Raw genomic sequence first — 144,179 nt, 5'->3', positions numbered from 1 at the left:
GCACTTTCATGTTCGCTTTTACTGGTTCTCTGAACAAATATAGCCCATTATAAGCTCCCATTTCCAAGCAGCACTCTGCTTGGATAATATTTGTAAAAGGACTTGAGGGACTGAGAAACCAAACACTGAGGATTCCAATGCCTGTCACTTCAGAAAGATTTCAACTAAATTTTTGAAAGTCTCAGAGCCACTTAAATGGCATTGGCTATGAATGGGATTTGGGCTGCTTTGAAATTATAGAATCCTAGAATCACATTTAGGTTGGAAAAGATCTGTAATATCATTGAGTCTACCAGTTAACCCATTACTGCCAAGTTACCACCAAACCATGCCTCCAAGTGCCACATCTACAGTTCTTTTAAATCCTTCCAGGGAAGGTGACCCAACTACTTTGCTGGGCAGCTTTTTCCGATGCTTGACAATCTTTCCATAAAGACATTTTTCCTAATATTGAACCTAATGATGGAAGTGGCTCAGTGAGCACTTCTGCCAGCTCCCTCAGTACCCAAATCTTGAGTTTCTTTCACATTCACTAAATAGAGAGACTTTTCACCACATCAGAGAGAATACCTGAGAAATGGAGGAGGAAATCAAACCCAAATCCAAATTTCCTGCACTTTAAATATTTTTTGCAATAATACTGTAAATATTTTTTTTTGCGTTAATAGTGTTTAATACTAGTTACTAAAAGGGATTGATACCAGAAGCACTGCAAGGAATGGACTCACCTTCTGATTTTCCTTTCCTTTGTGACCAGTTCTTGTCTCATTCTTTTTGCAGTTTTCCAAAGAAATGCCATATAAGAAGAATGGACAGAATCATCAGATGAAATGATTAATGAGTAACTAGGCTTTTGGTCTGCATATGATGTAGAGGGACAGATTTATCATGAGGAGTAATAATAAAAACCTGTGTCTGGTGGTATCTGGGATATCTGATATGAACTGTATCCACCACAGAAATACTAATGATTCTAACTGATTTTCTGCATTTTGAATATCTTTCAAAAATGTGCCTTCTCAGAGCTGGAAGGGACTAACTATGACTTCCTAATTTACACAGCAAAGAGACTTCATTCATCTATGGTGTCAAAGGTAATTGTTGGGCTAATGAGATTTTATATCAGACATTTATCCAGCTAAATAAACAGACCAGACTCAGCTTGTAAGAATGGCCAGGAGATTAATTTGGAATGTGCAAAAGAAAGAGTGGAATTTGGGGAAAGTATTTCTTGCTGCAATATGCAGACAAACTGCAAAATTGAAAAAGGCAGAAGCTTTTCTATCATGTGGTGTCAGTCATAGAGCTCAGGCCAGGCTGGATCCCTGAAGGATGCAAAAATAGCTTTCAACTAATTCAAACTAACAAGTAATTGAAAGCAAGCACTGATTGTCATCTTTGATGTGAATCATGGAGGGTGGGGAATACATTTCGCTCACAGGGGAGGTGGAAGGCTTCACATGTGCAGAGAGCAAGGAAACATGGTATGGAAACCCCAGTCTGGCGCGGGAAGGCAACCAGTGAGTGAATGAAGTGTCTGCCCTTCCCTTTACCTGCCCCAGCTTGATTCACTCCAACATCACCTTGCTCTCCTCTGGCTCTCCCTCCCACCCCACATGGTTCATCGTCATTGCTTCTTCTAATCCTTGCCACACCAGTTTCTACCCAAGCTTCTCACCCCAATCCCAGCCATCAGACACATTCAGTTCCCAACTCCCTGCTCCTTATCCTGCACCAAGCTCCTTGCGCAGTCAGTCCCAGCTCCCTCCAAACTTGGATCCTTGTCTAAGACATGCCCATCTCACCTCCAGTGGACCAATGACCTGCTCCCTGTCCCTAATTCCAATCCGTATCATTCAGGTCATGCTTTCATTCATTCTCCGTAGTTTCTTTGCCCAGGCTCAGTCATTCTGCTCCCTCTCCGTTCACTCTCTATATCACAATCCAGGTCTCCTGGAAGCTGCTGACCTGAAGGCTACTAAGGTACAAGGCCACTAGAAAGAGTTCAGGAGGGACACACTATTTTCATGCCTGGTACTCTGTGCACACTATCCCTGAACAGCCAGACAAAGTCCTATTAATGAAAGTATAAGAAATTCTTGGCAAAATATAAACATGAAACAGAAACAAATTGTGAGTCCCAACCCCATTACTGAAATATTTCCACCCTTGCTTTAAAGTCCTGATTCTTAGGAAGAAGAAATAAATAAACTGAAATAAATAAGATCCTTTAGCAAAATTATTTGGACATAAACTGCCACCTTAAGTTTGCTCACTGGAGCTTGGGGACAGAGATATCAATGCAAGAGACAGTCTTTTTGAGAAAAACAGCCAAAGAAGACTGGAAAAGCCCTCCAGAGATTCTCTGAAAGCAATAGAGGTTTTCCTGAAGGGGAACAGAATTTAAAGGCTGAAGGGGAAGAATGTACTATATTGAACCATGAAAACACTAGGGAAAATGAAGGGACACTCACTGTATCCAACTCCTCCATAAATTTTGACCTATTGCTGACACAAGAAATACCAGGAAAGAAGCAGGAAAAAAGCAGGAAAAAGCATTGAGGGGATAGTACGAAGGAAAGGCACTTGGTCTTGGCATGACAGAATTAATTTTCCTTTCTTATAAGTTATTTTGCCAGCTCTTTTACAATGCTCCCTTTCTCCTTACCTTGATTTGCATAATCTCTTTCTAGGGATTGTAGTGGAGCCTGTATTGCCCTTTTTGTTCTTAAGGAATCATTATTTTACTTTTTCTTTATAGAGCTTTCTTCCTTAAGAGGACTTTTCCCCTAAGACCAGCAATACAATAAACCCAAAAAAATCAGTGATCAGTGCCAAGGCAACATGCTAAAGACATCACAGTATACTATATTGTGGAAATCTACATTTAGGGTTTGTGCAGAAACTTAGCCTAGGGAAATGCTGCAGTAAAAAAATGCTGTGGCATTTTAATGTTGGTGGTCTCAGACTAAAGATGGAATTAATATGACTATCTCTCATTCTTCCCATATACAGGTCCTTGGCTAAACAGAAATGTTTCAAAAGGACTGATGGCTCAGAATAAATCCAGTTTCTACTTGTGGGGCCAAACATGGCCCCATTGCTCCTCTCAGTGGAAGATGTAGCTTCTATTCAACAGTCATTCCAATAGCATACAAGGATTCCTCCTATTTTTCCATTATGAGAAAAGCTGTTCTTGTGTGAAAGTATGTATTTCTTCAGAAACTGAACCAACATAATCCCGGTGAGTTTTCATGTGATCCTTCCTTGTTTCTTGCTCTATGCCGGAGGACATTTAAATAAATATGAAAAGCAATGCAACAGTTGGTTTAAGACAAAACTATATGCTGTGTTTCTCAGTTCACTAAAGGTCACATCCTTTGACAGGGATAAACCTCCTGATGCTTTCCCTGAAGAGCTCAGAATGCCAAACAATAGAAAATTAATAACTTTCCCCAGGTGACAGGTGAAGTTAATGCCTTCTCCCTTCCAAACTCATATATTAAATGTGTAAGCATGCTGTGAAATAAACAGGACACATACAGTGGCTGGAAGAACATCCACATAATAGTGAGCTAAATGCTGCATGAACTGGTATGTTCACATTTGGTCTGAAAATTGCTTGTATTTAGTCCTTTTGCCCTTGTTTGGTGAAATTGACAATCCATGCTCAGAAAGGATCCAGAACCCAAACAGAGGAAATGCCAGAGGCCTGCAGTGACACAGAACAGAGCATGTGGATGTCAGCAGCGCACCCTGGGCTTCTGTTGATGCCCAGGAATTTCCTATCCTTTGATTACAGTTCAGACATTCTGCATTACAGTACTCAGTGGTCTCCCAGAAAGCCCATGTCCTTCTCACAGCTGGGCAGCAAATCCCCATCAAGAAGAATAAATTCCACCCTGAAGAACAGCGGCTGTTGGTGGGAAACTGAGGCATGGAGGGTAAATTGACCTATAGAGTCGCACTAAAGCTGAGTATTGCAGCTTTTAGCCTGGTGCTGTACCCAGGGTCCCATCTTTCTTCTGTGCTTGTACTACCAGATCCTGCTCAGAAGATCACTGAAAATGAATAAAAAAACTATTGACTTAGTGGTTTTCTGACTTAGGGGAAAAAAAAAAAGGCAGCCCTGTTTACTTAGAAATATCTAAAAAAAGGCATCAAAAATACCCCATTAATTTTATACTCATTAACTTCTCATACATGCTTGATTAATTTGTGCGTATCTGGAGAATGCTGTCATTAATGAAATTGACACCCTTTCACTAGGATCAGAGGGCTATGGATCTATTGGGGAACTGGCTGGGGCTGCACAGAGACTTGTGCCTTATTAAAATTTATTCACTGTGTTAGCAAATGCATTTCTGAGACCAGAAAAATAATGCTAGTGTGTTTTCCCCTTGTTCCCATTTCTTCTGTACATTTACCTGACTCCCCTGTATTTTTTTTTTTTGAGGAAATATAAAATTCATAGATTCTGATGCTGTTCATTGTAGAAATGACAAAAACTCCTGTATCAGCAATTAAACTAGAGACATGAAAACAAGCTCAGAGATTTATCCTCCATTTCTTCAGGCAAGAGAAAGTTCATGCCCACAGGTTTGCTGCAGAGAAGCTCAGCAAACTCATTAATACTCCAGGAGCAGATAATCAATCCCTTCAGGTCAAAGAGGAGAGGTAATGGTATCAAGGCTTAAACAGCAACTCTTCAGCAGTTCATCTGGTGTTGGCTTCAGATTATGGAGATTCATCCCTGAGGCTGAAGGCTGGGTTTTGCGTATTCTCTTCTCATTTCACATAATCCTAGACTGGGTTGGGTTGGTTTTTTTTTTTTTTTGTTTTTTTTTTTAAGGAAAAGGCTTCATAAAATACAAAGAGGCAGAATAATACTCCCTCTGGAAGTAAATGGATGTCCTATTACAAAAAAAGCCTAACCTCTGAAGCGCATAAAATACATAAAATGCCTACATAAAACGAGAGCATATGTTCAGAGCAGAAATGTTATGAAAGATAAGAATGGTGCAAGGCACTTTATGCCCCTTTCTGTACCTGTAGGTTGTGGAAGCACAGCATGTTTACACTTGGAAACCAGAAGAACGGGTAATTAATGGGTGGAACTTCATTTGTATTTAGCTTGCTGCTCTAGCTACCCTATTGCTGTCCTAAGCATCCACAATAACCTCTTAGGCCTCAGCTCTATTCATCAGCTATGAGCACCTCCAACAAAAATAAGAGAGCTATTCTTTTTACACAAGGCACTAATTTTGGTAAAGGGGAGGATTCCATAAGAAATGCCTGGTTTCATAATGTGCATTGTTAGTAGATGCAATTTATTTTCAGCACTACCTGCATTCTTGAGTTAACAATAACTCTAGATTAAGGCCTGTTTACTGACTTGCAGAGTTCTCTTTGCTAGTGCAAGAAAGGACAGAATAAATTACAGGATGCCAAGAACTCAGGGGAAAGTATGCACTGTAGAAGCACGCAGCTTCTTCCCAAATAGCGTGGGGCTTTCAGATGATGCCAGCCAGAGTGAGAGATCCTCACAGACATCTTCCAAAAGCCTAGTGCAAGCACTGCAGGAGGGAAGCAGGTCATGCAGTGCCATGGGAGGCCGGGAGAAGGGCTGGGGATGAAGCAGAGGGTGGTGGGTGCAGATCTCAGCCTTTCACAAAGCGGTGGGGAGTGCGCGCTGAGCTCTGCCGCGGCCCCAGGCCTGTGTGGCTCCCCGCGATGCTGCTCCGTTCATCCAGTGAGGCATTATTTGTCTCAGTGCCTCCTGGGATCCAGGGAGGTTTGTCCCAGCTACCAGGCTGGAGGGAGCAACTGTTTAGTCACTTTCCACATGAAGTCTTATCCAGGTACACCCAGGATCAACAAGACAATGCAGCTGAACTAAGTATTGTTTGCCAAATGAACTGGACTTGCTGGTCCTGGACCACTCCTGGGCACAGAGAACTGCACAGCCACAGCAAAGGCATCCATTTGCCTGTGTTTTTTAGTTTTTAAACAAATTAGCAGAAATTAAAATAGTTTTTGTAGGAAATATCTCCTAAAAACTACCTCATGCGCCCATGGGCTCTGTGGCAGCAGTGGCAATATATGACTAAATAAAGGGAGTAAAAAGGTTAAATTAATTCACCAATCAGATTCTCTAATCAAAACAGAGGCCAGTTTTGCTGGAAAAGATATCTCTGAAGTTCACAAGTGCTCACACAATGGCAGCAGAGCAAATGAGACTCGGTTTTAATTTTACCATTACATTTGCTAATCTGACACAGGTATTTTATTTGCAGTTATTTCTGAATTGCACTGCTGTAGCATAAAGCACAATCAGACTGGTCTTGTTCTATGACCTCAGATTTATCCTTTTTTTTCTATCTTTTTGATATCAACTTGGGCAATAAATTGAATCTTAGATTAAAATATGCAATAGTATCAAGAACAGTGTTAATCTCAGTTTACTAGCTCACATGGAAACTAAATCCCATATCATCCCTTCCAAAAATGATTCAGGCAGATTAAATCTGACAGGACAGCATGGGGTAATTTGTGCTGTGGTAGCATGCAGTGTACTAGTTTTCAGATAATTTCTCATTTCCAGGGCATTTGAACATTTAGCTTTGAAACTCTGACACATAAAAGGGGAAAAAAAAGCATTTGAGGAAAACTGTTTTCTCTCTTTCCTCCTCTTCTTTTAGTTCATTTTTGAAGAAGTGAAGGGACGTGAAGATGGATTGCCATCTATTGGTGTGACCAAGGAATTCTGTGAGTGAAAATTCCCAGATCTAATACAACTCGAGTACCTGATTTCTAAAAATCTAGAGGTACTCAGTTTTTACATGTAGCACTTGCTTAAGCAGATTAGATCCTGTCTACCACATAGCTACAGCAAATTAAATTACCTATTTAAACAAAACCAGATCTCCCTCTTTTTCTCCCCTAAACAATATACCTGGATTCTCCAGTCAGGTCAGTTTTAATACAGTCAGTGGGTATCAGGGATTGTCTTTGTAATCTGCTATTGTTTACAGAGCCCTTACAAGCAATATCCTAGATCTGAGAAACAAATTAGAAAGAATCAAAAGCAAAGGTCTTGTTTATAATAGCCCATTTTAGTAGAGGAATTTTAGGCATCATGGGAAGACACAAGAGATTACCGTTTTTACAAAAAAACTCAGAGAACGGAAGTTGAAAAGGAAAATTATTTTAAGTATTTCAAGGGATTAAGACATTTCCTGTTAGGCAGGAAGAGAAGAGGTTATACCAGAGAAAAGGACCAGGAAGGAAGCACGAAGAGAACATGGGAGAAGAGATGAGACCAAACAACATGAACCTTTCATGGTTTTAGCCAGCTGTCCCCTCTAACAGCCTTTCCACCACGGCATAAGCATTTTGTAGCTAATCTTTAAATTTCATTGACTCTCAAATCCAAGAGCAGACAAGCTGCCTCAGGTGTCACCACACACCAGCTGGATGTTGTTCTTTCCATCCACCACTTGAGAGTTTTACATGGCATTTTTCAATTTCATTCACAGAAGCACTGATTATGGATATAACATTGTTTATTATAATCCAGATACTTTTGCCTAAAGGCAATTATTTCACAAAAGCAGAACTAAAGGAGTGACAGCCACCAGCAAAGGGAATGATGCTGATCTCTTCCCCATCACAGCTGGGTCCTGAGCAAGGACATATGCTCTGATATTAAGGCTTTTTCCATCTGTGTCCCTACATAAATGGTTCTTAGCACAGATTAGAGTTTTACTTCAGGCCTCACTGAGGCCACAGTATCCCTCTTCTATTGCTCCAAAAATTCACTTTGTGATAGCTCAGAGATGCATGTCTTTGTTTCCTTTCTTCCCTTATAAAAGGAATGTGTCAGCATTGGTTTAGTCATCCAGCCTTACTCTGACACTTTCTATCCATAAGTCTCCATCTGCCTTTAGATTCGGTTTCTGTCATCCTCTAACCAGCCATGACACCTTGGCATAGTCTTCCCTTCTTCCATTGACATGGAGCATTTTTCCATTCAGCAGGGTCGATATATGGGAGTTGGAGGGCATTTCCCTAATACCTCGGGAAATATACTCTGGAACAAGGATTCACTCTGCAAACTCTATTATTCAAACTACAGACTGAAAAAAAAAATCCCCTTTGTGAATGATCTTATCAAGGAGAACATGAAATAAGAAAATGGGAGGAAGCTGTTTTCTCTTCCTGAGGGTTGCTGCCACCAGCACTGCATTGAACTGAGAGGAAGGCTGAGTGCTACAGCCCAGCAGCACATCCCTGTTCCCTGAGCTCTGGGCTATCACACTGGCTGGTACAAGCCAGGGCATCCCCTTTGCTTCCAACACCACAACTTCTGGGCATCACATTTCTCTCAAAAGGAACTAAATGAAAACAGCTTGTCCCTGTTTGAGGAAGAGACTTTCTGTGACTTACTCCCACTGTCAGGAGAAAGTTAGCAGTGGCCAATGCTAGCACATAAGTAAATTAGACTACCAGGATGCTAAGCAATAAAGCATCTCAGAGATATTTACCAGGTAGATTGGTTGATGTTAATGCCTGTAAGATTGGCATGGAAACAGCCTTTGAGATACATAATAAACAAAATTATCAGAATTGGAGTGCGGAGAATACTAGACTGCACTGCTGACTGACAAAGGGAGAAATTGTCTTATTTACTCTTAAGAAACCAATTTTCAGTGTTATGAGGTTCTGTGTCTGTTTACCAGGAAATAATATATAGCTCTGAGGTTTGTTTATTGTGTAACCATTTCTCAGTTCCTTGTTCCCCCCAAAAAAGCAATTGGTGATACTGTTTTGTATGGGAAGGCTTTGTTGCATGACCACATTACAAGGAAAAAGAGCAATAGTTACTAAGTAAGCCATAAAACCAGTTTTCTAAAGCAAGAGCATTTAAATTAAGAGGAAGAACAGTCCACCTTAGGGTTCTACTTTTGTCAACTGATTTTCAAGCAAAAAAGCAAAAGCATTGCAGACTGCTTCAACCCACCTAACAGAGGCACTGAACTTCATCATCATAACTACTGAAGTGCCAAAGCTCAAAAAACTCAGGTGGTACCCTACCAGGGAGTTAACCACTGCAATTTTCCACAACATGCAGATCTTGGCTCCATACACAGTGACAGAAAAGTAGACCCAGTGTATTTGAGGCAAAGCACCCTATGCTAGATTTATCTTGGAAGAGATTGCTTGGGCAACCGGGAAAGGGGCAAAGTACAGCCCCAAGACACTTTGCTGATATTTGGCAATAAAAAGTCGCTGTAATCACCACTGTGAAAATCCCTGTGAAAAGTGAAGTGTGTGGTAAACACAGACCTTGGCTCTTGCTACTACTGACACCAAGATGCAAGAGGTGCAAAATCACTGATTCAAATGAAAGAGCATGCATTGGATTTAGACTGCTTCCTTCTTATATCATCTAACGCCTGTCTGTGAGTCACTCATTTGTGTTAATTCATATATATAAATACCTTTTCTTCAAGTGCCTACCTTCTTGAGCTTTCAGAAGTCTTGACAATAACTTTGAATCATACCATATCTGTTAGCAGGGAAAGTCTGCTCATTAACATTATGGAATAGCTATCTTCAAGCGCTCAAAATAAATTGTTAAAAAGCTCTTAATGGATGTAATAATAGGTTACTATAAATATGCAGAGCTGGATGTTGTAAAAAGGTGAATTCTGAAACTTTGGAGTCCTGGGAGCTAAGTTTATGAGTGTCTGTGCCAGCATGAGATGAGTAACACCCCGACTATAGAAGGAGCCGGAGATGATTCAGTCAGATTTGGTCTTCATAGCTGCTTGAGTTAGGACAAGGGAATTACTCCATTTCTACCCCTACCATTCAATTACTTCCACAGGTTCAGGGTTTTGTCAAACACTGCAGAGTAAGAACTCCACTGCCATCTTTTAAATGCCTGTTCATACTTTAAACTGTTCACTTTAATGATGCTGGCAAAAATCATTTATTACTCCATGAATACAGCCAGGAGAGGACCTTCAGTCATTTATGTCATGGTGCTAGCATGTGTCCTGGTTTGAAAGACAAGTGTTTGCTAAGGAAAGCAGAAGCTTCCCTTTGGACTGAAAAAATGTGATCCTTCCAATTATTATGATTTTGAAATTAAGGGAGCTCTCAGGCAAAGATATGGGGGTAGGAATAACAGTTCTTTACTAGTATATCTAACACGACAAACAAGAACAACAACAGCTATGAAATTACCCACAAACAGAACAGTAACTCAGTCCCAGTGTTTTTTGGCTGCAGGCACCTTTTCCCTGAGCTGCAGTTCCCGGTGCTGGGGGCGGGCGGGTCCCGCAGAGCCGCAGGAGGGCTGGGGGTGATGGCAGAGCTGTCCCAGTGGGAGAGAGAGATGGAGAGAGAGCTCTCTGCTCACGGTGTGGGTCCTGGTGCTCAGCAGAGTGCTGGATGGTGGTAGTTCACAGCGAGAAGACAGCAGGGCAGGGTCTGACAGCAGTGAGGATGGCTCCCAACGCTGGGATGGCAGGGATGGGACACAGGCAGCGATCGTCCTTCTCGTCCCAACTCCGCGGGGGAAATGGGGCCGAGCCAGAGCCTTCCGCTTCCTCTTCTGGCTGTTTGGATATCGTGGGGTTCCTTCCTCTCTCTCTCTCCTCCCCCTTGTCACCAGGGCCCAGTCAACAGGTATCTTAGCATGACAATGGGGAAAATTCCACAGAGGGAAAAGGGAGAGAACCAACCCCCAACAGCATGACACAGCTTATACTGGCTATTTGCAGAAAGAAGAATTTCCCCTCCTCTACCCCTGCATATTTTTTGCCAGCATTTTTGACATGAAATCTGCAGCACAACAGCAACCAAAAACTTTATTTCTACATATTGGACCATGCAAAAATAAGAATGTAATGAAGGCACAGATCCAAAAAGGTCCTAATAAAGCACTACCATGTGGATAGTTATTCCATTCTCTATCAATATTCACTGTAATCTAATCAAGAATGAAAGGTTTTTGAAAGGGAGATTTTCATACAACTTCTACAAGAGATGTCTTGAAGTCAAGTTTGTCTTTGGTATCAATTATGTGTTCTGCTTGAGAATACTGGATATGTTTTTCCTTATTCATTCTGGGACAGAATCCATCACATATAAAATTAATATTTCTTTAAGTATTGCTCTATCCAAAATGTGCATTTCAGAGTTTTAGTTATAGATGGAAGGTATTTTAAGATTAATAATTTTGATTTCATGGACTACAGATTTGGCAAGGGTTATTTCAAAATTCAAGGCTTGATCTTGCAGCCAGCTGCTATTGACCCATTGGCTCTAATGCACTGTGTACCTAAGGAGAGTAAGGCCTGATCATCTGTGTGCAAAGTTTCAGCATGGACTACAGCAGGGGGATCATTACAATAAGCAATATGAAAGCACAGCACTAATGACATGAGAGTATTGACATAACGTAACAGAGCCTGCAATCAGCATTCTCCAGTGCAGCTAAAGCCATAGTTTTTAACTTTGTAATCATGCTGGACAGGGGCCTAAATCAGCACAAAATAGTCCGTCAATTTTAGTGCAAATTAGAACAAAATAGTCAACATTATGAGAAGCATTACTGAGAATGGTAGTTCAAGGACTTCCTTCTTCCCAGTTTTTGTTTTGCATTTTTTGTCAAGGCTTCCACTCAGCAGATCAGCAAGTTTTTTTGCAAAGAGACATGGGTGAAAAATGCCAGTAGACCTTCATGAGAAGGAAATTAAACAATGTTTTTTTCATCTACATATGGAGATATGTTACTCATTTGGAATGCTGGGTCACAGGAGGAGCAGAGCCATAGCATCTTCTCATCCTTTAACAGAAAGACTGTAAGTCAGGATCAAACCTCTTTCATGTAGGGGTATTAGTAGCTCCTCCCACAAAAAGCTTCTCCCAGTAACTGAGTAGTCCTTGCTGGACTTCCCTCTCAAACAGAGTACTCACACTGCTACCAACAAAAGGCATTGCACCTAAACATCTGTTCTGTTGTCCATTGTCTCACCACAGGGTGGATTCTGCAGCAGCTCTGTGACTGAGCCTGCTTCCAGGAGCTTTGTCTTAGGGATAAGCTTAACTCTTCTTACATGTTTTCTCTCCGTTTTAAATGGCGCAATCAATTGCCATGGTACAATCACTCCTTTTGCTGTCAACTCTTATTTTGAAGGAGTACTTGTTTCTGAACCCATCTCTTCTTTATCTGCTTTGACAGGACCTGTTAGAACAGAGGAAAGGCTCAAGGACTAATTGTAGTTCTGTGAAATATTCTGATCTTCATGTTGCTGTGCAACTGATTATTATTTAGCATCTACAGTTGTAAGCCAGTAAATTTTAACCAATTTTCCTGATCCTACATGCTTTTTCAAAGAACTCAAGTGTTTCCTGTAGGCAAGCTCTTTAAACAGTGCAAGAGCATGACTTGCTAAGGTCTTCTGTATGAAGAAATTTACATTTAAAAATATAAGAAATGAAATAATCAGGCTTGGTTTGCTAACATGGGCTGCAGTCAGAAACTGAAAAATGCTTCAGCACTTGTAATGCAGTATTGGACATTTTTCATTTGTGACCATCTTCACTGTATTTTGCTGAAATGTTTCCACTAGCATTTAATATCAGTTTGTTATTTCTTAACATCTGGATCAGATTTAATAGCAATTATACATGTTGAAAAGAGCTTGAGGTTTGGGGCCTTGAGAGGGCAGGAAAGGTGGCTTTCAGTAGACAAACGAGCCTTGAGTCATTCAAAGGGAATCTCATTCAGGACAAATTATTTACTTTTTCCTTTACCTTACTGAAATGTGTCTCAAAAAAAAAAACCCTGTCCAGTATTTTAGTAGAAGAATTTCAAAACCAGATGGAGCAAGGTTCAAATGCCTAAACATAAGCATATAGCACTATTTGGGATCCACTGGGATATTTAAACATCAGTATGGAGCTGTCAGCCATGTCATCAGGAAGACCCATGCCACTCTGGCTGGATTCAAGTATTCCAGAGGGAGCACTGAAAATTAGTAGTCACATTTGTAACCCTTGGCCATAATGGTTGAACAGGAGTTGCACAGACATTGCAATTTACCAGAAGCGATAACAGAGAGTCCTTGGTCATCTGGAAAAGTTGAAATTGGAGCCTTTAAACTAGCAAGAGCAGCAGTAGGTCAAAACCACTGAAAAGGAAAATATTAAAGACACAGCAGCTTGAATGCAGTTGCCTTGGATGGTTGTGTTGGGTGCTGATCTTTACCTGCTAGAGGAGCTAAACAGGTTATCAACTCAATTATCAGTAAGAAGAAAATGGAATACAAAATGCTGTCATGTGCAAGAGACATTTGATTGACTTTTATCATGTGCCAGGTGAAAAACTGTGATGCTGGATCAAATTCTCCCCTTGTATAAAAATGGATTTTGTCCCCACTCACTAAATGAAAATAACATTCAATTACATCACAAAGGAAGTAATTCCCTCCATTTTATACACAGGGAAAATATATTTTAACTAAAATTCTTTCTATTCCAGAAATATTTCCAACACTGATTTGGTTCATTGTGGGGCAGCAGGCAAATTTTATTATATATTTATTAAATAATAATTGTGGGGCCATTATTACAGAAAGTAGACATCTGGGGTGATATTTGCTAACTAAATGTAGATTTCTATATTTGAACTACTCTCTATAGGCTTCCTTCAAAACCAGGAAGAAAGTGGAAAATAAACCTATTTGGCTGTTATTTTTCTTATGCTAAAGTAGACATATAAAATTGGCCAAAAAAACTTCACCTTAGAAGTGTACATTTCCTTTCACAGGTAACACAGAATTTTGGGAATCTCAGAAGTAAATGTCAGCTCTGCAGATGTCTATAGTTAGATGAGATTAATTCAGTCCCAAGGACAAGAAGATATGGAGATTATGTTAACACCTCTTAACAGTAATTACCTGTACTATGAGGTACACTCAGATGTGGATTAAATGAAAAACAAGTTGTATGTTCCTTTGCTTTCAAGCCCATAATAGTCCTGTTACTGCAACATTCCTTCTAGTAGGAAGTAATACCCGAGTGATGATATACTGCTATTTAATATGACAATTTATGACAAGAGTTCGATATCAGTTTTGTAATGCCCCTATTAATGTATATTTCAGCATCAATGTTCATCATTAAGGTCTGCATTAAATATTAGAAGAACAGCATCTGTCTTGTGTAGAGAATTGGAGCAGAGGTGTTTAAATTGAATAAAAATGTACAGGTGTGGAAGCACCACAAAGAATCACGTGGCAGGAGGAGGGAAAGAAGAATGATGCATTGTTATCACTTGGATCAGGAGGTCATCAAGTTCCCAGTTCCTTCTCAGATACCCAAACTTGGAAAGAAAAGACAATGTGTAAAATGTGAGGGGTCATAGGTGGAACAGGATGCAGAGACTAATCCCCAGTTTATATGGGGAACAGAAAAGGCATATCCAAAATCATCAACCTAAGCCGAATCCAAAAGGCATGAAAAGAACTTGGCCTATTTCTCTCATCCTCTGTGTCACAGAATTATAGAATTATTTAGGTTGGAAAATACCTCTAAGATCAATGAGTCTAACCATTAACCCAGCACGGCCAAGTCCAGCAATAAACCATGTCTATAAGCACCACATCCACATCTTTTTTGAACACTTTCAAAGACTGGGAGTCCAGCACTTCCCTGGGTAGCCTGTCACAATGCTTGACCACCCTTTCAGTGACGGAATTTTTCCTAATGTTGAATCTAAATCCTCCCCTGGCACAACTTGAGTGCATTTCTGTTTGTCCTATTGTTTGTTGCCTGAGGGAGCGATGTACAACTGTGTCCCTGTGGCACCACTGGGAATCTCGGTCTGCCTGCCTGCACATCAGCATCTTGGTGCTGCAAGGGAAGACAGAATATTTGAACATATGTGATTTGGTGTTGTATGTGCTTGTGGAAATATGTGAATCAATTAATGAAATCAGCTCTGTTTTAAAATACAATCTCCCTCCCCCCTCTAAGATCTCCTGCTGAGATCTCCTATGCTGCTGCTACAATGCTGCAGCATGGCTTCTGACAAATTACCTCTCCATCTTTGTCAAAAAGCAGTTCTTCATCAGCCTAGACCCACTGTTTTCTTTAATGTGAGTAAATATCCAAATATTTGACACTACTGTAACACCAAAAACTTCATGAGTATTACACCAGATTTCTGGAGGCACAGTTAAGAAGAAATTCCAGTCCTGTTCAACTTTTAATTTCAGACCAGCAGCCTGACTAAACTCACAATTACATTATTTCACCTGGCTGACACCAAAGAGAAAAATGGACAGTGACAAACCCTATCCTAGAAAGCACTGAATTACGGGAGACAGAGTAGTTTACAACCGATTATGTTCCATGGCTTTCTGAATGAACAGGTTGAAATCTGGCACTTAAATATAAGAAGAAAAATTATTGCTTGGGTATATTACTCATTCAAAAGAAAAAGAGCCAAGCCCTTTGCTGGCATAAACTGCCACAGCTCTATCGATTTCAAACAAGAGCTTATTTGCATCAGATGAACATCCAAGCCATATTTTATAACAAGCTCAATTTTGATTAATTATTACAGTCCTAAAACAGATTTTTCACTCCTCAATTATTTCTGCACTTTACATTTAAAAAAAAAAGCCTCGCCATTGAATATACCAATAAATATTCTTTAGCCATAAGACAATTAATAATTCTTTTCACAAGTTGAAGAACATTAGACTTTATGTTCACAGCTCACTCGTCTTGAACAGTGAACAGCAACATCTCCTACACTCATTCAGGTGGACTCAACAATGCTGTCTGTGTTCAATGTTGTGTTTTTCCTTCAACCAATGAGTTAGGTCATCAGGAACACCTCCTGAACAGAAATCCCCAAATGGACACTTTAAATGTCTGGACAGAACTGGATGTGGTTTTCTGTGCAACCAGTGTAGAAGTGCCTGTATGAGCCATCTGAAAAAATTCTTATCCTCATTGTTCAGAACTACAGAAGTATTATTCATGCAGCAGTCTGAGCCTCCATTCTTCTGCCTTCAATTTACATATCATTACAATTCTTCCTCAGAAATAAAAACCCCTACATTATTCTGAGTCCTGTGCTCCCATGTGATAGAGACCTGGTTTTTCCCTCGTCTGCCAATGACTTCATGGTTCATTCCCTTTCCTTCTGTATTATTACAGTAGTAACACACTGGATGTTTAGCAAAATCATGTCTATAGGCTGTTAGTGTCCAGATGTGTAAGACACAGGGAAAGGAAGGGGAACAGAGAGGAAAAAAGCAGGAAGGAACTAGAAGAAAATTGAGAGGCAGAAGCAGGCAAGGGCAGGAGGAAGGGAGGAAAATGGGCAGCTACCCCATGGCTACAGGAAGCAGCACATCTGATTGCACTGGGAAATGCTGAGTGAATTGTTGAGGTCAAAATACAAGCCATGAGGTGTTTTCTTCAGTCAGATCTCTGTGGAAGCACTTGTACATAACAAGCATGTTTACATCTATTTTTTTTCCCCTCATAAATCTGCCTTGTGTTTATTTAACAGTGTTGTTGTGTTTTTTTTTTTTTTTACCAGTGGCTTCATACTGAATTCACCAATATCCTTCATCTCATTCAACCATGGTGTAATACCCAATGTGAGTAAATTCTTGACCTCCCCCTAATTTAAAGCACATTTAGAATTATGTCACAAACCTGTCCTGTGCTGCCTAGTGTCATGATCTCCTTTGAATTCATATGCCAAGCAATCTTGGACTAAATTTATACTTAGATGGGAGAAGTTCTGAAGAATATAACTACAATAATAATAATAATAATAATAATAATAATAATAATAATAAATTTTGGTAGTTCAGAACACATGGTTCTGGGAGTAGGCATTCTGAGCCTTTACAGAAGGATGCTATAGAATTTGCTATAGGATTATAAAAGGTTATAGGACTTTAAAGCAGACTGGAAGATTCTTTAATAGGGAGTATATACTGTTCTATTTTAAGGTCCTGACCCTTTCAGAGTGACAAATCATGATTGATTAAAATGGTCACATAAAAGAGTATTTGCTTCAGCAAACTGCTTATAAAATATGCTGTAGTTCCAAAATAAGGCTCTATTGTCAAACAGAAACATCTACAGATGTTTGTAAACTTGATTCTGCCATCTTGAAGATAAGACCAGAAAATAATCTGCAGTGTGTATTTTGGGAGTAATTGGTTGATCCTGTAAAAGGAATGAAAATACATTCTTTCTTGAGGTTGTTCAAATCTAATATATTAACAACTATGGAAGGAAGATCAGTAAACACTGATTTAGTCCTGTGGGTTTTTAATATTTTCTCATACACCGTCATTCTTTTTTCATAGGATCATAGGGAAATTATAGTTGGAAGGAACTTCAGGAGGCCTCTAGTCCAATCTTCTGCCCAAAGAAGGGCCACATCTGAGGTAACACCCCACTGTGTTCAGCTTTATCCAGTCTGCTCTTGGAAAGCTCCAGACACAGAAGCTGCACAATGCCTCTGTTTTCACTGTATTCACTGTCCCTCATTCTCCAACCATGCACCACTTCCTTAGCTAATGCTTTTCTTTTGGTTTGTGCTCTGTCATAGCTATGTTTGAATCCCTAAACTGGATTTATATTGGTGTACCTTGCCACCTGTAGAAAGTCCTGGAGATACTAATGAGATTATGTCCAAGTGCAAAGGCATCCATCCATTCCTGGGGCAGGACTGCAGACTCTGCAGACCTTCTATGCAAGTGATGGAGAACAAATATCATTAAAAAAAAATATTTCATAGACTTTCAACTTGCCTTTTAAACAAACATTTTCTGTAGCTCTCATTTGCTAAGCAAACAAAACTCAAACACTAAAATAACTAAATAAATACATAACAAAAAAAACCCAACAAAATAAAAACAAGTCCCTAAAATCCCTTCCATTAGAGATATGTAATTTAACATCCCTAATTTAACAAAGCTGGGTGGGTAAAAGAAGCTGGAACAGTAGACATATTTAAAAGCCTAAGTCAAATCCTGAGAACCTTTATATAATGCTGTAGTGATCTTTCTAGAATTATAACAATTTTTCTTTTTGGCATGCTATCTTATCCCACATATTTAAGGACAGAAACAGGCAAATAAATGAAGACAAAATTTGAGACTGTGACATAAAAAATACAGAAAACGGAACTCTAATATATATTGTCAGATAAAAGGAGCCTGAAGGGAGATGATAACACAGTTTAAATACCCTGAAGGAAGCAATATCAAGGAGTGAAGAGAGTTATTCACACTGTGTAGTAGCGCTAAACCAATTTATGTTTAACCAGACCTCCAAATTAAAAAAAAAAAAAAAAAACAAAACAAAAGCCTACTATTTCACAAGACAATCTGAACATTTTAGGGGAACAGTACTGCATAACTAGGACTCCAGCAGGGAGACCTCCACATCCTTGAAGTGTCCTCAAACCTTTGCTCCCTTGCTGGTCACCCAGGTAAGCCCTGGCCCTGCAGCTGTCCCCTCTCTCAGTGGGGTGCCCACCCTGCACCCAGCTTAACCACCTTGGCCATCTGGAGCTCTGTGCTCACCCACAAAGACAGGGTCAGTCAGTGCCCACCCAGCTCCCACCTGTAACAGACACAGAGAGCCAGCCTGTTCCTGAGAAGGCTGCTTTGAAAGCATAAAGACTGTGAAGCATCTCCATGTGAAGACTGGCCCAAGGACCACTGTCACGGTGGTCACTGGTGGAACCCCACTGCACACCACCCACCAAGCTGCACTGTCCTGAGCACTTAGCAGTGACCAACATCAGCAGACAAAAGCTCTGTCTGTCATTGAGGGCTTTCATATGATGATTATCATATGATGGCTGCACTACACAATTTCAGGGGGTTTCTTTCAGAGTACTGGGCTAGATTACATCTAGTCTATTCCTATCTCCTGCATGCTCATTACCAACTAAAATGGAACAGGTGTGCTCCTGGAGTTCCTTTTCCATCCTGATTTCACCTGGGATGTTTGTAGTTTAGCTGCTCTGAGACCACTCTGAACAAAACCAGAGAAAATGTGGATGGCGGGAGTTCAATTCAAAAGTGCACTCTTGATCCAAATTTAAATGCTAATGGAGATTAATCCAATTATTCAGCGTTTCCAGGCAATTGCCTTCTTAGCCCTCTTCACCTGGGTGTAGAAAAATCTGGGCTTTATTCCCATCATGAATCTCTTTTGTTTCTGCATTTTTACTTTTGCATTCCTCACCCTCATGTGCCCAGTTTCTCCAGGGACCATCATTTATATCGATGACTTCAAAGTTTCCTACTTCGTCTTTTTCCTACTTTGCCCCTGATATATTTTTTTTTTTTCCACTGGAAATGGCAGTCCCTGCATATGAAATTTAAGAAATATTCTTGCTTCTCCAAGACCAAAGACCCAAAGGAAGTGGCCCAGAGATTTCCAGAGATTCAAACACCACAAGAGGGAAGCCACTGTTTTACAGAGGAAAGGATAGAGGCAATAATCAGCCTATAACAGTAACACAGTCCTTATGGAGGATGACCTACTTCTGGAGAGGCAACAATGCCTCTTCAAATGCTCTACTACTCTGTTCCACTGCATGGAACTCCCTTATGCTTCATGATTAAATCAGAGTAATCATACAAGGGAAAGAAAATTTCGCATACGTTACAATTAGATTTTTAAAAATGCCCTTTCAAATCTCAGCATCACAGATCATCTTTGATTTTAAAGACATTTTATTAGTCATGATGACTCCATATATGCCTGAACCCATTGCAGTAATATCAAAGATGACAGGATAACCAAAAAACAAGGGAAAATGAAGGCAGGCATTGTCTTCATTATTCCTTTATATTGCAATATCTTCTGCAGGATAAATCAAGTGGATTTTACAAGCTGGGTGTTACAGCACAAATTCATTTTTCATAGCTTTCATACACATTTTTCTGCATTAAGCAAACAACTGCCAAATAAAGGCTAAACTGTGCTTTTGGAGTCAAGCCATCCCTCAAGCAGTTCTTCATGTATCACACTGTGTTTATTGGTAGCCTCAGACAAACAAGCAGTAGCCTTGACTAATGACAACAAACCTAATAAAATAGCTACACCACCCTGCTTTTAGAGGAGAGATGTAGCATAACCACATTCCTGCTTGTTCTGATGTTACAGTGATTTTTCTGTCAGTGCCAGACAAGACAGACATCCTTTCTCAAATTATTTCTTAAGGAAGGAGCGGCTGACCAACAGCAAATAAATTAGGTGTGCCACAAGTTACCTGGATTTTATTGTCTTGATAAAGACTTCTCACATGTCTCAGACAAGTAATTTTTAATACCTCTCTCTCTGTTATGTATGAAATGTATGAAACGTATGAAAATAATTACTGCAGTATGTATTAAGAAAACGTTCATTGCATATTACTTGACACTATGACAAGAAGAACCAGACAGTCCAAGATCTTCCACTTGTGGGATGAGTCTAATTGTTTTGAGGGATGTTATATACAAGCACAATAACATGGTTACAATAAAAGAGCCTGATTCATTATTGTAATTATCTTCCCAGGAATACATAGCAAAAATTATACCTGAGTAATATTTCATTGTCTTTTTCTTTAGAGCCTGAGAAATCACTGGAATGCTGAAATACAAGTGCCAGCATTCCCTTCTCAAATCAAGACTGAACAGAGAGGATTTAGAGCGGCAGCACCACCTATTGGCAAATTTGTCATCAACTTACCTAAAAAGCAAACTGAAAATTACCAAAGCAGACCGTGAAATGAAATGCAAGATATAACCTGTAAACTTTATCTTCAACTGTACCATCCTACTGCCAAGATCCATGTGAAACTAGGACCCACATCAAGGGGTACCCACATTATTAGTGCCACAGAACACTTCTTCTACATGGACTTTTTCTTTTAATACAGGTAATATTTCCTTGAGCCACAATTTCACATTTTTCACCCTGGATAATTTTGCAGGAGTAAAGGCTGCCTAATTTGTGCAGAGGCTTCAGATAAAAATCAGGGTGAGTATACACAGGAAAGAATGTTCCTGCAAGAGGCAAAGCCATCCTAAGTGGCAAACAGTTTATCAAGCTGTCAGCAGTGTCAGTTCTGGCTGTGAAATCTGAAAGAGCAACAAATGCAAGGTTAGCAAGTGATTATTATTTGAGGAAGGGTGGCATTCATGTAATTGTGGAAACAGGGAAATCTCACAGTTCTTACTGATGAGATTTTTTTTCCAATGTGGAATAGCAACACAAATACCTAGAAGATCATAAGGAAAAATGCCTATTTCATCACCTTAAGCTCTGAAACAGGCTCTAGTGAGCAGATAAATATTTTGCTTGCTAATACAGTTTTCAACTGAGATGTTAAGCAAGGACTATGGCACACTATAATAAAGGCAAAATTACACAGAAAGGAAAGTGTCATCAACTGTTGAGATCTGAGCAACAATCTGGGGGAAGATAAAAACCAAAACAGACAACTTCCCCAAATAAGCTCAAAATTAGTAAAACCAGTCTAGTATCACATAACGTCACACTTTTTACATTGAGTGTGTCAGCCTTTCTAGACCAAGAACCCATCCTTTGGCAGGTGCTGTAGTCTCAAACCACACTATGTAGTTTACACATCCCCACTGCCCACACGCTTATCTGCTGTTAGGTGTTACTGCAAGGCACTGCTCCTGTGCAGCCTTTGATCTGTGGTGCTGAGACCATCTAAGGCAGACCTGGCCATCATATCACTTGTTCTCCAGCTGAGCATCCTCTCAGAAGACCTGTCCCACAGCCTCTGTGCTCTTCTACTGCCAGCACAAATTCAGTGTGCAAAGCACTTGTATCCACTGGGACCTGGTCTACAACCACAGAAGTTTGAATACCAGGACCTCCAACTTCCCTTGCACAACAAATATGGATTATTTTTTTTTTAAGACCTCTAGTAATTAATTGCCTGCTTACATATATTTTGAAATAACTCATTAGTTTTATCACGAATTTAGGCTAAAACAGCTGGTCACATGACTATTTACATGCTACCTTGGAGAATTCCGAGACCAGCCCAGCTGCTGAAATTACAAATACATGCCTTGATTTTGCTGGTCCTACCAATTACTCATTCCTGAGAACATAATCAGTCTCAGCACTTTCAGTACTTAAGTTTCTCCTAGTGGTTACGTAAGATCAAATGCAGTTTCCCTCTTTTTAAAATTTCTCACTGATTGACAGATCCATTTATTTACAGCTTAACAGACACAGGCTGCAGACTTGACTTCCATCATTGCAACAGGATAAAGGGAAATATGAGCTGTGCAAAGGACAAGTGGCAGATGGGTGTCCTCATTCCTCACTTGGTCTCAAAGGAAAATTTCAAAGGGGTCAACATAGGACACTCTACAAGAACGTGGTCTTTTCCACTTTTTATTGCTACAGGGTTTTCATTCAGTTCTAGAAAAGTGACTCTCCAGAAGGTTTTAGAATCCAGGCTCTCTGCAACTACTGTGGTGGTCACTGCTCTTCAGATGGAAGCATTACCCACAAAGAACTGCACTAACATTTTGTCTTTTGCTCTTTTTCTCTCATGCCATAGCCACATTAATGTCACTAGGAGCAGGAAATAGAGACCAATTTGTTTCAGATGACTAATAGAGTTCAGATAAACCAATTAATTTCGTGTCCAACATAAGGCACCTTAAAAGAACCTCAATTTTTCAGCAAATAGTCATACAGCATTATATGAAGATAAAATAACATTCAATAATCTCAAGGGAGATGCCGAGTACCAATTTAGAGCAAATGGGAATATCTTTGGGTTTCATTAAGACCTCTCAGACTTTGAGATTGAAAAACAAAATATTATTTCTAAAAGATTCACTTGTACTTATCTAGAAATTGCACTTTTGCACCCTGCACATCTGAAATTGCAGTCACTGCGCACTTCAGAACTATGTTGAACTGAAGTCCCTATCTGCAAATAATTTCTGAATAATGTTGTCCTTTTCTCCCCATTTTGCAATAAAACAGAAGGATAATGCATTTTTTAACAGTACTGACAAAATATGAAAGCGCTGCACTAAAAGCATCTTTTCCTTCATCAGCTCCCTTTGATTTCGTGTCATTGTTTTGGTTCCACAAAATAAGCATTTTGTCTCATTTTTTTAGAGATGAAACAGGTAAATACAGACAGAGAACTGGTAAGCATTACAGCAATGATCTCTAAAAACAATATTACATAAACATTTGAATTTTCATTGAATAAGTTAATTTTGTTCTAACCCTCTCCTACCTTTTGCCTCAAGAAACCTCTTGGCAAAACCTGGGTTTTTCAAATGTCCAATTGTTACAATGTATTCTACAATCTTACCTCTGGCACATTTACAACACCTACATGTTTGCCTAAAATACCTTTACTATGAATAAGCTTTCCCAGCATATGTGCAAAAAGGATGTCTGAATTTTTTTATTATCTCAGTATCTTGGCATGTTTTTCACACAGTACATAGCCATGGTCTTTACCATGCTTTCTATATCTGTATTCTAAAATTCATATATGTATTGTTATCTATATCTACTCATAATTTGTATTTCCTTCCATCATTTGCTGTGTTCTAAACTGGCTCATTTCATATCTTCATCACTGTCATTGTTGTGGCTCCACTAGAAATGCTGCACACAGTGCCCCAAACAACTTCATATTTACATTGTAAAGAGCAGTAAATGGGAAGAGAAGCACACATGATACAATATTTTGTTGTTGTAATCTTCTGGGTGAATGTTTTTCTCAGTCAGAACTTCAGTTAGAGGAGATTATGAAAGCTGCAGTCACTGTAAATAGCCAATTTTAAAAAGACCGTCAGGTGCAAAATTGTAAGAGTGACAGAGCAGCTCCATCCTGTTTATAAGCCAGGCAGCTTATAACTAAGAGACTGATGCTCTTTGAACCACTGTTTCAGTTTACTGGTAGCTAGATCAAGCACAGAATTTTTTATTTTTCTAGCTTATTTTATTGTGGTGACTGTTCCTAACATCAAACGAAAGCCTCGCTTCGTCTATTTCCAAACTATCCAGTAAGTCTTTTTTAAAAACCCCACAAAACAAAAAGCCCTAAAACCCCACAAAAATAATAATCATAGTTGCCATAGAAACTATCTCTTAGGTACAGAACAATTTCCTAAAGAAGTCTGGAGAAGAGTACTGTGTATCATCAGAACTGTGACACAATGGTTAAGAAAAAATGAAGGACAGGCTATGCTCCAGAGCCTGAATTTCTCACAAGTTTCTTGCGGCAATGAAGAGTGTCTCTGTTGAAACAGGAATGCCTATGTGCACAGAAGGTCACACAAGTCCATCACAAAACAATAAAACAGAGTAATAAAACCTATCCCTTTGCATCTTCAAGTTGTTACCCTTGATAAGAGCACGACTGGGATGCTGCATCAGTCCCAGACGATTGATATCACTCTTTGCATTTGTGTTTATATCTGTGAAAGAATGACAGAGTTCCTCTGGATGGAAATAATGTGCTATCTGGGCTTCTCATGGTACTGTCATCTTCCAGTCTTGCGATACTATGAGAAAAATAAATCTCTTGTCATCTCAGGCCATGAATGGCTCCTTTTGGCATTAAAAAGTCTGTAAAAACCATAATTACAATTGCAAAAAACACAGAGACAAAACCCAAGTAACAGATCCTACATGCATTCCCAATGCATGACATCTCAGGCATAAGTGCAGACACTTTTCTTCTCAAAGATGCTGCCAAATGAAAAAAAAAAAGTCAGTGCTATTTGTTCCTGCTACTAAAAAAAATATGTTTTCTGAACTGCGTTTTAAAATCACTTTGTATTGAGAATGCCTTCTGGAACACAATCCAGAGCTGTTACAGGAGAATTCTGCTACCACCTTCTGGCTGACAGAAATTCTTAGCACTTATTTAACCAGCACACACTGAGTTCATCATGCGTTTGCTGTTTTTCAGTCTGCACTCTTCACATGTTACTGCCCCATCTTCTTTAATACATAAATAAGAGTTACACAGAAAAACTCAAACTGTTATTTTGAAAACCCTTCTGTTTTATAATTGGGAAGATTCAAATCTTTCAGAACCAAAATTAAACTTCTTGACATAATACTAAGTGGGCTTTTTCCACATATTATCCCTTTCAAAAAAGTGTTGTGATTCAATCCAATTTATTTCATTATCAATGAACAGAGAAATCCATTGTTAACACCACTGTGAAAAATGTTTCACAAAAAGTGGTCCTGTAAATTCTTTAGAACACTTCTCCCATTGCATGTGCAATTACTCCCACTAACTTCACAGCTTCAGAAATAAATGTAATCAGTATGCTGGATAGCTGCTTTTACTTGAATACACTTGCTTGCAGTAAACTGAATGAAAAAAAGACTGTAACCAGATAGCCTCTATAGCTGTGTTATGACCTTTTCTACTGTTTCCACAATTTATTCTTAAAACTTCTGTAGCTGCCAAACAAAATCAGCACTTTTTTCTTTTGCTCTTAAGCAGCTAGACTTCAGCTCCAGAAAAGCCTGAAGCTGCTAGATTCAAATTTCAGAATCCTTACGACAAACAAAAGTACATTGTGTATTTAAGCATTTAAAATACCCTTAGTTAGAAAACATCAGGTGTGGGGAACTGTCCAAGAGAGCACCTTGAATGAGTTTGGTAATACCGACCAAGTGAGAGTAATCGTAAGGAAAGTGTAGAGGAGCAAAGTAAAGGTCACCATTTTATTTACCAGAACTAAGGCCAGGTCACTTCTATTGTAAGCCCTTTCTGTTGCTGAAACTTGTACTAAGAACTTCAACCAGATTTAGCTGCGTTAGTCACTTCCAAGGGAAAAGAAGAAAAAAGGACAAAAAGCTGGAGATGGAAGCTCAAACACTCCATGAAAATATCCAAGTTAAAGTGAACATGTTATTATACTGTATATAGTATATATACTATAACTCAATACTGTAATTCCTAAATATCTGATCTAGAGATTCACAGAACCATTAGGTTGGATGAGGGACCCTAAACAATGCCAAGTTCCAAACCCCATGCCATGGGAAGTGCTGCTACCCACTAACATCACTGGACATTTTTGCTCAACTTGGACTAAGTTGTTTAAAGCCCCATTCAACCTTGACTCAAACACTTCTATTCAACCTGTTCCAGTGCCTCACCACCCTCACAGTAAACTCCCTAATACCTAATCTAAACCTGACTCCTTTCAGCTTAAAGCCATCATGCTTTGTCCCATCACTACATGTCTGTGTGGAAAGTCCCCTCCAGTTCTCATGCAGCCCTGCTTGTGTACTGGAAGGATGCTATAAGGTCTCCCTGCAGCCTTCTCTTCTCCCGGCTGAACAACCCCAGCTCTCTCAGCCTGTCTTCACAAAAAGAGGTGCTCCAGCTCTCTGGCATCTTCATGGCTCTCCTCTGGATTTGCTCCAACAGGCCAACATCTTTCTTATGCTGGGGGCCCCAGCGCTGAACACAGCAGGTGAGATCTCATCAGAGTGGAACAGAGGGACAGAATCGCCTCCCTCACCCTGCTGGCCACACTCGTTTTGATGCATCCCAGGACATGGTTGGCGTTCTGGGTTGGGACTGCACATTGCCAGGTTGTGCTGAGCTTCTTATCCATCGACACACCCAAGTCTTCAGAGCTGCTCTTATTCCATTCTCTGCCCAGACTGGACTTGTTCTTGGGATTGCCCTGATCCACGTGCAGGACCTTGCACTTTGCCTTGCTGAACTTCATAAGATTTACGCAGGCCCACCTCTCAAGTCTGCTAAAGTCCCTCTGGATGGCATATTTAATTTCAGTTCTTCTCCCACCATTATTCCTGTAATCCATCAACATTGTGTTAGAATTGCTTTGGGTCACAGCATTAGTGTGCTCTATGTAGCTACACAAATTATCTTTCTATTTTCTGTCATCCAGGCAGTTGGATTCTTTAAATTTCAACATAGCATTTATGTTTAATAATTCACAGATTGTGCAGTATTTCAATCTTGTTTCAGCTGCAGCAAAGATGAAAAGGCTCATTATAAAACATGCATCATGACAAGTTATGACAATGCAGCACTCTGGAGAATGTCTGTACATATTGCATCAAACAGGTTTGCTTTCTGCAGCAAGGTCAAAGGCATAGAAAAATTTAAATGGGGAAGCATCAACATATTACCCCATACCCTATTGAACTCAGTAACAAAATTTCCAGTCTCCTTAGCAGCACCTGAAAGCAGACTTCTGAAAACTGCCTAAAATATTATAATGTTTTCTAGATATTGCAGGCACACAGGTTACTTAGAAAATTACCTTTGGAAATTCTGCCTTAAATGAATTCCAACAATTGCACAGCAAGCCTGTGCTAAAGTCTGATATCAAAGGAGGTGGTGAGCCTTAATGAAGCATCTACTTAAAATCAGGTCATGCTTTAGCAGTAAGTACTCTGATGGATTATTAGAAGCGGATGCTGTTTAATCTCTCTTACCTCCCGGGAAAACCTGGCATTTAAAAAATCACAGAAAAGCGAGAAAAGTGTTTTCTCCCAAAAAAAGTCAGTTGTTCTGCTTCTCCGTGAGATGTGACATTTTAAGATGCTCTGCCCATCAAATCTGAACATATTCAGTTGAACAGGACAGCTTCTTGCAAACTCTGCAGGCTTTTGGCTTTTAGCTTTACAAGGATTTACATTTGTATTTTAAATGTCTGCTAAGCCTCCTAAAGAAAGGATTTGTTTAATTATTTCACATTTTGATATTTTCACATCTGAAACAGAGCCACCTGCCTTGATTTTAAATGAGTCCTCAGAGTCCATTTAAATTTCAAGGACTCCCTCTCTGTTCCAAGGAAGTTGAGGGAGCCCAAAATGCCCTCTGCCTCTGATGAGAAGCAAAAATATTCTGGTGTGATGCAACAGCTGTAGCCTGAAGCTTGAGTCTTGAAAATTCTCCTCCCCCTCCTTCAGATTTACTGAAAATTGGTTTAGTTTGGAGCTTTTTTGCAATCCCATGTTCAGCAGTTCTGCATGAACAATGTCTTGATTTGAAGACTCCAGGACTAAAGACTCCTCACCCAACAAATTGTCATGCAAAGATTCTGCATTATGAGAAGTGAACTGAAACATCCTGTTCACTTCAGAACATCCTTCACTTCAGTTCATCCAGTTCTACAGGGAAACTATGCCATTTCCAATATTTGGAAATACACCTAAGTCCCATTAACCAAGGACGAGATGGAATGACTTTTAACTGGTAGAAATTCAGGATGGCTTTTTTTAGGGAAATCTTTGTACAGAATCTCTCTCCATGGGGGGGGGGGGGGGGGGTGCGCGGAAGTGGGGGAAGGGATGAGGGAAAATAGGGATATAAATCCCTCTGCTAGCATACATAAAATCCAGAGTGTATATTCACCTGTGTTATGTAGAATACTGCCACCAAAACTTTTTAACCATAACATTTCTGACATGAGAAAAATAGAGCAGATGTAATTAAAATAAAAAGCGTACACTTACAAATCTTTCACTATTTCTCAGATAAGATGTTTTATAACACCTAATACCAATCACTAAAGGCGCAATAAAAGCTTGTCTAACACTCTAGCATCCAACACTGTGGAAGATTCTGAAACTGAAAATAAAGGACAAAACACATAAAAAATTAGCTATGTGCTTTTCATGTTTTAAGTTTTAGGGAACCAAAACCCAGTGATCAACCATTAGACCATTATTGCTTATCACTCTGAATCTCAAATGAAAGGTTTCTACACAAAATATACAGGAATAAATTAGATTTAAGTCTACCATGATCACAAGATGATTATCTAAATCTTATTGATCAAATTATTTTCTACCTTTCCAAAACTGGGTTGAAAGCCTCTCCTGCCTTCCTATCAAGCACAGAAAATGCCTTTTTGAAGCTGGGCAGGCTTCTGTGAGAAGATTATGTACTGTCAATTTGTAGTGTTTTGGGCACCCAAATACATTCAATTCAAGAGCTGATTACAAACCATTATTTGCTTCTATAGTGTTCTGTGGAACAAAAGACCTCATTCTATTTAACATCGCATACAAAGACAATAGATACAGCTCAGTAACTGTCAGAGATCTGTGCACATTAAAATTAACAACAAACTGAGTTTTCAGATGGACTTTCTTTAATGTCATATGCTGTAGAATTTTGAATTATGAAGCAAATACGTTCCTTTTTTTTATTTCTGTCTGGAAGATATAAAAGCATATCTCCGTATCAGTGAGATGACAATTAGGTGGGGAATATACACCATACTTTTTGGGAACACATGGATTGTATTTTTCTTTTCACAAGTGTCCTCTGAGTGTTAGAGCCAAACTCCATTACTAACGTCATAGGAATGCTACTTTTTAATCCAGTAAATATCACACTGCTAAAATAACTCCTCTTGAATTTTACAAAAATATTCTTTAAACAGAAATTGATGCTGCCTCTGCAGAAGCATAGCTTTTTTTGCATTGCACAAAGCCAACAAAATGTTGGCTCCTTCTAAAATGGATATATGCTTGCACACTATGGCAACCATGGTCACAGAGAAAACACAAAACTTATTTGATGGATATGAATCACATTGTATTTTCATGTGGCACATTCACTGAAAGGGAAACAGAAGAATTTTATGTTTTAAAAAGAATTCTTCACCTTATGGCAATGACACACATACACCTATATGCAACATTTCTGTCCATCTTCTACTTAATTTTATAAGGCATCTAACAAAAAGAAACAATTAAATGCTTTTCTATAGAAAGAGAAGCATTCTTACATACCCCCTTTCTCTCCAAACTCTTATTACCACTTGGCACTTATACATTAAAATGCTTCTAGTAAATAGCAAGAAAGTGTATTTTTGTTTGTTTGTTTAAATTAGGTCTCAATGGGAACTGCAGATCAGAAGAAAGCACTCAGTCTCCGACGGCTCAAACAAATGCGTATGTTTATGTGAGACACACATAAAGCGATGCAAGCAGACATCAGGCATCAACTCACAAGTCTGCAGAAGTTCAGGACTACATCAGAAGCAGTCTTCTGATTATTCATTTTGCATCCTGAAACTCCCTTTTAAGAAGCACCTTTTTTTTTTCTCATTCTGTGCATGCGTGCGTGCTTCAGGATTTGTCATATGCTGCACAAACACCTAGGCAATTGTTTTAAAAGCAGTGAAAAATATGTTTAACTAGGAGGAATCTGTAATTGCATGCAGAAATGTAGGTGTCTGCACACAGCTAGTTATGCATTTAGAGAAGCGTGTAGCAACAAGAGAAGGAACGGTTTCAAACTGATGAAAAGTTTTAGACTCAGTATTAGGAGAACATTCTTCACTGCGAGGGTGGTGAGGCACTGGGACAGTGGATGCCCCGTCCCTGGAGGGGTTCAAGGCCAGGCTGGAGAGCGCCTGGAGCACATTCAAGTGTCCCTGCCTATCGAGGCGGGGCTGGAACGAGACGGCCTTGAAGGTCCCTTCCACTGCGACCTACCCTGATTTTTAAATACAAACCCTATAATGCACACTACAGAGCATCCGTAAGTTGCCCAGCTGTCAGGAGCAGCCAGGCAAACTTTAAGGAAGCTAACAGAACATAAATTAGTGTTTTCCACAGCAAGTTTCGGACGCCGGTATCTTGTGCAGACGAGACAACCACGTCATACACACGCACAAACATCAATTTAAAATCAAACTCACAGGAAGGAAAGAAAAATAAAAGGGGGGAGGGGGGGAGAAATCCCGAGGCCGAGCATTCCCCCACAGCCGCGGCCCCGCTACCGGGCCCAGCCGCCCGCCGGCCTCAGCAGCGCCTGCGCGGCCGCGCGCCCGCTCGGGCCGTCCCCCGAAGCTTCGTGAAGATTCCGGAAGGCTCCGGCCGGCTCTTTCCGCCGCGGGAGCTGCCCCGCCCCCGGTGCTGCCGCCCGGCTTCCTTCCTTCCTTCCTTCCTTCTTTCTTTCTTTCTTTACCTCCCTCTTCCTTCTGCCGTGCTCCGCCGGGCTCGGCTCTCGCGGGTGGCGGGGCAGGAGGTGCCGCGGTCATGTCGCTGCTGTGCTACAACCGGGGCTGCGGGCAGCGCTTCGACCCCGAGAGCAACACGGAGGGTGAGAGCGGCGGAGGGGCCGGGGCGCGGTGCCTCCCTCGCTGTTGGAGAGGGGGGCGGACACCGGGGCTGTGCGGAGCGGTGTGGGGCTGTCAGCCGGGCCGCGGGGTGCGCCTGCCCCGGCACAGGCCTGTGGGGCCGGCACCGCACCGCGCTGTCACGGGTGCCGGAGGTCAGCAGGGCCGGCACAGATGGGCTTCTCTGCTGAGGGCCTCTGTGCGTGTTGCGTTCACGGCAGTTCCCAGCAGGTTTTTGGGTTTTGGTTTGGTTGGTTGGATTGGTTTCGTTATTTTTTTTTTTTTTTAGCTCAGTTGTGTGGATTTGCAGCAGGTAGTCAAATGCGTCTGAATGGCACACGTGTGTTTGCTTTTCCAAGTGCCTTGAGAGCTTGCAGTGCTTCTCCTGTGTATGCTGGGTGAAACGTAGTTAAAGCTCTGTTGTTTGGGGTTTGGTAATTCCACAGAGGCCGCTGAAAGGTGACCTGAGTTTTCAAAAGGCTTGCCCTCACCTGCTTCATAAAGCAACCGTGTTGGTTGAGTTTCTAGAATACCTTCTTTGTGTTAATTTAATTTTTAATAACCCCCAGGGTTAGAAGTAGTAACATATTCTAGCCTGTGCATTTTCCGTGTTTTAGACCCGTGTCAATAAAAAGTGTTTATTTTTCTGAGCTGCATGTCTCTGCACAGAGAAGGGCAACATACTGAGTAGGACTTGCTAATGTTAGTAACAGCAGAAGCGGGCACAGTTGTGGAATGCTTATATTTAGTGATCTCTTCCACCCCCAATCCCTACACCCCTTTGCCCCAAATGGCAAAGCAGAGAAGGGGATTTATTGTTTTAAAAGAGAAAAGAAAAAGGAAAAAAAAAATCCCATTAGGACTTTGTGACCTGTACTCATTATAAAAGTAACACTTCTTTACGGTTTTTGATCAAGCTGTAGTAAACTAGGTCAGGTTAGCATGGCCTTATGCTAACTGTGGTGCTTGGGTTGGGGAAATTTGAAATACTGAATTTGAAATACTGAAATTTGTTTCAGTAAGTGGCTGGAACATGTAGTGGAATCACTGTATCCTAGACTAAGAGTTCTGAAGGTAAATGTAATTATTCACAGATAGCTACAGAGAACCAGGTTTTGCCATTTGGGTGAACCCTACAAATTTCTACTTTGACATCTAATGAAACAACTAATAAAGTGCTTTGAGGGTGGTAGCAGTAAGGTGGTAGAAGTGTGTGCATGATAATATTAGTTTGGCTATGAAATTGACATCAAAAAACCTCCAAACAAGCAAAACCAAAAACCTGAAAAATTGTGATATGTCTCTCCAAAAATTATCTGAGGGTTAGAGAAAATGGCTTTAAAGTACTTTGGTCTTCCTGGTAAAGGAAAGGTATTAACAGCAGCGGAGAGGTAACTTGTTTTTGTTGGGTTTTTTCAGTGAAAATGTAGAACAGCAACCAAAGGATGCAGCAATCTGATATCATACAAATCAGTACTAGAATATGCTTTTATCCTATTTATTTTGTATCCTAATTTCCCAGTTTTCCCTACCTACTGTGAGAAGGGTTCCTTCATGTCAGACAAGAGCTGTTGGACTCTGTATGAGTGCAGAGGAGCTGGTGTTTTACTGTCCTCTAGCAGGGACAGTGGTCAGACTGCTCAGGGGACAGATCCCGCTGGCTCTGCTGAGGCACTGCAGAGCTCCTTGTCCTGGCATCTTTCTCTTGGAGCACGCAGGGCCCTCAGGAGGCAGCAGCCAAGGAGGGTTGTCATTTGCTCCACAATGGACCGGCTGCAGGGCAGGCTGCAGGGAGCGAGGAACAAGGATTGCCCTTGGCCAGACAGACGAGACTTGTCTGTGTCTGCCTTGAGCTGAAGCCTAGCCACCCCTGAGTTGTTGATTGTGAGATGGTGCTCGTCTCTAGAACAGTTGCTGTTACTAACAGCATCTCTAGTGAAGGATTACAAATACTCATTTAAGTCTTCTGACTCAGAAATAATATTTGCTACAAAACGGGGTTTAGTTTTACTCTCATGATGCTTCTAATGACATATATTAATACTTTTGGAAAAGAATAATCTCTGCTTTTATGTTTAATTTGATTTAACAGTGAAGTCCTGGTTGCTATGCAAAATAACTTTTTTTTTTTTTTTCCTTTCTAATTTTCCTGTGAGGTTTACCAGCATTATCTTTTCATCCTGAAACTGAAGGAATTGATAGAGGTTTATAGATGTATTCATAAGTCTTGCTGAAGGACTAATGTCCCAAAATACGTGCATTTTGAGTTTAGGTGGGAGCTGATATCCCTTAGACTGTATTAGTACTTTAGACTTAGGCACTGAATATAAAATAAAAGTGTATAATACAAGGTTTCTTTAAAAATATACATATTTATAAAAATGATTAGAACAACCAAGTTTGGGTTGAGTTTTTGCCTATTAAATATTTGTAGGAAGATTGCTAATAAAGTTATTTATCACTTTTCTTTTGCTTCCTGTTATGCAAATTGTTACTGTTTGTGTCACTTTTAATTTTAAATGTTTCTAATTTTGCTTTAAAGGGTAGAAAATAGTGTTTAGAGTCAAGTCAGTAAAATACTATTCACGCAGAAAATGTCTGTGAGAAGTTTTATAATCAGTAGTTACATCCCATGAAAGGAATATGAGTAAAAGAGAACAGCTCTGTAGTACTGATAAACATCTGTGAATACAAACATTTTCATTAATGGAGGTCATGTTCCAGTGTGGTGTTTATTCAGAATGTATTATTAATAAATAGTATTGACATGTTAGAATTGTGCATGTGCAAGACTAACCTTTGGGTTCAAGTCCTTAGGTGGCTTAGGATACTACAAACATTGAAAAAAGAACGAGGTAATTATGGTTAAAATCATGAAGTCATGATTTGCATTAAGAGACTTTTTTAACAGAATACTTCTTGATAGAAAGCTCTAATCAGGTTCAAATAGATGTATTTGAAGTGGTAAATAGTTTTTTCTGTCTGTCAGGTAGCCATAGGGGCACATTCTTACTTCTGCAAAATTACCATTATTAGTAGTATTATCATTATAATAAGTATAATCATTATTACCACTAAGGCCTGATAACTGGTGAAGGCTGGGGATGGTCCATAGAAAGTTTACTTGCTCCACGTGACAGTAGTGGTTTGTCTTGGACGTCTGCTTTCTAGTTTGTGTTATGTTATGCTTAAGAGGAATGAAGACCTAATTATTTAAATTTAATATATGCACTCAGTTTCTTTGTGGAATCCGGATTCTTCTGAGTAGTTATGTGCACCTGGGGAAGTGGGGCAGCTCATGGCATTCATGAATTGCAAATGTGACATTTTTGCTGGGTTTGTAAACATATGAATAAAGATTCTTGGTATGACTTAATAATAATCATTGTCTTCTAGGTTCATGCACATACCATCCAGGTGTGCCTGTTTTTCATGATGCTCTCAAAGTAAGTATGCAACTGTCCTTTTAAGTATTATCTTTTTGTTTTTTCATCTTCTTATTTCCAGATTTTTCAGTGTTGAAAAACTGATGCTCAGCCTATCATGAGCTACCCCATGAAATTAGAAAAACACAGTTACTCATTTCCTGAAAAGGAAATTAAAAACTCCTCTCATATGGTCTAAATGTCATGCAGGTCTAGATGACTTGTTTCCTGTTGATTGACTTTAGGTGTCTCAGTAGTTTAATTAGGTCCTCTAAATAGGACTGTGGAGCCATTGAGAGGTTTCATACTCTTTCAGTTAATTAACCTGCTTGGAATTCAGAGCAGCTGCTTGTGGTCTAATGTGGCCAGGGCACTAATGTGTATGTGACATTTGTCTGCTGTGAAAAACAGTCATGTTCATTTAATCAGCCAAATGAGGATGTTGGTTAAATTTGGGCTGGTCACCCATGTCTCTTATGCAGCTGTCCAGGATTCTTGGGCTCAATCTTCAGTGATGAATTAAATATACCTGTGACAGGTCTCCCTCCAGTGCTTAGGCCAAGGGCACAGCCCATCCTTGGTTCTGTGCTACACTGTTTCCCCTCTTCAGGATCTACTGGATGCATACCAAGTGCTTACAGGGAGTCATTTGAGACACAACTGCTGAAACAGTACTGGAAGTCATTCTAATAATTTGTGTGTAGTCAGAAATCTGGTGTCCAAAAATGGAGCCTGGCACTTTATTAATATCAGTATAGCCTAAGTGACTTTTCTTAGAGCACTAAACTGCTCTTTAGCTGAGCTTTGAGGGATGTGTTGTGGTTTACTTCTTGGTACTTAGGAACTATTTCTACTGGAAGTGCATCTCATCCCAACAATGTACTGTCTTTTGGCCTTGTGAAAGCTTCTGCATTTGTGCTGGGCAGTGTGTTTGCTGTGAGATGTTGTTTATATTGGAGCACCTGACTCAAATTGGTCATCGTGTGCCGCTAGCAAATTGGGACAAATACTCTTAGTTCAAATACTGTACAGTTGCTTAAAGTGTGGTAATTTTTTTCTTATACAAAACTATAGCTGTACTCAGAGCACAGTACACAACACCTCCGTGTAATTCTAAAGAGAGAAATACAGTAAGCTCAAAACCTGACGTTTATTCCCTCTTTCATATTCTCTGTTTATAAACAAGTACCACTTTCCCTCTTCTCCTTATCCTTCCTCTTGATCTAATTAAAAAATTACCATAATTGCAAATAAGCAGTTTTCTTCCTGCTATAAGTTCTTCATAATCTAGATGGGCAGGATGAACCTTCTGTCTCTTCAGTTGTGGAAGTGGTTAATATTTTGAGAGTATTTTAGAACCACCTACCTAAAACCCATTGTATTGCACCACTTAAGCTTTGAAAGCAGTGGTGCATTACTCAAACTGTTGCCTCTAATAAGGTTCTTTGAGTTCTAAGATATATTATTCACAGTGGCAAGGTAATTTGCTCTAAAATTGAATTTCTGGTTTATATAATAAAAAGTGCTCTTGATTAATGTAGTTGGATAGCTGTGCACTGCACATATCCAGCTCTGTTGGTGAAAATAAGCAATTGAAACATTGAGTGGTGCTCCAAAAAAGAAAAAAAAAAAAAAATCCCTGTCATTTTTGGAAGAGGCCCTGTGCATTGGGCCACAGGTGAGCCTGGTCTCAGGTGTAGTATTTTGTTTGTTTTGCTTACATGGTACTTTATGAGATGTAGTAACATTTCTGTTTTTTGCTGTACAGAGTTGGCACCTAATGTGTCATGGAAGTATTGCCTCATTTACTTTTTTAATTTACATTTACAAACTTTTTGATTAAGGCAGCATCAGCAAACTAGAGGACTTCTTTGGCTTTTGAAAATGTAGATTATAATATTTTTCACAGAGGGGAAGAAAACAATTGCTATTCTTGATGTGCCACATCTTTTGAAGGAATATAATAAATATTCTGGTTTTTTTAAGCTGTTGTCAAGTCTGGTAGTCATGCCTGTGTTGTTTCTATTCCAAAATGTTTATAGGGCTGGTCCTGTTGTAAGAGGAGAACAACAGACTTTTCTGACTTCTTAAGCATTGTGGTATGTACTCATGATTATTTACAATTCTTATACTTGTCAAGTGACAGCAATTAATATTAAATGGTGCATGTGCTTACATGTTTTAAATTAGTCTAAAATTAAATTTCTGTTAAAACTGTCTTATTTTTTATATGCTCTATTTTTCTTCATGTAATGCTGAAGTCAAGGCTCATTTTCAAGCTTTGTTAAATTTTAATTGTTAGATTTTGATCGAGCTACTTGCTAATAAAGAAGGATGGTCAATATTTGTTGCTGCTTTGCTTGACTACAGAAAGTATGCATTTTTCTTTTAACTTATATCCAAAATGAGAATATTTTCTAATTTAGTGGTAGGGTTTCCTTTGCAGCCAGTGTTTAGAATGGTCTAAAGGAGAAGATGGAGGTGAAGAAATGAGTCAAGAAAACTTGTTTCAGTTTTTGTTAATTGTTAATGCACACAAACTACACTGCATTTATATATCAATAAAAACACATGCTTTCCACAATAGGGCTGTACAAAGGGTCTCCATAACAGTGAGAAACCTCCTGAGCCTGTTAAACCAGAAGTCAAAACTACTTCTGAACGAAAGGAGCTAGCTGAACTGAAACCCAAATTTCAAGAACACATAATTCAGGCACCAAAACCATTGGAAACAATTAAGAGGCCAAGGTACGGTATATGAAACTTAAGGTTTTCCAAATTTGTAGTCAGTTGGACAAGTTAAAGCTTGCTTGGTTATTCAGTGTTTTACATTTCATATAGTGTAGAAATTCTGAGAATAACGTAAGAGGATCTTGGTTTTGGTAGCAATGATGATGTTATCTTAAGCTTCAAAATATGAGAAAAATATGGTTAAGACAAAGAAGTACTTGATCTTTCAGCTATTAGATCCACAAGAAGCAAAAATTGAAGTCTATAACTTCACAGCTTAAAATGCCACTGGAAGCTGTGTTAAGTGTTTTAAACGGCAATAAAAATAATTTCACAGTGCTTGTATTTAGATGCCTTAGTATCTCTGGTACATTTTTTTGTGGAGTATTTAGGATTTCCAGTTGAAAGCCAAGATTGCCTTCTACGTTTCTGCCTTCTGTTTTTTCATAAACAGTAAGGATTTGCGTTTACAAATGTAGTTTGTTTGTTGAAGGCAGGTTTGAAAGGAAGAGCCTTGTAGGAAGATTAAAAGTTACTACTTTGTCTTCTATTAATTCTTTTTCATAAAGTAGGTTGACACTAATGCATGGACTTTTTTAGCCCAGATGAACCAATGATAAATTTGCAGCTGAAAGTGTCAGCTTCGTTGAAACAAGCTCTCGATAAACTGAAACTGTCATCAGAAAACGAAGGGAGAAAAGGTAAGGAGACAGGGAGATTAAGTATGTGTGTGATGCTAAGTGTCACACAAATAAATGAAATGCTGATCTTGTCATTTCTAAAGTGATAGTTTCCTGTAATTGTTCTTTTTCTTAATAATCTGGGAAATACCTTCCAGTCCAGGGAATGATGACTGAAGTTCAGATGTGGAGAGCATGGGGACTTGGTTGTCAGGAGCAGTACATTGTCCTTAGCTTTATTTGAGCTGTGTCTTCTCTGAGATTTCCTTGTAGAATGGACATAATGGGAACACCCATTTATGAATATGTGACTGACAGAGTTACCAAGAAATGAACTTTACTCCCTATTGTTGCAGAGACAGTATCATGTAAAGCATTCATAAATGAGTGAAATTCCTCCAAAGACTAAGTTGGTTCTCCCTTGTCTGTTTTTCTCCTTTTTCTTCCCACATATTATTTGGAATTTAGCTCCAGAATTGCACTGCTCCTTAAGAACCTTTTTAACTTCAGCCTACGCTTATGGCTATTTTATGTTCTTTTGTTCTTGTGCCAAACTAATTTAGCTCTTCTTTCTCCATGGTATCCAAATTACTTCCTTGTGTGTATTTACAGACAGCAGTTGAAGCCTTTTACATTCTTGGTCTTACAAAACTGAACAAAATGAATGATTGTTCGCTTCCCCTGTGACTGTAATGATTCTCTTCATATTTTTGTATTTACCCCACTTAAAATGTGTAAAGATATAGAGCCTAGAATTTGATGCATAGGTAATACAGCTTTTTGAATGCATCTTTGTACCTCTCTGGCAGATTTCAGTGTCAGGCGGAAAATAGAAGCTTGGAGAGGGAGGTTTTCTAATCTCCTCCTTGGCTCATTTTAGTTTTTAATAAAAGCAAAGTGTTCAGTAGATTATACAATTCATTTGCTATTTTTATAATACTCTGTTTTCAGACGAAGATGGTGATGAAATAAAGATTGGGACGGCATGTAAAAATGCAGGCTGTTCAAAAGTAAGTGGTTCTGTTGTACTCTAAATCCAGCTGCTCAGCTACTAAGTGAGCAGTTTTCATTTTTTGCATGCTGCAAGTTTATTTGGAAAAGGCACAAGGCCCATTGGGTTTTACAAAGACACATTTGATAACATGCTTTAGTATGGACAAATGTACGTTCTGTGCCGAAAGTCAAAGATTAATTTTTTTAAAAACTGTCATGAACTTCTAATTAGTAAGCTTGCTGATTGTTTTAACACATGAAATATAATATTGATAAGAGGTGGCTTATTGATAACACTTGAGTTGTTCTTGATAATCTGTGTATAGACAGAAGCATCTACAAATCTTAACAGTTAATGCTTCTTGCAAGAAAATTTTAAAAGTCAGTGTTTTAACACTTCTGACACCAAAACTTGTCATTACATTACATAGTCATTTAAAGTGAAAGGTACATTAACACATTTGCATTGTGCAAAATGAGACAGTAAGATTTAAATAGTTATTTTACCTGACAGATTTTGCATTATCTACTGAAGCTCTGATGGGAGGAGAACTTTGGCAGTCTTTGTATTGGGAAGAACTGACCTGATATTAAGTTGTATATTGCTTATTTTACTTTCTTCTGAGAATCCATGTGTTTTTCTGAATGATGAATTTAATTGATTTTCAAGTTAAGTTCTTTTTTTCCTCTAATGTTCAGAGTATTTTAAAGACAGACATCTCTGAGGATCTGCAGTGAACCTTTATGAGCACAGATGGTGTCACCATTGATGTGTGCCATTGAACTAAGACAAAGTACAGCTTCTTAGTAGTGCCAGAGAACCTTCTGTGAAGGAAGGTTGAATGGTGACTTTGAAAAGTTAGGACAAGCCATTAGGTCTGGATTATTTACCCAGAAACTTTGTCGTACTTTAGTCATTATTTCTGGTTTTTGTTATTTTTTTTCCTTGCTCCAAGTCCTGTAACAGTAATACACTTTAAATGCTTTATCCCACCAGACATACGAAGGACCACACAGCACAGAAGAAGTATGTATATACCATTCTGGTGTACCTATATTCCATGAAGGGTTAGTATTCAGCTAAATTCCATTTTTGTACCTGTGTTCTGTGAAGGGTTAGTATTCAGTTAACGCCAGGGTTTTTTAACTTGTCTGTTGTGTGTTCATGCTTTCTTTGTAGATGTTGCCTTGATTTATTCTGTGTTCCCACTTCAGTCAAAAATGGCAGTGCTTGAAGGGGGTATACTAAAGTAACAGTAATATTGCATAAAGGAAAGATCTTAAATGTTTACAGTAAATAGTGTCCTAAATATTTTTTTGTTAATTACTTTGCAAACTTTCAAGGATGAAGTATTGGAGCTGTTGTAAAAGAAAAACTTCTGACTTCAATACATTTTTAGCTCAAGAAGGCTGCACAAGAGGAACACACCTATGGACTAAAAAGGATGCTGTGAGTAGCATTAAGATTGCATTCTGTAACTGGCCATTCTGAATTTTGAATACTGAAATGTAGCTTGTAGCTTGATTATTACTGTAGCTGAGCTATTACAGATCACTACCTCTGACATAATATGGAGGATACTGTGCACAGTGGGAAAACAGAAATGCAGCATTAAGTAGTCTGTGGTACAGGTATACTCGATTCTTTAAGAAAATTACAGAATATAATTACAGACCAAAAACACTGGAAAAACATTATTTGTTCACACCATGGATACAGGTGAACACAAAGTTCTTGTTACGAATATATCATCTGTTGCTGAGGCAAAATGGGTTTGACTCTGTAAACATCAGGAGTGTTTTATAATGTATCTTTATTTTCTTCTATTAAAAGTGTTGTTTTGTTACCTCATTCCAGAGCAATTACTTCACAAATCCTTTATTTCCTTTAAATCCTATAATTGCTGCTTGCTTTGAAGATTTATGTTTTTGTTCAACAATTACTTGCAAGTACAGAAAATAGGGATAAAAAAAAGCTGAAGTTGTGAGCCTAAAGCAGGAGAGTGTAGAAAAAGAGAGTAAAGAGTTTACCCACATTTAAAGAAACCACGTGTATATTAATTATGTATTGAGATAATGGGCTTCTATCCAACAAGGAGGTTTTTTACTTTAGCTTTTTGTTTTTATTGTGAGGGTTTTTTTACAGTTTACTTTTTCTGCATTAGAGAACAGAGGGTAATAAATGTTTTCTGCAGGCATATGAAACATTCTTGATGTCATAGCATTCTTTCTCTTCATTCAGTTCCTTTCTATAACCTGCTGGCTAACCATAGTCTTGGAAAGGAAGTTGCTCCATGAAGTTACTTTTTTTTTTTTTTTTTTGAGAGGGAGATGGTGAAATACTTAGTAAAAAGAATTGCAAGTGGAGTCTTGCAGTCTCCTATGAAGATGAAATATAATCCTTTATTAGCTATGTTAGTTATCTATTAAAAAAAGTCCTGGGCATTTATGCTGTTAATCTTGTAAAAAAAAATACTCTAATGTAATTCTAGGTCTTTTTTTTTCCTGTGCCTTTTTCCTTCTCCAGGGTACAAAAGTAGTTCCATGCAGGCATGATTGGCACCAGACCGGAGGAGAAGTGACTATTTCTGTATATGCTAAAAACTCTGTCCCTGATCTGAGCTACGTAGAAGCTAATAGCACAATGGTGAGCCTCTGCCTTAAGATCAGCAACTTGAACTTAGGAAAATCTGCTCAGCTTTATTTACAAGGCAGAGATAGCATAAGACTCTTTTTTGAGTAACTGCTTTTTTTTGGCATTTGTGTTTGTTCAAGTATGTATAGCTTTTTTTCTCCCTTCTGTTTGGACATCTGCACTTTAATGTGTGGGGTTTTTTTAAAGCTACAATACATTATGAAAAAAAACCCTTTTATATGACTTCCATAATTAAAACCCAAGCGTGATATGTTTGCATCAGTGTATCTCTAAGTAATTATGGATTATTAATTTATTTGCATTTACTTGATGTAATTTGATACCATTCTTCATTGTATGCTGTTTCACAGCTACTAATATTAATCAAGTGTCAAAATGCTTCTCTGATTTCTTTATTTAAAATGATAAGCTACCAGTGGTCACTGTTGACTGCAACTGTATCAGAATCTATTAAAATAGATACTCACTTCTATTTTTTGAGGGACAATTTTATCACTTTGGTCATTGCAGGATCCAAGTCTGAACATAGTATATTCTGTTTAAAATGCTTGAGGCATCAGATATTTTGTTAACATGATAAAATTTCTTATTTTCTGTTGTTTTTCTTGTTAAGGTAAATATCCATATTGTATTTGAAGGAGAAAAGGAGTTTCATCGCAGTGTGAAGTTATGGGGAGTAAGTGTAAAAATATTTTTTCTATTAAGAAGAAACAAACAAAAATCCCCAGAAGGAAAACAAAACATAAGCCTTTAGCTTCTTCTCTTTCAAAATGGTTTGGTTTTCCTCATTACTGTTTTCTGAATGAATTTCCATTGCATTGCATTGAGTACTTACATTTAAATCTGAATATAATGACCCAGGAGATCCAGTGTGACATCATAATGGGCACTGTTTTGTACAGGAGGTGTCTGTCCTTCCACCTTCCTTTCTGATCCCGGCACCATGGTAATGGTGTTGCAGAAAACCCTTGCTTACGTGTGCTAACCAATGTATGTTAGATATGCATAGGCATGTGTTTATGCCATAAACATTCCATAGCTTGAGAATGGGAAACAGCTGATTTTTCAAGATATCAGAGGGGTCTTCATTTACCTAAACATCTACTGAAATTTAGTCATGAGGTGCTCCCCAACTTAATTCCCCAGCGTCTCTCAGTCTGTTGAATTGAAGTGTGAAATCCCTTTCTGTTCCAGGTGATCGACGTAAAGAGGAGTTTTGTGAACATGACCGCTACAAAGATTGAGCTCACTATGAGAAAAGCAGAGCCCCTGCTATGGGCAAGTCTGGAGTTACCAGTATCCAACACACAACCAAAACAGGAGAGTTCGGATAAATAATGATTCCAAGAGGCAACTTATTTTCCATGATGAAGTGGTGACTTGCTACTGTAATCAAATATTTAACTTTTATATAGATTCCTTTTTTTTTTTTTAATGCTAGTTCATCTGTTCCCTTCTAGGAAGAAATTTTACGCACAGTAAACGGGGGTGTAAACTTGAAAGGGTTACAGTTATTTCTGCTCTTGCTCCCATGGGTATGTTTATGCTAGGTACAATGTTTCCATGGGAATTTAGAGTAAAACAGCTATTGCCCTTTGCTTGCAACCTTCCCTACCATGCACTGACTATCCCAGTAGATGTGCTCTCTGTTCACAGTGGGTGTTTTTGTTTTTCAGCTGTTCTCTCTTAGACTGGATGCATTTGGTAACCTGTGTTAAATTCAGCATTGTTAGGAAGCATACAGGAATGCAGATAGAAAAATCTGAGTTTGAACTGATTAGCATGCAATTCCACATCTAGAGTAAAAGGTCACATAAACAGAAATATGAAGTTGTGCACTTGCAGACTTCCGTGTTCTGAAACGAAGGTTTGTTTCGATGCCTGTTGGCTATAGAGGGATGGGGTGAAATGAACAGTATTCCAATGATTTCAGTACTTGCTGACTCGTGCCGTCTTTCATGTATCAAAGCAGATCACGTTAAAATTTTAAAAAAGGTGGCAAGAAGGGAATTTTTTTTACTCCTTTGCATTTGCTATTTGAATAGTTAAATATAAAAGTAAATGGACAGTGAAATGACTGTATAACTTAGCATTTCAGCTGTGAAGAGTATGCAAACAGCAAACTATTTTAAAATTACCAAAGTGCTGTATGTATTTGGCAGCCTATAGAATGTATAGTCCGTCCTATTCTACAACACTGAAAATCTCAAGACTCTTCCAAAGTAGGTGGATATGTGTAGTAGCAGAAGCCAGAACACACTGCAGGTGTCTTGGTAAAAGAGTTTCCACCTAGATATGTGTATCTCTTGACTCTGAGGACGGTCGTCTAACAACTGCAGTTATATACAGGACAAATCTTAGGAGAAACAACGTGCTTTAAAATGTCTGTCTCAAATTGTAATTGTACCTTTGAATCAAAATACTTTAAAAGAATACTGTATCTGTTGAAGGGACTGTAATTAGAAATCAAGACCTTAGTTTTGTTTTCAGTTCATCAGTAAAGGTATGTGGCTAAAAACAGGTTAGCTGTAAAAACGAGATTTTTTTTTTTATCCAAGCAGCAGCACACAGAGTAACGTTGCTTTCTATTTCTGCTTGGAATAGTTTCTTAATTTTGGCTTGCAGCTGAAATAAAAACGTTTTCGTACAAAAGTATATAGAAAATGCACACAATTATTTATTGTGTCTAATCCTATATATGTAAACAAGAAGTCTTGCTTAAATGAGGTTAAAAGAGATCCATGTTAAAATGCAAGGATGCTCATCTACCAGCCTTGGCAGACCTGGAGTACTGTCAGGAGAAATACAGGGTGTAGTAAAGGCATTCTGAAGTGAAATACAGATTTCTAAGAATCTTGCTGTTTTCCAGTAGGTATGATTTCACTTGAGCTCAGACTTCTGTCTAACAGTACTTGAAGTCCTACTTCATGCTGAAAGTAGTAGGAAATACATTACCAAAGAAACCATCCCTGAACACCAAGAAAGTAACACTGTTGATACAAATATATATATATATGTACACATACATAAATTTGTTTTGGTGCTTCTCTGCCTTCATTTTAACATCCTTAATCCTCGATTACTTAGTTTGAGCATGGTTGCATACTCCCTTGGGCCCTTCTAAAAATTTTCAGCTCTAAGTTCTGTATAGATTCTATTAACCTCTAATAATGCCTTTTTTTCCTCTTTTTTTAATTTGAAAATATCAAGTACTGTAAAGTGATAGGGTACAAGCTTATAAAATGTGTGCCTGCCAAGTGGTCCTCTGAAAATTGAACAGATGTTCTTTGATGTGTTCTGAACCAACAAGTGGGATACTTAGTATGACACTGAGAACATTAGTGGATGAAAAACTCTCGATAGCTGTATCTACTAGCATGCCATCTGTGTTTGTGTGTGCAGAACTCTGAACTTGGACAGCAAAATTAGTAGTGCTTAAATGCCAGGATAAAGTTCTTGTTTAACAAGCAAGTTCAAATGTGTCTATCCATATGGATATATAAATATCCTAAATATGTTTAAAAAACGTGGAAAACGTATTTTCACTTAATTTGCATCCTCATGTGCAGTAGGTTTCATAATATAAAACCCATTTTAAAGAACTACATCGAAAATGGAATTCCTTTGGAAAACACAATTTCTGTTTTGAAATAAGTAGTCTTCTGCTTTAGTGCGTTAAACCCTAAATGGAGAGGAATGTGGATGAAGGTGCCATCTGCTGTGAGTGCTGCAGGCTTTGGGAACCTGTTACTGCTTGTTACACTCTTTCAAGCTATGTTCTGCTGCTAGCGTAGTCACCTTGGCCAGAAGTGGGAGAAGGCTCCTGTAAACACAGTCCCCAGTTTTGCTTTTGCGTTTTAGTCATTCCTCATGCTCTTCTCCTTTTGTTCATATTTGCAGCACAAAACTAAAGATACTTCAGGTCTTCTGTAATGACTCTCCCCATCAGTGGCAATACAACCACTTCTGAAACTTACCTGTTTAAAAAAGCAAGCGAACACAGAACCCATAAAAACTCGCCCAGCTTTCATCAGGCAAGAACGTATAGATTTTGCTATAACAGCGTAGTTTCTCTGGCCTGGGATGCTTTTCAAAATAAAAAGATAAACCTTCAGATGACCTGGACTGCCATAAACTGTCTTAACTGCAGCAATTCTTAGCAGTTTTTTATAACCATATGTTTGCATCTGTCCTGAAGCTGCAACAGCTGTGTGTTTTGAGCAGTTGCTCACAACAGGCTTCAGCACGCCAAGGGTTAATCCTGGTGTTCCATGCAATAACATCTTGACATGCATAGTGGTAGCCAACACTTGGATTGACTACTGCATTGGCTGTAACTTTTATTAGTAAGTGTGGAGAGAAGATGAGGCAAACTGTAGTGTGCTAAACCAATCATGATTGAAACTTTCCCAAAAGCAAGATCTGTCAAGTAAGCAAAGTTATTTTTGATCACAGGCTTTCACCTGTCTAATCATATGACACTAAATTGCAAGCCAGTGTGAACAGAAATACCTGGTATTGAATTTATCCTATTTTTCATGCTTTTGGATGTTCTCTATTTATCAAATTTATTTAAGTTGATGCAGTCTAACTGTATTTTTATAAATAAGTATTTAAGAGCTGTAATGTGTTTCAGTATGGGTTTACGTGTTACACATGTAGACAGTCATGTTACACGAGTTAGAACTGACTGTCCAGATGCCTATAAAACTTCACCTTCATGATCCCTTTATAATATGAAAAATTGCATGGGTGTCACAAGTTTATGACAGAAATCTTAATCTTTTCCCTCATGTATAAGCCCATTTTCTTATCTAACATAACATATTTCATACCTAATGTTACATCCCAGGTAACAAGTGATGAGAGGAAATGACCTCAAGTTGTGCCAGGAGAGGTTTAGATTGAATGTGGGGAAAAATTGTTTTCATGGAAAGGGTTGTCAGGTATTAGGACAAGCTGCCCAGGGAAACAGTGCAGTCACCATGCCTGGAGGTGTTGAAAAAAACATGGTAAGGCACTTAAGGACATGGCTTAATGGTGAGCATGGTGGTGGTGCTACCTCGGTGGTTGGTGATCTTGGAGGTTTTTCCAATCTTAAAAATTCTGTGATCTTGTATCTGTAACAACACTTCTTGGAGGAATTGGAATTTATGTGAAATGTTAACACACTGCTAAGCACAGGGTTGATTAGCTACTCTGACTCTTAGGCACTGATATAACTTGGCAAAAAAATATTCCAGTGGATGGTATTCTGGATCGTGTACATTATCAAGTCACCATTTCAGTAGTTTAGGAGTTAGTTTTACTAGGAATTTTGCCTTGGAAAAAAATACACCTCTTATACATAATGATGCATTTTTCGCTTGCAGTCTTTGAACATGGCATGAGTATTGGTTAAATACTGTATCTGTTAATGACTGGTCTTTCCTGATTTGCTACTAGATTTTTTTTACTTCTGTTCAGGAAGAAGATCCTTTTTAAAGTAATGAGTTATGTGTCTGGAACACTGTTTTAGGGTGGTAATAATTTTGCCATTCTAAGAGTCTTGAATTACAGTTGAAGAGGAGATGATTTTTCACATGGCTGTTTGATTCTGCACATTCATAAAACTTACAGAAATTAATCTCATGTCTTCATGCTCTAGTTTTTTTCTAAATGTATTCAATAAAATTATTCTTACATGCTGGTTGCATTTGGGGTTGGTTTTTGACTCCCTTTGTTATGGGTGAGAACTTCCCTGTTTGCATCATGGCTGTTTAAGTAAAATGTAAGTGGATATTTTCCACCTGTGAGTTTATATAGGAGGGAAACTGCATTTCCAAGGGGTTTTTCCCCACTTGTAATTCCTTTCTTTGTTGCTTTCTAATTCTACAGCCCAGTCAGCATCTGTGAGTTTTGCAGAAATCTGACTGTGGTTACTGAGATGGACCTGTCTTACTCACAGAAATAGTTCAGCTCCAAGAATTTTGAGCTGTCACAAACTTAATGGAAGTGGAATAATTCGAGATACAGTGACAGTTTATAAAATTGCTGAAGGGACTGTTGCTTGGATGTTTGTTTCTGGTTTCTTGGAAAAAAGAAGATACTTTCCAAAACCTCTGGCATTCAGTTAGTGTAGCAAAGGGTTCACTTCTTGAAACCTTTTATCTTCTATGATAATAAATACTTGGTGTTTTCTTGAAGTTTGGGTAGATGTTTTAACCGGAGGGTAACCAAGATCTTGTCACAAACATTACAAATTAATCCACTGTCAAATGAGTGTTAAGCAAAAAAGGAAGCATCCTTTTGACTAAAATATTTTTTGTAACCTACTGGAAACAAATGTTTGAAGATTTAGTTCCTTGTTAAATTTTAATGAAAGCATTGCAACAAAATTCGTTTAAAGCTACCTGGAGGCAGATCTCTTAACCTTACAATGATCTATGAAATATTTTTTGTCCAGAAACCTTGTTTTCTGAAATCTGATTTAAACCCCTGATAAATATTGATACTGCAATGTTATTGCTGAATTCCATGCTTGGGAGAAAACTAACCTAATGTGCTTCTAGCCTAATATGCTTAACCTAATTTGTTTCTCCTTAATTGGAAATCAGGCTTGTGTATAAGGAGGCAGAATTGATACAGTGTTCTTCTCTACCCCAAGGGACTTAATTTAGTTTTTTTTCAAGGGAATGCCTTATCAGGTTGTATCTTTTTGTACCTAAACAACACAAATCCTAAATGTTCTGCCCATAGTAAAAGCAGTTAACATTTAGAGTGTCTACTCATGAGCAAATACTATAAAGAGGTAAACCTACAATAAAGTAGTTTAAGTTGTTTAACTGGAACTTTGTGAACTGGAAGCTTATTGGCTCTTCTGTTACCCGAGTTTTACTTTGCTGGATAACTTAAGTGGGATGCTTGTGCTTTCCAAGAGCAATTTACAGCTGTAAAGAAGAGAAGGTTGGTAAAATGAATGGAGACTGTTTTTATTGAAAATAAACTTTTAAGAGAATGATTTTCACGTATTTGTTGAAAAATAATTCATAGAAGACATGCTAAGGATAATATCAAGCAACAGTAACTGCTAAATTTGACAGTGTTTTGTACTTATCTCACATATCTTCGTAAGGGTTCAGCTCCTTGCTTTGTGAGCGCGGTGGCATTGGTCAGTGCTTCTTTTGCTGTTGTAGTTCCTCAACAACGTTTTACTTTACAAAACAGCCAGTTAAATTTCCTGCATTTATTATTAAACAGTTGTATTGGCACATATTGCCTGAAGACTCAGGTATGGTTGGGACTTACACAATGAAAATTGGCCAAAACTTCAGTGTGGTTTAGTGGCAATACCCAAATGCTGAGTGCATAGTCCTTAAGCTAAAACATGTGTAATTCTAATGAGTTTTTGTGTTTCACAGTTGTATTATATAATGCACATATGTTTTACCTTAAACTGTCCCATAAGGACAATAAGTGTAACTATTCAGGAGTGTATTGCAACTTGTGGCACTGTGCATGCTCCCTTTTCCTCCATGCATTGCAGGTGTTCTTCACTGAAGTTGTAAATATAGTTTTGTGCAGACTCTGCAGTAGCCATGAGAGAGCTGATAGATTTTGCCAGAGCTTCTCCATATTCTGGTAATAGTGTTTTAGTACAAAACAGTGTATAATACTGCCTGAGAGGCATATGCCAAGTCCTGTAGTCACACTCCGAATCCTATAAAATATCTGGTCCTCGGGCAGGTTGTTTTTTATCAGACTGCAGATGACAAGAATGGTATTTGCAAAACTGGAGTCCAGTCATGCTGTAAAAGCTCAGCAGGGGTGACTTGAAAATATAGATAGATATCAGGACAGGACAGTAACTGTGCATATGGCTATAGATAAATAGCTGTCCTTAATGATATCCTTCAAAAAACTTGGGATCTCCCCCACACAGTCCCCAGGTGTCAATTTCTGCTGACAGTTCAAAGAACACAGGATTCTTCTGGCTGGTAGCATGGCAGAAGCTTCATTCCAGCTCTGCAGAGTCCTGGAACCTGCCAGGCTTGCTTTGTCTGAACTTTTAACCTGCCTGCAGTGTTGTTCTGGCTTGTTTGGCCTTTAAAACTTCTCTCATGTCCAGGTGACTATTGTCTTACTTGGTTTACCTTGTTTCTCATTCTGTAGTTGCTTGATGTAGATGTATTTTTAATATAACTACTAAAGCAGGTTTGCTGTGTAGAGCAACATACTTCTGATTCTAGTACCATGCTGCAGAGGGATATGTGCAGGGGCCTTGAAAACTGGGGCATGGGATGTGGTGTAGAGGACTGCTGACATGGGATGATTGGAGAAGAGGCACTTCTGGATAAGAACGATCCCAAGAAGAGAAACAGCTCATAAATACTGTAACTGCTTTTCTGTTGGAAGGTTTGTACTAGCCTTTCTTCTTTCTTTAATAGTATAGACTAATCAGTCTTTGATGGCACAGTTAAGATTTTTAGCATACCAACAATGAGCTTTCCTTATGAAGTGAGTTTCTTTCTGCCTGTAATTATACTGGCAGGATGTTAATGTTTGACTCCTCTGCCATGGCAGTGGATGACACTGTCACTGCTGTCAGTAGCCACACTCCTGTAAGGGTCATGCCAGGGTAATATGGTGTGTGCTGCAGACTGAAGAGAGCTTCAGTGCAGGCAGGAGGTGTCCAGGCATGCAGGCTCCAGCAGATAGTATGGAACTATGGCTTAGGAGACAGAGCTGAGAAAACAAAAGCAGTGCTTCAGTAGGAGGGTGTTGGTTCCAGAAATACCTGAAGGGATGAGCGACCTCAGAGAGATCTATACCTTTCAGAGCTCAGTGTTCACAGCTGGTCATGTTTCCTCTGCTTTAACTCCTGCTTCTTAGGGCTTACATAAGGGTGTGTTTTCACAAGTCACTGTGTCCAGCAACTGTGACTTGGGTTCCCTTTGGAAAGTACAGCCAAGTTTGGAAGTAATGTGGATGGCAGCATCAGGAACATGTCAGCAAGCTAGCAAAGCACATTGGGGCAAAGTGCCATGTAAACTTAGCAAGTCTATTCTTATCCGATACCCTCCTGTGAAATGCTTTTCTGTTATTGCCTCTCCCATTCTTTCCCTTAATGAAAGGGTGGAACATGTTTGGAGTTTATTTGAACCAGGTCCAGCCCCTCCTACATGAGGTGCCTAACAAAGCACTCTTACTCCTCCTCCTCGATTCCTTGAGCTCCCCAGGCTGAAGAAGATGTTTAAGGGTGCAGCATCCATCAGGAGAAACATTGATGCTGACAGGAGCATCCTTGATTTCATAGATTATAACTGGCACAAGTCTCAGTGGTGTAAGGGGAACAATCTTATACCTTAACAAAGACTGCTTGCTAAATTCAGTGCCTACTGAATTTCTCTGAGGGCACTTTCTGTGAGCAGATACTGTTCTGTGAGCAGAACACTTTGGTTCTACTCCAAACAGCAGAAGCAAGATTTCTGTGTACTTCATTTAATTAGTGTTGTCTTCTCTGCTCTGCCGTAGGGAAGTTCATGATGTTCATTGTCGTGAACATTCAGCTTTTTCAATAGCACTGTTAACTGTACACTAAATTCTCATGAATGAAACTTGACGAGTTCAGAGAGGGAAAAAAAACAGGTCATGCTGAATATGTTTCCAGGGATGGGGCATCTACCATCAGTCTGGGCAACTTGTTCCAGTGTTTCCTCATCTGCATTGTAAAAATCCTACTTGTCTATGTAACCTAAATTGACCCTGCTCCAGTTTAAGACTATTACCTCTTCTACTAATGTAACAGGTCCTGCTAAAATTGTCTCCAAGCTGAAATAAAGTTCCAGGCACTGTCTCTTTGGAACAAATATTCTAAAGAGGCAATTGACAACCCAAATATATTTGTGATACTTTGTCCATCCAGATTTAATTTTGCCAGATTGTATTGCGACTCCAGTCTAGGCTGAAGAGTTGGTTTCTCCCGGTTATAAGATTTACTGATTGCTTCAGCCAGGCTGAGTGAAGGAACTGGGCAGATGGAATTGGGGAAGGACAGAGTAGGTGATCCAGTGTTATCCATTTGTAAAGAGAGTGTGAAAAATTCCCTTCCCACACTTGAAAATTGTGGGGAGGCAGAGCTACACTTTGGGCTGGGGGACAGCAACAGGGGCTTGCTTGCTTATCTATAGAACATAAGATTCTACCCATTGAGGAAGGAAAGGCAATTGGAGCTCTGAGTAACTGATCCTTTCAATACCAAGAATAAGGGATTTTGTGGAAATTAGTTAGTATAAGCCATTTATAAGTGGTTTGGTTTCCTTATTTATAAGGGTTTGGATGTTACTCTCCCTCAGCAGAACTTTATGGACAGGAATGAAAATAGATTTAATCTATTTTGTATATTTCTCAGGAGGTAGCTGGTCATGATGAATCTCACATTCACACAGTTATCAATTAAGTTGACAAGAAGAGCAAAGTGATCAATGACAGCTGTGCATTCAGCCTGCTGTGAGCTGTAATTTATTCTTATAGCTTCAAACTGCCCAGGGTAGCAAGGAGAGATTGTATGTTCTTTTGCAGCAGCAAGGTAATAGTGCAGAATATCAAAGGCTAGCTACCACTGAAGGAGTTATGTTTACTGGTGAAACATTTGTTCACTGGCTTCTAGCTCTCTATGTATATAAATGAAGGAAATGTAAATGAAGGAAAAAGAAAGTTTCATCAGATATTTCCTTTCAATGTGGAAACTCCTTTTTTGCCTTATATTCCAGTGATCCTACAGCAGCAACTACTGAATGATCCAAATTTGGCTGCTGCTCATAAGGAACAGGTACTAATGGCATTTTTCCACCATCTGGATATCCTAACCCTCCCTTGGGGGCACATTCAGTACTGCCTGTTGCAGTTAATGTAAAGTTATGATGGAGCAGGAAGGGCACATGGTTCAAAGAAAGGGAAAAAAAAAACCCAGTGCAGTTATGTTCCAGTCCCATTTTGAGAACAACATCCTCAAGTAAACAATTCTTTGTCTTTCATGAAGGCTTACTGGAAGTGATGCTAGTGAAAGCCTCACTTCTTGGTGGCATATATCCCTTAAAACAACTTCCCACAAGTTATTTCTGGTTCCCTTGTTTGAATTCAAGGGATCTGACATGAGAACAACTCCTCTGTCCTGCTTCTCTAATTCTGTCCTTTTTAGGGCCACATCTGTTCTATTCTGCATAAAATGAAGATTTTATTCCCACAACCTGGTGCAATTTATGGTAGTGAGAAAAAATGTAGTATATTTTACATAAGAGAAGAAATTGCTTAGGGTCAGTTCCCACAAGCTGGAATGTGATTCAGTAAAATTCTAGCAATTTTATTAGTTTTAAAGCAGGTAGTTGAAAATTACATCTAAAGGGCAAATGAAGCGAGAGGGTTTTTTAATTTTTGTCTTTTTATACAAATTAAGCAGTTTTGTACAACTGACCTTCTCATGCATTTAAGTTCCTCCTTGAATGTAAAATCATCTCCTGATGGGAAACATTCTTCAGGTCTTATTTGAAGACAGAATTATCTAGAGCTCCATGCTAATAGTAACAAGGTCCTCCAGCTCCTTCAGATGGAAAAAATGTGAAAGAGATTGCCCGGGAAAAAATAGGAACAAAAGCTGTGACAGGTTTGGAACTAGAGAAATTGCCAAAAAGAACAGGGAGGTCAGCTTTTGGTTACCCTCCAAAATCATTATTTTCCAAAGTGCAAATAAAGGAGGGAGATGCATAGTGGCTTTCAGAGGGATAGACATGCACTCCTCTGAGAACATGCTTTTGGATTTCTGCATATAAGCTGCCATTTTCCTTGAATATTGAGAAGGGGAAGTACTGCTTTGGTAATCAGTAGTAAAGTAATTTTTTATTTTTTTAAAGCAAAGAAAGCAAATCAGTGCAATGAGCATTCACCAGTCCTGCAGACTAGATTCTGAAATGCAGAGATGCTTTTGGTGTCTTCTATTATAAAAGTAATCATCAGAACAAGAAAAATGGACAGGCCAAGTATTACACTTTGTCTGTCAAAATGTGTGCTATTGATCACTGCTGTGGACAAAATTTGCAGGTAGCTTGGCAAATAATTGTTTTCATAACTGTACATCCAAAACATCAGGTCCTCAAAGCTGGCAGATCTCTCAGAAAATTCTAATCAGAAACTGATTGTTCTTGCTTCTCCCTCTCCCCACTTCTCCCCACACCCAAAGCTACAGTTCTGTCATTACCAGAGATGCAGCAATTCCTAGCTCAGGAGCTCTCTGACACACAGAGCTCTGCTCACCTACCATGCAGTTTGGGAGGTTGGAGACCCAGTCGGGGACACTGGGCTGCTGCAGCCAACTGTGACAGCTCTGCATGACACACTTCACTGTGTGAGTTTTCAAAGGCATCATCTTATGCTACTTCCTTCAGTGTTTCTGCTGCTGCCTGCACAGTGAAGGCTGCAATGGAAATCTGCCTCTTCACTTCTTCCCAGGCTTCATGTTGATCAGCTTTGCTCTCAATATCAAACATGGCATCATAGATTCCTGGGAAGGATTCTCCTGCATATTTATTGTGGCTGCTTGGAGCAAAAATGACATGTCTGTGGGTAAAGAAGAAAAAGGCAATTATTCCAAATAAAAGAAACTATTAATGGGGTGTGCATTCATTGTATGTGTCTGTACTATATAAAACAGCTGTGAATCCCAGGAAGATCAGAACTTACTAAATACACACTAAATTGGTCTTTAAAAGGACAGGAACAGTCCCAAGAGGAAAATCTATTGGAAAGGGCAGAGATTCAGGTCAGGTGGCTTTCTCCTTGGGAAGAGATGACACCTTTATCTAATTAGGAACAAAACCATGTTACACTTTCTGAAAATGGGAGCTCAACAAACCTGTCTAAGTAATTTGGCAGTCAGGAACAGGGAATAAAGCTTAGTTGTAGGTGTATTGTGAGAAATGGAATGCATGCTGGTCAGCAGATTACTTTCCTGGGAAAAGTAATTTAAAAGAAGAAAATAATCTGTGGGTGAATTCTTGAGAAAAGCATGAATTCCTCAGAAAAGAAATTATCATGCTGGATTAGAAGTGCACAAAATATTGATCTTATTTTTTTGGTATAGTTTTTTTTCCTAAATAATGAATAGCTAGAGATCTGCTCTTAAATTGATTTTAACTATGAAGTATCAAAGGACATTTACACCATGTGAAAGAGTCCTCCCAAATTAAAAGAAACATTAAAATTACATTAATAAATGCAAGCAAGAACTAGTAATAATTAAAAATGTATTAAAAAAAAACCACACACACACACACACACACAAAAAAAAGACAGCTCCAAATGATATCCAACAAGCAACAAGAAAATTGCTGGAAAGAAATTGCTTCATTGTTCTCAAAGGGTGAATGACAGTTTATCGTAGGTGGATGGAAATGTGATTCTCAGTTCTACCTGCCTGAAAGAGTTCTTGCATGGTGTGAAAGCCATCCATCAGTGAGTCAGATGAGTCAGATATATCCAGATGTTAGGAAAAGGGGGATACTGAGAGCAAAGTGAGGTACTCACACCCCTGACACTGAAAGGTGGATTCTTGTCAGGTATTTCTAATAAAAGCAGTAGGTTTCTAGAAGGATATAGTAGTTAGTGGTTTAAGCTTTTTGGAGCACCCATAGAAGCAGCCAAAGCTGGGACAGATGTGGCTCTGTTGCACAGCTCACAGGCCTTTATCCTGTGCTGAAAGGTCTCTCTCTTCTCAGCTTCTCTCTTCAACTGACCGTCACTACACATCTGTTCTCATTCCTGTCTCCCTTTTACTCTACCCTCTTTCCACCTGTTTTTTCAATACAGTTCATTCATTCTCCACTCAATCCTCACTTTACAGACTATCACAAGAGCAACTTGTAACAGCAGTAGTACTGCAATTCTGCAATTAAAAGTCAGAGTGTAATGGTGTTGTGGTTCAACTATAGCTAATAAAAAGAGAGCCAAAAGAGAGGAATTTGGCTTCACAAGGCTGGTGTAGTCAAGGAGTTCACCTTAAGGGTTATAAACAAAGTCCAGTACTCACTGGATTGTACTTAAAGCAATGTGTTGAACTCTGTAATTCCTGTGAGATCTATACAGCAATTCAACTGATCAGTCAGCTCCAAAAATAAAGTGCCTTACACAGAAGGTTAAGAAACTCTTAGCCTCACCTGTAAAACTTCCTTCCTGGCAAGCCCAGAGGATCAGTGAAAGTTCTTTCTATCAACATCAGCTGATCGTTCATGAGGCGCACTGCAACTGGACTGCAGGAGAGGGAGACAAACGTCACACAGCAGGGAAACATGACTTCCCAGTTTCATTTAAAACACTTCTTTTTTTATCTGACAAAAAAAAAAATTAAAAAGACAAGTGTGGTCTACAGTTCACAAAAAAAAGATGAGGTTTTGTAAATGGAGATGGTGAATCCACGTTGTATTAATGAACTGATATTTCTGTGTTAGAAAACAACTTTTCACACTATGCTAAATAAAATGGGAAGCTGTCTGAGAGTGCCAGATACTTGCTTAGTATTTAATGGCACTGGAAAGATTCCACTTAACAGAGGGGAGAGGAATACTTATATTTACACAGATGAAGATAGCTAAATTTTGGTGTCCACCCATAAGCCAAATGTTCATAGTCCTGTTCTAATCTATACAGTAACACAGTAAGGATGGGATTCAGCTGCCTAAACACAACTGATACTATATGTGGCCTGCAGTCACTGCACTCAGAGAGCACAGGAGTCCTGCAGGGGCCTTAGGCTTTCAGGCATCATGTGGGTGTCTCAAATACTGAGAATCATCATCCTCTGTCTTTGAAGTGTGCTGCAAGTACAAATTCTGGCATCACCTACAACACTCAAGTGTAGGTGTCTAAGTAGAGATCTCAGTCCAACTCTCATTGCTACTTGCCTTTCCATATGTTACAGTAATTTTAATGACAACCTGATACTAGTAATAAGCTCTACAGCTCATACTATCAATCACAGGAAACATTCTTGTATCTGCTAATTCATCTTAAAAGATACTGCCTGTCTCAAGGTTCAGAGCTCTGTTCTACACTAATCAGAGAGAATCCTTGTGTAGTAGAAGAAATAAAGAACTGCCACTCTGGGTACCTAACATTTTTGTGGGTTTTTTTCTGACTTACTCTTTCTTGTCAACTTGTTCAAGTCTCCTGTGAAAGTCAGCAGCAGCTTTTGAGAAGTTCACCACAGCAGAAAAAAGAGGATCTAGGAATGGAAGGACTCACTACATTAACAACTTCACAGTATTCACTAAGCCAAACACACCTTTCAGTTGCCCAGTGGGAGAACTACGTTTGTCTTGCTGATATAATAGCATTAATTTTGTTATCTTAAAGTAATTGATTGGTTTCCCTAGTGCAGACTTTAAAGAGCTGCACTACCAGCAAATACCTTTCACAATGAGACCCAGTCTCCAAAAGCAAAGTGCTTGGGAAAGCTTTCACAGTCATACATCTTCCTCCTGCCTTGCAAGCAAAAAATTGGCTGTCTTTGCAAACTGAGAGCTCTGCAGTTTCCTGTTTAACAAATGCACTGCGGTGTTCAGGTATAAAAAGCCTGACTTCCATCAGAAATACCAGCTGTTCCAGAAGGCTGTGGAAGAACAGCAGGATTTCGCTCTAGGAGAGAGATGTCCCCTTCACAGCACAGCAGGAGAGTGTGATAGGTGCATCGAGCAGTGTTACCTGAGGCACAAAAGGCACAGCTGTCCTGGCACACAGGGAAAGACACAGCAGATTAAAGCAGCCAAGTCCTGTGCCTGCTGCAAGCTGGAATTGCAGCACAGGAGGTGTCTATGCTGTGTCCCTCTGTGCTGTCCCACAGCCCTGCCACTCAGACCCCAGGGGTTGGTTTGCCTGTGTGCAGCCAGGTGGGCAGGAATGGCTCCTGCTTTTTCCTGCCCTGTCCCAGCCCAGTACATCAAAGACATGTGGAATAACTTAGAGAAGCAGCAGGCCTTACTTTTAATGGCAGTAGCAGCTGTGATGATTTTCTTGCAGAAGGCTCTATTTAATAGAGACCTGGGAAAAGCAGATTTATGCAAGTAATTTTTGTAGGATAAATCACAAGTGGATTTTATGAGGCTAACTTCTGGCCCCACCAAAACTCAGCTCAAGTAGAAAGAAAGGCAGTTTAAAACTTGTAATTTTTGCCCACAAGTTTCAGAAAAACTTTGGCTAAACCCAAGTACCCTCTCTTCAATTGTGCAGGAAGATGGGACAAATTATTAGATCATCTCCTAAATCCAGTCCTCTGTTGGTAACTACTATCCCTTCACTGTTTATACATTTATCACCCAGTTTCACGTGACAGGCTTTCTGTTCCCAGGACTCCTATCGAAAGCTGTTCCTCAGACTCACTTGCTCTTCTATTTGTAGTAAACTTCTATTTGTAACAAACGAGCCTACACTTGCTTCTTTTTTGTCTTATTTGCTGTTGTTTAGTTGGTGCAATTGGAGGCACAGAATTTATGTATGCAAGCTGTTTACAGACTGCAGCTCAGAGGGACATGTCACCTTGTGAGGGTGAGAATTCACACTTGTCCGCAGCCCTGTGTCAAGAGCTCTAAGTTTGCCAGGAGGCAGAGTTCTGCCCTGCTGACATCATGGCTATATCACAGCAACAAATTATATTTCAGAAGCACTAGGAGGGGATTTAAGAGAGGGAAAAAAATATATCATCTGACATACATATATAAGAATTTTTGTGTTCGTTTTCACTAGCTACTCAGTATTGCCAGTGTTGGTTATTTTAGAAAACATCACGTGTCTTTTTTCCCCCTCTTGAAAACATTATTTCCTGATAGCATATGACTACAAGCATATATTTTATAAAAAAAAAGATTCCAGCCTTCCTTGTTGCAGATGAACAGCTAAAATGTGAATCCAGATGCAAGTAAGAACCTTAATCTATTCTTTTAAAGGACAATTATATGATTTAGTCAAGCTTAATCAACAATTTTCTGACATTCAGTGTTGTCAATGAGCAATTCCACGAAAACACTGAGTGAAATAAACTTTAATTTTCACAGTATTGTAAAATCTACCTATGTTATTTAATGTACTTTGGTGCAATAGATTAAGTAAAAGATTTAAAAATATAGCTTCATTCAAGAAATACTTTAAAATTCATCAGGTATCAGAGAAGAGCCATAAAAATAATGATAAGACTGAAAAAAATAGTGAAAAGGATACATTTATAAAGTTACTAAGGAGAGGTTTCAGTGGTATTTGGGTCAGAAAAAAAAGAGCTAAAAATAGAAGATTGCTTGTAGATTCTAGGAGCAAGAATACATGCATTGGTCAGGAGGTAGTTTGCATAACTTTTAATCTGAAAATAGACAGAAACTCAAACAATGAAAATAAATTCTTTCCCAGATACTTTGATGGATGTTCAACTACTGCAAAAAATAGATTTGATCTTACAAGATATGCTGCAGTGAACACTAGAACACACAGAAATAACTCCTAGTGTTTTACAGACTCTCAGACCAGATGTTCCATCACACAAGGCTTCCTGTATCTCAGGAGGCCTTTTTCCAAAAAAAGCATTTCTTTTCAAAATAGTCATCAATTTTTCACCTAAACCATTACATGACATTTCAAATGTAATTTTTAATTTCTCCCAAATGTGGGTTCAATTAGAGTTACTTATAATATTTCACATACCCCAAACAAGGACTGCATCTCCAAAAGGTGGTTTATATCTCTAAACCATAGGTTCATCAGATAACAAGTGAATTAGGACTGACTGAAAAATCTCCTTGGTACAGAAACACAAGGAGTGATCAAGGCAAAAAAAAAAAAAAAAAAAAAGAAAAAAAGGCGGGACAGAAAATGACTGTGGATGCTATCACAGCCTGGGATCCAGAGCACTCTGCTGCTTTAGACTTATTTTATTGGCTCCAGAGCAACATGCTCAGGTGCTCAGCAAATAGATGTATTCATGCAAAAGAGCTGGAAAAGTGCTCCTGTGGCTTAAAAATGGCAACCAGGCACTGAGGGATGGTGAAGCTCCCTCCCCACAGTCAGATGAAGTTTTGGATGAAGAGGAATGGACATCTATGTCCCTCAATTTCCAAGCAGTTGCCATAAGCACTTGACTTGTTTTCTTTTTTAAGCGAGGGAGTGAGAAGCAGGCTGAGATCCTTCTTTGTCTTACATATGAGGTCCTTGACTGCCCATGAGCACTGTAATAATGCCTATAATTAATAATATGCATGAAAATTCTTAAATTCCTCTTATCAAGACTATTGTCTTGATGCGTTAAACCTGTGTTGTATTTAGGAAAAAAAAAATAGAGGCTCTTTACTGTAATGGCAAAATTCAAACACGAAAGAAAGGAATTACGTTGCAGAGCTAACATGTAACATGCGCCTGCATATTCTAATTACTGCACATAAGAAACAGTCCTGTGGCTGTTACTCACCAAATGATACTTTGTAAAGTTTCAGCTGTTCTTCATGCTTCTTGGCCAATTTATAAATTCTGTTGCTGTATCCTTTTAAGGCTTCTCCGTAGTCTCTGGAGTCGAACGGAATGATCTGGGAATCTGCCAGTTCATAAACCAGTTTGCCTCTTAACTGTGCAATTGTTAGCTGTTTCTTGAAGGTGGGGTCGTAAAATTTTTCCACTAGCTCAAATGTCTCATACACAGTGTGATAAACAGGATAATTGCTGAATTTATCTGCTTTCTGGAAAAGAGCAAGCAAATTTGTCAATGCCCTGTATTCTGACTGCAGTTAAAAGTTGTATTGATCCCTTTATGACTCTGATTTTTTGTTTGGCTTCCAAATCAGAAAAGCTATTTGCTACAAAACACAATTTACTATACTTCATTTTTGTGTGTTCCCATTAAAAAATTAAACCAATTTGAATCCATGGACTGTTTCACAGGATTAAGTGAACAGGCTTCCTTCTCTCCACCCACACAGACCTGCCTTCAGTTCCATTGCACAGAGGTCACCTTCTCCAAGTGTGAAAACAGTTTGGACTTTGGATAGCAAAAGTCTTTGATCACAGCCCCTTTTTACCTTGTGCAGCTGTTTCTGAACACAACTATGGAAGATTTGTATATTAAGGGGACTATTAATAGCATGGTGGTACAAACTATCCACCTTCAATCAGACTCTATAAATACCTTTCCGTGAACTTGAAATCCTATAGAATATACACATCACTGTAACATGTTTTATTCTCCAAACATTTAGCTTCCTTGCTAAAATAAGAAATGTCACAGATATACAAACCAGTCAAAGATGCTTTGAAGGTTTTTTATTAATTATGAATAAATGCTTTTAACAGGATGACTGCTCAGCGCTATCAAACTTCAAGCAAATTGTCAGACCTACCCTATTCTTGGTGTAACGAGCTCTGCCTGATGCAATTCCCAGTCGCTGGAAGTAAGCTTCAAAATCACTGCCTGACCCCAGTTTATTTATTCTGCATGCAGAAAAGACAACATCCTAGTGAGAGCACTTACTGAATAGTATGGTAGTAATTTATGCAAAATGCAGACTTTTCAGAAATTGAGGTCCGTTCTTCTGAAGGGCACATCAGGGACACTAGTAAGATCAAAGACTAGATGAATGGCAAGCTTAATTACTTAACTGATTTTATTCCAACACTCTGATTCAGTGTCCAATATTGCTATGAAGATCTTTTAATTGTGGCAATCCTAATTGCAGCAGTGATGACATTAAAAATGTCAACAAACACTTGATACATAAAATTGTATCAGTCATGTCTCTGCCGTTTTAAAACATCAATCTACTATTTCCAAACTAATCCGAATTGTGCAGCAGTATGTGTAAAGACAGATGTGTTTTTGTACTTGGCACATTCCACAGCAGAATCCAAGACCGATAAATAATTCCCACTGCGAAAGGAAGGCACGGGCGGCATTCTGCACCTGCGGGCCACCGATGGGCCACCGCTGCCATCTGATGGGGAGCTGTGGTGTAGCATGGCTAAGGGAACGGCAGGAGACAGACGTAGCATTCTAAGTATTTGCAAATGTTTACGTTTGGGGTTTATATGTCTGGCCTGGTGAATAATTAATGTTTCTTAAAAAAAAAAACAAAACAAAACAAGAAAAAAAACCACAACCACACACCCACCAAAAAAATTTAAAAAGAAAAAAGAAAAGTTTTCTTTGTTCCAGCTGAAGTTAGTGTACATTTCTGCAAGGAATTATGTGCATCAACTAAGAAAGATCAGATCTGGCAGATTTTTCAAAAGGAAGAATTCTCGGTGAGTCTAATGAATCCAGAAACTCAGCAGGGCCAGAAACATGCAGAAATTTATTTTGTGAAATCACAAAAAGGGGCAGTTTACCTTATGTCAGTAACGCCACTCTGTGAATAAGATTTAGGCTTTCTGAGTCACAGGCCAGAAAAGTGTTTTGGAGTTGCAATCCCTTCAAATATGAAGTCTTCATACACTCATATATATATATATATATATATATATATATATATATATTTGTAATGTAATACATTTATATCTGTTGTATAAACAAGAAGTAATTATCTCAAGTTTTTTAATCACTGCTTTTTAATGACTGCTGCAGGCAGATTCTTTCAACTCTTTTCTTATCTCATCTAGTAGGTGACTAAACTATGTTTTGAACTCTCTTCCCACCCTGCTTTTTTCTGAATGCTTTTCAAATTGCTTTTCTACTAATAAAAAGGTGTTTAGAAAGTGTGAGGTTTCATTTCACTGCAAGAATGTCACCATCATTACATAAAAAAAATAAAATTTTATTTTACTATAAAAAAATATTGCTAGAGAGTCACCTTGTGCTAAAAGGTCTTGTACTGCTGCCATAAATAGCACATCTCAAAAGATTCTGGTGAATAGCCATGCCATGATATGATTAAAATATTGGGGTAAAAACCCCCCAAAGATATTAACAACTTACCTGGGATAGGTATTATTTTCAGATGCAGGATCTTTCTCAAGCCAGCTCTCATAAAGAGATTTATTTTCATAACCCTCATCAGGGCTTAAAATCTGGAGAGGGAAATATTATAATCTCATTGGGAGTACCTCTAACTCAATTCATTATCCAAGGAGATCTTTGCAGCTCCCTGCATTGTTCTTAACCAGAAGTGTTGCTGCATGCAGAGAAGTGAATAATGACATTTGTTACACACATTCATGCATTCCCAAACAAGGAAAGTATCTCGGAGGTTTTTGGAACCAACCACAGATGGTAGGAAAGAAGAAGTTAAAAACTTCAGGATGCTACCTGGAGCTCATCTACTACAGGGGGAATATGCATGTACACAGACAACAGCGTATATAATACTATGGGACTCCTCCAGAAACTAGAACCTGCTTTGCTTTCAGCAGGCATGGGAAGATGACAGCCACAAGCCTGTTTGCCCTGAGGTTTGCCCTGCACAGCAGCAATATTCTCTCAACAAAGCTAAACCTAAAATTTGACTGTTTGTTCTGTAGGAAAGGTACAAAAGAATTGTGCTAGAAGGAAGGGTCCAAACCAGTCATATTGTAGAAGTTCCAAGTTCAACCAAGCCCAGAGTACAAGACACTGTATATACTAATGTGGGTCTCACCCTTGCCTCAAAGAAATCCCCAGAACTGCTGCAACCAGGAAGGAAAAGGTAAGTATTAGTGCTGCCATCATGCTACCAGCAAAACTATGAAAAAGTATAAAATAAGTTGACCAAAGCTCTTAGAAAATCTAACAGTAGAAATAAATCAAGACTCCAGCCCTGGTCTCCACCTACGCTTAAACCTTTAATAGACATGGTCCTTTAAACATAAGATTGGTTATGATGTGCAGAGGGTTGGAAACTTGTTTTTCTGACACACAAAGCATAAATGTTCATGGACACTTACATGGTCCCACCATATTGCTGAGACTTCAATTCAGCCTTGAAAAACATACAGACTCCAATTTGAAATTCCAAGGAGTTCTGACCTCTGAGATTCTGTCAGCAGCTAGCAGGAAAATAACAACTTTGTGAAATAACCGCTTGGCTGCTGTCATTTTCAGGGTACTCTGGTCAAGTCCTAGGGCTAAAGTGAAAACTGCACATTAATAAGAGCAAGCTGAACTCTGACATACGGGAGCAAAAGCACTCTATGGTCCGGCAAAGATGTTTTTCTAACAGCCCTGGTCATATAAAAAAAGAAAAACAAAAAACATTGGTCAGCTTTTTCATACAACACTGAGAGCATAGTAAAACATAGCCCTGACTTAGATCCAAATCTAGGATCAGCATAAGGATCCTGATAATTCAAGAGAAGATGAAGAGTTCTTTAAGTATAAATGCAGAAGAAGCAGTGATAATCACAGGGGAATTGGAGTTGAGCTATTGCAGACACTGGTGGTGACCAAATGTCACCTGGCAGTAAAGCAGGGCCAAAAAGACAGTCAACAGCTAAATGTCCCATCTGTGTTCTGGACCACTCTTAAATACACAACTCCCTGAAAGAAAACACTACACTTCTTGCTGGTGAGAACTGGCTCACTGAAAAACAAGAAGAGCAAAGAGATCTTTGGATAACTGGATGTTAGACACCTTAACAGAGTAACTTTCCTTTGGACATACATAATCAGGGGTCAGGCTGCCAGGTTTTCTATTGTTTACATCATGCTTCTACTGTTAAAAGCTAAAATAACAGTAAATATGACATTTATTTTTTCAACGGTCTCAAGTACTTTGCATGGTACTTTGATGAAGTTTTCTACTTACACCAGTAGTAGCTGAATAGTTGACTTAAGCTCAAGTGCAAGGTACTATTTTTAGCCCAGAGCACTTTTTTTGTAACTTTGCTTATCTTTTGCAGTAAAATGCCTTCCTGAGTTAGTGGCTTACTGCAGACAGAAAATAAATTATTTTATCAAGGGCCCTGCAGCACTAAGGACACTAAAATTTTTATAGACAAAAGAGAATGTTCTTCGGGGTGCCAAGTGTCAGAGCTAATATTTGAACAGCACAGCATCTTCCCTCTGCAAGGATGAAGGACTAAGATAGAAAGAACTGATAAGAAAATGAAATGTAAAAAAAAGAAAATAAAATCACGGGAATAGCATAGATAAACTTCCCCAGATCTGAACCATGGCATTTCAGGTGGTAAAAGTGTACTGTGTTTGAAAATAACTCAGGATGAATGGATCTAGCAGGATGGGAGACTGGTACCTGGAGTCACCCTACCAAGTGCCATTACAGGGCACAAGTGACCTGAGTTCCCTTAAGAGCCAAGGGGAAATAGTTTGAGTTCTGTACATACAAAGTTAGACAAACACATTTGATCAAATGATTCTCATCCTAAAGGCACCTATTTCTACCCAATGCCTTTACAGGGAGCATATGTTGCTTAAGTCAGACAGAGCTGTCTTCTGTTAATTGAGACAAATCCTCATCTGAGGATGGTGGCAATGGCTCATGACAGGTGTCTAATCTGGTTAACTCCTCATATGGCAAATAAAATTCCATGATTTAATGGATCACAATTTTTCAGCCTTATGATAATGCATCCTGTGAGGTGAAAGTAAAGGAGTCGTGGTTAGACAACTTGAAATAATGCAAATTGGTACATCAGACCTGTTAAAATCCTTCTTAATCCTTCAATATTTATCACATATTTCAGCGGCTCAGTGAGATATGGAGGAGATTTGGGGGAACAGGCAAAGAAAATGATAGCTAGCCAGTGTCAAAAATATTTTCCTTCAATGTTTAGAAAATAAATTTAGAGAATTGATCTTGCTCAAGTATTTTGCAAATAAGATTCCACTTATGTCAGTGACACATTTCAATCCTTTTAAGAGTACTGAGGAACTGTCAGCATGGACTGTGTACTGCTGATGGGATGCTTTGCTATTGATTTTGGTGGGATCAAGATTCTTCTAGCAAAGCAATAAAATAAAACTGATATTATTCAATAGTCCAATTTTATCAAATAAACTTGGAGTCTTAGTCTTAGAAAGGCAGAAAAAAAATTGATTCTGTACCTCTTTTGTCAGGTTATACACCAGTTTGTAGAGAAGAGGGGTACAGTCAACTCTTAATGTGTAGTTACCTGAAAACAAAACAAAGATATGGAAATTTTACCTACATGTTACTAGGAGCATTATCTTCCTAATGGGTTAAATCCTGCAGTGCTTTCTTAGATAAACTTTTTTTGACTAAGGCAAGAATTTAGACCTTGCCTCAGAATGCATACAGAAATATACTGCATGGTCTCACTTTGTGCCACTACAAGACAAAAAATGTGTTGGTTACAGTACATCCACAGTAATGTAATCAAGCCTTCCCATAGCTCTAAAGTATGTCTAATTATCCCCCATTAGCTGCAAGCCTTTGTCATTCATACACTTCCCAAAGCTTTTGTTGAACAGAAGGCAAAAAAGTAAGATGATGGAAAAAATACTAGATAATGCTAATGATGTTTCTATGGAGAGTCTGTATTTGAAAACTAGAAATCCAAGCCACAAAAGTGGTCAAAACAATTACTTGCTTTGCTTCTTTTCATTGCTATAGGACAATAAATAAAAATAATTTGCTGTCCAAAAAGTGGTATAAGAAGTGTTGTGGAGAACATATGACAATAAACAAAATAATTTTCAGAGTACCTGGATGCTAAGAGTCTACAGGGGATTTTACTGCTCAGGTGGGGGATGTCCAAGATACTTAAACCAGCGCAATGAACATGGTGTTCTTTTCCTTATTATACGCTTATTTTCCAGTTGTTTTGCTTTCACATTTTCTTTAATGCATAAAGCAAGAGACACGTTTGAATAATCAAGATTTAGAAGAAAATTGTTAAGGCAGCAGCATGTTGGCTGCAAACCAACTAAAAAATATGCGTTACAATCTATGGTGAGAATATGAAGCAGTTGTAAAGCTATTATTTCATTTGTGAGATTTTCTAGGTGTGAAATTCTGCTCTACTTTTTACACAGCATGTAGGCAGCATAAATGAAGGAACAGTTCTAACCCTCCTTATTCCCCAACTCCAACTGAGCATTTAGAAACTGGGTTTGGCTTTTCTTTCTTTTCAATCCTTTTGTGACAGACAAAATTTTTAGCTGGCAGGAATAAAAAGAGTTCCTAAATATGCCTGTAGATATCCATTTTATTCACACACAGGAAGCCCAAATAAGTTGGATTTGACATGGGAAGGGTATTGCCCTGAACAACTGAGGTTATGATGCAGAGCAGTTTCACAGGACTCTTCTGATTATTATTTCAGTACAGAAAACAGTAAAAAAGGTTTCGCTGTAATAAATTGTAGCATAATTTCAGAAGGATTTTGTGATATAGATCATAGTGTTGAGCCCTCTCAAAAAAAAAAAAAAAAGCCAGTTTCCAAGCAACATTCCTGAATGACATGTTCTTCTCATAATCTGAAGGACACAGTAAATTGGATAATGGTGGATAAGGGTTTTTTGTGAAACAGTTTTCAGTACTTATGTTTTAAAAAAAGTCCTGCTGTAATAAATCTATAACCCCCTGCTCCTGGCAATCAACAAAGGTGAGCACGCTAGCTCAAAGCACCAAGGCATCTCCCACCACCACAAAGCATAAGCCTGAGGTCTTAAAATCATAATAATTTATTGTCTTAAAATATTATAATAGCACAGGGAAAGGAGCTGGAGCTGTGACCAGAACAAGGAGCAGACTGTCATATATTAAAACTACAATTGTAAATTAAAACTAATGCAGTTAAGAGACAGTTTAACATACAGAATGCTCAGTTCATTAGCACAGAATAATAAACTCCTCCAGAGGAGACATTCTGGGCTCAGACACGTGGACCGCAGTTCATGGATGACACTACTTGCAAAATAAAGCAACATGAAAATTTAATTTTTTCTCTCTCTCCACTTAATTCTGTATTTGCTGCACTTATTCTGTATACCACAATACCCATCTCATGCAGTAAATAATTCACTGAGAACTAATAAAAGTTACACCTATAAAGTCAGATAACGTTTGAAATAAAAGACCCACCTTCTATAGAAGAGTCTGTGTTGATGTAAGCGACTGCCCGTTCCTGAAGGACTTTGGCATTTTCCTAGGGTTGTAAATGTGCAATTCTTACTTCCAATTAGTGGCATTTAGGCAAGAGCATGTCAAGTGCATTGTTTTTTAAGGCATTACATTTAAGATCTCAGTCAGGATAATTACTACTGTGTACCTTACTAATTATATTGTTTGAGGATGAATAAATGATCTGGGCAGGTGAAATTCATCACTCCTTTCTGGGACTTAATTTGTTGTGGGAAATATCCACAAAATTTAGGTGCTGCCTGCTGTGTCACACAGGAGCAAGATGGAGCAGGAAAATTATTGAAGAGAATTGCAACTTAGTAAAATAAGGTTATTACATGCATTTTAACTCCACACTTCAGAACTTTCTGAACATGCAACATGTGGCTGTGAGGTCAGACAGAATTCCTCCATGCTTTTAACCGCTAGTTTTTCATATGTGCTCCCAGCACTGAACTCAATTTTAACACTGATAAACCAAGCATTCCCATCATATCTACAATCTTCCATTTCAAAAAGGGATAAGTCAAAGCACTGAAATTCTCTACTAAAATGCAGTTGACTGACTATTTTGAGTCCACCAAGCATTGCTTTCATGCTAAATATATACAGACATCCTGTTTATTTTTTTGCAAACTGGCAATTATGTGTGAAATTGATATTCTAATCAGTAAGTGGTATTTTATGAGATTTTGGCTTTACAACAAGTATTTTAATTAGGCTAGCAATTGTTACTTGATTCATTCAATGTATAACACAACTAATAATTTTAAGTCATGTGAACTAAAAATTTCATTGGTATTTCATAACTACATTATGAAATTAATATAGTTTACAAATAAATACAGAAGAGGAGATCCTGTAAATGAATATGATGGGAGTGAGCAAGACTGTACTTGCCTATATGGGGCCTTGAATATATGCAAAATCATATTTGCAACATAAAAAATTCCTTTGTTTATGAGCAATGGAATTTGTATGTGTAGCAAAAAGATGCTGCCGCAGTTGAATTCTGTTACACAGAAAGATGGTGAATATCATGGGTTAATTTTCCTCAAGATTTAATACATGACAGATCTGGCAGATGCAGAGAACAGGAATGTAAGCTGTGAGGAATGTCTCTGGAGAAACTGAATGTAATTTAAGTCTAAAAGAATACTAATGCACACCACCAAGATGAAGCAAGGAAAAAATATTAAAACACATGTTCAAATATGAACTGTGCTTAAGGTTTTCTAACCTTATTATAAAATATTATTAGCTGCCATTTCACGAAATAATGAATGCTAGATTACTAGATACCAAATTATTAAACAAAACCCATTACAGAAAAGCAGTAAAACTATTTAACAAATAGAACATAGGAAAACTCCCTAATTTATTAATGACTTGCTCAAGTTGATCTTTTAAGTATCATTATTTCATATTCCTCATAATTAAAACAATTATGTGGGTTTTTTTCTTGACAGCACTTATATGTATGCAGAGCTACATAGACAAAGAAATCACAAATAAAGTTTTACATACAGTATACTTCTCCTACCAGTGGAGTTGAGGTGGGATGAAACTTAAATGCCAGCTATTTAAAATTTCTCAGTAAATTATTTAAAATAATTTAAATTATTTTTTATTCATCTAATGTTTCATAAACTAGCAGTAAGATGAAGACATTCAGTTATAGCTGGAAGCCAAACAGGTTATGGGTGAAAAAAAATAGTGCAAATCTAAAGGAATAGAAATCTCAGCTTTGTTAACAGAAGAATGATAGAATCCCTTTGGTGTTTCCAAGCATTTTTCTGGGTTTTTTACTTCCTCTGACATGTGCCATTTAGCTATGCAATTTTGTGATTTGCTGAAATCCATGCCAATAAACTAAACTAAAAAGATTATTTTTTATTTATTTTATAGATTGTGAAAGCTCTATCCACACAGCTAAATATTAACTTGCAAATAAAATTCTAATAGAAGAGCAAGACAACAAGTTTCTGTTAAACCATTCCATACTAATAAATTGACACAGTTTGGCAGAAATTAGTTTCATCAGGCAATTTTCTTTCTGCTCTATTTCAAATTTGGATTTTACAGACAAAGCAATGAAAACTACCATAAGATCTGTATTTCTTATTGGGGTTGAACAGATCCACTTAGAACAGAACACACCCAACAGAAAAAACAAGATAAAAGTATTCATAACCTCGCTTCTGAATTTCCCAACATTCTTCTCTCAGGCAGGAAAAAGAAGGTAAAAATAACATGCCCAATAGGAAAATGAAGACAGAAATAACCAGAACCTCACTTTTGAATTTCCCAACATTCTTCTTTCATATAGTCGGGGATCCTCCAACAGAATTGATTGTCCTGCCCCTGAGACTCTACAATGCTGGAATTCACAAGAATTTTAATCCATTCACTCATAGATTACCTATTCTTCCATTTGCCCAGTAGGATTGATTTTCATGCAAAGGCTTGGCATGCTTATGGATCAGAGGTTCAGGATCTGGACTTAAATTTATAGAAACTAAGGAATTTCTGAAATAGAACGTTTGACCAATCTGGGTTAAATAAAATGCTATCATTCTATTAAATGATGGGATAGATTTCCACATGGAGACCACTGTGGCATATTGGTTTTGAATCAAAGTAGATTTTTAAATACTGGAGAAGTTAGTGCACTTACATTTGTAAGAAAGTAGGTAGGTAGGTAGGTAATTTATATAAATACGCGAGTGCCTCACAACTCCAGAAGGAGTCTATTGTAGTCCTATTTTACCATAAATTTTTTGGTTGCAGTCTAGGAATAGATCCTGAGTACTGCAGTCACCTGAAATACACTTTCAAGTTTTGCTTTGCTTTACACAGTTTTTGTTATTTACCTCAGCCCACTCTGTGGAACCCAATAATCCAAATTCTTCTGCATCCCAGCTAGCAAAAATAATAGTTCGCCTAGGTCTCCAACCTGCAATCACATAGTTAAACTTGAAAATAATTATACTTAGTTATAATAGTTATAATTTAGTTATACATAGTTATACTTTAAAGTCTACTGACCACAGTTAATTGAAATCGTTTTTAAAACAGGACTTAACTGATAAAGTAAAAAAAAATCCTCTCTAAAATCCTTACAGGAACATATTATTGCAGAGGCATTTCTTCTTAATGCAATATTTTCCTTCTGCACAACTAAGAGGGTACCATTACACTCATGAGGGAATATATTCAGCCAACTACCATACAATGCTGCATATTCATCTCTTCAATGAATTTTCTTCTTTCATAATGAGAAATAGAATTTTCTGTAGAGGTGAAAAGTTAAATCAATACAACAGCTCCTAGAAGCACTGATCCTCAAAGTTGCTGTTTTCCATATCCATCATTTTATATCTGTAGTAAGTTACCTTCCATCTTCATTTTACCAAAACTCCGCACAATTTCTTGCAGAACAGCGGCACCGGTTGTTGGATCAATACCACCAAACACCCAAGAGTCTCTATGACCACCCAAAATAATGTATCTGTCTGGAAACAAACATACAGCATCAATTCATAATTGAAAATGCACTTGGATTACCTGTGATTTCCTTTGACTGCATCTTTACTTGTATCAAATCAAATATGAAGTTCAATTCCAGGGCTGCAAGTTTATTTTTAAGGGAATCTGCAATCAATTCACTTACTCTACTAAGGTGTGCAACTAAAGACAAAAAATATTTAATAAACATTTTTCCATCTAAAAGTCTTTCACGTATATGACCTGCTACTATGTATCAGTAGTATAATGTTAAGGTCCCAAATCATCACCAGCTTTCTGTAATTTCAGTGATGTTAATTTTTGCAAAGGCAAAATGCATGACTGATGTAAGGGGAAGCCTACTGTAAAATAACAGGTATTTTTAAAAAAACATTTTCTGATTTTATGATTATATTTTAATGGGAATGCTATTCTTGGGAATGCCAATGACAAATAGTATGATGGGAAAGACAGAAAAGCTGTTAAGAATTTATCAAGACTCTATATTATACAGTTATCTAAAAAATTTAAGAGTTTCTTACAACACAAGTGCAATTTCAACAAATACAAAATAAAGAAAAAATTAAATTCATCAAGCACCTGATGCTCACCTGGTTCCAGAGCTCCTCTGAGGATGCCAATGACATTGTAAATTCGTGTTATTTTATTGCTTGTATGAACGTGCATTCTGACTTTTCTGAAATGAAAGGGGGTGTGGAGTAACCATTTCTGAGTAATAAGCCAATAAAAAGCCAATGCTAATAATGCAGAAACCAGAGAATTTGTGCTTCTATTCTGCTTTGTGTGTTCAGCATTGATCCAATGTGTGTTCAACATTGTCACGCTGTCTCGGAGTCCCATTTTTTATTTCAGTTTAGCCTGCTGCTGATGCCTTAGGAAAAATAGCCTATGAGCTGGGCCAGTCTATAAATTTGCAAAGACTCACAGAATTTATTGAATTTTTATTTAAGGGAATCAATCAGATAATTATTTACTAGATGAATAAACTGAAAAATATGCACAGTAATTAAAAATACATCTACATTTTGACCAAAATTATAATTGTGGATATGCAGATGTTTATAAAGAATACACTTTGGTTTTCCAGCACAAGTCCATGTAATAATTAAGAACTTGAAGGAAAGGTCTTTAGGAATATTCATTCAGGAATAAACTGAAATCTCTGTTTAGGACAGCAGATCTAAGTGATTAAGATTTGTCAGTCACAGAATCACAGAATGGTTTGGATTGGAAGGGACCTTAAAGGCTGTCTAGTTCCAACCTCCTGTCATGGGCAGGGAACCGTCCCTTAGAGGCAGAAAACCTTCTACTGGAAGCACAGTTTTTTCTTCCCTGTCCCCCACCTATTTCCGCTTGTGAAATTTTATAAAACTGAAGGGAATCCAGGTATTCTGAGACATAAAATTAACACAGTATTCAGACCCCTTAACCTGTGGAAGAAACAAAGCACCAAAAAAATGTAGGGGCTGTGTGTATGGCAGAACCTCAGAGTTCCACATTTGAAGTTATCTTTTCAGCAGCAAATCTGCATAGCTGTCAAAATCAAAACCTATTTCAGGACAGCCACTGGAGCTTTGCCCAGAAAATAACTGACACCAGTGCTTTGAATGTGCATATACGTGCACACTTTCCATGTTCAAGTGACTTTCTACCTAGAATCAAAAGGTTCATTTTGATATGGAAGTGCTCTGAGAAAGAAATATAGAATATACAATACATTAATATTTACCAAAAAAATGTTGTTCTACCAAGTAGGAAGATATTAAAAAGTCCACTCAAAAATAAAAGTTTTGTGGATGAATAATCCTGTTTTCTCAGTTGTTCTTCAACATACTGCAACAGCATTGAAATTATTTGAAATACACTTTCTTGTTTAGTTATTCCTACTTTATTAATTTTAAGCTAGTGTTAAAGCAGAGCAGAAGAGAATAATGATAAATGAAGTCTTTATAAAATATATATATTCAGACATGCTCTTGTTATCAGGAGATGGCATAGTGATAATGATGCACCACTTTTACACACTGTTCATTGGGCTCTACTGACAGTCCTCATTGAACAATACCTCATGTAAACTATTAAACTATTAAACTATTTTTACATGGAAAAGTGACAAAAAAGTGATCTTTAGCTTTTTTGCAATTTATTGCCAAATGTTGTTGCCATGTGGCCCAATCTGCCAATTTATGATCTTCTTAAAATGCAATTTATTTTTGAATTCTAATAATTATCTCCAAATGTGACTCTAGCAGAAGGAAGTAAATATCTCCAGAGTATCTCTAGATGTATTGTTTCAGTTTTTACCTCAGAGGGATTGTTTTTTCCCAATATTGTATAAACAGGCAAGAATTAAAACAGACCTTGTAGAAGAGTTGCCTGTGAATCCTGGACCTATGTTATAAGGCACATTGAGACTTCCCTTCCAGCTGCTGTCTGGAGCTGCAGGTCCTCCCAGTGCACTGTGAAGTGAAAACCAAGACAAATGCAGTTGACCATTAGGCTGAAACCTTAAATTCTCTTAATAATTATTGCAGCAAAACCTAGGTGGTTTTACAAAATTCTTAAAAACATTATTGCAAAAACAGATTGCTTTGAATTTTCCACATTTTCTGAAGCACACATTAGACTACAAAAGAGTAGCAAGTGCAAGTAACATCACAGATTTTGCCATCTTAATATGAAAAAATTGTCTTCACATTTGTTGACTCCTGGAGAGGAGGACTGACGTATACTCACCACAGTAATACTTCTGCATCATGATATCCAATGGGATGGACCGGGATTTTGGGAATCCCTACACCTTCATTAACTTTATACCTGAAAGTGTACTCTGAGAAACCAGAACAAAATGTCAAGTTTATAATGTTCTTAGCAACTTTTATCAACTGGAAACACTTCTGAGCAAATCAGTCACCAGCACGCATGATACTTTTTAATTCTTATATCATTTCTCACACACTGCTTCTAGAAAACCAAACTGTAATGACAGAAGCACAAACCCAGTAATGCATCTGCACAGCAGTGCAAAAGAGGTCCCCAAACTTGATACAAGATTAGATTTGCTGCCCAATCATATTACAACATCTCCTCCAGGGTGGCTCTGGGGAACCCAAGCTGGTGTGTGAGGTAAAGATGGCACCTGTGCAGCTGGTTGTACAAGCTGCAGAGGGCATCCACAGATGCATTTACCTAGGTTGAAGACAGCCAGCGTCTCTCTGAGTCTGCTGGGCCTGGCACACAAAATCTCTCATGGTTTTAGGTTGTCTTATACCCCCGGCAGTGGCCACACAAGCCCATGAGCTTTCCAGAAGCATCCCTGTATAGCCATCCCATCAGCACCAAGCACTGGCAGGCATCTGAGTTCACACTGAGTTTAGGATGCCAGCAAGGACAAGGAAGCACATGGTGCCAACTTTTGAAAGACTCCAGGCTGCTCTTATTTTTGCTACAGGATTTTTAATCCCCTTGAAAGGGATTTAAAACTGTTTTTTCTTCCTGGAACTTATCATCAGCAAGGAAACATAGCTCCAAGTAAAGCCATTAGTCCTCTTTGATGGCAAAGTCTAACCTAGTTTAAACTGGTCCTCTTGAGAAACACACATATTTTAAAATTACTATAAGTCCTCAGCCATTTTCTGCTGCTTCACAGTCTGTAAACCTACACATCCTTCTTTTCTAAGTGTCACAAGGGTGGGACCATACAAAGAGTTTCCTAGAAACTCTATTCCCCACCTGAATAAAACCAGTTAGAATGACACAGATAGAACGTAGTCTGATATAGAAAATTAACTACTATCAAAAAGAATTTCAAGCTCCTTTTTTTCTGTGCATCTGTACTGAAAATAAATGAATTTCTAGTGCCACACTTTCAGCAGCAGTTTATAAAGTATTGATGGCCCAGGCTACAGAACTTGTACTCACCTTTTGCAGGATAACCTGGTGTTAGGGGATCCCCAGCTCCATTCAGATTTAAAACATTCCCACGCTGGACTCCTCCACCTGGAAGGTTCCAGCCACCTGGATAAACATCTACTCCTGAGGCACAGTAGTCAGCAGGGTCTGAGTAAAGTATGATCCCCTGGGCTCCTGCTAATATGGCATTTTTAACCTGTGAAATTATTTGCTTTTAAGATGGGGCTTTTTTCTTTTCTTTTTTCTTTTTAATGCAGAAAAAAATCTGAATGTGGAATTTTGCTTCCATGCGGACGTAGTTTTAGAAGATAAGTAAGTGAAAGAGTGAAAATTACCCCAGATTCAGCAGAAGAAAGCATAGTGAAATGCAATATGTCCATTATTTGTGTCAAATCTTTAGTCATAGCTCAAGGCTATGAAATAAAGCACAGAACATAAAATAGAGGCACAAAACCTGACCACAGTCCCCACTGCTCCACTATCACCAGTTTTGCCAGATTTGTTGTCTAAAGTCAGAAGAGATAGTTACTCAGTTTCTGTGCATCAGACTCCTTGTCAAAACACTACTATTTCAAAGTACTGCAGTTCTATGGATGGCAAATATCAAAAGACTTGGCTCTACAAACTATTCAGTTCCCTGAACTATTCTCTTGCAAGAACTGCCTAGGGAGCTTGCAGTCATCTCTGTCACAGGAATTTAATACATTCATCTGGTTTTATTGTTTTGGGAGCTATTTAGACTGCAGTCACAATGGATACATTGCAGACTTCCTTCTGCTCAATGAACAGCCCTTAATAATTCCCTCAAGTTCTACCATGAACAGTGAATGACCCACAGAGGAAAAATTAAAACACAGCCCTTACTTTGTTTCCTCTGAAGATCTTCCCATATCTGGCAATGACAATCTTTCCTGTACAATTAATTCCCATTTCACGCTCCAGCTTAAAAAAATCTTCCGTACGGCCATAATTCACGTACACCAGATCTGCCTGGGCAGAAAAGAAAAGCAGTGTTGTGGCAACTAGTCAGTCAACAAACAAAATACCCATTATCAGAAATACAGTTTCATTCACTATGTATGATAGAAGACTTTTTTTTTTTCTTCCTACAAATGAGATCCAGTGACCATGGAAACAATAACCAAAGATATCCACAATATCCCATAGGAAGCTTTGGTTCAAATTTCTGATGTTTGGATATTATCCTGCACTTGACAACAGTCCTAACAACAGGCTGGAAAATCAGCCAGAGTACTTTGGTAAACTGACAAATTTCTCTGGCTGTGACAAAGCAGTGGTATGCCTTGCATACACAAATGCTCACCACTATATTATTTCACTTATTTCTGCAATGCAATGTTGTCCCTGACCCATTCCATAATGAATTAGCAGATTAAGTGAGGAACGTTTGCAGCCTTTGAAGGCATTATTAAATCTAAAATGTCTTCCAATTTGATATAAATATTGCTACTTCTACCTGAGCATGTCCTCTACATATAACTGAATAATATGGAGAAATCTGAGATGTATCCAAAATTTTCCATCAAGATAAAAACTTTTCCCTTATTATGAGATTTGGAGTTGTAGCAATTTGAGAGAGCTCTTTTTTTGGTCATAAAAAACTTCTAATCTTTGCATAATATGTGTCCTATCTGTACCTAAGTGTTCTTTAATTAGGACAAATGGTAATTAAAACTACTGCAACAAATATTTTGAGAAGTTGGAGCAATCTGTCCCAGAAAGTGTTTGAAAAAACTAGGTAATAGTACCATTACATAATTTCTTTTTTTTACCTCCGGCACTCCTTCTGCTGAAAAAGCATTATATGGTGGTAGTATATCAGTAGCATTTTCATACCCCTGAGGAGGTGGTTCAAACAATGATGTATTGAAAACCTATTAAAAAAAATAACAGTAGTTTTTGGTCAAACATTCTAGGCACAAATTCACACACTAAGCAAATGCTAATTATAGCTTAAACTAAAGTCAAAAGAGACAGTTATTCAGTTTCTGTGCATAAGACTCCTTGTCAAATAATTACTATTTCAAAATACTGCAGTCCTATGGATGAAAAGTATCAAAAGTCATGGCTTTTGCCAAGTTAGTTAGCTTTGTCAGCAGTTTAAACTATGGTTTCCATAAATTGTTAGCAAAAAATACAATTCTAACTAGTACACAAGTTCAAACAAAAAATACAAATACATATCCAGAGCTGAAATTTTGTAATAGAATGCAGGTATGAATATAAAGACACAGATCTTCCATGTCAGAAGATGTTCATCAGTCACTGCCTGAAGCTAAGGAAAGAAATAGCTGAAAATTGCCAAAAGGTGCTGACAGTTAAAGACATCTGGTTCATCCATGACATGCCTTGTGTCTTTTGTGGTTTCTCGCACCTGCATCATTATTCTCTTTATCTCTTATCTAATAATACTCCAGTTAAATGTGCTGCCTTTTATCACTATGTATTGTAACAGTCATGCTGCTTTAAGGTGGGCATGCTTTGTCACCTTGTGAGATTGTAGCTGAGACACTGTTAAAGGGTTTCTGGAAGAACTTCTTCATTCTTCCACCTCTAAGATCATGTCATCCCTGAGCACATATTCCTTACTTTCTACCCTGACTCTTCATCCTTACCTATATGCCACGATACTTCTCTAGCAGACCCACCTCTTCTCCTTGCTCAGGTTCCTTGTCAGAGTTTACATCTACTTCTTTATTTCCCCAGGTATTCAAAAGGGAGAAGATGTCTCTAGACTGAAAAGTCCATTTGTACTTCCAGCACTAACTTAGGAGACACCATAGGAAGCCAGTAGGATCAGGTTCAGAGCAAGAGAAACAAGGCAATACTATATAAAATTGATAGGATCTCTGCAATTCGTTACCTCAGCTTGTTGTGGAAGCAAATACTGTACAGATATTCAGGCAGAGTTTGGACAGGTACTTCAAAGAGAGATGTAATGAGGGTCACTGACCACTATTTGGAAAAGGTCTATTGAGGATTTTTCAGGAGACTAACTGCATCACATTCAGAAAAGCCCTGAGTTTCAAACAGCTAGACCCTGGAAAAACTGCATGCCTGAAGTATATTTCTGTTTTTAAATGTCCCTGTGCATCCACTTAAGGCTGTTTATGGAAATAGGATTTTATCCTAGATGTATCCTTAAGCTGAATCTTTCTAACACCTTGTGGTCTACTGGTGTTAACTGCAGCCTCTCCACACATCCTCATTCTTCTGTATGAGGCACTAAGATCTCAGCCACTTTCCTGTGCTTTCTGCATAGCCTGGAAAACGATTTCTAAATAAATTCCTTTTGCACTGGATTTTTTTTTTTTAATAATAGAAAACACATGCTGAGCTGAGTAGGTGAGAATACAGAGGAGGACACTTTTTTAAACATGAAGTCACTGAGGGGTTTTTTTTTGGTTTTACATAAACATAGTTTTGTCATTGTAAAGATCACCTCTTTCCCTTGATCATCAATTACTGAAATGTAGTTCGGCTGCTTTTCATTTGGGTATGAAAGAAGCACATCATAATTAACAAGTTCTGCTGAATCCAATCCAAATTCCTTCCACTGGCCTTGAATTTTTTTGGCAAGAAGAAGATTCTCTTCAGTTCCTGCGAGGTGAGGCAACTTGGTAAATGAACTAGAATAAAACAGAAAACCACTGGTAAGCAGCAAATGCGGACATACAATAATGAAATAGGATCAGTGTGTATAAAGCTTATCTTCAAGACACATTGCATGGACAGTAAGGTCTTAAAGTTTGAGCTGTAAAACATGATTGTTTATCAGAGTCTGCATCAGGACATGCACAAAATATATTCAGAGCAGAGAATCTTTCCTGAGTCCTTAAGATAAGTCAACTGAACTTTTTTCTTTGCACAACAGGAATAGCCACACCTACATACAAGCAATGAAAATCAATGTCAAAGATTCAGCAAAAGAATATTATTAGTATGCAAGAAGTAGAAATAAATACAGGTGAGCTATGCATTCAGAAAGGAGCCTTCCAGATAATTCTGGTATCAGGTCATGGATTTGTGCAGTTATCATACTCTGTCCTAATAAGTTTAACTTGAAAATCATTACATTAAATTATCTGCACAGAATTTCTCTTTTTTTCTTAATCGAAAGCCTGAATAACAAAACCTTCTTAACAACACTTACTTCCAAATCATATATAGCACATAATGGTGATAAATTGTCTCAAATAGAATCCAGTCCCTCCAGGCTACCCTACAGAAATCTGTGTACAACTTGTTTGTCCACTGAACAAGTAAGGCATGGTGAAAGCTCATCAGTCAACCAGGTACTCTGCATCAGCTTCCAATTCCCAGCAGGCTACTTGTCAATGGCTGCCCCACAGATGTCAGATACCGCAATTACCATTAATTAGTGGTAGCAAATACCATGATAAATACCACTTCAGCCTGTCATTTCAGACTGTTTTCAACCCCTGTTCTGCAGTGTGTATGTCCTCAGCTTCCAACGGAGAACGATACTGAAAGCCTTGTTACAGTCAAGGTGGTTACAGCTGTTAGCGTGGACACACATAATCACAGGATGATTGTATGCAGGTGATTTTATTGAAGAGCTCTGGGAGTCGGGGTACAAACCCAAATCTCACTCCGGCATGGATTTGAGATGAACATGTTTTTATACCCTTTTTGTTAAATAACTATATATTAATTATTAAATCCATATTGTCCTATTGTATACATTGATATTATCCAATCATGAATTCCTTTAATTTTCATCAGGTCCCCCAGACACATTTTCTCATGATTCTTATTACAATTAAACAGTAACTATAGTCAACTACCAAACAATTGTATCATTTATCATATGATGATTACACAGGTGCAGTTTCACCTGATCTAATTTTTTCCCAGGGCCTAGTTCCCATTCCCGGGCCCTCCAGACCCAACCTTTCTTACCATCCCCTGAATCTATACAATTCCCATGATTTTGGAAACATTTTAACCCTGTGCTATCACAGTCACTATAATGTCTCCCCTCCTGCACGTAGCCAGTCATTTCCTTACAGGAGGCAATATGCCGACCGTACAAACAAACAGTAAATAAATGCTGACTCTTCCAAACTATACTTCTGTCCTTCGTGTGTTTGAAAACAGATTCCAGAAGGATGTTCTGTCACCCTTCCAGACCTGACCAGAGGCTGACCAGCTCAGAGTCCCTCCAGATCGTCCTTACTAAAAGAGGGGCACAATATCAGCCTTTTTCAGCCACCTGGGGCCACTTTCAATCACCAGAACTTCTCATCTACAGCAACACTGCAATCTTAACACAAAGCTCTTTCACATGACTCCCACCCGGCCCCAGGATCTGAATGCATCCAGATGCTCTAAGTATACCACAACCTTTTGGTCTCCGCTGGTATCGTTCCGTCTCTTTAAACTGTGAAGGTATGCACCAAAGTCTGGAAGCAACCTTTGCCAAATCTTGTTGCTTGTTTCCTTCTTTCACTTTAATTCTCACTAGTATTTTAAGTATCTTTTAATTCTTTAAGTATGCTAAATACCACATGTGCCACCAGGAAAAGCACACATGAGTTTTTTTCAAGTTTTCCCTTCCAAACAGTTGAATCCTTTCCAGAGCTATGATACAATGCTGAGACCAAAGCATCTGCATTTTCTGAGACTCATAGTTTTTTTTCTCGTGATAAAAGTAGATGTAGTAGTCTGAAAAAGGAAGAATATGGAGAAAAATTCTCAAGTTCACATTTTTTTATGCTTTTGACAAACTTTTTTTGATAGAGTGTTAATATACTTTCTCTGCATTTCCTGATTTTTATTTGAATTTAGCCAAAAGTGAAAAACAACCCAACCAGCATGAAGCATTTGGCCCATCACCAAAGCAAGCAGACAAACAAGAAACCATTAATATCCCACGGCCAAGAGACTTTGGCATAATTACAGAGCTCTTTCATGCTATGTTGCCTAGATTCTCATTCAAACATAATTTTCAGGAACACTCCAATCTACTGGAAGCAACAAATGCAAATTAAGATTAGGGCTGTAGACTTAAAAAGCTAATTGATGTTACATATGAAACCTTCTGGGTTTAGAATAAATGTATAGAAATCAAATTTGTCAGTAATCCTTTGATGTTCTGATGCAGCTGCTGACTTACATGCTGAATACAAACAATTTACTTACCAGAATTAGTATTTATTTACTTTTCATGTGAATATATTTGTTCCTCTGTAGAAAATATACATGATAATGTGCATTTTTTTCATTTTCAGTGGAACAGTAAAAAAAAAAAAGGGATTTTTATATCCATAGCACTTTAGATGTTTTGAAAGAACTGCATGGATGCATTAGAATGCAAAAAAGTACATTTACTAACAGTTACATCATGCAACCACAACCAACCATACATGGACAGAGCCCTTTATCTCTGAAACAGAAGACAGGGTATAATGGGATGTCAGAGCTCCCAATTAACAGCACATTATCCACTATGGCCACACTCAAGGAATTATAAGTTGTAAGTGTATATGCAACTCAGTGCTATGCAAATTTGTAGCATTAATTTTTAATAGATTAATTTTCTACTTAGACTAGCTGCTCAAACTACAAGTTTAAAGAGACACTGAAGAGATGATCAGTCAGATGGAATTCATTAAAATCATCACATCCCAAACACAGTAAAATCATCTCAGTCTGAAAGAAAACAAAGTTATCTGAGGTTAGAGCTTCAGGTACATGTGAAGAAAAAAAAAGGCACCACAATTCATTAAATCATGAAGATGGGAAATCATAAAGACTGGTAAGCGCTGGCAGATATGCAGCTGAGGGAAGTACACTTGACAGTACAACCACTTCAAACAGGCAACTTAAAAAATGGGGAGGGGGGGAACAGAAGAGTTGTAAGCCTCTCCATTCTTCCCTCAGACATTCCGTACATACAAAATACTTCCAAAGCATTTGAAAAGCTCTGCTTTCAGAGGCCTGTCCTTGGAGCTGATGTAATCACTTTGTCTTTTTTGACTGATAAAATTGTTCAAAAAACAAGCACAAGGCTTACCGAAGAAATTTCCTGATATTCTCTGCTTTCATTTCAGCCACAAGTTTCTGTCTCACATTCTGATGGACATCTGAAGAGTTGGGGTTTTTCTCCGTCAGTTTTGTAAACCATCCTGAAAAACACATTTGAAAAGTTTCCTACTTAGCAAGAATGCCCTCACATGTTTGAGCACAGGTGCAATCTGTGGTACTAAACAGTTAAAACCACAAGGATGAACAGGGCTTAGAGCACCCTCTGTCAGTGTCTGAGGGCTCAAGCAGTGCTCAAGCAGAAAAGTAAAATATATTTCATTGACTGAAATGCCTAAAAGTGACATAATGAAAAGAGTAAACCCTAAATCCCCTTTTTAAGGCAGACTCATCTCTCATTAATTTTAAACTATAGCTTAAATTCTCAATTAACTCTTTGTATTATGAGGTTCGAACTCCTGATACTCATGATGAAATTTATTTAGTTTATGCATATATTTTAAAATAGATGTGTAAGCATATTTAAAGTGAAGGTCTAGGACTCAACAGCCACCCTGCAAGCATTGTAATAGTTACAGACTTGGGGAAGGGAGGTGTTAGTCTATTTAATAATTAAAAGAATAAAGTTAACTGTCACCCAAGCCAGTTTTAAAATGTTTATTCAGTAGCCACAAATAGTAGTAGGAGAGGGTATATCAACTGTATGAGTTTGTCTTAAGAAAAACAACAACAAAAACATCCTTTTGTTATATATAGCTAGACAATCCCAAACTGGGAAAGTTTTCAGAAGAAAGACAAATATGTGTGCTGTCACATGCACATATAGGACCTGCTACACTTAAATACAATTGTAGTAACACTCTGAACAGTGATGCTTGATCAGACCAAAAGTCCTGTCTTGCCCAGTATCCTGTTTTGGAACAGTGCCAAAGGATGATGTTCAGGGAAATGTACAAGCCTAGCAAAAGCACTAGAAATTAGCAGCTCACAACTTCCTAAATTAAGCTGATATTTTATATATTTAATAGCACACATGGATTTCTTGTTCATACTTTAGTCTTAGGTTTGCACTGGAACACAAGTTTAAAAAGGACCTGCAATTTTAATTTAAAATCGAATGCTGCAAGTGACTTCAGAAAAAAAATCCCTAGTAAAGTCCAATGTGCATAATGAAAACTTCAGTAACTTGGCTGTCAGTCAAACTCCTCCTCTACATTCTACCCTTGATTTCTAAAATAGCAACTGAATAGGACTATTTAAAAATATCTTCAGTAACAAACAGGAACTTAAAAAAAAATTTAAAAAAATCGGTGAGATCTTGCAATCACCAAAATCTCAAACTCTTGTACTAATCCTTTCTCTTTGAATGCCTGGCTGCCTGTTTTGTGAAGCTGTCAGTTCACCAGGGCTTGTCCTGAGTTGGAGCACAGAGACGTTCTGTTCTTCGCTCCCTGAAGACTGAAATTGCTAGACAGAAAAGCTTAGAAAAGCACTGGGGCCAGTACTTTACCATGCCCCTAAAAGTAGTATAATCTCCCTGCTGGGGAGTTAATCACATCAGGGGTTGCACACAAGTGTGTGCAGGGGAAAAGAAGCTGAGGCTGAGCCCCTGGGTCTCTGTACTCACCTGTAAGGAAGCCCAGCAAGAAGCAGCTGAGCAGCCCAGGGCACACGAGCCACACACGGAGGGTGGCATTGCTCCTGCTCCCAGCCATGCGGTCAGGACTGGCCGGCAGCTGGGCAGGCTCTGAGGGCTGGCAAGCAGCTGCCTTCCTCCTCCTCCTCCTCCTCCTCCCACCCGCAGCCCCAGGGCTGTCCCTCCCTTCTTTGTTTCTCAGTTCTCATGCTGCCTAACCAGCCTTAATCCCTGGGTGATGGCGATGATGCCATTTTCCAAGTGCAGTAAAACTCCTCCGTGTCTTAGTCTCGCCCCATCAGACAGCTCCTGTGTACCCGGGCGTGTATCTCTGTAGCAAATATGTATTCAGGCTGTGCACCAAGCATTGTAGGTGTACTATTTAAGATGCTAATTTCTACTAATTATTAGGACTTTCTGTTTTTGAAAGTTCCTGCTTCAGGTTTGTTCACAACCTCTTCCAGTGGAAGGGGCCAAGAGACGAAATTAAGGGAAAACTTGTTTCCACTTTACCAACAAAACACTGTTTTTAATCCATGGCATTGTTAATCCTTAGCAAGGAATGTATACTTAGAGAAGCTGAGAACATAATTTAGATTGGCCAGTAAGAACATTTCCAAACATCATCCAATTTGCAGCTAGGAAAAGTTGAACATTTATACTCTCTATTTGCATTTAAGATTACAAGGTTCTTAAAATGAAGTTTTCCTAGTCTAATTTAGTCAAATCCAGTATCTAATGGGCAAGGAAACAACTGCAGCCCAGGGAACAGTAAAAAAATATGTTCACAGAATCATTATATTTTACATAAACTTACTCTGACCTTGCACATCACTCCCTGCTGCCGAGTTCTGTCATGGCTATGTGGAAGCCAAGACTGACCTTTCTGAAAATGAGGACCAGCCCATTTGAGACCAGTTATATGGCTCAAGGCAGGGAAGCTGTTTTGGGAGCCTGGGCATGCTACAAATTCCCACCACTCACTTCCAAAGTCCAAAGTAGATACAGTTTGTGAAAGAAATGTTAGTACTCCAAGTATCAAACTTTCTTAAATACATTATGATGAGTTAAAAATATTCAGAAAAAGCAGAAAAGACTGGTTAATGTCCTAATTACTTAAACTAAGGCTTTTCAGAGAAAAGTTATACCACTTGGGTATTCCACACCAGTCACAGACACTGTTTTAAGCACAGGGCTGGATGTCTTTGTTCAAATGATAAGCAGGTCCAGTCTTGTGATTTTTTTCCTGTCATTTCCCAACTGCTCATAAACTGTCACAAATTCTGAACAGCAATGACATTTCACACCAGCATCTGAATTGGCATACACAAACCAGATGGAATTCCACCTACAGAGCTCATAAAGGATGAGCATATTGATGCATTATTAGCATTTATATAGCACCACAGGGGTAGGACTGGCACATAATAGACAGTAGAGTGACAAGGGCTTTTGGAGATTACTATCAAAAATAGACCTCACATGATAATAACATCAGTGGAGGAAGAAGGTAAGAATAGTAACAGTGAGAATGTACAAAATGCATTTATTTCTACCTGAACATCTTTTTAAAGTGACAAGAGCATTAGCAATGTTGAGGTTGAACAACAAACAGCAGCCAAATGGCTTCTACCACTTAAAATAGTCTTATTACTATTACTTACTAGTTGTGACATGTTCTTACATGCCATGGATTAGCCACAGGTGGCGTATATTATGTTACAATTAAATGCAAGGATAATGTACAGTGTAAATCTGTCTTCAATCACATGCTGAGTAGCTACCATTCACCCAGGTAAAACAGAAGCGAGATGAGGTCTGGTTGCATGCATACATACACACGCACACACACATGTTATCAATCACAGAGCCAAAGGTGTAGTATGAAGTCTTAGAGCTGTTCCTCAGGACAACTGGAGTCAGAGAATAATGATCCTGACATGTAAGATCCAAAATAAAGCACGTCAGGAATGCAAAGTCGCATATGTGAGAAGGTAGAAGTAGCTGCTCCAAACCAAACGTCATCTCACTCTTACCTGTTACTGATTATCTCATTTCATACACAAGGAGAGACCTCAGAGCTCTTGAGATGATCAGTAACCCAAAACACTCATCTTCCTTTGAGTCCTTTCTTGGTGATATCAAGGCCACATCCATCAGCCACCCTGTTATTTTACATGGAGCTTTTCCAGCTAGAATTAAGATCTTACCAGTGTTAGATACCTCTACAAGTGCATTGCTGATAATAGCTGAGTGTTTTGCTCAATTTTGAAAATATTCACTTCAGTCTAAGTTTAATCAAAGGTTTAAGGCTAAAGGAGATAAGACCAACCCAAAGAGTCAGAGAATTATGCAAAACAAACTATGAAAAGATTACAGGGTAAAAGGACTCCTTTTCTTAGTGCAGGTGAGAAAAAGGGTTCAAACCATAAACAACTGAACACACAGTACTTCTTTAAATTAGTATCACTTTTAGAATTATCATGAAAATTATTAATTACTGCATATGCCTCATGCTGAGTTCAGGAATAGTGAGAATTGCTCATTCTGACAGTGAAAACAAGAGTGAGGTTCAGGTGAAGCTAGGAGCACTTGCAGGTAGCTACATATACTCTACTCACTTAAAACACATAAATCCCTGGTAAACTAAAAAAGCTCAAAAAACGGCAAGGATACACATGCCAAATGCAAAACTAGCATGCATTTTTGTGTTGAATGCATAATTCTGCTATTCAGCCAATTAGTAAAGCCAGTATTGGTACATAAAACACAGAATGAATGCTAGGGCTTGTAAACTGTAGGTTGTAGCTGCCCAGTAACTGGGCCCTAAAGATTAATATCTGCAGCAATAAGGATACACTACTGTTGTGCTTCTTGACCTACTGTTTGACTAAAGGCTGAACTTGTGGCTTGAGTCCGAGGGAACCTGATCTGTGGGAAAGACAGCTCTGTCAGGAAAAAATTGAAACAGGGGAATGCTCAACCACAATTTCAAATTAGTAGTTTCCTTCTGACTCTGCCAGTTGCACAGTCCCCTGAACTCTCTCACGGCCTCCGCAATCTTCTATCAGATTAAAATGGTAGTAGATGTTGATTCTTTGAGTCAGAGTCTTTCTTATCTTGAGCTTCAGGAGACGATTATCAGATTCCAACTAAAAGTTTTCATTGCTGGCAGCTGACAAGTCCAGCTTGCAAACTTTGACCCTTTCTTCCACAAGAGGAATGTATGAAGTGAGGCTGAGAGAGCATGCACTGAACACAGGGACTGTGCACTTCACCTTAAGGCCATTCCTCCTGGTCCTATCATACATGTCCTTATAAGAAGTCCCCCAGCAGCCTTCTTTAGGCCCCTTAGGTACGGAAAGGTACTCTGTGGTCTCCATGGAGCCTTCTTTTCTCCAGGCTGAACAGCCCCAGCTCTCTCAGCCTGTAGCAGAGATGCTCCAGGCCTGTGATTAATGTTTTTTCTCCAGATTCTTTACAACAGGCCTTTCTTACACTGGGGCACCAGAGCTGGACACAGCACTGCAGGTGGAGTCTCACCAGAGCAGACCAGAGGGATAGAATCCCATTCTCTCAACCTGATGGCCACACTGCTCTTGGTGAAACCCAGGATGCATCTGGCTTTCAGGACCACAAGTGCACTTTGCCAGGTCACAATGAGCACCTCATCTGCAAACACCTCCAAGTCTTTCTCCTTAGGGCTAGACTTGATCCATTCTCTGCCCAGCCTGGATTTGTGCTTAGACTTTCCCTGACCCATTTGCAGCACCTGGCACTTGACACCATTGCACTTCATGAACTTCACCCAAGCCTATGTCTCCAGCTTGTAGGCAATAAGAGACAGAAAATTTCTGTTCCTGTATCCTGTTCCCTGCAGGGAGTATGGAACAGGCAACAGATGTTTTTAAACGGATGTTCCTGTAGCTTAACAGTGTAACTACTTCTGTGTTTTGTATGGTCCTGGGCCAGGACATTATATATTATCTGCTAACTATTGCTGAAAAGGGCCCTAATTAAACATAAATTAAGCAATACTATGTTTAGGCCAGAGTTTAAAAATTATGTCTTTTGGACTGAAAGAAAAATTTGCTGAAGCAGCATGCATGTCACATAGGGAAGGATCTCCACAACTTTGGAGTTTAGCACTTCAGTTCATCTTCCTCAGCAATAGAAAAATACTGGCTTTGAATTCACCTGGTCAACAGGAGCTGTTTATTGCTGCCCCTCTCTGCATGGTGGATTTGGCTTATCATTGTCCTGATTGCTGCAGACAAAATTGTCTAGGACACAATAACTAAACTAACCTGGCTAATTTTTTTCAGAGGTGGATTATAGACAGTCATAATAAATTCTCCCCTGGTAAAAGTGGGACAGTGGAGTAGCCAGCAGTGACAAACAGAGTCAGCAATGTCTCCCATCAGCACTTGGAAAGACATCTCCATCATTTTATCCCAATCAGTTTCATAAAAAATGTGAAAATAACTGGGCAATAACTATGGGTGTAAGAGTATTTCCCACTATCTGGCAACCCAGATTATCTGAAAGACCAAAAGTTAAGCAAAATAATAACTTAATTATAGTAGCTTGTCTAAAAGGTTTTAATGAGAAATGCAGAAATATTTATGATTAAATGAAGCCTCATTGAAAAGAAAAAAATATGTCATGGTACTGAAAATCATCAGAACACAGGACAGTAGTTTAAGACACAGTAGAGGCCTCAGCTAACATGGCACATTGAAACACACAAAGTACTGGTTTTACAAGAAGCTAGTAATAGTCCAGTGGCAAAATTTCAGATGAACAGATCTGATTTTCTGAGTATTCTCTGTCTGATCTTGGTTGTTCCATGATCTGTCATAAGAGTAAGCAGCATATGATGCTCAGATATACAGACTCTTCAAAAATGGTAACAATTTGGTATCCTTTCAAACTAAGTACATGATGAACTTTCTTTGCTTCTGGCTCCATATTAAAAATACCTCTATAGGGACAAGGCATAGCAAGGGTAGAATTTGGTTACATGGATAACAGTAGGGTCTTCATCTTGAAAGACATTTTGTGAGATGACCACATGTCTAACAAGATGTAATGCCTTGTTTTTATTCCAGTGACTTAAAGCTTCTTGCTTAAATTTATTTTCAAACAGCTGCAAGGTTCAGTGTGTGAAGAAAAGAATGTCACGGATGAGTATTCTGGGCTGGCTGCCCAAAACTTGTTACCATTATTATACATCCTGCGCACAGTATGTGACAGTTTTCCAATCCCCATATCCATCTCAGTCTTTGTGGAAAAGGAGGGTTGAGAGGTCTGTCTTGAGTTATAATTATGCTAACCCAGGGTAAATAACAAAAAGGCAACAACAAAATTAGATGGAAACATGATAGAAACATGAAATTAATTCTGTTATCCTGAAGAGCTATGGAGATTGCTCCAATAATCAAGTTAGAAAAATTCAAAATTCTGGAAATAAATCCGGTGGTTAGCAGTTCTTAAAATACAAATCTGAGAGAAAACCTGAAACATTATCAGTCTCAATTCAGAAGACATCTAAATCCTGAGCTCTCAGAATGGAGTACATTACCTTATTAACATTATTAAATGCATTCCATTTGGGTATATTATTTGCAAAGACCACAATTTTTTGATTTTTTATTCTTTCTCATAATCCTCCTATTGTTTTCAAATGCTCCATTTTTAAGGTTTCTGCAAACTGTCACATTTAGTCTTCATTGATGACTATATTGTCTATATTTATGCTACTTCCTTCAGTGTTTCTGCTGCTGCCTGCACAGTGAAGGCTGCAATGGAAATCTGCCTCTTCACTTCTTTCCAGGCTTCATGTTGATCAGCTTTGCTCTCAATATCAAACATGGCATCATAGATTCCTGGGAAGGATTCTCCTGCATATTTATTGTGGCTGCTTGGAGCAAAAATGACATGTCTGTAGGGAAGTTGAGGGAAAAAAACAATATTATGCATTAGGAAAATAAAACATACTATTTTATGTTTTATAAATCAGCTGTAAACACTTGACAATGCAGATGTAAATAAATAAGATTATTGTAACAATAGTAGCCAAAGTCCATGAAGCAAGAAAATAACATAAGCTACATTATGCCATATGAATTCCACAGCCTTATAGCTACTTGAGATAAAGTTAACTAAAGTATTTTCCTTTCTCTCAACTTAGATGAAATGAAAATAATTTTTAAAAGCCAGCTTTTTTCCCCACAGATATACAGTCTCCAACAGATACAGGTATGCTTTGATGTGGGAAAGACTTGTAACAACTCTTCTCAATAGATTTTTAAACAAAAGCTATGAGAGGATTGCAGACCTAAATTTCTCCTTCTGCAGTTAGTTTTTAGTGGAGAGATTACTGTTGTGAACCATGCAGACTGATATAAGGACCATAAAACTAGACTTGATTCACTGCCTTTTAAGATCTACTTCTTGAACTGGATGAGAGAACCACAGAATTCCTTCCCTGCTGTTTCAGTACTGCCCTCCACACTACGTTTGCTAGCCTGGCCGTGCTCTTAAAATTGACTAAATTGCAGGTACTTCAATTAGACACTATTTCACTTTCAAATAATAAGAACAACTTCCTGAAGTTCCTACAATTAAAATTATTTTAAATTACTCCAGGACTATAGTTTTACATCCATTTAGAAGGCAAATCAAACCAAGAAAAAGGATCTGAATAGGCTTCCAACAAGTACTTTTTTCATTCTGTATAGTGTATCACACTGACGTTTCCCCCAACACCTTTTCCCCTTTTCAATCTTAGTCCTCCTGTCTCATGTAATTTTGCTATGTTGAATAAAATCATTATAACTGTATTTAGAAACCTGTAAATCTTAAAGGAATTTTCATAGTGTACTCCATGAGGAAAGTGAAAAGTAAGCCTTTCTCACCTATAGAATGGCCTGCCAGGTAATCCAAGAGGGTCGATGAAAGCCCTTTCTAGAAACATGAGCTGATCATTTAGTGATCTGACAGCAAGCAGGCTAAAAAAATTAAAAAGGAATATGTTGAATATGTTAAGTGCAGTGTGTTTGACCTACTCTTATCTCAGCATACACATCTGGATTTATGAAGGACAGTAGATCTCTGACGTTGAATTTTAGGAGTAGTCCACAAAAGATAGCCCATTTCATAACAGACATGCTACATAACAGAATTATGCTGATCTGTGCTGTGACAGAATATGCTGGTTCATAACCGGAAAGTCTCTTAAAGCTGTTTTTAAGGGCCAAGCAATAGCATCAAAAGACAGCATTTCAGGTATTTTCTCTCATGTTTTCTCTCTCTTATTCCTTTATTTCCTTTTCACAGTGTGCTTAGGCAGACCATTCTCTTCTTTCATACAACAGTTTTCTAAGGACCCTTTTTTCCAGAAAGCCAGCCAGCCACAAACTACTTCAATAAAATTGAAATTTTTTATGTAAAATCGCAACACATCAGAAAAAGGAGCCCTGAGATGTTAAAATCCTCTTTTGAGCCAGCCATGAATTGTCTTTTTCTGATGGTAGATTTTAAATTCCCTAGAGCAGAGACCATCTGTGTCTGCGTGCTTTTAATAGCCCTGTGCATACTATTGATGCTTGACAAATAAAATAATTGTGATGAGGTTATACCGAATATATATGGACTTGGTGGCTTACATCTAAAGTAACTTGCAGACCTTCAAAGGCATTCACCAATATAAAATCTTAAAATTTATGTCACAGTTAAGCTGGAGTAACTCTACTACCATTAAGGAAATTTTTTCAAGTTTACAGCGGTGTAAACAGAAACTGGTTGGTTGAATTAAAGCATAGATTTAGGCCATGCATCAATAAAGCCATTTTGAAAATGTAACATATATGTCATACATCATAAATGTCATCTTTTGCATAAGAGATTACTGTTAACTCTTTTATCTGAAAGTTGCTGCCATTAAAAAGATGGCTTTTATCCTCAGTTCGTGTTCCATAAGGGTAAACATATGGCTAAATTAAATTCTTCCTGAAAAATGGAACATACATATATGTATATACAAAAGGAAGTTTGGCTTGTCATTCTGGGCATGGCCTAGCCTACAAAGAATAAATTAAGAATTAAGTCAAGTGCAAACTAGGCCCTTTGGCATAAATGGTGCATAGAATTTCTTGAAAGCTCATCAAAAAGCTGGCCACAACTACAGCTTCTTTATTTCTTTTTTCCATATAGTGGCAGCAAGTGAAGACTAAGCCTTCTTGAGCTCAAAGGATGACATGGAGCATTTGACTGGAAGAAAAGAAGAGTTTAACTTACTTATTGATATCTACTTTTTGCAGTCTGTCATGAAAGCTAGCAGCAACCTCTGTAAAATTCTTCACAGCTGAAAACAGAGCATCTGGAGGGGGCAGGAGGAAAGTATTTAACTTCAAATTCTGAAGATATCATTTAACAAATCAAATTCTTCAATTAAGGCTTTATCTTCCTCTATGATCATGATCATGAACTGTTTAAAGCCTTACTGAAGGAAAAGAAGATGACCTCATATTTCTACATTAAAAAATTTGTAATTCTGTGTGATAACTTCTGTCAGAAACAACAGCAATAAGTATTGTTGTGAATATAGTTTACTATTTGCTACTTGAAGAATGTACAGAAATATCAAAAACCTGATCATGGAACTACAATCAGAGTGTTCAAGTAGGTCTGCAATTTTATAAATCCCAGCAACCTGTGTTTTACTGTTATGTCCCTCCACACAGTTTTGAGAAAGACTGAGAATGTTTGTGTGTGTGTGTGTGTGTGTGTGTGTGTGTGTGTGTGGTATCATGCATGCATGCCTGATATTGGCCATTAGCAGCCAAATCCTAAACTGAATATTCTATAATGTTGCTAATTTAAAAAAAAGTTTCTTAGGCACAGAATTATCCAACATGATAAACTACAAAACAATGTGGGTTTTTTGTTAAGGAAACATGACAATGACATATTGTTGTCAATACTGGCAAATCATACACAAGTCAAAGCACATGCAACTGTAAGTGTTAGCTCTATTTGGCAGTGGCATAGTCCCCACACAGGCATGCTATATTCTATATGAGAATAAAATATTCTCATTTCAAATTAATGGAGGGTACTATTATTATTATTCTTTTATTTACTCTTCATACAGCACAAGGTAAATACCAGGTAGTGACTAAGACATCCATTAATACAAGGCACTGTTAGTATTAACAGAGGATGAATGTAATGAAAGACTGTACCTACCAAAGGATACATTGTATGTTGCCAGCTCTTCTTCATGATTCCTTGATAAATTATAGATGATGTGAGCATAGTTGCTCACAGCTGATGCATAATCTCTACAGTCAAAAGGAAGCACAACAGAGTTGGCCAATTCAAACACCAGCCCTCCCCGTACCTGAGCTACTGTCAGATGATTCTTGAAAGTGGGATCATAAAACTGTTCCACAATTTCATAGGTTTCATAGACACTGTGGTAAACTGGATAGCTGCTGTATTTTTCTACATTCTGAAACAAAGGAAACCAAGCCAGAACAAAACCATTATTCAGTTATGTCTATTTCAGTGTGGCTTCAAAATCTTTGCTGTGGGATTCAAGGCAAGGTAAACTTTAAGTGTTCAGGTCACACTAATCCTATATAGTTACTATAGACAGTTGAAGGAGAAGGATGGTCAGTAGTGTCTCTCTTAGACATTAATCTGTGCTGAGATGAATGGTGATTTGGACCAAATCTCTCCACTGACCAGGTACACAACCAAAAGAAAGTAGCTAAGCACAGACACATAAATTTTAATTGGCTAAATCCAGGTGAGATTGGACTTCTTACTCCTGCTTGAATTCAATAATAATTTGTATCCTTGGATACTCCTTCCTTTTCAGGGCAAATGACCACGTTGAATAGTTTGTTCCTTGAACATTTCTCAGTTAATCTCCTGTCACTGTATGCACCAGAGCCCAATCCATATTTTCAATAAAACACTAACCGTTTTGAATTCAAAGCTCCATGAAGTGTTACAAATCTTTCAAAAGTCACCCGTAAGCTACTCAGAAGCCATAGGTAATTTTAAGCACATCCATTTACCCTGAGCCAAAGTCCTTTTGTCTAAGTGACAACAAGTTGACCATTCTTATTAATTACACTGAGGTGTTGAGGTAGCACCTAGAGTTGTAGTAATTGGACACTGCTCTGACACACTGAACTGTATTATCCTAAAAAGCTGGAAGTCTAAATGACTCCTTTACAGGTGACATTATTCAGGCAGTTACAAGGGAGCCCAAACTACAAGGACACAGACTTACCCAATTTTTACTGTAACGGGCTCTGCCTGAAGCGATGCCAAGACGTTGGAAAAATGCTTCAAAGTCATTGCCAGAACCCAGTTTATTTATTCTTTAAACAAGAAAGAGGAAAATGCCTTGAGTGACAATACTTAAAGTATAATTTTAGTTTGCTTCCAAGTATACCATGGCAGTTATTTATTCAGCAGTCAGTCACTGCACACTACATGGTCTTTTCCCAGTGTGCTCTTTTTTGTCACTACCCCATAAACTGCCTCTGACCCCTCTATTACCTGCACCTCAATTGCATTCTCAGAGGAGCAAAGTCACCCTTCTTAGGATCAGAGATATCCAGTTCTCAACAGGAGAATGTACCTCACTGTCTTTTTATCACTGATAAGAACCAATGACCTTCCTCCTGAATTTCCACTGTTCCAAGCTCTCAACTCAGAAAAATCGCAGCAGTACCAGCATGGCTTCATGGAATAAAATCATTTTTTGAGATTCCGTAGAAACCTCCTGGTAAATTTGAAGGACAATGTTGCAAAATCCTGCCTGGTATGCTCCCCAGCCTCCCCAACTCAGAGGCCTTCCAGAAGACTGGAAAAAATTCAAAGGAAAGCTGTTGAATTAATATCTTGTGTAATTGCCACTGGCTTGTGCATACAACCCTTATTTGTCTAAACCTCTATAAACTAAATGAGCACATTTAATATATAAAGCCTCTTGTTCATCTACAAAGGCAGGTTTATAAACCTGTTGTACAATAGTGTATTAGCTGCAATTATTACAGCTCTGGAATTTATACCAGCAGAGAATCACATAATTTCTCTTCAGCATTCAGCTTTTCATATGAGTATTTCTTTGAAATCCACATTTTACAAGTCATAATAATGTTTGGTATGTAATCTGTTTCCTTTTGCCACTGACCTGGGGACCTCTTTATATTCACTTGATGGATTTTTTTTATACCAGCTATCATAAAGAGATTTTCCTTCAAACCCTTCGTCAGGACTTGGTATCTAGAAAAAAGACAAAGGGTACAATTTTAAATGTTACCAAATAACAAGTCAACAACCTGTCATCAAACCAAGCCTATGGCTTAGGGTTATGGATAAGTCACCTCATGCTCCTCAACCTTTCTGCATTTCCATTTTAACATTTCAAATGCATAGCATTTTCCAGAATAATAGTTTATTTCCTCTAAATAGCTAAATTTAGGTTGAAGAAAACACAAGGAAAGCAAAACATTCCAAGTCAATATTTAAATTCTGAAATTTCTTTATGAGATTTTCAGCCCTTTAATTTAAATATTCATCAGAGAAATCCCTTACAAAACCAAAATACTTTACTTTACTTTGGCAGAGAACATCAATTTTATCTTAGTTTAATTCAAAACTATTTCTTTGTTATTTCAGTTCACAAAAAATATGTTTATAGATGCAGAAGCAACCTGAGAAATGCAAAGTGCACAGAACCTGGTGTTTATGTCATCATAGCTGCTAGAGAGGTATAGAAATCACAATCATTCTAAAGTTAATTCCTATCATTGACTAATTTGCAGGTAACTGAGTAGAATAAACACTGTGAATATTTTTTAATTTTTCCTTTATGTTGGTGGACTTCTGAGGTTTTTAAATTTTTAATCTATTAAAGATTATTAATATATATTCTATTATTAATCTATTGTCTATCTATCAAATTAAAACTAATTTATTTGGGGTTTTGTCCATGAAGGAAATTGTCCATAGAACAGAACTATCAGCATGAAAACTTTTTTCCACTATTATTATATAGCAGATTAACTATGGATGGGATTACATGGGACATGCTTCCTCATCAGCATTCTCTTCAGACTTCAGCTACCAACAAGCTGTGGTTATATGCATTCATCAGCCTTTGCTTCTCAACTCGAGGAAGGGTTACACAAGCATTTTTACTGGTATTTAGGTAACAATTTTAATGATGGCTCTTGGTGTCCAAACTGAGACTCTGCTGACCTGATTTCCTGACAGTTCTGAACACCTTCACTTAGCACAGGTTACCATGGGAACTGCAGGTGATCAACTCTTCTTGAGCTCGGGACAGAAATTTCTTTATTTGGGTACTCACTTTTAACAGATATACATTTTATTTGCTGTCTTTTAATTGCCACAAAATTATACTAATTTACTGCTTTTCCTTCACTTTTGCACCAGTCTAATGCCAGCTTCATGAGATAGTAAATAATCAAATGACTAAATACATAAAACAGATAAAGGCAGATAAAGTAAATTTACAGAATATACACTGTGGTTGAATGTACATTACATCGGCACCTAAAACATACATAAAAACTAATTAAATGTTCACTGTTTAATACAGTTAAACAACAACAAAAAAATCCCCAGAAATAAAATGGCAGCCTTTAAGACCCACTCCCAAAGCAAGGAACACCTTACATCTGAGACTGTGTGGCTGTTTCCTGAGAAAGGTCCCCACCTCTCAATTTTGTGTGCCACACAAATGTGTGAGAGCATCATGGTCAGAGACAAAGAATAACTAACAGGGTAAACTGAAGTTGAGCACATTAACCAAACCTGCCATATCACAAAAAACCAACATGGTAGCCACCCTAATTCCTTCCCCTGCCCAAAGGGAGTCTGAGTCTCCTACTACCATGGGCATTCTAGTAGTTGATCTGGGCAGCCAGCTTGTTCCTGTCCTCTGGTTCACAGCATGCTTTTATGCTTTTGTTCTTAGAAGAAATGTTTTCACAGAAGGAGTGGGGAAATGCCCTAATCCTGAATAGTTAATAATTTAATGTATAAGCTTGTAATCCCTTTATCTGTCCTGGGAAAAAGCTCCAGTTCATTAGCTATTGACCTGCAAGGGGTACTGCAGTCAGAAAAGGAAGATCTGACACCATATTTTTACAGACAGAGCCCCATCAAGAAAGTGAGCATTTAATATACAGGCTAAAAATTTCAAGTGATATTACCTTTTTAGTCAGACTGTAAACCAGACTGTACATCAGTGGTGTGCAATCCACTCGCAGTGTGTAGTTTCCTGAAAACAGATGAAAAACTAATTATTTAGAAGAAGGAAGTTCCCTCAGCTGAAACTTCATGCTGTTATTTATTAATAAGAAAGGGACTAGGGAGTTATACTCCTTATGAGGAACAAGCTGAGATGTCTTCCTATGATCTTCTCAGTTCACTTTATTTGTTAGGATGAATTAAGAGTCCAGCTTTTGAAGCAAGTCTAAAGAGTTTTATTATGTCCCCAAGATTATTATGCACATTAAAAGAGAATAAGATGACTCTAAAGAGTTGCCACAGAACTCAGGGCACCACACTCATTGTCTTTCTTCTGACCTCCCAAACAGCATAGCTACTGTAAAGGACTTTTTCCCTGAAACAACAGAAATATCTGAAGGACACTTCATGATTCCAAGCTACAGTTTCTCCCCATATTCATTTCTGAATTACTGTAACAAAAATTATCACATTGAAGGTTTCATGATTCTCCAAGACAAAATCCCTCCAGTCATACCATCACTATTCCTATAAAACACAAGTCATATATATGTACCTTCAACAGAAGAATCTGCATTGATGTAAGCTACTCCCCGTGCTTGCAACACTTTGGCATTTTCCTATGAAAAAGAAAAACAGGAAGAAAATGCTGATAAACTTTTTTTTTTCCCTCAGAACTATCTTCCAATTCACAAAAGAAACAGCTGTTTCAGAGGATACCATATATTGCAAGGAGCTAGAGATTCTTGGTAGCTCAAAGGGAAACTCAAGGGAGAGAATGTGTGGGTAAGGAATAGAGGTAGTGGAGAGGAGAAGTGTTTCTTTCTAGTGCGGATTTCTCAAAGAGCAGCTACCATGCAAATTTCTTTTTGAACACTCTTGGTTTACCTCAGCCCACTCTGTTGATCCTAACAAGCCAAATTCCTCTGCATCCCAGCTCGCAAATATCACTGTTCTCCTTGGTCTCCATCCTGAAATGAAAGACCATGAAAATTGTATTACAAAAATAAAGATTTCTGGTTACACGACTAATGTGAAAACACATTTTTGGAGGGCTCATCTTTTACCATGATCTGTGGGGGAAGAGATATACATAAGGAATTTTAACACCAACTTAAGTAACTTTATCTGATAATTATTTGCTATTGTAGCAATCTCACCCCTACTTCAATATTGGGCCAAAAAATCTATTTCAACTCTCACCTTTAAATGCAGTAAAATTGTCTAGAATATAAAACTATGATCAAGGAAAAATAATGTGCTGTGCACAAATTCTTGAAAGAAGGCTTCTCTAATTCTCTTGCTCGGTTCAGTTCAGTATACATTGTATATCAGTGTCTTACAGAAAAGTGGCATATTTTCATATCTATTACAGAACTTCTTTGACCTGTCTTTCAAATGCCAGATTTCAAAGCTAAGTAATTCCCTGTAACTTTGACAGATCACCTTCAAAAGAAAAATCTTTCATTTGAAGTCTTCCATTCAATTTAAACCCAGGCCAAATAGAACAGGCTCTATTGCCCTGATGCTGTATCTCAGCCCAAAGTTTTCTTTGAACCTTTTCATCTTTTACTCCCTTTCTAACTTTTTAACTTGTAATATTTTTTTCCATTTGTATTCCAGAGAACTTCCCCTGATATTCAGTTACTAGGAAGAAATGGAAATAAAACTAAAAGTCAATAGGTTTCATGTGTAATAGGCAGGCAAAGAACACTTCTCTAGCACAGTATTTATGTCAGAGCTTCTCTCCATGGGATGTCAGATAGGGAGATAGCATTTGCTCTGACAGAAACAGAAACTTTGTGCAGTTGACATTTGTTCTTATTCTATAGCAAGTAGATATGAGGTATTTTTAACCATTACCTCCTACTGTGTTTGCACAGCTCATTCTCAGCATTACACTGACATCCTTCACTTATTTTTGAGTATGCCTCCAAGCCACAGTCAAGTGCTGAGAAGGCTCTCAGTGAGGCCCTGATGAAGCCAGATTATGATGGACCCCTGATGGACCCTGATTATGAGTCCACTACTGTGTCAGAATTATGACATCACTGACCAGCCACAGAGTAGTCAATTGTACCTAAATGTTGTGATTTTTTTCAGCATCCCCCCTTTTGTTTTGTTTCCCTCTAAGTTTACTTTCTCTTGAGCAGTAGCACTTCACATACACCAAGGTGCACAGCAGTGTGTTTATTCAAGACATCAGTGAGATACACGTTTTTAATTTCAAGCATGTGTTTAAATCTCGCAGAAATTAATGGGCACTGCTGAGAGCAGCTACTTTGATCTGCTTTAGTCTTTCATTGCATTACCTTTCTTTTTCAGGTTTCCAAAGCTCCTCACAATCTCATGAACCACAGCTGCCCCACTCTGAGGATCAATGCCACCAAATACCCATGAGTCACGGTGGCCTCCCAGGATGACATATCTGTCTAGAGAAATTAATTTTGGAGTTTTACTTAGGAATACTTTTTTCCTGACACAGATGTTAACTTGAAGTAATTTTTAATTTTCCACGTATTTATCAAGCAACAGAGATTAATGGTTTATAACATACATGATAGAAAGGAAAAACATGTTTTAAATTTCTGAAGATGCTTTTCTGTATTTTCAGTCAGTGTTGAAGAATTTTTCAAACCAAATAAATGGATCCCACAAGACTTAAAACCTCAAACTCCATGTTGTCAATTCTATTATTAAATATACTACAGGTTTCCTCTAAAGAGAGAAGCATTTTTCCATACTTCACAATAGTGTGTTTCATGGTGAGGCTGATCCACTAATCATATCTGTACAGCACAGAAATTCACAATATTGTGAATTCATGTGCTGAATGTAGTATTTCTCTGGACATATATAATCAATCACAAAAAGGGTTGTCCAAATCATGACAGAGATATGATTATTGAGATAAAATTCAGACTAGGTCTCTGTACTACTATAATATGGTTAACAGTTGTGTTTTAGGCAAAAGGAAAGTGCTGCAGTTAGAAGTCAAATCATGTTATCATCATTCTGGGGATTTCTATATATCTGGTTTTTTTTAGAGTATAAAATCACACTGCTTACAAGAGACTGTAAGATAGACATAAAGTCAATAATGGTGTATATAGTATCTTCCAATGGAATGCAAAATCCATTCCCATGTTTCTTCAGGGAGAATACCCACTTATTATTTTTTGTTTTCAATTGCAAAGTTACTTGCCTGGAAACAAATATTTCCATCTTGGTTATGACTCCCCCTTGAAAATCAACATTTACAGTGAAAGTGCTGACATACCCTGAACCATATGAAAGGCAGTGAAAACACAATTTAAAAAAAATCACACAGTACAATATTTCAGAGAAAACTATATTCCTCATGTCCTTCTTGTAACCATGAAGTACAGATAGAGATCACTGCTCACTCAGATTATGCTGAAGGCAAATGATTTTACCTGGTTCCACTGTGCCTCTGATGGTACCAATCACATTATAAATCCTTCTTATTTCATTGTTGCTCTGAATGTGCATTTTCACCTTTCTAGCATATTGGAAAGAAAATACAAAGAGAAAATCCACCAGATTAGACAATCAAATATCTTGACACCTTTCAAAAATGTACCATATAAAATCCAAGGAAAGCATTCTGACCAAATTTATCTCCTATTAAACCAATGATCTCTTATTAAACCAAAGTAAATCTGAAAATATTGCAGTGCAGTTTTTGTATGAATTCATACTTGCACAAATGAGAACAGCATTTAGCCCTTGACAGTTATGTAATATTTCTGATCAGTAAGATTTATACAGTCAACAGGATCAGAACTCCAAAGATCTTTTTCTAGCAGCTAGTTTTTAAATTTGAAATAATTAAAGAAGAATTTAAACCATATAATATTAAAAATGTAAATAGTTCTAAGTTTCTGCAGTTTAGTGCAAATCAGAACTGACTCCATGTCACAGTTTTGCCATAGCCAGCAACCAAGCCCCACGCAGCCACTCACTTACTCCCCCACTAGCAGTGAGAGAATCTGTAGGGTAAAAGGTAGAAAACTCATGGGTTGAGATAAAGACAATTTTATACATAAAGCAAAAGCATGCAAACAAGCAGAGCAAAACTGTTTAACCATGTCCAAAAGAGCAGAGCCCCATCACATGTAATGGTGACTTGGGAAAGCAAACACCACCATACCAGGTGTCTCCCTTTTCCTCCTTCTTTCCCTCACTTTATGTACTGATCATGATGCCATATGGTCTGGAATATCCCTTTGGTCAGCTGGGATTACTTGTCCTGGCTGTGCCTCCTCCCAGCTCCCGTGCATCCCCCCCCACTCTCTCCCCAGTGTGGCAGCAGAAAAGGCCTTGGGTCTGTGTGCACCCTGCTCAGCAATAACAAAAACATTCTATATTATCAACCCTGTGTTGGTAACAAATGAAAAACAGGCTCATACCAGCCACTGTGAAGAAAATTAACTCTACCCTAACCAAAACAAGAACATTCCAACACAGTCCATACTACTGCAGAACCCAAGGCAGCATAAAATCAGACAACCTGAGCTGCACCAAGAGATTTCTTCTACAACATAAAGAGCTGTTTATTTGTACCCCAGCTGAAAGTGTAACAACTCAGCCCCAAGGGTTCATGTAAAGTTCAGTATGAACAATTATATGAAGTTAAATGGTTCATATGAAATCAGTACATTGTACTCAGACAGCATTGAAGCACACAGACTTTAGTCCTAAACTGTAATTACTAACTCAGTCAAAAACAATCTGAAGCAATAAAATTGACATCATTGTTTAAGTTCTTTTTCTGGAAAAGCTGAGTGGAAAAACTGCTTATATGAAGCAGTTTAATACTGCTTTATAGAAGTCAATTGGTAAGACCGGAAGCTGGACTCACATGAATTTAAAAACTAAAACAAAAGGTCTCAAAAAACCAAAACTCGCTCTCAACAAATAGTTGACCACAGGCTAGATGCTTTTCAAATGAAACTGGTTCAAGACTAGCTGGAAACTAAAGCAAGTAGGTCCAGTGTATCCAATCAAGATATAATGTACCAATGCTTTGCACTGTAGGTATTTCAGCCAGGGAAATAGCCTGGCTGAATCAAAGGAATTATGTAAATAAACCCAGCTACTAAACCTAGCTACTCTATCTTTGGTCAAAATCTACTGCTCTACCTGATTTTTCCCTTCATCCCAAGAACACACTCCTTAGGAAACAAAACTGACCTTGTAGAATAATTTCCTGTAAAACCAGGACCAACGCTGTAAGATACATTCAAACTTCCTTTCCAGCTACTATGAGGTGGTGCCTGTCCTCCCATATTGCTGTTATGGAAAAAAAAAATCATTATTAGCTACAGACATCTTACAACAGCACCAAACAAATGAGGAAACAGAAATCACACTTTGCTAGGTCCCATGCACACACAAACCAGTACTGGTCTTTGTTTTAGACAATTTATACTACAAGCTTTGGCAGGAAAATAATCTGGAGTTTTTAGATACACTAATACTAGTAAATTAACATAGAGCAATAATCCTGGGTATAGAAACCAGCTAGGAATGGCCTACAGCTACCCTGAAAGACAGTGTTGGCCAAAAAGTTTTGCATACAAACTGCGCTTGTAAATGGTCCCTGGAACATTCTACTGCCTTGAACTGCATTTGCATTTGAATTGGCAGAGAGCAGCTTGGGCCCATTCCAACACTTTAACAGTACAGGCAATAGTTTAATGGTGGCTGTCCCTGCACACTGTTTAATCTCCTAGCACAGATAGTTGATGTGTGTCAAAGATGGCTAAAGTAGAGAAACATGAACAGTCCAATTCATCCTTTCTCGTTCCATTGTCAAAAGTGCCATGTTTATTCTGTCAACACAACTGGAAATGCAGTACTTTGGTTGATCAAAATGACCCAGACTTATTCCCTTGAAGGACTTTTGTTTTTGACATGAACTTCTGAGGTACAAAGAATGCTGGATGTTCTGGTCCTCAGAAAGCAAATTATATTTATTGTAAATGAAAGCATGTCTTTTACTATAAATACATACATCAGTCAAGCTTTATTCCCCAGAACATGTCTTCAGGCCCTGATTAAATTGTTTATATAAAAATATGATAGCAGGAATAACAAGATGCTATGACTTCTCAAGACAAAACTGAAAACAAGGATCCAGTGTTTTTAAGGGATTTAGGCCTCATTTATAATTATTAAAACCAAGTTCTACTATTATTTAATACTTATTGAACAGAAATGTCTGGCTACATCATATTTATACATAGTAATCTGCTCTATCACTACTAATTGGCAGTGGATAAAAGAGGTATTTTTAACCTATACCTTTATCATACGAGCAGTTATCCTGATAACAGTGAGAGCGATAAAGTTTTAAAGAAAAGAAAATTTGGAAACACATTAGTCAATATTACAAATAACCTTTTCCAGATAACTCTGCACATACCTCATATGTAAGAATAGATACCACGCTTACCTCCTACAGAGGTTCTAACGAGAAACAAACATATTATTTCAACAGCTACAGGAGAAGCAGAGTGCAAAAGTTTTTCTACTCTCTTTTCAAGTACTCCCATAACTTCCAAAAAGCAATCTGCTAAAAATACCTCATGTCTTCCATGAACTTACCACAGTAATGATTCTGCATCATGATAGCCAATAGGATGAACTGGAATTTTTGGGAGACCTAAACCACTGTTTTTGTCTAATCGGTACATGTATTCTGAAAGTAAAAGACAGATATTTTCATATTGACAAATCTCAGAAGGAAGTTGTACAATTCACAGCACAGTCTTAACACTGGAGTCAGGTATGATAATCTCAATTTCCTGGTAGGTGAGCTGATATCTTTCCAGTAATTTCACTCTTTGTGCTTTATCAACATGTTTTCAGAGAGACTCTAATCAAGGTTCTCCCACAGTGCCTGCAGTCATGCATTAAAAGATGGCTAGAAATTTTAAAATTATTTGTTTATTTTTTTGTGTTGAAATACTTTTACATAGAACTATTTCTCTTTATGGGAAAGAAGTTCAGACTAAGCTACACATAAAGAACAAGAGCAAAGAAAGAGCCCATAGTGTGATGCTTGTAACATTCAGCTAGGAAATAAAATATTTTGCCAGTTGATAAAGAAATGCAGATAAAATCTTATACACTGTACTACTGAACATTCTCGATTATTTTGAGTACAAAACAAAATCTAGGTTTTACTCTGACAAAGCTCAAATACAAATATTTGTCTTCATGATGTGGACAAAAGCATATACAGAATAGTTTCTTCCTTAATATAACATTAAGAGGGACCCTTTGGGATTGAGGGAGACAGGGATTCATCTGTGTGATCACTGACTCTAGTATGAGGAACCAGAAATTTTCTTCATGGTCTGTTCTGCCATGTTGCTGCTTTGAATGTGTATCCCCTTCCAGCACAAGTTCTGCTGCCTAGAAGCAACACTGCCAATCACTTAAGAACTAATTTTCTTGAGGTAATTGTCTGTCTCAGATATGCTGGCCCAAGCACTGGCATATATAGTTCTTAATGAATTTCAATCAAAATTATCTGGTTTAGTTGCTAAATTAAATAGCTTAGGCACAACTCAAGGAGAAAGCTAAGATTCCTAAGCCTAAGGAAGGTGATGAATTCAGATCAGCACTCTCGGGCTCCCCTAATATCCTCCCACTTTTTATCATGCACCATTAACAGAAGTGGTCTACTGCAGTGGAACCCAAAGCTGCCTTTTTAGCAACAAAGCCTAAGAAAGAAAGAAAGTGTGTTGTTATGAGGGAGAAAACATCCTCTGCCCTTTCCTGATACCAGATCCTCAGAGAATGCCTCCTCTAGAGTCACTAACCTTTTGCAGGATAACCTGGAGTCAGAGGATCCCCTGCCCCATTCAGGTTTAATACATTCCCACGCTGGGCTCCTCCACCTGGAAGGTTCCAGCCATTTGGATAAGGATCTACTCCAGGTGCACAGTAGTCAGCAGGGTCCGAATACAGAATAATTCCCTTGGCACCTGCCAATGCAGCATTCTTCACCTGCAAAGCACATCTCCTCTCCCTATCAAGTCCTTTATAGCTTGACCCCCAAGGGGCAAAAGAAAACATAAATTACAGCGATTTTTTACTCAGGGTCTTTTAATCTGCTTGGGAAAAGTCAAGGGCCCACAGCTGTCTCATAATATATATATTATGAAAATATATATATTATGAAAAATATATATGCAGATATCAAGTTTCATGTGAAAGTAAAAGGTTTGCTGTTGCTTTGACTTTTAGTTAAGAGATAACATCAGTGACATGGAAAACATCCTCCACAGTATTGCTACATAACCTGAGATTGCATTCTATTATCCAGATCAATACAATCAGGTGACTATTGAAATGTACACATCAGGAACAGAAAAAAACTATCACATCAATGCAACAGTGTCTTTCAGGTAGTCTTGTACTTACCTTATTTACCTAAATGATTTCTGAATGTATCTCAGGGTCTGCCCTATACAGGAAGATTATAACTGGAGAGCTTGAAACTGCTTTTGGCTGTGAACAAGACTAACTCCAGAGAGCCCACATTTTAGGCTTGTTATGGCAGAAGGACTGACCTGCATGCTGTTTTAAAAGTGTTCTTGTGTGACTTTATTATTGTATAATATATATCATTCTGACATCCCAATCTGGTTTGCTACTAGATATGACAGTGATGGATAGTGACAGAGTGTCAACTAATCTTCAACAGTTTTAAATTTGGGCATTTTAACTCAGAAATATCATAGCTCTTTTTTCCTTTTCTTTTTTTTTTTCCCCTAAGGAAATACAGCACTCCTCTTCATCCTCTATCCTATTTTTGCAAACCATTAAGAAGTTGAAAAACTTTCAGTACGGTTCTCAGATTTTATACAGGCTACCAAATTCTTCAGTATATAAGCAGTCATTAGAAATGCTACTGTAAGAATGAGGGCATATAATTTCCAAACCACATGAAAACTGTATCTTTCTAGAAATTAGTAACTCGAAGATATTTGTGTTTCATTCTAAGGAAAGATAATGACAGTTCTAAGACAGTAATGCCTTCTTCAATTTTTAAGTCTTTTCTATCTAGACAGTATCTTTAGGAGTGATAAACCATTCAGTGAAAGTAGTCTGACCCAGAATATGAGTTATATGCCACTTTTCACTGGTGAAAATGATATGTATGTAAACCAGTAAGTTATCTTTTTAAAAGCTCCACACAAGATTAATCAACAGTATATAATAAGAATTAGCATCCAGTGAATTCAGTGCTTGATACTCTTAGGTAACTGGCAAATACAAATTCTAGTCCTGCTCAAATTAAGGTCAAAATAGTTACTGCACAAGAGCCAAACACTCTTAAAATAGACTGTCTTCTTACACATCTGTTGAGAAAATAACTTTGAGTGTATGGCTGGAGTACATACAAGAATATATCCTTTCCTTTTAGGTCATGGAAATCTGTGAAAACTGTAGTTTAAAAAGAAATTTATATGACAGGGACATTGAATAACCAAATACAGAATTTAAAATAACTTCCATATAGTTATAGTGTCTGTCTGGTGTACAGAAACCATCATAAAGAAACACAATATAGACATGAATAGCTGAACCAACAGGGAAGAACAATCTAGTTCAGAATTAGAGTGTATGGCACTCTATTAGTGATATTTTAGAACAATTTATAGAAAGCAAATTGATATTAAAATATGGAACATTTTCCAACTTATTTACTTTTATCTTAGAAATGCTAAAGAATCATCTTTGAATACAGGTCTTTGAAAACTCAGTTACTCTAAAATCTCCAGAACACTTTAAGGAAGTGTTTCAGTCGCTTGAAAAAGCTGAAGGGCAGAACAGTTGAAGAGGGAGTAACACCGAGAAGGGCAGCAACATTTTTATACACAGGGATTACCTTATTTCCTCTGAAGATCTTCCCATATCTGGCAATAACAATCTTTCCTGTACAGTTAATTCCCATTTCACGTTCTAATGTAAAGAAATCCTCGGTGCGGCCATAATTCACGTACACCAACTCGCCCTGAGAGAAAGAGGCAGGATTTGAAACAATAATATCAAAGAGCATGTTGAAAGAAGTATGGGATCTAGTAAGATAATAATGGTTTTCAAAAAATTCTTGGCCTGCAAGAACTCAAAAGAGCCTTGGCCCCACTGAGTGTTCCCACTGAGGAGATTGGGACATGCCCCCTCCTGTGCTGTCTGCAGTACAGATGCAGACAACAGCACACTGGAGAATGCTACTGCTAACAGCACTAGATAAGTACCTGGAGGTCTTATCAAATTATTATGTAATAAGGTGAAAATAAACATCAGATTTTGAAAAGACAACCATGTCTTTCGGTATTGTTTTCATTAGAAAAAGAGTTTTTATACTTAATTAAAACAAAACAATTTCCCAAAGAAGGAAGCTGAAGCTTTTTAAACTTGTTTTCATCATTTCCCACATCTCATCACTTATTTTAGTGCTCCACAAACCAAAGAAAGCAGTGATGTTATTCTGTCTTTCTTGACATGTTATGATAAAAGGTCAAAAGCCATGAATTTTATTTGACACTATGTTCCAAAATTCCCACTACAATTCTTGGAACACTCAAAGCTCTTATGTCCTAGGGTACAGATTATCTGCCTGGTTCTCCAGCTTTCTTTGAGGCAAATTAATGCAGTGTTCCTTTTGTTTTCTGGACTTGAACAGCTTATTAACAAACATCACAAAGTACAGGACTCTGATATAATATCGAGCTTTGTGAGTAGAGGCATTAGCATGTTTCCAGAGGGAACTTTAAAGCAGAGCCTCAACCAGGGTTCCATCAACCTAAATTATTCTACATATAGACAGGAAAGATATTGAGAACAACACCAAGAAATCCTAATCTAACAAAATATTAACTGAAACCCCTAATGATAACATAACAGTAAACACCAGTTTACACGGGCCAGTTTTATCAAAGAAAACCCATCATCGGATACCATCCGTACAACAAGACATGAAGGATTAGTGTTAAATTAAGATCACAGCAACACCTTTATCGCCAGCTAGAAATGTCAGCAAAAGCTTTTCAAGCATACTCAGCACTGTGCAGCTACATCTGTCAGTGTGAGCCTTGGGCAAGCAGCATTTTGAAAAGTGAGATTGTTCATTTGGCCAGGTAAATGTAACAGTCTATTTATTCACCGAGATGGGAAACAATGGTGCACGGTTACAGAAATGTCTGGGGAAGTTTACAGCAGCTGATATTAAAGATTTATTACCATTGTTTTAAGGAAAAGTAAAAATAAAATCCAGTTCTGACTCAAATTAGAGGAAAAAACTAAACATATATATAAAAAATTAAACATATATATGACTGCTCAATTTGAACATTGCTTCATCACAATAATCCAAAGAACATCCCAGGAGCCAGGTCACCTTTCCTACTGGTGATAAGTTGGGTTTTGAACTAAAGCCTAAGGAATTTCAAATTATTCTGTATTGCTCTTTGATATTCTGTGCAATGCTGCAGTACACTGTGGTATTCCATCTTTTCCATTTCTACTATTTCTATGTCTGTCTCTGCTTCTTTTTCTGCTTTGGTTCCTACCTGTTCGTTTACTATATAACATTCTACTATCTTACCTCGGGCATCCCTTGGGCTGAAAAAGCACTGTAGGGTGGCACTACATCTTTAACAGACTCATATCCTGGAGGAGGAGGCTCAGACAATGATGTGTTGAAAATCTAATGGGAAAGGAGAAAAGGAATAAGGTAAACAAGACATTATGGAAAATACTTTCTATTCACAAGCACATTTCGCAAGCATTAACAATCTAAAGGACTCTGGATTTAGAAATCTATCTAAGAAGTGGCCAAAGTTTAAGCAAGCATGGGCATCCTTTTCAGTAGGCATGCTAAATATGTGAATTTAACAAATCCCATCTCCACTCTTCACAGACAATCCCACATAAATAAACACAGGGTTCCCTGAAGTGGTCTGGGTACAGCAGGTAAGAACAGGTTATATCACAGTGATAAAAATGCTAGCATTCTGTTCATCCCTGAAGCTTCTACATGCACTTCAGCCAGTATGTAATGAACTCATTACCCTTGCGATAGGACATCTGGAGACCTAAATTCTTATGTACCAGAAACTGAATTTAGCAGAATCATCAATACTGTATAATGAATCAATGCAAAGATTGGCTCTGACCAGGGTCTCTGTCCTCTTTCTAAATAACAGTAATTTTCAAACAATTGAATTACATGAAGCAATTCTTTTACATAATTGTTTTTTAATACATATGTCAGGATGCTATATGAGTCAGCATACAGCAGGGTATGGTAAATATGAATATTCCTAACACATATATTATGAAACAAAGATGTAAAATATAAAATCAAACTGGAATCCCTGATTTCCATGAGCTTCATATGAGGTCCAACACCATTAAGTGAATAGAAGACAGTTTTCTCTCACAGCCTTCCCAGGTGTGTGAAAGTGATTTTGTTCCCTGATTGGAAAAACTGGTGGTTTTTGTACCTCATTGCCATGCTCATCAATTATTGAGATGTAGTTGGGCTTAGTGTCATCAGGGTAGGAGAGCAAGACATCATAATGAATCAACTGAACTGAATCCAAACCAAATTTCTTCCACTCAGCTTGGACTTGCTGTGCCAAATGCATATTTTCTTTTGTTCCTGCTAGGTGAGGAAGCTGTGTAAAATTGCTAGAGACAAGGAAGAAATAAGCAGGGTCAGGCATTGAAGGTCATAATCAGAATTCCTCTTAGCCCGGCTAGAAATAAACCTCATAGAGATTATCAGATACTCAGGCTAAATAAGGACCAAGACTTCTCTATATATCTATGCATTTTTAAGTTGTACACATAAACTGAGATGAAGGGTTTCAGGCTGTCCTGATCTAGCACAGGTACTTAACTCTTCCTTGCAGCATGGTTTAGCAAGAACAGTGTGATGACACCAGCTATGGAGTCTTGTCCTTTCTTTATTCCTTGTCTTCTAAATTACAGTAAGCCTCTGCACTCCTGTGCACAGTAAGACCTTACCACTGTGAAGCGATAAAACTGAGTATAATTATTTTTATGTAGTCAATTTAGAAATGTGTATAATTACTCTGATCTTTACTTGTAATTAACTAGATATTCTCCTTGAATCCCACTATTTTAATTAATTTAGGCACAAATACTGGTTGATCTAAAAGTTCACTCCTAGTTTGTCTTGTTGGCAGGTAAAAGAGAGTGAGTTTCAAGTACCGTATAAACAAGGAACAGAAAAACACAACAGTTTGTGACTTAAAAGTCATGCCAGCATGAACAACAGTGAAAGAGAATAAATAATAAACAGCTCATTGTCTGAAAAAAAAAAATAAAAATTGTACAGACTATTGTGAAAGCCCAGTTGTGAAGCCAGCTGAAAAAGCCCTCAGTTGAATGAGGCTGTCATCATGATCTCCTCATTCTATCATATGACCATGTCATTAAGACGCCAACAAAGCATGTGTGGCACCAGCTGATGTTAATGAAGGAAATTGTATTTTGGATTATGAAGGGGCGCGAGATCAGGAAATAAATTAAATTCTGGAGTTCAAATAAGTCCAAAGCCATCAAAGAAAGCCAGAACAGAATAGGATGGAATGGAATGAAATAGAATATAGAATAGAAAATTATTAGAATATAATAGGTTTGCTTGTAAGGGATCTAAAACAATTATCTAGTTCCACTACCTGGCCAGTTCAGGGCCGACCAAGTTAAAGCATGCTGTTAAGGGCACTGCCCAAATGTCTCTTGAACACCCACAAGCTCGGGCCATTGACCAGCACTCTGGAATGCCTGTTTCAAGTTTAAACATCCTCTTGGTAAAGAAATACTTCCTCATGTTCAGTCTGAACTTTCTCTGGTGCAGGTTTGAACTATTCCTATACATTGTATCGCTGGATACCAGGGAGAAAAAATGAGCACCTCTCCTTCCAGCTTAGGAAGCCGTATGGAGCAATGAGGTTGCCCCTCAGCCTCCTTTTCTCCAAACCACACAAAATCCTTAGCAGCCAAATGCTGCTGAATAAAAACATGTTCCTCTGATAGTGCCAAAATCTAATGTTGCACTAGAAATTCACTGTTACAGTGAAAGCATCATCTTCTGGATGACATATACTGAACCAAGAGGACACTTACACGTTATTGTGAGAATGCTTGTTTCCTGCAGGAGTTACAAGTGTTTAAGTATCACATTTTCGTTAGAAGTTGATTTATGCAATAACATTTTCCTGTATTATACTCCCATTTAACTGAACATTGTGTTTTTCTTCATTTTCTCTTCTAATCTGCCTGCCTGTACTGGTAGTTCTGAGAGGGACTAAATATCTGCTCTATTTCACTGCAGGACTGACCACATGACAGTAAATGGGATACAATGCTTTCTGCTTACATAAAGACAGGGAGTTGAGAGGGCAGGAAGGTCCTTTCACAGAGCTTTTTAAAAAGAGTTGACTTTGCAGGAGCCAAACCACAGGTTAAGACTCTAAAAACTCCTCAGTCTCTGGTTTTGAATGTGTATGTTATACTTCAGTACATTACTGCTGTTTAATAATGAGACCATACTTTCCAGCTAATTTATCTGCAATAGTTCATAGGAAGTACAAAAAATTAAAGCAGTGGGATTGCCACAATCCTATAAACTGAAAATGGTCTTTTAACAATTTAGTTTTGCACAACTCCATGCTATGTCACCAGACTGGGAGTATGAGGCAAATCCAAATTTGTTGATTACTCCTACAATACCTGATGCTCTTTCTTAGCATTTAAAGTAAATTTATATCAATAATCTCTGATTTGTGGCCTATTACTCACTGGAATAAATATAAAATTGTATAATATATATATATTAAAAAATATATATTTTAACAAATACTGTACTCTCTTTAGAGAAAAGTAATCAATTTACAAAATGCCTAAAACAAACAAATTACATACAAGTACTTGCAATTAAAACTTCTAAGTTATTAAATAGAAATATTTATCACATCAATTGAATGATAATAACTTTACAATATCCATATTATCATGTTCCATTGTTCTGAATTGTTTGAAACATGACCAACAAGTCAGAGAGGTGATTCTGCCCCTCTACTCTGCTTCATGAAACCCCAGCTGCAGTGCTGTGCTCAGCTCTGAGACCCAGCACAAGAAGGATAAGGACTTGATGGAACAAGTTCCAGAAGAGGCCATCAAGATGATCAGAGGGCTGAAGCATCTCTCCTGAGAGGAAAGGCTGAGAGAGTTGGGGCTGTTTAGGCTGGAGAAGGCTCCAGGACTCCATAGCACTTTCCAGTATCTGAAGGGGCTTAAAAGAAGGCTGGAGAGGGAACTTTTTCAAGGGCATGTAGTGATACAAGAAGGGATAATGGTTTTAAACGGGAAGAGGTCAGGTTTACATAAGATATTAGGAAGAAATTATTTACTGTGATGGTGGTGAAGCACTGGTACAGGTTGCCCAGAGAAACTGTGGATGCCCCCTGCCCAGAAGAGTTCAAGGCCAGGTTGGACAGAGCTCTGAGCAATCTGGTCTAGTGGAAGGTGTCCCTGCCCATGGCAGGTGGGTTAGAACCAGAGGATCTTTAAGGTCCCTTCCAACCAATTCTATGATCCTGTGATCATTGGGCTGGTTCCCACTTGATTTTTATTTTCTTGTCTGAACTGATTAGTCTATACACTGCTTACTAAAGAAACTGCTTGATGTTTTCCGCTTTCATTTCAGCCATAAATGCTGCCCTCATATCCTCATGAGTACTCGGAGAGGTCTTCTTATCTGTAGGTTTTGCAAACCAGCCTGTACAACACATGAAAATACAAAAGAAAAGCATAAGAGTAATATTCCCATGACACACACCACTTCTCTTTGGTCTCACCACATGATTTTCACTGTTTTACATTTTAAAACTGTTTTTATTGCAGCACATACAAGCAGCTACAACCTAATGCAGGCTGAAAAGTGATGGCAGTGTTAGTTCCACAAACGGTAAGAGAACTTATTTGTCTACATAGATGTTGAGGAATGTAAAATACTATATTGTATTTATTAATCAGTTATTTTCCTGTAGATTTAGCTATCTTTCTTGAGCACCAGAACGTCATGCTGTCAGTCATATAATTGCCTCAAAAATGAGGCAACAGCTTCACAAAAAATGCACAGAAACACGGGCACACTTGGTAAGGAACTTTTGTCTTATAACTCCTTTCTCACTTTCTGGTCTATCTGGCTCCTTTCTGGAATCCTTCCCTTTCTGAGCAAGCACTACCAGAGAAGTGATGAGAGGAACAGCTGGCTAGAAAGAGAAGTGCTCCTGACATCTGTTTTTTAAGTCAGACTGGACATGTACAGTGCATGTGCAGCAGCAGCTACATGGGTAGTGTGAATGAGAGAACCAGTGGGTTCAAGAGGGTAACAAGCTGGCACCAGTGAGGCACTGGTTACTGGCACAGTGAAAGGCTCCACATGAGAGGAATTCACTCAGGGCTTCTCGGTGGCACCAATCCCAAGTACATACCAAAAGGCATTGCAAAATACAAGCGGCTCTTTAGTTTTCCTTCATTCCATAATCTGATCATGATTCATATGTGAAACCAAAAGGAAGGTGGGGAGGGGGAATCTCTTGCGGCAGCAACTCTCAGTCCTGCCTGCCTGGGACGAGGAGCAGGTGAGACACTAAAAGAATATTTCTTCCCTCCTGCCCGTGCCCCTCCAGCCCCACATTCACCTTCCTGCCTCTGTGGCTGCGGCTGGTGCTGTTTCAAGGCAGCAGGGTCGAGGGACATGTCTTTTGTCCCCTGCTCACAAACCCAGCGCCCCTTTCGCTCCCCCACAGCACTATTTTACTCCTATTTACTTTAACAAAAAGTAAATAGAAAAACAAGGCAAAGACTCAAAAAACCCTTCTCCTGCGGAGGAGCTGGATATCCCAGAGAGGGCCGGTGACTGCACCTGGCCGGTGTGAAGGCAGGGAGCACGGGGGTGCTATCGGCCGGCTGAGCACGGGATCACCTCGGGCACCGTGGCACAAACCCCGGGCGCCGAAACCCGCCCGCTTCTCCCCGCACCCGGCCCTTCCTCGGCCCGGCTCCGAGCCACGTCCCCCGGCTGGACGAACCCCCGATGCGAAGGAGGGTTACTCTGCACTGTACCGATGAGAAACCCGAGGAGGAAGAGCCCCGCCGCTGCTGCCAGGACGACAGCCCAGAAGCGGCCGCTGGCTGCCCTGGGGCCGGCCGACTCCGAGCGGGCTCCCAGCGACGTCCACATGGCTGCGGCCCGCCACCCGCACTGCTCCCGCCAGAGCCCGGCCGGGGCGACCTGCTCTGCTCTGCTCTGCTCTGCTTTCCTCTCCTCTCCTCCGCTCTCCTCTGCTCTGCTCTCCTCGCCCCGCCCCGGCCCTCCCGGCCCCGCCTGCCGCCGCCGCCGCCGGGAGAGCTCTGGCCGAGCTCTGGAGGCCGCTCCAGGCTGCCCACCTCCCCTCTGCCAGACCCCTGCAATATCCCGCCGCACCCTGTTTCACAGAACCATGGCATCAAATAGGCTGGAAAAGACCTCAGAGATCATCGAGCCCAACCCGTGACCGAGCACCAGCACGTCAACAAGACCATGGCACCAAGCGCTGTATCCAGTCCTTCCTTTAACACCTCCAAGGATGGTGACTACACCACCTCCTTGGGCCCATTCCAATGCATAATAACCCTTTCTGTAAAGAAACTTTTCTTAATGCCCACACTGAACCTTCCCTGGCACCGCTTGAGGTTATGTCCTCTTTTCTGTTCGTGGTAGCCTGGGAGAAAAGGCTGATCCCCAGCCTGGCCGCAGCTTCCTTGCAGGCAGTTGTACAGAGTGATAAGGTCACCCCTGAGCCTCCTTTTCTCCAGGATTATTCCCCAGCTCCCTCAGCCGCTCCTCACAGGACATACACTCCAGAGCCTTCACCAGCTGCATTGCACTTCTCTGGATACTGGAATGTCCTTCCTGAATTAAGTGTCCCAGAACTGGACACAGGATACAAGGTTCAATCTTACCAGCATTGAGGACAGGGAGATGATCCCTTCCCTCTCTTGCTGGCCACACTATTACTGATACAGGCCAGGATGCCACTGGCCTTTTTGGCCATCCATGCACACCCTTCTTTTGATTTACTAGAAAAGCTAGTGAGAACACAGAGTAATGACTTCCACACTTGGTTTGCTGTGGATTTCTCACACTGTGCCATGCCATGAAAATGTTAAGAAACATTTTACTTCAATACCTAACACACTCTGACGGGCTATAAAGACTCATCAGAGAGTTAAGCTCTCCGGTGAAGGTGGGTTGATACTATATTATCTCCATGCCTTGTGTTTCCTTCCATTTCACAGAGGCGCAGACCCAAAGAGAGTGGGCGCACTCAGCTGCCAGTTTCAGGACAAAGATGAAACTTGGTCCACTATTGATTTTGCTGATCTTTTTTTCCACCTCTTAAAATTATCCCTGTATGATTTTGGAAAAACCTCTCAATTCAGTTCAGTCATCACATTTGGGATGAGAATGTACCTTTAAGGCAATGAACAGAGTGGAACTTTGTCTGCAGAGGTGGCCTCACCAGCTCTGCATGGATTTTCATCCTCAGAACCCTTGTTCCAGTGCCTGCTAGGGAGACACCTGATGTGTAACACACAAAGTCTGAAGCTGTGTTGTACCCATGTCCACATACAGTATGGGCAGTCTGTACTCAGCAGCAGTGCAAGGACTCTGCACTCTACAGGACTGCTCCTATTGAGCCATGCTACTTGCTGATGCAGACAAAACCTGAACCCAGGATGAATTCCAGACATTGGACTTTGTCTTGCCTCATCTGCAGAACCTATAACACCAAGAAATCTTGATACAAGAACATTAGAGGGCTACTGTGGAAAGCAGAAGTGAAAGAAGAGCAATACACCAATAACACAATGGTAGCATGCTTTGAAATTTTCTAAAGGACAAAATACCCTGCAAATGACCAGCCAGAAGTTAAAAAAAAGGGGCGATATTTGTGCTATTGATCCTGTCTCCTCCTCCTTTATGCTATTGTACGCAGTCTGACCCTGCTGTGCAGGAACCCTGTTTATGGTACTCTGAGCAGGGTGCTCCATCACATTGTCAAGTCAAGCTCAGATGCCTGTCAAGTTGCCATCAGCTTATTGACAATTGTATAAACTATTCTGGAATCCCCAGCTTTCCCCTATAATATATAGGGAACATAAATCTGGAAATGTACATGGTGGAAGGTTTTACTTCTGCCCTGCAGTTTACTTTTCTTCCCCATCCTGTACCTACGCAATGTGCCTGTATTTGTTACTCTTCCACTATTCACTGGTGGATGATGAAACCAAGGCAGTGTTAAATAAGCTGAAGAACGAACATGTCTTTGGGTATTCTTAGAAAGATTAATTTGGTCGGGGCACCTTTAGTCATAAGGCATCTTTGGGAGAGCCCTTGGATCAGTTAATTGGTTTTTGAAGCACTTGGAAATTAGGTTAATGAAGCACCATGGGATTAGGCACGGAACAAAAACATATCTCTTGATTAATATTCCAGAGGGATTTAATCAATCCCAGTGGTTTACAGTCACACTTTTTCAAGTGAAATAAGATGGAAAGGAGCAGTGAGGAAATTGAGATGGGAATATTGTTGAAAGTTTGGTGTTGTTTAGTGACCTGCCCACACCACTTAGAAGTTCTGAATTACTGCTTTGAGATGCTTTATATATAGGGTTTTTTCAATGTGCCTGCAGCTTGGGCAGCACATTATGAACTCTAAATATACAATAGCATCAGCCAAAGGTCATAGAAAAAAATTATTCAAGAGTAAATGACAGTTGTGATAAATGCATTAGATGTTATGCTTGTTCTATATAGAATCATATAGGTCACTTTGTAGGCAAAGCCATTTCAGTAATGGCTTTGAGTAGGAACCAAGAGTAGGAAAAGTTAATGCTTCTGTTTCTGTGAAAAATCTTCTACTAATCAAAGTACTAAAAATGATTTTTTTCTTATCTCTGAGATTAAAGTAATGTATGAACTTTTTTTTCAATATATCTACTTGAAGAAACAAACTCGCTGGATTTTGCGATGCAAATTTTAGACAAAGTTTTGGTTAGGATTGTTCACTTATTTATCATGACACAGTTTTCCTTTGGTCCAGTTGCAACCAATGCTAGGATCTTTACTTGAAGGTGTTAAGGTACCTACTTGTGTATTAAGGTGTTGTTCAAACACAGATACAGTAAATTAAACTTCTGTGTTACTTTCTTTTTATATACCTGCAGGATAACTGTTCTTTGCTAGCCCTTCAGCATGCAAAAATGCGGTCACAGTAATTTACTGCACATAACACTTGGAAATATTTGTGGGGAGGGTTCTTCATAAACCTACTAAATGTATGCCCTGAGTTTATTCAGATTTGGGACTTAGGAAATGGTGGGAACAAGTTGTCTCGATGATTTTTGTGGTAGCCTTTCATTACTTTGAGTCACAAAGCTATTTTGACAGATGGTTGAGTTAGGAGGTTCTTTTGCTCTAGGTAGAAAAAACAGAAGGTGGAAGTGGCTATGTCACAACCCACTGAAGGAGTAGCCAATTCAGTACGGAGGTAACACTACTGTGGTGTCCAAGTCCAGCCTTTATAACTTGTCAGATAAAGGTGTGTTTGCTTGTAGCTGCCAGTCTTTGTTACAGTTTTAACTGTGAACCAGTGCGTGAAAAGAAGATGCTTAAATGTGTGGAGTTCTGCTGTGGAATTATGTCAGGGTTCAAGAGGAGGCAGCAAGGAGACATCAGGGGTGTCACCTGCTACTGACTGTTCTATCAGGCTGAGAAAATGGGTCAAGCCTTCTTTGAACAACTAGAAGTTTCATGATTACAGGGCCTTCAGCATGGTAGCACTCAAACAGGCTGCCCAAAGATGTGGCATAAAAAGTCTTGGAACTTCTCCAAACACCTGAACAAAGCCTTGTGCAACCTGATCTAACTTGGACCCTAGCTCTTTTTGAGCAGGAATTGGTCTGAATTGACCTTCTGGGGTCTCTTCTAATGTTTTCTCATAATTCTGATTTTAATAGAGAGTTGCTTGTAGATTAATATGTGGGTTGCTTTGTAAATGTTAAAGTCTGTGTTTCTCTGTGAAAAATTAAGGAATTGATAGTAAAATAAAAACACTTGCCTCTTTCCCAGGGGTTCTGTAAGATTAAATAATTTCCTTAAAAAAAAAAAAAAGAAACAAACAAACAAATTAATGAGTTCTAAATCTCCATTAAGCTATAGAACCAATCACCAATTATATTTTAAGTGGTTTGGATAGAAGTTATTTTTATATACTTCATGAGTGAAATAAATAGCATATATTGCTGTAAAAGGTCAATAGAAGAGCATAAAATGAAACCTAGAAGACTTTTCACCTAGAAACCTTTTCTTACACTTTATTCTAGCTTCATATTTTTAAACAATTTGAAATATCAGTTTTACACTTTTTATTCATATAGGGCATGCAAATAACAAGTAAGTTTATAGTTCATATTTTTCTTTCCCATGCTATATACTCATCTTGTTCCATTTGCATTAGAAAGTACATAGATAAAACTTTGAAGGTGCCTAGAAACAATGCTGCTTTTGATTTTCACAAGTCACTATAGTGCTTCTAAAACATCCCATTCTGCAAGGTGCCGCATGTGACTATGTACTGGAAAGAAAATGTGAGCTTGCTTGATATTGTTCTCCCTACAAGTCTCTGTATAAATCAGTCAGAATGTGCTTCTGTGCTTACTTAAAACACTAAACAACTGTAGAATCATAGGTTCACAGAGTAGTTTGGACTGGGAGACCTTTGAAGTCTGCCTCATCCAACCCCCCTGCCACAGATAGTGACATCTTCCACTAGACCAGGTTGCTCAGATCATTTTCCAACCTGGCCTTAGTGTATCCAGACATGGGATATCCACAACCTTCCTGAGCAACCTGTTCCAGTGTTTTACCATCCTCATTGTAAAGAAATTCTTCCTTATATCTAGTCTGAATCTACCCTCATTTAGTTTAAAATAATTTCCTTTTGTCCCATCAAAACAGACCCTACTGAAAAAGTCTGTCCTTATTTCCCTTACCTCCAAAATTTGAATTCTTGGTAGTCATATTTATTACCTGCTGTGTTGAGTTTGTGCCTTGGCCCTATTCTGTGAGCTTGGAGGTCTGTGGAGTATATTGCTGTGATAAGATTCTTTCTGTTGTTACTCTAGTGACTCAAAAAAGCAGCAGGGCAAGGCTGCTTTCCTAGTGTAATGACTCACTAATTTTGTCCTCCTTTCCTCTTCTGGGTTACTTTTGTATCTCCCAGCTCTTAAGGTGATTCAAGGGAATAAATTTTTACAACCTAAAGGAAATGGTAATGAACTAATGAATAGTGACTACTTGTTCAGGTGCACTCTTTTGTTGACTCCTTTCTGTCTTGAATGGTGATACTTGTTGCTGTGTCTGAAATAATTGCGCTCCCATCTTCTGGTGCTTCCTAATGAAATCCTGGAACACTAACTTCTACAGAGGTCGTAGAAGTAAATATCCATCTATTTGCAGAAGTCCGTTTGGTTTTTCAAATAGTACATTTTGGGGTAGTACACTGTGAAAAAAGGAAGAAGAAGGCACCATGAGTTAGCATAAAGGCCCATAAGGATCTGTGCCACGAGTGGCAAGAGGGGAGGAAATTCGCAATTGTAACCAGTTGTAACAGGAGCCCCAGTGCTGCAAGATTCAGGGACATGCTAAGGGAATGTGCCATGCTGATTTGAAAGCTTTCATATCTAATGGAGAGCTTTTGCTGTTACTGTTGCTCCCAGCTTCACAACTCAGTTCTCTTCTACTTGTCATACTGGACCACTTATGAATGGATTCTTTAGATTTCATCACTATGGCACAGAAGAGTATTTACTGCTATCAGCTTCATTTTACTGCTGGATTATGGTGTTGATTTGGTATGTGGAGGAGTCAGACAAGCTTCATATGTGCAAAACATGATCCAGGGAATATCTGTCCCTTTTCTGGCATCAGAGTGTTAAATCAGCTCAAGGTGCCCTGTGATAATGGCACCATGAAAACAGAAATGCCTGCTGTTGCTGCAGAATTGACTCCACCATGGCTGAATTGCCTTCAATCATTTTACATCTTCAGAGCAAGCTTTTACAGAAATATACAGAAATTCTTCTGTGTCTGTGTTCAGCTTTTGCCTTCCCAGGACACAGATCTTTTCCATATTGGAAGTATGGCAAGGATATTTTCTTCTTGTTCTTGTGCTAAAGACTGGGGTGCCAATGTGGGAAACAAGGGGAATGGAGCAGAATAATGTATGTGTGCAAAACCTCTCAGATTTTAAAGCACTGCTAATATCAAAAAACGTGCCTCTCTGAGAAAGCAATAAACTGCATATTGCAGATCCCTAAAGATGAGCATCCTGACCGTTTTTGCTTTCCTCGAAGCTGCACTGGAGTGCTCTGAAGCCTACAAGTATTCTAGCTTTTTCATGCTACAGGAGCAAAATGAAAGATTTTTTTTTCTGTGCTTATTTGCACAGACTTAAATTGTAGTGCCTGTAAAATAACCCTCCTTATTGATGGTGAGTCACAGTTAGCCAGCATGTATTCTTGGAATTTTACAGAATACTTTTGTTGCTGTGATTATGACTGTTGTATGCATTTTGGCTATTTGTCTGCTCCTAGCTGCTTATTCTTTAAGATTTTCTACTGCAGCTGGAAGAGATTTAGTATATGTTGACAGAAGCAGGAAACCATTTCAATTCTGTTGGTGAAAAAGACATAGTGACTTCAACTTTTAAAAACAAGTTAAAAATAGGCACTGCTGTTATGGACATTTGTGTTTGTTGTGTGATTACATCGTAATGCAAAATATGAAGCTTATTTTTTTAACAGTTTCCTGTTGTGAATTTTATTTTCTCAGAAATGGGAGGCTAATAATTCTCAGTGGGATTTTGTGGTCAGATGTAAGAAATAAGTACTTGCTCAAGAAGTTTACAAGGTCTATTTCAATTTTTGTTCTATTCAGGATAATTCTGTGGTTTAAGGTTTCATGCTTCTTTATTTCTTTTTATTCCTTTTATTATACAGAGAAATTACAATACTTGGCCTTAGCACCATTTTTCCTGGACTGTTTGACAACCTTTATGCATGATACTTCTTTTAATCCTTACAGAGTCTGAAGTGCAGAGTCTTTCTGACTTATCTGAGGTCACTGTAGTAGACACAAAGTTCTCTGATTTCTCAGCCCTGTGTTCTGGCCACAAGACTACAATATCCCAAAGCCCGACTGTAGTATTCCTTATGTTTACATTCTTCTTTTAGATGATCTAACTAATTCTTTGTATGGGCAACTGCTGCTCTTGCGAAGGCAAATTGTTTTGACAGAAACAGTTATGCACTGTGTGCATGTAGAAAGATGAAATGCTACCAGAGAAAGTTCTACTTACTGTATCATAATTCCCACCAAAAAAATTTCCAGTAAAAACTGGGGACGATTTTCCTCCCCTCCATTTGTCTGCATATTTCAAGCACTGTCTTTTCTTGAGGAATATCCCAGTGGCTGGGAACTGGTCCCCAAACAGACAAATACTCAAATGATTTTCAGTACTGCATATATATCTGTAGTGTTGGCCTAAACCATAGCAGTTTTACTTTCTAGTCTTTCTTTTTAGAAAGAAATGGCTGGCATGAAATTGGAATGATACACAAGTAAATCAGACTCCTGAACTTTTAGTGATCAGCAGGCGAAGGACAAATTGAAGCACACGCAAGCTGCTGATAAAAAAAGCAATTGAGAGAGCAATAAAAGGATATGCAGCTGCAGAAAAAAAATGTGAGCAAAGGACAGAGTTCAGATTAAAGACAGAAGCTGAATAAAGGCAAGGCAAGAAATAAACAACTCTTTAAAAAACGTCTTGTGAAAGTCCTGCAGTGTAAGGGGAAAAATGCATTCTCCTGCCCTGACCTCTAAAGAGAAGTAATCAGTTCTCTGAAACTCTATGTGAAAAGGAAGTGCTAACATCTGTTTTTCCATGTTCCATCAGTGAATTTGATATTGTTTGAAGAAAGAAATTCACTTCAAGGATTCAGTCACATTGGCTGCCCTACACACCAGTGTAAAGAAAACCCTCTTCTGCTGAGCCTTTTTATGTTGAAAATGCATCATTCTAGTGGAGCTTGAAACAAGCACTGAACTAAATTGACTGAAATGAGATTCTGGCAGCTTTCAGCATGAACAAAATTGGTTCTACAGGGTCCACTTCTCTCACTCATTACAAGATTACTTACTTCAGTTGTAAATGCCTTTTCTTCTTCTCTTGTTAAGAGATAAAATAATAATTCCTACACCTCTGTGGTTCAGTTACAATTACATCTACCTCTGAACCTTCAAGTATGAGGTAAATGAAAACAGTGACTCTGAGGAGACCTGCCATGTCTGTCTTTTTGTTTCTTTCTGTGTGAATGGCAGGCTTTAGAGATCAGGCCCCATTCATGTCTGTTTTCATTGCTGAATATTATTATCATTATAAAAGATCTTTTCACAAATGTGAGAAATGCAAACCAAACACTTTTCCTGCACCTCCATGGTGGAAGACTGAAATGAAAAAGAGGTATGGCAGTAGGTATCTATAGAGATTAGTTCAGTATGTCCCATCAGCAGCTGATGATGGTAAGTGAAATTGATGCAGACTTTAGGTTTTGTTGCTAAAAGACTACTAAAAATATACAAGCTGATGAGAACTTACTGGATATTTCTTAGATGCTAAGAAGGAGCTGTGAAGGCTTACTGCATTTAGCATTCCCATCTATAAATGTGATAATTGGAATAAAATTACATTAGTTTTCTTATGTGGAACATATATGAAATTTCATGTGCTGTATTATTAATTTGTGTTAATAAAATTAACACAGGGCACACCTGCATCCTCAGGTGGGACAGGTGCTATGTATATGTAGGAGTGCTTGTGAAATATGGCACTGTAACCATACATAAAACATGAGTGTTTTATGAAAATGCATAACCATTTCTCCTTCACCTGAAGAGTTTAAATAAAGGCAGCCAGACTTACTTATAGTATTTCACTGAGTCCTTGGAGAAATTGTGTTCTACATTCTGAGTGCCAGGGTGAATCCTTCAGACAGTCCTACAGAAGGGGGTTAAAAAAGAAATCTTTCCAGTAGCAGCTCGTTCTTCTGTTGAAACAAACCAAAGTTATTTGAAAAGACAGCATAGAGATAGGGAATTTGGGGAGAATGAATGCTATTTTGAAAATGCAAATGGAACAGCCCCAAACTGAAAGGATTTTGATGGGGAAATGAAAGCAAACAATCTCATCTACATAAATTTTATAGAATTGTATCCTGAGTGGCATTAAACCTCAGTCATTAGACTTCCTCCTAATGTGCATATCTTCCCCTCTTCCCGTCTTGACCTCCTCAATATGAGCCTCCTGGACATCACAACCAATCAACACCTTCTGTTATTGTCTGAAAATACTGTTTAGATTCTATGAGATCTAGGGATGTGCCTGCACAGCTGGTGTTCTGCTAGACAAAGGATAAGGACCATATGAAAATCTCTTGCTCTTCTATATACAGCTGTTTTTAGAGGTTTGTATAGAAAGTCTTTTTAGAGCTAGTCTTCAGAGCATAAGTTACATGAGGGACAGGGAAGGATAACATAATAATTGATGATTTCTGGAAGCAAAAGGTAAAATAGGAGAATTAAATTCCTGAGAACTTGCATATATGAATAATGACTCTTGGAATATCGCGTACATATTATTAATCCCGACATAAAAGAAACTGGTAATACACACATATTCTTTAGAAATGGCTCTTTAAAAATCATGATTGAGAGATAGAAGCAGTTATTTTCCTTATGTAAGTTTTACATTTGACCACCAGATGGCAGCCACAGACTGCCCACTGAATGGCGCCTACTCGCCTCCAATTTATACAACATCTATGACCCGAGACCAGAGCCTGATAAGAGCTGCATTGCTTTCAAGGAAGTCAGCAAAAATAAATACAACTGTAAATTGAGCTGTTTGGTTCTACTGATTTCCACTTATGCTTGCTTTATATAAGTGTAGTTACAGCATTTACCACTTGGGAAAGTGAGGAATCTGGCCTCGTATGTGTGCAAAGGTGTGCCTATGTGATGCATGTTAATCAATGGAATAAATTCATTCTTTGAAGGTTACATTCTTCCTACAGCTCTTTTTCTGTTCTAGTCAGGTCCTCAGCCTGTGGAGAGAGACAATGATACACAATCAATCTATTTACACTGGCTTAAGCTTGTGAAAACAATTCATAGCCTCTGGTGACATGGAGCCCACTGACTAGACTGACACCTGATAAATCCCATGCATTCAATATGAGAGGCTCTGGTCAGACTTTTTGGTACTCATGCATTCTTTCCTGCCTTCTTATGCCTTCTTTCCTTCCCTGTCATGCCTACTGTGTAGGGAATGTGGCAGTACACTGGAACTTTCTCGGAGTATTTCTCCTGTGAGGAACCTTACAGGATCTCATCTCCTCATTTCAGCCTTCCATCTTCTACTCCTTTATACCTTTGTTAAAGCAAGTACCTTTGTTCTCCCATTCTCACATCATCAGAAGCAAAAAAAGTCTGACTTAGGTACTTTGAAAGCAGATGCTTAATTTTTTCAATCAGAGATGATTGCCAGCATTTTGCAGAGATGTAACTGCTGGACTGGACCCTGTGTAAATTTCTCATGAGATGGGACTTTGTTAGAAGGTTTGCTGTCTAAATAATGTAGATGAGCTATGGCCAGAGTGAGCAGGGACATGTCCAAATCACAGAGTTATCTAGGCAGAGCCAAGAGAGATCTCAGGTATTTTGGATCACTAACACTCACTCTATAAGTAATATCACTTAGGCCTATTGTTTTCCATAGCTCTTAGAACTGGTTTTAGTTTTTATGTGTAAAATTACTGTCCAAGGGGGACATAAGAATAGCAGCAGAGGAAATCGATTTCTCCTGAGAGCTGACAAATATGTGCTTTGTATTTGGCTTTTATTTTGCCTGTGTGCTGAGGGGTTTTCTGATCCAGCAGGGTTTGGGGGACAGAAACCCCAGAATTTTAATACTCTTGCTGCTCCAGTGGATAAGCTGCTCCACTGGATAATTTGAGTAAGCAGCCTTAGAGGGATCATACAGAACAGAGATGAACACTAAATAAAATGAGGCCTGGTGACTAAATGATATTTGTGTCTTTCCAGAGAAAATCTGTCCATAGTAGTGTAGTTTCTCTGGATTCAAGAAAGGGCAGCAAATGTCTTTCTATCTAATTGGACTTTGGCCAGCCTTGACAGTATTTTTCTAAGAGGATTTTTGTATTTTTATTTGTCTTTGAACACCTTTTATCATTAAAATAAAAAAAAGCCATCCCTCAAATGAAGCTTGAATCCAAAAGGAAAAATTGCATAGCTGAGCAGATAACAAGAAATAATGTTAGAACTTCCCCAAAACTTTTTTTTTTTTAATCTAGAATGTTGTAGGGTAGGAGGTGTATGTCTTCTATCTAAATAAAAGAAAAAAAAAATGAAACTTTTTACATGGTTGGGATGCAATAGTAACTGGGGAATTTTGCACTTGTGTAGGCTGAGGAAGTAAGAAGCCAAGTAACGTAATTTTTGTTTCTTCAGTCATGATGTGATGTGGATGAACAAAGGGAACGTTTCCTCCCCTTTGCAGAACTACTTTTCTAAAAAACCTAATCACTCTCCAGCATGACATCTTAGTCCCCAGCAAGCTCCTGGCTAAGCAGACTGTAATGAAACTCTGAGGTTACTGCAGGATGATGGAAATCAAGGCATGTACAAGCTCAAATGGAAAAGTGTGTAAGAGTATTGACACCAAAATGTCTTGTAGTAGGCCAGTGTGCTTTTTAACAGGATCCTGTTGGATTGTAAATCTGTAGCTGGAGTGCAGGCTCTTGCTCTGTTGATCTGATAGAAAGGAGCAGCATGGTGGTGGGATGCAGCTCAGGCCAGCCAGCTGCAGCCAACACATTCAGTCATCTAGCAGGAAGGAATCTGTGATGCCACACTTTGATGTACCTCGGAGGGAGCACAAAGTGAGGGTCACTGGCATGGGTCCCTTGTGCTTATACCCTCTCTTTCACGTTTACTGAAAGAGAAGACAAAAGGCTGAGGCAGGGTGTGTCTTGGTTCTGTGAGCAGCTATTCCAGTTTTCTTATCCTTGGTTTTGATCTGAAAACTGGTCTTTAAAAGGAACCTAGCTATGAATTTGATGTCTAACTAGCTGTTTGTCTCAATTCTACCTTAAACAGCAGCCTACACATTTGAAAGGCTGAACGGATGAGAAATCACAGGCCCACTTCTTTCCTTCCCACACATTTCATTTGCTGGTAGCTTTTCTGAAAGGCTTTGCCATTGACTGCTTCCTGACCTACTTTATTTCCCACTTGTAGACCAGGAAGGTTTTCAGCAGTTACTGATCATTCTCTTCTGGAAACTAAAGCTGGCAACACTATTTTTATTTTCATCTTAGGAAAAAAGTATGTTACTCATGCCCTAAGGCAAGGTCATCATTTGCCTCAGTGTAGGTAATATGAAAGAACATGCCTATTAGAGCTTTTGCTTTGGATATTAACTGCCAGTTCTTCACTAAAACAAAAGATGCCACATCCTTATATTTTCAGGATGCTTTGAGACCATCATGGACACTCCAAGCCGTTGGTGCCTTTTGTTTACAGTCTTAAAGGTCAGGTAATGGGTCTCGCATAGCTAAGCTGTTGTTCATTTCTGTTAGAGCTTTTGAGATTTCCTAATGTCTTTTGAAAAAAAGAAACCAACAAACAAACACAAAAGCAATTTCACCCAGCTACAAGCATAAAACTGATAGTTGTTGCTATGAAACCATATAATGATTCTTAATTTAAAACATTGGTTTTATTCAACTTAGTATTGGAAGACAGTAGTGGCAAAATCTGCCATCCTAGAATATATATTGTATAATTTATAGATCTCTAATAGTTGCTGTATTACAGATTTCTTCACTTTCAGTACACAGATACACAGAACAAAAACCCAAAGCCGCTATATTCTTATTATTTTGGAGCAACCAAGACTGTAGAGCACTGCAGAAACTTTAAATTAATTGTCAGAGTCCTCTTGTTGTAAAAAGAGTTTAATGTTATATTTTTAAAAGCATTTGAAATTATACTTCCTGTGGAATATTAATATTATGAAAATCCTTGAAGTTACCAAAGTTACCAACTGCTTTGGCTGGGGGTTGAATTGTGGTTTGTGGTTTTTTTTGTTTTGTTTTGTTTTTGTTTTGTTTTTGTTTTTTTTTTTTTTTTCTGTTAAATAATGTACCTTTGCATACTTCTTTACCTGGTATTTTATTGGGATGTTGGGATACTTCCTGATTTTGTAAATTGAGTCATCAGTAAAGAATGATGCTGTGGTGTTTCACTAGCCAGCCACTCTTAACAGGAAAAATGTTTGTGAAGCTCAGTTTGACTGTTGGTCCTTGTCTTGATCCTAGTGCTTCAGGAACTCATTGTGCAAGAGACTCAGCCCTTGGACCATTTTGACATGTTCATGCTGCATGGCAACAGAAGAACTCTCTGGCTATTTCTACCAGATGTTATACATGAGGAAATTCCATCTTACATATTTGTTTTTTTAGAATAGAAACATCTTGAAATTTTATTATTATTACAGAAGTTATCTGTTTATATTGCAGGGAGCAATACTGGTACTGCTCCTGAGATGACATGAAAACACCTGTGTCTTTACAGCCACATCCACTGTATCTGTTACAACATATGCCTTTATATCTTTGCTGTTTCTCGTATGCTGCACTGGAATGCATGCTGGAGAAGAGGGTTATTTAACAGCTGCAATAGAAATCTGTGTTAAGATTTTAAAAAATGTCCAGTTATTGCAATATTTCAATTTAAAGGGAAAGCAAAAGTCCTTACCTTGGTGTTGTTCGTTTGATTTTGCAGATAGGCATTGGAGTCTGCTTTTGGAAAATCATTCTTTCTGAGGTGTGTCAATGTTCACATCTGAGGACCTGAGATCTCTGGCTCTGACTTACTATGTCAACTGGAAAATGAACCCTTCTGTTATTTTTAGGACTTTTCCATAATATAAAACAGAATACACTCAATTTTATTCTCATTTCAGTTTCATTCACATAAACATATAAAGCAGTCCTCAAATGAAATATATATCAGTGAAACAAGTCTTGTTTTTCCCTCATTTTCCTGCTACTACTATGTAGGAGACAGCAAAGCAAGAGGAGAAAGCACTCAAGCTGGAAAAAAACCCAGACTGCTTGGAACAAAGGGAGGAGGCAGAAAATGAGATGGGCATAGCTGAAAGAACTGAAAGCTGTTGAACAGCCTGGATCAACATGAGGTTGAGTAGTCAGGTTCACTGTCTTGAATTTCAACCCAAAATAATTTAGAGAATATTTTTGTTAAAGGGCTGCAGTATTTTGTCTGTGTGATATCTCAAAGAAAGCATTGCAGTGTTTCAGACCAATGGTCTGTGTGCCATTCTGTACATTTTTGTTGATTACCTGGCATGGACCTAAATACTCATGATGCTCAGAAACCCTAAATAGGCCAGTGGTCTGAAGGGGGCTATGAAGTTAAAGGTCAGTGCTTTAGGAATGTCGTGCTGTTGTGTGTATCTGTCTTCTAACTTACAACTGATGGGGTTTTTGAATATATCCATAGGGTACTATGGCACAGAGATTTCTCTGTGTATGAAATAAAAGAGATTTAAGTGGAAGGCAAAGAGTTCTCATACCAGAATATCATCTGCTGTGCTGGGGCATTGTGTTTTTTCCTTCCAGTGCACAGGCCACCACAACCCATCTCCATCCCTGCCTCACTCAGGCAGCAAAGCTCTCCCTGCCCTATTTATTCTCTTTCTACCCATCATTCAGCAACACACATCAGTGTGACTTACTTGACTGCTGATTGCTGACAGGTACTCAGACAGCACTATTTTATAAATGAGATCCCTTTCTATTTTAAGTCAGCAGATCTGCCTAGGTTGTGACAATTGCTTTCCATTGCTCTGTGCTCCTGCAAAAGTCACTGTCATAAAACTATATCAGGAGATGAGAAATTACTTCCTTTCCGGCCAAAATTTGGGCCATAGAATTTATAAAAGCTTTGTAAAGTCTTATTCATTTATCAAATCATTCAGGAAAAGCCCCAACAAAATTTGGATTTTAATTCTCTGTATATTCATGTGCTTTCCTTGTCCTGATAGTGTGAACTCCTTTGAGAGTCAATGAACCTCCCTATTTTCTCTCCATGCAGGAGTTTTCAGTTTTATATCCCACCCACTGAAAGATTAGGGCTTCAGTACTCTTGCAGAATTTAATCTTTCTTCACACACTTCCTTGTTAATGTGTAGTAGTATCGTGGTATTGTTACCTAACCTTTTTTTTTAATTTTTTTTTGATTTTTGCTAGCATTCTGGTCTGTATTCCTTTATGTTTAATAGACAACTATTAAATGTTAAGCCTGTCCTTAAAGCTGCTGCTCAGTACATCTTCCATAGAAAATTTCTGTGGCCTTTCAGACATGTTTTCTGATGTCATGCTTTCAGAACATTTTGCATTATGATTTCCAGAGAAGTGATATTTGGATAAAACTTCTTCAAATTGCATTATTTTCAAGAAAGAGTGTGAAAATAGATGATGATTAGTTTCTAAATACTATACCATTTATTTGGGATGAATCAGCTACATGGTTAGGTATCTGTCTTCTCTCATGTTTGAATACTGTTTATAGATTTGAGTCCTGCTTTTATTAAAGTCAGTGACAAATCTAAAGCTATATTGAAAGTAAAGCTACATCTCTTTGCTTAGGACTTATTTGAAGGTAGCTGCAAAATCCCTTATATGATATGAAGAAATTTTAAGATGGTGTGGTTTGATGCAACATTATTCAATAAGGTTTTAATTTTGTTATGTGTAAGACATGCATACATTTTCTTGGGTGATTTTTAAATATTACTGGTTTATTTAATTTAGAATGAAAATTCTTGCAGCATTTTTTGTAACCTGCAAATTGCAATTCTGTGTTAGGATGAGGGCCAAAAGGTGAAACCACTAAGGAAGAAATAAGCAATTCATTTGTAAATGCAATACTGCTTCAAATCTAGAATTGCATAATAGAGAAATCACTGCTCTTGACAGGGAAATTATTTATTTTTTTTGTGGGATTAGAACTTTATGTTAGGAAATTCACATTTTCCTGTAAATTATGGTCTGGGTTATCCTTCCTATTATTAGGGTTCCGTAGGATGTTTGTTTTCTAAGCTAGGTAAGAGTTTGGTCAGATTTGAAGGCTTTTTTTGAAAAGCAGGGCTAATAGCCTTTATTCTTCAGGACTAATGTTTGTGTCTCACGAGTAGTTTAAGTTTGGAGACTCTGTCACAAAGCCTCCATTATGATTAAAGCTGTCACTAACTGAGAGCCAGGTCGATCCCAAAAAGATTTTCAAATATAATATTTTGGGCTGCCAACATCCTTTTCTCACAGGACATTTATACTTGTCATTATAGTAGCTGTCTGAAATTAACAGCAGTAGTGACACCAGTCCTTTGTGAACTTTACAAATAGTGGTATATCCCTCTCTTTAGAAAAGGTAGCAGAAGGAGATAAAAATTGTTATTGCCCTGAGTTAGTTTTTTAATTAAGATGTTTTCTTCTCTGGCAGTCAGGCACACTAACTGGTAAGAAATTAGGGACAGAAAAATGCCAGTGTTGCCCTGCATAATGAGAAAAATGTTTTTTTTGCCAAAAGAAGGGTGAAAAATATTCATGAGTTTCCCTAAGAGGGCCAGATTGTGGATTTAGCTGTTGTCTACATTTCTGTTTTCTTCTGTAATTTTCCTTTCTTTTTATGTGTCTCTTGAAATAATTTCACTATTCAGCAAAATATCCATAAAAATTAAATAGAAATGAAGTGTTGACTCAGTGCTTTAATCTTGGGTTATTTCAACCAGTGTTTGAAATTTCACTCCATAGGTTTTCACTCTGAGTGGTCTAACTAAATGTATTCTTTTTTTTGGTTACAACTTTTTTAAGCTTTCCTTGGTATCACATGGTTGGGTTACATTTCTCTAACCCTCATCAAGTGCCATAATCTGTCCTCATGCATCTCTAGCACTCAGTTATGCACATTGACTCAGCTGTGCTGGGGACTATAAATGACGATGACTTTGTTCATGAGAGACCAAGCATCTGAAATCTGTTTGCACTCACAGTTTGGAATGGGTGCAGTCCTTTCTGCAGCAATGTCTGTCGCTGAAGGGCATGTTCAGAACTTTACTGCCAGCTTATTTGAAGTAAACTGTATAATTTGAAGCAGGAATCCCAAGGCCTGGCTGTCCCCTGCTGGGTTTAAAATGAGTGTAAAGGAAAGACTTGAAAACAAGAAGTGTCTCTGTTGCACGTTTGATGGATGGCATCAGACAGGGTGGATAGAATAACAGTGCCAATATGAAGCGATGAGCTTATTGAAGAGCAGAGAGCAGAACTGGTGATGAACTTAGATAAATCCAAGAAAGATACACTTATTGGACTTGAGAGTCAGAGTGATGGACTGTGTGCTCTTTCTGTTACTGGAATGCCAAGGATGCTGTCTCGACCTCTGTTCTTGTGGGAGAGATAAGCCACCACTGACATTGCCCTTCTTTTCCTCTCAATGTGGCAAAAATAGCAGATATCATATCCTTAGTGCATATATATCTGGATGAATCTACCTCTGCAATGGCAAACTGATGGTGGCGCCAACAGTGTCAGGAAGGATCGTGGTGCTTTTGGAGCCTGCTGCAGAAATCTTGCATGCACAGAAAGTCACTAGACTTGCTGCACATTCACTGTCTCCTCAGGTTTTTCACAGCTGCTGTTAGGGCTGTTTCGCACTGGACTCCATTCACATGGTTGGTCTAGGACTGACATGATCCACAACTCAAGATAGCACTGACAAACTTCCTAACTCTTATACTCAAAAGCCTTCAAGCTGACTGAAACATCTACATAGTCAGTGAGGCTTGGAGGCTCTCATCTTGGAGGCTCTCATTCCAGCAATCTGCTGCAAAACGGCAAACCTGTAAAAAATGCATGAAGTAGATGTTTTTCTCTTTACATTTCTCTTGGAATCCTTCCATGCTCTTCCAAGTTTTCTTTGGAAGGGGATCCCAGTTTTCCCTTCAGTGTACCCATAAAATGATCAAGCTGCTGTCATCAGGCTGTCTTTTCCTCCTCTAAGGTTTGTGTGGTGTTTTTACAGGGTTTTAGGCATCTTGTGAATGCATAACTTAAGTGGTTGTTGGTTTAGCTGACAGTGCTTCCACAAACTGTGTGTGTGCATGTGTATTTCCTTATCAGGTCTTCAAAATAGTACTTGGATCTGTCAGCATATCCTTCTGCATTCTTCAGAAAGCCAATTAACCCCTCTGCACCCCTTTAAAAGGCAGCCAGAAATCATGTGACAAAGCTCACTGAGGTGCAACTGCTTTATTTCTGTATCTTAAAATAGCGTTTTTAAACTCCCATAGTTAATAGCTTCCTTAGAGAGAAACCTTCCTCTAATCAAAACAGCTGAAGCTTTGCAAAGACATGTGACTTTTATTTCCTCTCTGGAGCCCTAAAAATATACATTTTTTTCCCTCTTGACATACCACATAAAAGTTAAATAAGTTCTTGGGTATTCCAGGACTGGAAAACTAAAGCTGCTCCTTATAGCTCTACTTAAACATAGTACTCATGTTCTTACCCCTTCACAATGATTTCAGTACTCTTTAGGCAACTAAAATTAAAATATCCTTATTCTTTGATCTCTTATCTTTTTTCCCTGAAAGTCTAAAATCACAGCTTTTTAACTGAAGCTATCCAAGGGGAGCCATTCTAGGAGAGCAAGAAACAGAAAATATAGAATACCTGCTGAAACCACCTCATAACTTGGCTTGGTTACCAGCTCTCAGCCCAGAGCATTCCAAAGTTTGCTCAGGTGCTTCATTCACTTGCATATTTTACAAAGTAGGCAACTTGTGTATTATTTTTTTAAATTTGTCTTTAGGCAGTCTAAGTAAACTGGTAATTTATCTGGTTTCCTCTCTGAACTCTGTATCTCTTCAGAGGTCTTCAGTTATCACAAATGCATATGTGAAAATGAATATCTCTGTTATCTACACTGCATCTAAAATTTTTCACATCAAGGAAATACATCAAATACATTAACAACAGGCCAGTTGTGCTAAATAGATTATTCCATATTAATGTCTCCTTAGTTGTTTCAGCTGTCTGTCCACTAGCTAACAAACAAACCTCTGTCATATCCTTTTAATATCTTCAGAGTATGGTGCAGACATGCTCCAAAATCTTTACATTGAAGTTACAGAAAGTATTAGTCTGCTGCATCATCTAATCCATTTGTTATATATTTATAGCTTCTTATTCATGGCCATCTAATGTGGTTAATTTTTACATGAGGCAAATCAAAATTAGGAAAATCAAAATAAAGAAGTGGAAAATATGCATCTACAAAATGAAGGTAACACCCTCAATGTCAATGTTAATTGAAGAATGATTTTTTTAGAAGCAGACAAGCAATAATTTGAAAAATAGAACATGTTTTTTCTTAATTTTAACACCAGCTATATTGGTGGATAATTATTTAATTCACAATTCTTATCATTTTACATATGGCAAACAATGTTGGCTTTTACTCTTTGTATGTTGTTTGAATTAGAAAACAATATATGAAAGAAAGCTGTTCAGGAAGAAGGAAATCTTTTAAAATGCTTTTCTTTCAAGAGATTAGAAAAAGAACATAAATTAATTTCTTTTTTGAAATAATATTTTTCCAATTATTTTTTTTTACACAAAATAACTTTTACCCACTTGAAAATGAAAACCTTCCTAAAGCAAAGTCACCAATTTTAGACCAGCATTTTGGAAAAAAAAAAAAAAGAAGAATGCATACTTTTTAAGTAGTGGAAGGAAGGAAATCCTATTCTAAAACACTTTTAATTAATCTTTGATTTACTCCTGGCAGCAATTCCCAAAAGTTACAACTTGAATGTTTCCCTGAGCCCAGTTCAGAACATACTGAAGTTTATTAAGAGCCACAGTAGCAAAGTGATAGATGCGGAGACAGGTGCAATGGGATATAAAATCTGAACCTTAATTGAACACCTCTGAAGCATTTCAAATGATAATCATTACAACATAAACTGCAACACTGAATCTTGAATTAACTCTGAGAGTGTTTCAATAATAAATTCAGTAGACTTTTGGTTTTCTGCACAGAATCTGCACTCATGCAACTGTGTCTTTAGTTGGGTATTACCAGAAAAAAAATCATACCATTAAGCAACTCTGGCTCAGTGATTTCCTGAACCAAAATTTTTTATGGTTTGTAAATGTAGTCTAAAGAAGTACTTTATTGTTACAATGTGTTTGCCTTCTTATTATACTCTTGTGTTTATAGCTGTTGGAGATAAAATTCTGGACTAAAAGGACCTTTGAGTTGACCTGGTATAGGTGTTTTTAGACAGCCTAACTAGTTCACTCCTGCATGAAAAGCAGGAAGAGACTCCTCACTCTCTAAGCATCATCTTCTTTTTAGGCTTTTAAGGGCAGACAACCTAATTTTATGTGCCTTCTGAGGGGAAGGAAAATTACTAGGCAGAGACATGAGCTCTTCCTTCAGTTCTGCTTCATAATTGCAAAGTCGGAAGTCAGGGAAATGTGCTGGGAAAAGGGGAGAAGAGTAAAGAGCATATCCTGAAGTATTTTTCAGTCCCTTGTGACAGTGACATACAGGAATATTTCAGCCAGTAGGGAGAATATGATAATGGCCTTGCCACTGTGGAATGCATTTGGGTCACAAATACCCACTGCTCACGGTCCTTCTCTGTGTTTGGAAGCAGGGAAGATAATGTTCTATGAAACAGCCAAGGTTCATCACCTAATGAATAAGCAGTAACATATTGATCATTCAGGAAATGTGTGCTGTAGAGCTGCTTGCCCTGGAAAACCAATCTTTGGCTAATCTATGCATTTTTTAGCAGGGTATACAATAACTCTTAAATTACTTGCATATAATGTTATGTACTTGGAGCTGGGTATTGTGTGGGGTCTTTTTATCATGTGGAATGCTTAGATGTTTATTCCAAGTTCACTGTGTTGTATTTTAGTGTTAAAAATTATGCTATTTTGCTTTTCTTACATCTTCTAAGTTTCTCAAATATTCTGAAGAATTGGGAAAAGAATGGATCTTAAGTAGGTTAAAATTTCTCTGTACTTCCACCATACCGTGAAGATCAGAGAATTGCACATGGCTTCCAGCAGTAAAAAGAGAGGCTAAATATAAGGAAAAATTTTGAAAAGTATATAGACTGAAAGACTTTAATAAGTTATGTAAGGTATTGCAGAAAAAATTCTCTTCTGAAATGGAGCATTCTTCTACCCTACAGTAAAATTACAGTTTAACTTACATTAGTGAAGAGTGGCAGAGCTGGTGGTTGTCCTGGTTCTGGCTGGGATAGAGTATATTTTCTTCATAGTAGCTGGTATGAGGCTTGTGTTTTGAATTTGTGCTGGAAACAGCATTGATAACACAAGGATGTTTTAGTTATTGCTGAGCAGCAATTTAACAAATCTTTTCTGCTCCTTAGCCCACCCCATCCTACAGGAGGTTGGGTGTGCACAGAAGTCAGGAGGGGACACAGTCAGGACAGCTGACTCCATCAGATCCAATGGATATTCCATACCATAAGGTGTCATGCTCATCTTATGGAGTTGGGAGAAGACTGAAGAAAGTGGGGATGTTTGGAGACATTTTTCTTCCCAAGTTACTGTTACTATGATAGAGCCTTGATGTCCTGGGGATGGTGGACACCTGCCTGTCCATGGGAAGTGGGAAATGAATCCCTAGCTTTGCTTTGCTTGTGTGTGCAGCTTTTACTTCACCTGTTAAACTATCTTTGTCTCTATCCATGACACTTTGGATTTTCTCCTCCATCTCACCAGGGGCAAGTGAGGGAGCAGTTGTGTGGGACTTTGTTGCTGGCTGGGGTTAAACCATGACAGCGTCTGATTGTACTTTGCAATCATCGTTTCAGAGTCTAGAGCAAATTGTTTTGTTAATGAGATAAATTATCAACTGAACTAGAAAAATATTATATTATTGCAGTCTTGCTCTTTTCCCAGAACTGATTCAGATGAATTTTGGCAGCTTGGGATTTTCACATCAGAAAAATCCATAAACTGTTATTTAATTTTCTATCAGTATTCTCTCTCATAAGACTTTCAGTAGAGATATATTTGAATTTTGTGCAGCAAAAAATCTGGCAAGAAAGATAAGAAATAAAATGGGCATAATCAAAATTCTTTGGCCTGACACTAAAAAAGAGTGCTAAAATCCACTTATCACACAATCCCTCCTAGATTTTGTATCTATGTAGCAAAATAGAGTCATTAGCTGCAACTCCAAAGCTATCTTTTTTTACACAATCAATGGAAATGTTGAGAGAGAATAAATGGCATATATTGAGGAGGCTGCAATTGCATTTCAGAGCCATAGAAAATCCATGACTTAAACATCAAACAATGAATCTTCAACTAAAATGCTTCTTTGCATTATTTCAAAATTCTAAAGTTGGAAGTACATTAAAAGTCTCAGATATCTAAGTGCCTTATGGAGTAGATAGGGCTGTTTGAAAAAATTCTCTGAACCTGACTTAAAGGGAGGACTTGATCATAGAAAATACAGTGCAACACATCACAGGAAAAGGACAGTATACATGAAAATATATGTGAAGATGTACATGAAATCATACAGCGGGTGTGCATGAAATGGATTTCATTTCTAAAGGTACCTAGCCAACAAATGCTTAAAATCTTCTGGGATGGGGGTTCTCACTTTGATTGAAACATCCCTGTTCTTCATTGTTCTTATTAAAAGAACAAAGAAAATTACTTCTATTTTCCAATGTGGGACAATGTTGCTAGTAGAGGCAGCAAAGTTCTACTGCCATAATTGAAAACGTTAATATTGTTGTTAATCATAGTAGGCATAGAAGGTGTTTATCCCCTTTATCACCACGGTTACGTCTTAAATATTTGAGAAGAACAATAAACATCTCCCTAGTCCTGACTCTCTAAAGAAAACAATTACATTTTTTCTTTCTTCTACTAAATATTGGTTGTTTTTCACTAGCCCTGTTCTCTGAACCTTCTCCAGCTAATCCACATCCTTTCTAGATTGCCATGTGGAAAATTCAGTGACTGTACATACCAGACATGTAAAGAGGTGTCCTGGAAGAGACACAGAGGATAGATGATTGTCTTTATTCCAAGAATGGAATGTTGCCAGGTTCATGCATATGAAAAACTGAAATGCAGGCATAGGTGAAGCTGTGCTTGCTCAGTCAAACCAACTGTCTTTGAACTTCATTAAAATCTAAAGCTCCAGATAAAGCTGACAGACATTCCCAGATGATGTATCAATCACATTATGAATTCAACATATTCAGAGTCAGGTTCTGCTGCACCACACCCTTGTGAAGCTGATATTTCTGTGCTTTAGAAGGTATGAAGTGTGAAGTAGCTGTCATTTCTTGTGAACAGGCTGTTAGCATCAATCAGCTGGATTATTGCACGTTGGGATGCTTCATTGAAGTAGTCATTCTAACAGACAAATACCCTAGGTAGAATGATCAATAATATGCCAATTTTATCACTGAGCTCCTTACAGTCATTGCTTCTCTCATATTTGATATTTTGCAGGAAGTACAACACCCACCTTGTTCAACAGCATAGGGCTCTGCTGAAAAGTGAAAACTTGGTTTGATACATCCTGGAAGCACCTGGCATTTTGCTTGTTAGTTTCTGGGGTAAAAAAGATTTCAGATTATAATGTTGTGCTTGAGAAATATCATTCAATGAATACACAATGCCTATTTGAAAAGGCAAAATAATTAGAACTGTGTCCGTTAACTTTTCTGCATTAGTGTTTTGCTGTATAAACAATGAAGTGCATAAGATTAAGAGACTAAGACACATAATACTAAATCATTCCTTTTCATGTAAAGTTGCTATGGAATACACTTCACCACATACTTTGCCCAAAAGAGAAGAAGGTGTAATGGTGTTCAGTAGTTAGCATAATCACTGTGATAGATATTTGATGTGTGTGATACACACTAAGGTGGAAAAAAGACAGATTGGAGCTGAGGCTGGAAGATAGAATCAGTCTAAATTTAGAAATATGGAGAATTAGTTAGAAGACTGCTGGAAAGATGCTTGCTGTAGGCCAGGAAACCATCTTCTCTTGTGTTCAATAGAGTTTGGATGCTTACAAACCATCAGCAGCATCAAACATGTACTGTCACCTGGCTTCCTCAAAGTTTGCTTCTACCTGATTTTAAGAAGCTAATTTAGCTTTTCTTTCTGGTGACAGTAACCTGAAGAATCAAGAAGATATGCTCTTTAGCTGGTACCTATCTATAATAACGTGGAACAAATAGTGGATGAGCTTCAGACAATCCAAATAGTCTTGTATTTTCATTACCATAAAATAAATGGCATGTAGTTGAATAATTTTTTTATTACAATAAATGCAAAATGTCTGGGCAGGCTGAAACACAGTGTTTCAAAACTCTTTTCTGTAATAGTAAGAGCGCTTGGCTAGATTGTCGTTTGGCCGGATGTCAGAATATCCCAACTTACATAAAAATGCATAAGGACAGCTTGTTTTCTTAGCTCATCATTGTAGCACAAATAAATGACAAGGTGCGAAGCCATATATTAATGACCAAACAAAGTCACCTAAGCCTTATGAAGCTGAAGAAAATGCTCTCAGATTGGTCAAGAAATGGTCTAGAAATGATGAAAGTCATGAGCATGCAGTAGAAAGTGAACTTGCTCAAGAAGGGTCACCTAGACCTGGTTACCCAGGACCGAGACCAGAGTTTTTGAATGCCTCTAAGGAGACTCCATAACCTCTGTGGACAACCTATTTCAGTGCTGAGTTCCCCTCACAGTAAAAATGTGGTTCCTGATGTTCAGAAGGAGCTTCCTATATTTTAGTTTCCATCCAGATCTCTTGGCCCAGGTGATCTCCAGAGGTCCCTTCCAACTTCACCAATCTGTGATCCTGTGGCACTCAGAAGGTACATAATTTACTATGGTGCCAAACATAAGAAGGACAGAAATTAAAAGCTGGTCCATATATAGCACTATGTCCAGGGAAGAAAAGATTTTATCCCAGGTCATACCGTTGTTGAACTATTCAAACATGAAGGAAATTGGCAATAATGTCAATAATTCTGGTTAAGAAAAATGGAGAGGAGAACCAGATTCTGAAGACAATTAGATTAAGTAATTTTAAACTTTTCTTGGCAGTAAAATAGATTGAACCCTGAGAGATATAGGAGGTTGTGGTGTCTGACAGTCACTGGTAAAATTGAACATGAGGAGATATAAGAAGTTGTCTAATTCGTTGGCAGTTGTTTCCAGAGCAGACAATCTCAGGACCAGTTTGGAGCTGTACACCTGTCCCAGCTGAAGTTTAGTAGGAATACCCTGCAATGGCCTGTTGGCCTCTTCGAGATCTACCAACATTGGCAGGTCTGACTTATCACCTGTGCATCACAATTTTTTTGCAAACTCTTCAGAAGACAGTGGAATGTCCTTTGACTCAACACAGCAGACATTGCTGAAGCTGGTACTTCACTAGTAAAAGTGGAAAGGTTAATCTGTGTGCCATGTTTAAAACAAACAAACAAACACAAACAAACAAAAATACACACACAAAGCAGGCTGGAACTAGAATAAAAAAAAAAAAAAGAATACATTTGGGTCCAGAGCCAGGAGGAAGAAGAAAGAAAGAAACTTCTGTTAACATAGAGGTTCAAGGCTGCATGGTGCACAGCTTTCCATAAGCTTATGATATTGGAATTCCACAACTCGCCTATCAAGGAGATTTTGACATTTTCATGGTTTGTTTCTGGGGTTAGGTTTTTCTTGGCAGTTTTATTGTTTTTCCTACCAGCACAAGGGATAGACAAATCACTGCAGCAACTGTCATGATGTTATGTAGTATTTTCAGATTTGAGATCTGTGCCCACTGTTTCTGTTCCAGCCTACCTGTGTTTTAAAAACATTTTCTTGTTAGGCAGTGCAAATGCTGTTAATCTGGGGAGGGCCAGTCTTGATGCAGGAATATTAATTACTTGTAGCACTGAAAGTCTAAATTCCTGTGAGAGGAAAAATTGAACCAGAGTGATGAATTCCTAGAGAGGATTAACAATTAGAAATTAACTCTTTGGTCTTCAGCCATACAGAAGAGCCTTGTGAGTGAGGTCTCTGTAGCAAAGCCTTAGAATTTTGCAGAGCAATTTCCCAAATGATTGAAGGAAATGTAAAGCTGCTCTTTCAGTGAAAAGCAAGTGTAGGCACAAGTAGGGTAACTATTATGCCTTCTTTAAGGATTAAGTAGAAAAGAAAGGAATTCATTGCTCAAAGACATGATCATACTCAGTATGAGATTTATCTCCTGTTTTTTTGCCCATACTTTGCAGAGGTGGAAGAGGTGTTTGCCTTATTGCAAGGGTGTCAGAACAGATTGCAATAATAAAGGTTTTGCAGAGATAAAAGTACATGCATATCCCATGCATATCCCATGTATATCACATGCATGCTGTGATAGTGTAGATGCTTCCATGGTGCTGTTTGTTGAACTTTATTTGCCAAAATAGATATAATATTATATATATATAATGATCACATATATTTTCATATCAGTTCACAGTTTCTGATGTTAAAATACATTAAATTTATTTATATTTTTACCTGCCTCTTCCCTGTTTCCAACAATTTTTATTCTGTTTACTTATTTGTTTATGTTCTTTTTATGTTGTTTATGTCCATGTCTTATTTCTCCTCCTTTATATTCTGCTTACATATTATATCCCTGGAATCTAAGAAGATATGATTAACATTCACAGTCACCCCTAGACCAGTCTGTTAGAAAGCATATTGGTGAATAGCTGATGAATTCCCAGCACCAGATGTTCTGTCAGACTGCTCACAGTTAAATGAGAACTGTGCAAAAGTATATTGCTCAATCATCTTCATGATCTAACAACATCTGGTTCATTTGCAGGTGCCCTGTGTCCCAGAAGTATTATATTAAATTCTGTGTTCTGCATTGTAAAGGAAACTGATTTATTTTGTGTCAGGTTGTAGGGGAAAAGAATTTTGTCAGTAAATCAGTCTAATACTGGCTATTGAAGGAAAACCACTATAAATAAATGAGTTTATTTGCTACTGTTGGAATTCCCAACTTTCTGATAATCCATAAATTTCAATGGCTTTTTTCTGTCTAACCAAAGTACTTCCTCTGCAAAAATGTTAAAAAAAAACCACAAACAAAACCAAGAAGAAAACAGACCAAAAAAAAAAAAAAAAAAAAAAAAAAAAGCAGCAAATACCCAGCAGTATTTAGATGCATGAGTTTGCTTTCATTAATTTATTACTTCTGGAAATACAGTTACAAGTTGTTAATCTCTTGATTGTAAAATTTCATAGTGCAGGAATTCAAGAAGTTAAATTTTTGGAAGACTACATAGCAGAATGCCAAGATGGGACAAAATTTATCTGCTGTGCAGTACTTTGATAGAGTGATATGACACTGCCTTGTCCTACACAATGTTGGGAAAGTCAAAACAGCATTGCTGTTAAATCCATGCTTCATTGGGATATGCACAGATTATTTCCACTGCTGGCAATCCACGACACCTTAAAATTCCAAACTTTATGGTACAGAAAGAAAGGTGGAGTGAAGATCCCCAGGTCAGTCCTGTTCTTGATGTGATGCCTTCTCAAATATGGATTTTGTTCATCAGTTAATTGTTTCTTAACTCCACAGGTCCCATAGCCGATGTTCTCTTGCATGTATCATTAAAGAAGGGAGCTATCTCATGATCACTCATGTGGCTGCCACCTCAGACCCAGGCAATGTCTTCTTGCTCTGCAAATCAGTGGGGAAAGCAGTGGGAGCTGCAAGGCCCTGGAATTGTTATGGGGGAGCTGTTTGGCTCCAGTGGGTGTGCATTCTTTCAAGTGTGGAAAAAAAATGTTGCCATGATAGAAGACTCTATAACCTCAATATCTGCTGAGAATTGAGACAACTAAAATATTCTGTTGTAGGCAATCTAAAAAAAAAATCCAAACCCATATAACCTTACATTGTCCTTTCTTTGACAAAAGCTGAAAAAAACCCTAAAATGTGAATAGAAGATTGATCTTTTAATCAAGGATATGTGGGTAATCCAAATTTTTTCTTTCCTTGCTTTCTCTTGTGTTTAACATGATGTAAAGGCTTTATCCAGAGATCTGGAGATACAGATCCAGAGATTTGATGGGAACACAATAAAATTCAATTTTTACTTGTCCATTTGAAGACTGACTCTGCTTTAATTTGATTTGCCAACCAATCTTCTAGATTAGTAGAACACAAAGTACCTGTATGGAGGGACATGCTGCTTCTTGCTGCTGAAACAGAATTTTAGCAGTCTGTTTATTATAGAGCTTACTGTGATATCCTTCCTATTTCTTTTAATAGGTCTGTTTGAATGCATAGAGCTACTAGGAGTACCAGAGTCTTATCTGCCAAAACAATCCAATAGAATCTTGCATTGGAAATCAAATTCTGTAATTGGTTACATTGGTACAATTATACAGATGAGGTTTCCATTAACTTCAGCAAGAGCTGCATCTCTGAGTTCAGTTCCAACTTGGGGACTGTGAATATTACTTGGATATATAAGTCCTATTGAAATATAAGTCCTATGGAAATAAAAGCTGTAATATCCTCTTTTGCTGGCAGAAATCTGGTGCAAATATAAGCTGCACTTGACCAGCAATATAGTCACTGTTGGCACAGGTATCTCCTTGGTTGTCTGGGTTAGCAGGGAAAGAAATCCTCAGGCTAGTCCTGCTCCTCATTGTGCATCTGGAAGAACATTTTGTTGATACTGTCTTTCTATTAGCCCAGTCTGTAATAGTGTGGTTAGAACAACTCTGGTGGATGTTTTTTCTTCAGTTCAAACACAAAATACCATAAGCTTCTATGCAATTAAGCCTTTCAACTCTGGAGTGAATATTGACTGTAGAACAGTGCTTGACATTGATGGTTCACATACAGAACCTAATATGAGGTGCATCATTTCTGCTTCATTTAAAGCACTCTCAGGTCAGTGTTGTTAAAAATATTCCTCCCAAACAATCAATCTAAAATGCACTACCCTTTCCTGCTCTCAAAACCCTTATGGACATCTTCATAGTAATGTGATACTGCAAATAAATTCACAAACACCACAATGAAAACATTTGTTTTTCTTCTCTGCTTCCTAGAATTAATATCAATTATATCACAAGCCCTTTTTACAAGAAGGGGGAGAGATGAATTTGGGTGTCTACAGTGTTGAATGCCTGTTGTCAATACCTTTAGAAAGAACTGAAGTATCTAGATATATATCCCAGAATTGACCTTGACAGAAGAGCAGGCTTTAATTCTTAGTAATAATAGACAAAGGGCACACTGAAACAATGTGATAGAAAAATCTCTGAGCTATTGTTTGGCATATTTTAGACAAAGAACTTGGTTTAAATCAATATCTACTCTGTAGCAATGTTCTCCAGTGGATATAATGTGTGTCCCCATGTAGGTATATTTTTTTCTAACATCTCTAGTTGTTTTGGCATGGTTGAGATCTTGTCTGTTAGTGATAGCATGTCTGAGTCCTGTAATTTGTTTTCAGGCTGAGTTTCACATT

General features: G+C 38.3%; 3 protein-coding genes across 6 annotated transcripts; 1 reads left to right on the top strand and 2 right to left on the bottom strand.

Annotated features, from left to right (window-relative positions):
* The first annotated feature begins 30,954 nt into the window (after positions 1-30,954).
* On the top strand, positions 30,955-47,408 carry CHORDC1 (cysteine and histidine rich domain containing 1). 2 transcript variants are annotated; one of them, XM_062487537.1, is made up of 11 exons: positions 30,955-31,213; positions 34,626-34,675; positions 36,697-36,753; positions 37,242-37,402; positions 37,985-38,085; positions 39,016-39,074; positions 40,055-40,125; positions 40,402-40,507; positions 41,585-41,704; positions 42,327-42,389; positions 42,908-47,408. In XM_062487537.1, the coding sequence occupies exons 1-11, from the start codon at positions 31,150-31,152 to the stop codon at positions 43,049-43,051; spliced, it is 996 nt and encodes a 331-aa protein (XP_062343521.1). In that variant the 5' UTR covers positions 30,955-31,149; the 3' UTR covers positions 43,052-47,408. The 2 variants fall into 2 exon arrangements, with proteins under 2 accessions (XP_062343521.1, XP_062343523.1); XM_062487539.1 differs by lacking the exon at positions 36,697-36,753.
* Positions 47,409-54,114: 6,706 nt separating this feature from the next.
* On the bottom strand, positions 54,115-83,966 carry LOC134057240 (N-acetylated-alpha-linked acidic dipeptidase 2-like). 3 transcript variants are annotated; one of them, XM_062514241.1, is made up of 19 exons: positions 83,879-83,966; positions 82,283-82,394; positions 78,686-78,872; positions 77,016-77,117; positions 76,087-76,212; positions 75,232-75,418; positions 74,047-74,140; positions 73,671-73,769; positions 71,901-71,986; positions 71,178-71,297; positions 70,656-70,738; positions 67,744-67,807; positions 65,742-65,809; positions 62,679-62,770; positions 61,108-61,198; positions 60,186-60,450; positions 56,882-56,963; positions 55,900-55,992; positions 54,115-54,304 (listed from the first exon to the last, which is right to left on the bottom strand). In XM_062514241.1, exons 1-19 carry the CDS (start codon positions 83,964-83,966, stop codon positions 54,115-54,117), a joined length of 2,229 nt encoding a protein of 742 aa, XP_062370225.1. The 3 variants fall into 3 exon arrangements, with proteins under 3 accessions (XP_062370225.1, XP_062370238.1, XP_062370232.1); XM_062514254.1 differs by lacking the exon at positions 83,879-83,966 and having other exon boundaries at positions 74,050-74,140; positions 82,283-82,341; XM_062514248.1 differs by lacking the exons at positions 55,900-55,992; positions 83,879-83,966 and having other exon boundaries at positions 82,283-82,314.
* Positions 83,967-89,641: 5,675 nt separating this feature from the next.
* LOC134057229 (putative N-acetylated-alpha-linked acidic dipeptidase) lies at positions 89,642-114,518 on the bottom strand. Its single transcript, XM_062514230.1, has 19 exons — positions 114,401-114,518; positions 112,940-113,048; positions 109,744-109,930; positions 108,843-108,944; positions 107,124-107,249; positions 105,049-105,235; positions 103,826-103,919; positions 102,410-102,508; positions 100,630-100,715; positions 99,505-99,624; positions 98,081-98,163; positions 97,749-97,812; positions 97,156-97,223; positions 95,106-95,197; positions 94,197-94,287; positions 93,140-93,404; positions 92,189-92,270; positions 90,808-90,900; positions 89,642-89,831 (listed from the first exon to the last, which is right to left on the bottom strand). The coding sequence occupies exons 1-19, from the start codon at positions 114,516-114,518 to the stop codon at positions 89,642-89,644; spliced, it is 2,256 nt and encodes a 751-aa protein (XP_062370214.1).
* Positions 114,519-144,179: the final 29,661 nt, after the last annotated feature.

The sequence above is a fragment of the Cinclus cinclus genome, chromosome 2 (assembly GCF_963662255.1).
Source record: "Cinclus cinclus chromosome 2, bCinCin1.1, whole genome shotgun sequence".
NCBI lineage: Eukaryota > Metazoa > Chordata > Aves > Passeriformes > Cinclidae > Cinclus > Cinclus cinclus.
Note: the sequence above shows the minus strand (reverse complement) of the source record. Positions and strands in the feature narration are given on the sequence as shown.

Excerpts from the sequence above, each read along its gene's own strand:
- CHORDC1 (XM_062487537.1), top strand. The coding sequence starts at position 31,150 with ATGTCGCTGCTGTGCTACAACCGGGGCTGCGGGCAGCGCTTCGACCCC. Across the intron at positions 31,214-34,625 it reads CCCCGAGAGCAACACGGAGG|GTTCATGCACATACCATCCA; the intron begins GTGAGAGCGGCG and ends ATTGTCTTCTAG. Across the intron at positions 38,086-39,015 it reads AGAAAACGAAGGGAGAAAAG|ACGAAGATGGTGATGAAATA; the intron begins GTAAGGAGACAG and ends CTCTGTTTTCAG.
- LOC134057240 (XM_062514241.1), bottom strand. The coding sequence starts at position 83,966 with ATGGCTGGGAGCAGGAGCAATGCCACCCTCCGTGTGTGGCTCGTGTGC. Across the intron at positions 82,395-83,878 it reads CTTGCTGGGCTTCCTTACAG|GATGGTTTACAAAACTGACG; the intron begins GTGAGTACAGAG and ends TGTGTTTTTCAG. Across the intron at positions 55,993-56,881 it reads GAACAAGTTGACAAGAAAGA|TCCAGTTGCAGTGCGCCTCA; the intron begins GTAAGTCAGAAA and ends CCTCTCCTGCAG.
- LOC134057229 (XM_062514230.1), bottom strand. The coding sequence starts at position 114,518 with ATGTGGACGTCGCTGGGAGCCCGCTCGGAGTCGGCCGGCCCCAGGGCA. Across the intron at positions 94,288-95,105 it reads GAATATAAAGAGGTCCCCAG|AATAAATAAACTGGGTTCTG; the intron begins GTCAGTGGCAAA and ends TCTTGTTTAAAG. Across the intron at positions 93,405-94,196 it reads CCCGTTACAGTAAAAATTGG|AATGTAGAAAAATACAGCAG; the intron begins GTAAGTCTGTGT and ends CCTTTGTTTCAG.